Source organism: Rhipicephalus sanguineus, chromosome 10, assembly GCF_013339695.2.
Source record: "Rhipicephalus sanguineus isolate Rsan-2018 chromosome 10, BIME_Rsan_1.4, whole genome shotgun sequence".
In the NCBI taxonomy this organism is placed as follows: domain Eukaryota; kingdom Metazoa; phylum Arthropoda; class Arachnida; order Ixodida; family Ixodidae; genus Rhipicephalus; species Rhipicephalus sanguineus.
The window spans coordinates 75,588,480-75,732,658 of NC_051185.1; the positions used below are offsets into that span (position 1 = coordinate 75,588,480).

The window sequence follows — 144,179 nt, forward strand, 5'->3', positions numbered from 1 at the left end:
TCGATGACCGGGCAACGTGAGAAAATGGCGAAGGCAGCGACGGGCGACGGCGAGACTTCGACTTGAGCACGCACGCTTAGATCTCCTCTCCTGGTGCGCGCGCGCGCGCGCGCGCGTGTGTGTGTGTGTGGGGGGGGGGGGGGGTGTATGTGTGTGTGTGTTTTTATTTTGTCTTTCCTCGCTCGCGCCTGCGTGCCTGCGTCGTAAGGTTGCGTTATCGTGTTTCTCTCGGCGGCTCATGTAACAGCCCTCCCGTTTAGCGGCTGCTTGAAGGAAGTCGCGTTTATATATATCTTTTAGGGGCGAAGCCCCTTAAGGCGGCACCCGTTCGCCCCTCGTAGTCGTAGTAGTGCGTAACCAGTCGTAACGCTAGTACTAGATGTTGACCTCCAAGGTGGTGCCGGTGGGAGATTTTTCCTGTGCGTTGTTGAACAATAAAAAATTCGCAGCGTACGCGTTAACTAAAAGCCGAATTCTTCTGTCTCTCATTCCCCATTAGCAGCCATTGGCATGTTCCAGTAGGAAACGTTAGTAGAAGTAGAAGTGTAAGTGTTAGCTAAAAGCCGACTTCTTCTGTGTCTCATTCCCATTAGCAGCCATTGTTTACCTCCAAGGTAGTGCCTGGTGAGATTTCTCCTGTGCGTGATTAAACAATAAAAATTTTGTTCAAAACGCCGTTGATTTATGAAATAAACCAACGAAAGACGCCAGATGTTTTCTAAAAGCAAAACGAAAGAACGCCAGATATTTCTAAAGCAAAACGAAAAGACGCCAGCTGCTTAACGAAAGACGCCAGATGTTTTCTAAAGCAATGGTTTTCTAAACAATGAAAATTCACAGCGTACATGTAAAATTAAAGTGAGCTGCAAATCGTCGTAACTCATCGAACCTTTAGTATAAACGCGCCCAATCTCACGTCGGTGATGATGTACTGGGCAGAATTCACGGAAGATTCACGGTTTACGATGAACCTCCGCAGCTTCGCCCACTCATCATCATTCACTCCGTGGATATGCTGTGATTTTTTTTTTTGGACGCAATAGCGTCAAAGAGCTCGTCTCGCAGAAATTCCGGTGTCGGCGGCGTCGGCGTCATTGGTTCTGAGCGAAAGAGCAGTGTTGGTTCATCGTAAGCGAGAAGTCGAGGTAGATGCAAAGAGAGAGGGGGTGTTTGCACTTTGACTTTCCTTCCGGCACTGTATATACGTCTCCATCGAGAAGCGAAGGCAAGTAGCGATTGGGAAGGCGATAGTGTGTGTGTGTGTGTGTGTGTGTGTGTGTGTGTGTGTGTGTGTGTGTGTGTGTGTGTGTGTGTGTGTGTGTGTGTGTGTGTGTGTGTGTGTGTGTGTGTGTGTGTGTGTGTGTGTGTGTGTGCGACCATGCGTGTGTACGAATATCGCTGTCGCGTTTTAAAGGCGAAACTAAGAGTCTTCCCCTTTTTTTTTCTCGTGCTTTCTGTCCACAGCATTTTATTGCGTACGCTGCGGCGTGCCGCCTCTAGTCAGTTAATAACTAGGAGCTGACTCAGAGTGTGCGTACGTGTGAGTATAATCGCGTACATTTATGATCGCAGATTCTTTGTGCATGTCAGCGGTTTTCGTCGCGATAAGTTAACGAGGAATGTATCGCCGTCACTTCATCGATGGAGCAACTGCCAAAGATATTAGACAGCACGAACTTTTCTTTACAGCTCCTTATATTTGGAGAGTTGCAAGATTAAAACAAGCTCTGAAACAAGTTTTTATATGGCAAGAGAGTAAAACAACCTTTTACTCTCTCGTGGCATGCGGGAGTGAAACGGGCACTTTACTCTCTTTCGCCAGAAGGAGTGAAAGGCCTTTTCACTCCTCCTGGCTAAAAGAGAGTAAAGCGCCTCCCTGAGAGAGAGTATAATGAGATCTGTGGGAGTAAAATAGCTCTATAACTCTCACTGCAGGAGTTTCAGTTTTTAGAGTGTATGAAGCGTAAGAAGCCCGGGCAATCCGCAATTTCTTGAGAGCAGAGAAAAATGTCAGCATTTGTCGTGCAACAGTTCACGGTATGCGCCTTTTAAATTCGTAAGTAAGTACTGCAAGGTAGTAAACTCTCATTAAAAAACGTACTAAGGGCTAGTGAGCGCCTATTGTGAAGATTTTATTTGACCAACCTTCATAAAAGCAGCCATATCCACGCTTTTTGCGTACGCCCTTATGAGCTCTCAACAACAGCCGGCTAGGTGGCGTAGTTTTCCACTGTCACTCAGTCACGGCAAGCACACACCTCGCAGTGAGGCGAGCCATATTTCTCAAGACGACACCCGACCCGTGACGAAATTAAGAGAGACGCTGCCGTCAGTTTTTCCTCTAGGCAAGGTTGCAAGAATCCTCGTGATCGGTGCTGCTCGGGTAGCCAAGCGCTTCTCTCCTTCTAGCGTATTGCACTATGGCGCTATAGAGCATTGGGCGATTGTTTTATGTGACAACGATGAAAAATTTTCCCGAAGTCCGTAGGGAAAGTGCAAACGCCACCGCATAAAATAAACGATCAGGAGAGGGGAGTGAGGGGGGGGGGGGGGGCGAGCGAGTAGAACATTACTGCCACACTTTTCACGGTAAATAAATTGCGCGGGAATTATTTTCTCCTTTTATAAAATAATTGCTGCAGAAGGTGGGGAAATCCGCATTAGGGAGGATTCAAACGGCGGAATAATATTGCGTCATTATTTTGCATACTTTAGCTTCACTTCATGCAACTAACATTCCTGCGGCACCGGCTGAAATAAGCTTGCTTTACTAGAACTTCGGTCGTATATTTCTATGCTCTCATTTTCGTGCAAACGTCTTAATGACGCGCGCAGGCGAAGTTCACTGAATGAGCAGTGTGATGTTCATTCTGACATATTTCGACTTGAGGGCTATAGTACGTCTATGGTCGTCAGTTCTGTTGATAACAAAGCACACGTCATCGCGTGTGTATCTTCAGGAGGAATTTAAAATGCGAAAAGCCAGGCTCTGTAACCTTCCACTGCTTACAGCTGTATTCCGTTATTGACGTCCGTGGCTACGTAAATAAGAAAAACACACCCTTGCAGGTGAAATACATAGTAGTATATCGCAATCGGCTAGTCTAGACAATGCACTGCAATCACCTTGCGGCATTTATTCGTTACTATGAATGTCTACTCTGCCGTTACTTAATAATATTCTATTTAATTAGCCCTCGAAACAACTGCCGTAAGGCTGTTTACCTACGAAGCGGCAAACTAGTACTTCAAAAACTGAAATCAAACTGCAGGCTTGAATTATACAAGGTGTTTCGTCTAACTAACTTGCGCCAAGTATGCTATTTAATTTCGCGCACGCTAAAGAAAAGCTTGACAAAATTAAACAAGGCAGTTATCTTAGAACAGATGAAATAATCCGACGTCGCTGAACAAACGTTACAACTTGCCTATTGAATATTTTTCCCTAGAGGTACTACTTTAAAGGGGCACTAAAGAGCAAAACAATTTTTTCTCATATTAGTAAAGTACTCCTTCACGATACCAAAAACACCACGCTTGCTGCGAGAAGACTCTTAGTAAGCGAGAAAACGCGCAAAAGCAAAATATAAGTGGCGACGCCACCTTGAAGTTTCCGCACCATTCGCCATGACGTCACATGTTTTGACGGCGCGTATACTAGGGACTACGTAGTTCCTAATCGGTAAAAGTTAAGTACATTGTCCTCTGAGAGGCTCATAGACTAAACGTAACAAGTTTCGGGTAATTTTGTTGAGCCAATGGCCCCAAAATACGATAAATATAGGTTGAAATCAGTGACTTCATGCGGGGAGATATCGGCGCGAAACTTAAAAATGAAACCTTGAACTTGATTTTGTTCTGTGTTAATAAAACTATGATGGTGAAATTAACGACGTTAGAGTTCTCAGAGCACAATTTATCGATCTAAACTGATTCATTGTTTCTCTTTAGTGTCCCTTTAAAGGTTAATCAAGCAATGTTTGTTAATTACCCAGTTCATGCGAATGCCAGTTATCTTGGTATAGATGAAATATTCCGACGTTCAAGAATAAGTGCACGCTACATTTTTTTTGTGTCGAATATTTTTCTCCAGATTTAATAATTAAAATATTTAATTAAGCGATCTTTGTTATTTACCCAGCTTGGAGAATTATAAAAATTATCTCACGGGCTGCCTACGGCTCATAACAATACCGGGTCGATTCGACATGCGTAGCGCTTATGTTTGGTTTTATAATACTAGGCGCAAGTTAGCTGAAATTCCCTGCGTAAATAATGGTAAGTTATGATTGCCTATCGCTTCTCGGGTTTTTCTCAGTGCGTTACATTGCTCTTCTGTCAACGAATGTCGCCAGGCAGCTCTTACACCTTCTTTCGCGCTACCTGTTTCAATTGTACATCTCTAATTAAATATTCAACTGCGTCTTACTTCGTGCCTCACGTCCCGATTTTCATGCACAGATGCATGATTCCTATTAGCCTGTCATTTGAATCTTAAAGTTCATTGCAATAAGCGTAACTAATGACTCTTTTGAAGAGCTGGCATTCTTTTCACGATCGTGAACATCACGTGAAGAATAATTTCCCTTCGACGCACACGACGGAAACTTCATCCAGTGCATGAAGGCTGGGTCCTTCCCTGTGCATTACGTGTCTAGTTTCCACTGATTTCTAGCTATCTGGGCTACAAGATACCCTGCGACAATCTTCCGGAACAGTGGCACATTGCCTAACTGGTGCGGGCCTAAATTGTATTTAGTAAGCTGTGCCGCTGCTCTGATGAAATTAGCGGAAGTGCAGTACCATTCAAAACTAACGCAAGCCGAAATGAGGAATTTACAAATGAATGAGAGCATATCACAAATGCATGAATTCGTGAACATCCACCAAACGCTTCAAATGCTGCATTTTTGAGTGAAGACTCATTTACAAGTTTACCGAGGCTAACTATTAAAGAAATCGCTTAGCAGGATGTTAGTGCATAAGAGCTCCACAGTGTGCTATGAGTGATGTCGGGCTTTTGAATAAATATAGGTGCTTCCAGGAATATCGCGCACGGTAGAGATGAAATAATGTGAGCTCTAGAAAGTTCTACAATCCGGGTTGTTGCTTCACGCACTGTGCGAGTTCCGAACGTTGTTCTATAGTGCCCCGCGAATATAGATGGTTAAATTACACGTCAGTGCGAAACTACGCCGACCATCTGCTCAATATAAGCTGTTTGTGAAGGTGCTGCTGACATAATTATCTAGATATAGGAAATTAAGGAGAAGTAAAGCGCTCACAAATCATAGAGGTGTTAACAGGGGACGCATAAGGAAGTTAATATTTTTTCGAAAATTGCAACAGTAATTTTAAAATATGCGGGCCATCTTTTTGTACACGATAATCATTTCTCGAGGGCGTCGCTATAATGAAAGCAATATCACAATGTTATTTGCAATCATGGTGACACCAGAATATGCGTCCTCTGTATGAAATATATGAGTGGTTTTGTCACGCGAACATTATCCCCTTCAGACGCTAATTACAATTGACTCTATGTTAATGTATCAAGTTCGCGCAACATTATTCCAAGTGACTCGATATTACATTCGAAGAAGAAAATCAAGTAATATATGTTGTGTTGTTTTGCGTGAGTTTCAGTAAATAATTGTAATTACCGTGTACTTAAACATTTATTTATTCTGCCGCCAGTCATTTTCCACTTTACATAAAATTAATCAAATCGTAGGCTCAGAATGCATAAGCAATTTATTTTTGTGGCCTCTGTTTCGCGCAAAGGAAAACAGTGCTCATAAAGTTGGTCTTGGAACGCGGTACGGTGAACGACCCATCGAACATCGTAGTGCCCTTCGCCAAAGTTCAAGGCTACATCAATGCGCAAGACACTGGGTTTAACTGAAGACACGCCGACTATACAGAAGGTTTAATTCAACCTATGCGAAATATACCTTGACCTTTCTTGACTTCTAGTCAAAATAACTGGCAAAAGCAAGTTTCGAACAGGTATGTGAAATTGCGCCTCAATGGTCTATGTACGCTTCCATTTGGTACAGCTATAATTCCATGATTAATTTTAAAAGGATGCATTGTCATTCCATGATATATGGATGCACTTCAGAATTCATGCACCCTAACGATTGTTAGGTGAGAATTCCTTTTTTTTCATTTCTGTGTTTAGTTTAATTTATTCCTTCGTCCAAGCTACCCACGATACATACTAATACTTATACGCCATAGTGGGCCAAATTTATAATGAACATATAAGCCATCTTGTGTAGCGCAACGAGACAGGACAACAGAAAAGATCAGACGAGCACAGACACCAGCTCGCCCAACAGTCAACTCTTTTAATTTGTAATGTACATAAGCGAATAACAGATAGGATCTGCAGTGTGCGCTACTCTGCCCGCTACACACCCAGAAAGCGATGTTGTGTGCGCCTTTGACCTTGGAGCTCCGCCAACATCAATTTCCTCCTCGCGTGTGCGTAGTCATAGCAACGGACATGCGCGCTGTCGGTGTGTTCTCCTCTCCGGCGCACCACGCGCGCGCCTCAAGACCTCAGTTGCCGTCACGTGACTCTCGCGCTGGCAATGCGAGGAGAAATCTGGAATGTGTACCGTTACTTGCCGCGCGGGAGCAACGAAGCGCCGTAGACCGCCGCGGCATGCTTTCCGGGGTAATTGTTGCTATCGCTCGAGAAGCTTGATTTAACCCTTGGTTTAACCGCATTCAACCACGGCAATCTTGTTAATCGCAGGAAATGCGCTGACAAAAATCGCAGAAACAAGAATAGGAAGTGACAGTAACAGCAATCTTATGTACGCGTCAGGTGGATTGCAACGATTCTACTCCTTGTACTCTCTTGCTGTACTTCCACGCTATACCTTCCGTATCGTTGTTTACTGTGAAATATAGTTGTAGGGTTTCAAATATCTATTACGGCCGATAATTCACTTACTCTCGACCATTTGATTGTCATAATTCGAGTAATTTTTTCAGATAAAGCATTCATCATACGCCGCGGCGTAAAAATTTCACAGCGGACTGAGGAAAGAAATTTTCGCCATCGTAGGGTTGTTTTCTGCACAACGAGCCATTCAGTGAGATAATTAATTATTTTCGATGGAAACAGCATGTCGTCCTCACATAGAGTGAAATTATTGGACGCTTGTTGTTTGCAGCCGTATGTGGATAGGTTAACAGCCGTTTTTTTTTGTTTGTGTGTGTGAGACATTATGGTCCTTCCGTAGTTTTGTCCATTTGCAGGGGAATTTCGTGCTTTCGAGCATGAATATGCCATACTACGATTATTATTGTGCATGTCCTGAGCTACGGCTCCAGTCCTTTTCCTCCAATCCTTTTCAATGGCTTGAAGTCACTCACATCTCGTCAAGTTATATAAAGCTAACGCCACTAGCATCGCAAATTAAAAGTAGACAATCCATACAATGCTATTAAATGCGAAGCATTTTTTAGAGGACCTTTGGCACTTTGAGCTTTTCTATCTATCTATCTATCTATCTATCTATCTATCTATCTATCTATCTATCTATCTATCTATCTATCTATCTATCTATCTATCTATCTATCTATCTATCTATCTATCTATCTATCTATCTATCTATCTATCTATCTAGCCGCCTACGTCTGGGTGTTCTCATGATCGCCCCCTTAGCTTGGTGTCGACCAATATTGGCATGGGAAGGTAAAAGGATTTGACGATTATGGCAGTCGGGTCATGACATGAATAACGTCAAAATCCTGTCACGTACGCCGTCAAACCCTTTATTCCAGACACGTGTGGCACATACCCGTTCACCATAGGCCGTGGTGTACGGGTATGTGTCACAGGTGATTGACGGTTTATATGCACCCCGGAACGGCGAGAAGAGACATTGGTCATTTAAATGCGAGATATTAAGAAAAACCGACATTGGCAGCGTTGACCCCACGAATGGAAAGAATGAAAATTAGGATCCCAGCAGGAATCGAACCCAAGCATTCTGCGTGGCAATAAGGTATTCTATCACAGAGCCACGCCAGATATATAAACTGGTTTGGAAAAACAGCCTGTGCAAGTGTAATGACGGTGCAACGTCCATTGTAGTTGTGGTGCTGGCTACCTAATTTTGCAAGAAATCAATAAACAGTACAAGACACTGCTACGATGTGTGTTCCTACGATACAGGCGTCATATCAGATTAACGTCTGTGGTTACAGTGTTGGCACTGGTTTTATAGCAGTCTAATAAACATTACATTTGTATTCCTATAATTCAGCAAGATATAGTGAAGCATTGCTCGACCCCGGAGGAATACATAACGAAAGTTACGTAGTTACGTATGATATTCGCACCATCGTACCGCAAAGTGCACTTTGTCCGCAAGAACGATGCAGTGTCCTCTTCATTTCTTACGAGGCCGGGCGATGGCCTCATGCTGAACGAAGATGATGACAGATTGTTTGAGAGCCGCTTTGTAGACTAGGCTACGTAGGACACATACGCGCAGGTAGTCTACGAATACGACAAGCGCCACCCACTGATGCTGGTCTACGTAGCACTATCCAGGCCTACCAGCCTCGACGGCCTTTATCGACAGAGAATTTGTCGACGAAATGACCGAGGCATTCACAATTTCCAACAGCTGTACTATACCTCATACTTCACTGCACATGGACCCCTCGTCGCCGCTATCACGACCGGATCCGATAACAAGTCATGACCAGCTGCTGGTACTCACTGATCACGGTGATGTTGACCTCGTTCAAGAACTGTCAAGAACTTCTTCCACACATGCACACGGGTTCGTGAAACGTGCGTGCGTTCGCCATCATAAGCGACAAGTATAAGCACTACATATCAGCTTACCGCTTCTGGTGTTGGTAATAGCCACGTTGCCGTTGACAGCGTCACCCAACTGTAAACAACTGGTTATACAACACATATGCGGCTCTTCAACATATATGCGTGCGTATAAAATGTACACAAATCTCTAGCGTCATTTTGTAGAGTATCGCTCTGTGAAAAATTACGTCATAGTCACCTCGCCGCCGCATACTTCGCAAAACATCGACTCCCACGGTACGTTGGATCTGCCGAATTTTTGCTGTAAAAAAATAATGTAGTTTAGGTATAATATGCTGTAGAATTCCAGTTGTCGAACGCGCACCCTTGCTAGAATATCGTAGATATATTTGCAGAGCTTTTACTCAGAAGTGGAATATGTCTTAATGATTCATTTATCCGCCATAAACTAAAATCGAAGAAGAGTCGAATGTTCAAACCGTGGCTATCGTTTTGTTGTTGTTGTTTTTCTTGTTGTTTCTCATTCCATTTCGCGAACATGTCAAATGTGATCATGGTCGGAGCATTAGCTACCGGCAAATTGTTCGAATAGGCTTGTTTGTTTATATAACGAAGTGGGTTTAGCCTGCTAAATATTGTCGTGGCGTTGCTTGTACCAGAGCCTCCTCTTAAGTTTGGTCCGTGCGACAACAGTGGCAGTAGAACTAGGACCATCGCTCAGTTCGGCGGCACAACAAGCCAGACAACGTGGCTGCATGTTGTGCCGTGCCTTCCAAAGAACACCGATCGATTGTGCCGCAGTTCAACAACACAAGATAATGGAGCCGGTAGGGCCAGTTGAAGCGCGGAGCGTGCGTGCGCGCAGATCTATGCGACTCCGGCGAGCTTGGCGCCACCCCCGCCGCGGAGGCGAGGTATACAGATTATTGTGTATCATCGGTCTCTATTAATTAACGCTACAATAATAGGCAATTTTAATTTATCTGTAAGCTTCTTGCCGTATGCTGTGTACGGTTTACCGGAGGTGTCGCGACATCTTGTGGCTGGTAGGGACATCTTGTGGCGTTTTGCCGAACTACATGCAATACCCTCGAAATATTTTCGCTCGTGCAGTGTTCACGTCAAAAACAAAATCCTGAAAATACTGTGAGATAATGATTAACTAAGTCACAATGTTTTACACCAGGAGTGGAGTAAAGCTCACAAGTAATTGAAATGTTAGCTTTAAACTTAGCTTCAGCTTCGTGTGTCTCTCGTTAGTTCTGCATCATGATGTATTCCTCCCAGCGTTGCCCATCAAGTATACTTCTCCGGTAACCCATACAAACGCAAACGTTAAAAGGTCTATGGAAAAACTAAAACTCTCTAGTGTCGAACAAAAGCCTTCGATGCTGTCACAGCCGTCATTCCTGCGTCGTCTTCGCGAAGTCGTCGGCGGGATACGACAAGCCGGTTGATCACTCCGTACCCACGAAGGGGCACTGAAAGGATCAAAGTTGGGAATTGAAAAAATACAAGATACTTATGGGCTGACATTTACGAAGTAGTAAAAAAATGAAAACGAAGAAAAGGTAAGTAGCATACATCTAGTTATAACCTTTGAGTGATGACGACCAAACAAAACATCTGGAGACGACCCTAATCCTTCATTTGGGTGTTGTCATGGTCTCTATAAATGGAACACGAAACAGGAACGGAGAGGAGCACAAAAAAATTTTATAAGCGAAAAAACCTCAACTATGCAAAACCCAAGTAGCAAAAACACAAAATATACTATAACACACTTTTACACACTATATACAAAAAACTAGAAAGTCATACTTAAAGTTCGTCACAGGTGCGTTGCCTTGACGTAGCTGCAGCTTCGGGGTCAAGTCGTACGGCTCGTCGCGTCAGCGAAGTTCTTAGCATCGCTAGAGTACGGCCGTCAGCTATACCGTCAATGTAGCCCAGGAACGACGTCGAAGTCAGCTCTCCGCAGCGGCTGTACCGCTCGTCCCTCCGGTGCGCGGCCTATGGAGCGTAGCCGTAGGACGTCTGGCATGTCCTCACGAGGATGACCTCGCTGGACCCGAGCTCAACTCTTGGTCGCGCTCCCACAGCTCAGATGACGTTGCTCACAGGGCACGTCCTTGAGTGGTGCGCTGCTAGCGGTCTTGGGTCGGACGCCATGCCGCTGCTACGGCCCGCCCGCGCCTCTTCTCGTTCCTAGCGTTCTCTGTCCATCTAGATGTAGATGTCGATCCTGTACTGCTGACTCACTCCCACTCAGGGGGAATTACCAAGAACTGGGTAGCTTAGAAAAATATTTAGAAGCTAGAAATGAGAATAATTTCCTATTTTGTACAACAGAACGATTTTTTGCCATTTAATTTTGCGAGTATAATCATTAAAAAAATAAGAAAAAAAGAAAAAGGTGAGTGAAATTTTCCCGGCCATGTCACCTCTCGCGCCCCCTTTATTCTTTCCTCGTCTTCACGTTCTTTTCTCCATTCTGTTTGATTGTTTCTATGTGTTTGTTTGTTTCCTCAAAATTATGGCACTTACCCACTCTGGGGGATTGGCCAAGAGTGCCTATCGTAACTTCTCTCTGATACCTTCGAGAATGCGTAATAATAAAAATGATTATATAGAAAACTAAGTTAAAGAAAAAATTGAAAAAATAAATAAAAAGCAATAAAAGGAAATGACATTAATTTGTTAAAAATTGTGCTATTTTCAGCAGACCAGACAGCCGTATTCCTATGACCCGAACAAATTGGAATTGATTTCAATTTAGACTGTTAGATTTCAGCACATCTTTAATTACTGTAAGAATATTTAATAAAGTCGAGATTAAAATGGGATACGTTTTGTAGCTTGAATATAACATTACGCACCGCATCGAATACATCTCTGCGGCAATGTCCGAAAACTGGGGCACCGAAGCTTAGTACTTGTTCTGAAGATAAACTTAAATCTGTTTTTAAAAATGGAACAACTAGAAGTTGTTTTGTTCTTTTCTTCTTTTCTTTCTTCTTCCTCGTCTTCTCAGTTTCTCTTTTCCTGGTACCTTCATATTTCCCCCAAGTCAATACACTGATGGCAGGGGTCTGGTCATGGCGCTCGCACGTCGGCGTTCCTGTGCCCCAGTGTATTCCTCGGGTTACGTTTGTGCTTCGCGCCCTAGCGCAGCGGATCTCAGAGGCCACGTAGAAAGAAGAACTCGGTTGAGATCTGCTCCGCCAGGGGCCGTAACGATCCCGTCTGCTCGTAAGCGTCTTCTCTTTCAATGGACCAATTCAAATTATTTTCCTCAATCATCATGAAGGTTATTTGACTCTTATTTTAAGTGAATTTCTGCTTCGGCATCATATGCGGCCAATGTAGGTATTAACTTGAGCCAGAAACATTTATTTCGTACCAGTTTTGTTTCCTAAACAAATGTTCTGAATATTCCGAATACCGGAAGCGCTTGTACGCGAAAGGAGAGTGTCACTCATCGTTCCTCCCACTGAAAATGTAACATTCAATTACCAGTTGATGAAAAAATCTGGACACAGAACGTGGCGAATCTTGTTAACACTCGCCTAGGTCAGTACATTTTAAAAACATTAGGCTTCGCCTGACACCGGAGGAACCCCCTTTACAACAGCCGCTGGGGCTGTAATCCTTCAGCCTTAATCAAACTGCAAGGAGGAGAAGGAAGGAAACGAAAGAAAGGCAGGAAAATCAACCAAACGCACGTCCGGTTTGCTACCTTACGCTGGTTCAAGGGAATTACGGGATGACAAGATGGAAAGATAGAAATAAGAGGTGAGCATACGTAAGATGAGCTTGTAGCTAGACCACATTGCTCCGTTTCATGCACTTCGAAAATGATTGTTCGTTTCAAAAAAAAAAAAAAGACGCAGGACCTCAGGCGTACCACATTCTACTGCATAAATTGACACATGTCTGAAGAAGACGAACCAATGACTGAAGCAATAGCTTCAGTCATTGCCATTCACTGTTAGACACGCTTAGTGTGTTTAACGACAAGCTCAAATCACCTTACGCTCAGCTTGCACAGCAGGTACTGGATGTTCTTGGTACAATGCTTGAAAGCATTCAGTAGGCACCATTACCCGCCTAATACTGCCGAACTGCAAGTGTCCACAAAACATTAGTAGGAATTGCAGTAGCAGTAGGTTAGTAGGAATGTAGCTCTGTGTCATCGGGGCAGAATTTGCCCTCCCTGTTGCTGCAGTTAGCCATTACTGCCTTCCCTTATGTTTTTATTTATTAAGGCGAAAGCCTTAGATGCCTCATCAAACGTGAAAATTGACCGGCATCCCGCGTCGGCGTTCCCCGTCGGCATCCACACGAGTGATGCAAAAAATCGCATGACGTCATTATGACGTCAATGATGATGCCAGCATATGACGTCATCGTGGCGTCACAGGTCGCCAAAATTTGTGACGTCGTTAAGACGTGACCATAACGTCACAGCCACATCACGTGACGACGTCCTCGGACGACATCGTAGCTTAGTCAACAGTCGGCAGATCACGGAGGCAGTACACAACCATGTGAGGTGCCTCCGATCCTGGAGGCAATGGAAAACCATGTTAGGCACAGGAAGCTTTCGGGGGTTGGCGGGTCAAGAACAATACATCGACTGAGAAGAAAAAGAAGATGGCTTTCGCCTTCCAGTCATCTAACGTGAGGGCATAAGGTACCCTGTGAGTTTTGGCTGTAGATGCTCTTTGCCAAGCATTCCATAAGGCAATGCCTTCATGATGTTCCCAATTAATCCCAGACATTCACTCTGCAGTGGCTGCAGATCTACAAATCCGGGTGGCGCCTAGGTAGGCGAGGTAGCAGAAGGTGCTAATAATCTCTGTATTTTCTTATAAACTTCTATTATAAACCTGCCGAGGCCTGACACGCCTGCTTTCTTGAGTCAAGCTGGCTTAAACAGACTCTTTGAATAAATTGACAAGCGGTTCCAGGATTATGACCGGCCGCAGCGAGATAACGAGAATCGCTGAAGGCTGTACAGTGTGGTCCGCTCTCAAAGAAAACACTCAATTGTACGTCTCTCATATTACTGGCGTTCTAACTGCAAATGGCTACGGAAACGCTGTCCGCGCACAACACAGATGTTCCAAAAAGAACTAGAGCTGCCAACGAGAAGTTTGCGGCATTATAGTTCTTATTGCCGCGGTAATTGGCCACTGTGCCTGTGTGTACAAGTTTTCCTTCTGTCTGTCTCATCTTCAACTGTGCTGCACTTTTTCTTTCAGGCATGTGACAGTGCTTACACTTGACAGCTCTTTCGGTTAAGCGAATGCGTTCTGCGGGACCTGTTGCCTGCGCAAACGCCTACGTGACGGCGACACTGAGGCTTCACAGCTTGCGTCAGGGCAACGAATACAACGAACACATTTTAGTTGCTACAAGCACACCTCCCCTCCGTTCGTGGACGCATATCCCCTCGCGCCCTCAACGATTACCGAAGGAGCTGCAGCTCGGGTGCCGTGTTTTCGCTGTCGGGCGCGGACATTTGCCATAGACGTGGTTGCGTACTCATCGCGAGCACGCACGGGCCTTTATACCCCGACTGCAATGAAAGCATTATGAGTGAGTCGCGTGTGTATGTAAGGGACGTGCCGTAGAGGTTGGCCGCTGGCTCGGCGGTCAGCGACGTTATGCGTTGGCAAGCACGCGATATTGTGTTGATCAAAACGAAAAATAGTGGGGCATACGTTCTCCCTTCGGCTCCCCAGAGGGGAAAGACTCACGGCGGTGTTGCCTACATGTCGACCTGTGGCGCCGACTTCAGAAGTGGGCCAGACGTGTGGTGGTCCATTGGCAGGGTAACTTGTTGGTGTCTGTGAGGGCGGAGCGTTCCCGCAGTTGGACATTCAAAAGGACCTGAAGTTCGCCACTCAGGTACAAATTAATATACCTTATTCACCAGATATTTGTAGAGCAAGGGATCGATGTGTACTTACCGAAGTATTTATGCCGAGAAATAGTGTCGTTTGCGTTTTGCACCCCGGCATTCTTTCAAGTTATAATCCAAACAAAATGAATACTAAGCTCTAGGGCGTAAAAAATAACAATTTCACGAAAATTGATGATATTTCCGTTGGTGAGGCATAAGCGTCTGACTTGTAAACGAACATCCGACGCGAACAGCCGGTCAATGTGAACCTTCAGGCATTATGTCCATTGCAGATGCAATAGGGAAACGCGGGAAAGATGGATTGTTGCGGGCCACCCACCAGGGCCCCATCAACTGCGGTAAGTGAACCGTTCAGATTCATCTTCTCTTTCCGTAATACCTCTGAGGTATTAGAAGCATCCTTATGAGCGAAAAGCGCTGTAAAAGCATGTGTGTGTTGCCTATGATGGTTATGTTTATTAGTCGCTTCTTTAGAACAAGTTGACGACGAGTGTTCACCTAACCTTCGTATTTACCGGCAGCGCAACCACACACACGGACAGAGAAAAGAAGCGAAGCGGAGACACAGCGCTGAGTGTCAGCGCTGTGTTTCCGTTTCGCTTCTTCTCTCTGTCCGTTTGTGTGGTTGCGCTGCCGGTAAATATGAAGTACAACCAACTGGCCCAAGTTTCCGTTTCGTTTCACCTAACCTGTTCGCTGCAATCAAGTTATATTCAATCTATTACAGTCTAGCATCCTGGCGCTCTTTCGTGTTTTGCACTGCCTCCTATTTTGATGTTGCATCGTTATATGCACCTCTGACGACACTTGTACTGTCACTCGCATCCCTGGTGCCTTCCTTAACAATCATTTAACTTCTCTCGCTTATATCGAGTCCTTAACAGTAATTACATCAATCTCCTTTATAACTCAGAGCCTCTGAAAGATGCACCCCTCCCCCAAGGCTTGATGGCCACTTGAATATCATAGCATTTAACTATATTAGTGAGAACTAACACACAATAATGCCACTCAATGTATAGGGGAATATATAGTTTATAGGAATGTATAGTTCATATTGTGCCTAACAAATAAAAACGAGCCCTTAAAAGTAATATACATTCCTTCATTCGAGGGTCTTGTTCTGGCAGACTTGATGCCTTCAGGTAGTATGCCAGGGTTTATTGGTCAGCTGCCAGCTCGTAAAAGATCACGTGCGACGTGACGCCAACAAGCGGGAAAAGGCTGGTCCACACTCGCCGCCATGGCTGCGATAGGCGCTAACTAAAACTCCTAGGTTTAAATGCACATATATACCCCACAAAGTGGACGGGAGGATGACCGCCGCCGTAGCTCAGTGGTAGGGCATCGGACGCGTTATTCGAAGGTCGTAGTTTCAGTCCCTGCCGGCGGCAAGTTATCTTTTCGTCCACTTTGCTTCCTTCACATTTATATTCTACTTACTACAAATAACGTCCCCTATACATTCTTTGGCATTATTGTCTGTTAGTTCTTATTAATATTGTGTCTAACAAAGAAAACGAGCCCTTAAAAGTCATCTACTTTCCTTCATAGCATTTCACTGCAATATATTGAATAGCTTCTGCAACTAGTTTGGAGCAGGCGCATGCCCCTTCCTACTGTGAATATTCAACCTGGCGTGTTTTTCTACTCCTTCAGCCCGGTAGCGCTAGAAATATCAAAGCGCTGTCCTTTGTGGTGCCACCAAGTTTTTCCTTTCTGAATTCTTATTGCGCAATTTCTATATATCCACGTTTTTTTACAGCGAAAGCTGCTATGAGACCACAACAAGGGCCGTTCTTGGCGCCGTAGTTGTCCGCCGCCGCCGCCGGTGTCCGTAACCACTATCGCTCAAAATAAGAAAAAAAACGAAATAAGAAAAAAATCACAGCACATCCACGGAGTGAATGATGAGTGGGCGAAGCTGCGGAGGTTCATCGGTAAACCGTGAATCTTCCGTGAATTCTGCCCAGTACATCATCACCGACGCGAGATCGGGCACGTTTATACTAAAGGTTCGATGAGAGTTATGACGACTTGCAGCTCACTTTAATTTTACATGTACGCTGTGAATTTTCATTGTTTAATCACGCACAGGAGAAATCGCACACACGCACTACATTGGAGGTCAAAATCCAGTGCCTACATATACGCGGTGGTCAGTGAACGGTTGTGCAGCGCGAGCGGTCGGTTTTTTCAATCAAGACGCTGCCGCGACGCTGCCTGCGTCGGCGCCGCTGCGCCGCGAGGCAAAATAGGGGGGGGTACCGTAGGAGAGGAGAAAGAGGGGGAAGCGTAGGAGAGGAGAGGCGATACATATCACGTACTGTCGCAGCGCATTGTCTTTAGGGAGCCTTCATGTGTGCACGCCCCCTCCATTTTTAAGACTGGTTATGGTAGAGGGGAAGGGGAGAGTGGAGAGAGGAAGGGGAGAGGGTGAGTGGAGAGGCAAATGGGAGAGGAGTAGAGGACATGGGGAATGGTGAGGGGGAGTGGAGAGGAGGTGTGTGGAGAGGGTATGCGCATGCGCAGTAAGGGTGGTCATGCCGCACACCACCACCACCACCGGACAGATACTGCCGTTTACTGCCGGCTGCCGGGAGATACGCCGGACAACGGAGACGTGACAAGGTTTGACTAAGAGGAGCTACGCGCCTAAAATATACCGGATGGAATGAGGTTCAAACCAGGGCACTCTGCGTGCGAGCCCAGTGCTCTACCTCAGAGCCATGTCGGTGCTTGAAAATGCCTTGCAAAAAGACCCTTTACGGGCTGCGAGTTTGCAATATGCAGAGCGGCTCAACGCATGGCAACAACAACGGCGCGCTATTGGCTGCGCGCACACAGGGACACTGCTGCGGACTTCCGCCTAGCAACTGCCGCCACGACGAGACGACGCGCTCTCCTTCTCGGGGTGCCTTTGGCGGGAATTTTAAACGGTGAACGCGGCCGCCGGGCCCTGTGGAATTTTCGTCGCCGCTTGTGAACTGCTGCTGCTCTCGCGTTGACTGAAGACGCCGTCGTCGCCGTAGGGTTCGACTGTGCTTTGTGCATTTTGTTTTGTTATAACGGTGAACACGTTCGCCCATGAACATTTGTGTTGTCGCCACTGTCTTTCGTGCCTTGGCCCTGCAGCAAGACGCGATCCGCCGTTGTGTTCCACTGTGCGTTTCTTTCTTTTCTTTTTTTAACAGTGAACACGCTCGCCCTTGAATATCTGTGCTGTCTGCTGTGTCTTTTGAGCCCTCGCGTTGTCGCAAGACATAATCGTTGTTGTGTTGGACTGATTGCTTTTGTTTATTTTTGAACGCTGAACACGTTTTCACGTGAATATATGTGTTGTCGCCAGTGTTTTTTTTTTGTGATCTCGCGTTGTCGCAAGACGTGATCGCCGTGGGTTCGAGTGTGCCTTGTGTTTTTTTTTCGCGGCTGTTCTTGCCAACGCATTTCGCAGCCCTGCAACGCCGGTGTTGTACGGCTATGACCACGAAAAACAGCGCATGTGAGACGTCGGCGCGCCGCGCGATCGAATGCGTTGAAGACAATGACAGTTCATCGCCTGACGTTGACGTGGTTCGGGCGAACATCATTTATGAACAAGTCGCCTACAGCAGTGTAGAAGATTACGGCTTGAAGACAAACACATCGTGGGTTGTAGACTTCGTGAAGTCAACAGCAAAGTGTGAAAGGTAATACAAAAATAGTTTTTCATAACTTCAAAAATAACTTGCGGCATTTTCTGTGGTAATTTAACTTCATGCTTTGGGGATAATGTCCAATGATGAGCCGCACAACCAGGCGTCACACAACGCGAATTTTGTAACCAGGAGTCAGACAACGTGAATTGTGCAACGAGAGGATTGTTGAATGCTTCTAACCCATTACAAGGGGATCTGCCATTTATTATTCATCGTCATCAGCCACAGCATCAACAAAGTGAACATAATATCTTACAGGTATTTAGTGGGTACACGCTCCTCCAGAGAATGACGAAAAATTTTATAGTGGCGGCGTTTGTGGTGTCACCATGACGTTTGTGGTGTCCGGACTTCTTTCTTGTGTCCGTGTTCGCACGCCCTGTCTTTTTAGAATGTATAGTGGCTGCTTCCCTTCGTCTCAAAAATTATGATGCTATAAATCATCATAATTCTCGTAGTTCCTCGTAGTGCACTTCTATTGGTTGCCAAGGAAGCCCATAAGGCTCCCGTGATCCATTTCCTCAAGGTCTCAATAAGGCTAATTCCCTCTCTCTCAATCTTTCTCTCGTTAACGTATGTTTTAAGCGTGGTGGGAGAGTTCAATAACGACCGGGCGTCACTCAAGGCGAATTACGTAAGTGTTGGGTCTTTTAAAGCTTCCAACCCATTACAAAGGGCTCAACCATAATTCTTCATTGTCATCAACCGTCGCATCAACAAAGTGCACATGATGCCTTACATATGGTACCTCGTTTCTCCACAGAATGACGAATAATATCGTGGTGGGTGCTTCCCAACTTCACAAAAATTATGATTTGTGGTGTAGTGGGCAGGTTGCGAGTGTACTTGTATTATAGTAGCCACAAGGGAGTTTATAACGGGTTCTAGAAATGCCGCTCTTCCAGCTTTCGCTGTGAGTGTGCTGCGCTATCCGTGCAGGCCTGGAGTTCTTTTTTTTCGATCCTTTACAGCCGCACTGGCGTCTCTGTTTTTCTTATTTCCTTTATTTTATTACACTTCTTTCTCGATTTATTCTTTCAAATACCCCGCCCGCACCTATAATCCGCCACGGTGGTCTAGTGGTTATGGTATTCGACTGCTCACCCTAAGGTCGCGGGATCGAATCTTGGCCGCGGCGGCTGCATTCTCGATGGAGGCGAAAATGCTTGAGGCCCGTATACTTAGATTTAGGTGCACGTTAAAGAGCACTAGATGGCTAAAATTCCCGAAGCCCTCCACCACGGTTTCCCTCATGATCATATCGTGGTTTCGGGGCGTTAAACCCCGACGATTAATATTGCCCCGCATTTTGTTGACAATGTCCTCGATCTTGTGTCAGAACAGCGCAGACAACGGGACAAAGAACATGCAGGCCACAGCGCTGTGTCTTGCATGTTCTTCGCCCCATTGTCTGCGCTGTTCTGCCACAATGTTCGTGAACCAACTAGCCCACCTAAGAACCCTAGTGAAGTACAATATTACTCGATCTGTTTCTCCACTCTCAGTCCACGCTATATAGGTGCAGGTGCTAGTGCACTCTAGCAGCCCATTTATTTTCGTCCATTTTCATCAGGCTTTCTTCAAAATAGTCTTCGATCTTTCTCTCGTCCGCAATAGCAGCGTCCTTTAACATAGTAAAGTAGAAATGAAAAAATAAACAGAGATATCAAACACCAGAGGATAATGAAATGAAAACTAAACCGACAAATTGCGAAAGCAAGTACAACTAAAAGGGAAACATCTACACGAGTCGCACCCGCAACATCAAGCGCAGAAGCCCAATACTGTAACCTTTACGCCAAAAACGCAGCTTCCCGTGCACCCCCAGGATTTTGGGACTTGTACATGTCGCGCCATGTCTCGGGGGCGGCCTGGCGCCCCACCGTAACTGAATGGGAAGCAGAAAAAAACATATCTCACAAAGGAAATATGATATTGAAAACGACTTCTGTAGAGGTCGCTGCCAGTGTGCTTTGAAAGGTGTGGCCACAAGGAGGCGCTACACTCCACCGAGCATATATGAGGGGAGTTGGGGAGAGAGAATAAAGTTTTTTGGTTTCCGCTTGCCAGCAGTCCGCCTCGTTCCTCTGCACCTGGGCTGAACATGGTGTCAGAAGTGGGATGCCGCCGTTAATGCGACATGCGTAAAGACGCGGTATCCACCCCCGCCGAAGCCAAAGCGAACAACGTTCACGCGGGCGTATCATGGTTTGCGTCCACCGGAAATCTTCACGTTTTCTAACCCGTCAGAATGGCCAACGTGGATTTCAACGTTCCAGGACTACGCCTTCGTGGCCGGCCTGCACAATGCCAGCGACGAAGCCCAGGTACGGACTCTTCTTTACTGTACGGGACCGCAAGCCAGAACCATCCTTTCTTCCTTGGGGGTCTCGGCACCGAAGGCGCTTCTTTTCACGTCTGTCAAAGAAAAATTGGATTCGCACTTCGTGCATCCAGTAAATAAGATATACGAAAGTCGTCGTTTTCATCGCCGCACTCAGCAGCCAGGCGAACCTGTGGACGACTTTTTACGGCGTTACGCAACCTGGTAAAGTAGTGCAGCTATAACAGCTCGCTTGTCAAGGACCGACTTGTTCGTGAAAGAAGGAAGGAAGAAAAACGGGAGAGAGGAAAGACAGGGATGTTAACCAGTTTGGCATAACCGGTATGCTATCCTGTGCAGGGGGAAGGGATGGAGGAGATTGAAAGAAGAGTAAAGAAAGAGAGAAAAGATTCCTCGTAGGCATAAGGGACGAGTAGCTATCTGATCAAATGTGCCGGTGCACGAAACTTACCGCCGAAGAAGCGCTGTGCCAAGCTCGCATACACGAGGACGCAGAGAAAGAGCGGTTATCACGCGAAAGGTCGACTGTGGATAACGCCCTTGCCGAAACGCAAACATCGATTCGGCTCGACGAAACGATACGCCCACCCCTTCGTCCCATTCTCGCTATCAGTCTGATAAAGCACCTTAATATTGCCGCGTCCATATTTGTGTCTGACTATACGCTGGCGAAGACAAGGAAGACAACCGGTGCGCTCGAGAGGCGCAGCGAAAAGGACTGAGAAAGAAGACGTTCTTGGCGGCTGCAAGCCTTCAGCGCTATCTTGGAGTACGACACGCCGTACGCCTTTCTGAATAAAGCCCCTGTGTTTTATAACCCGCGACACTGGTGGAGGAGCTGGGTACCATCGCCTCATGATCGGTACTCCTGTGAGCAGCCCTGCATCCAGCCCCACGAGACCGCCACGCGTGGAGACGCCTGTACACCGCTCAAGCCGTCGCCTGCAAGGTCTGAGACCAGAATTTGGCCTTTTACAAGGACCCCTGCTGCCGACAGCCACCCCTGCTCAAGAAATGGCGTTTTCAAGGAGCCCTACGCAGGTAACGGTCCAGAATCTTCGGATTCCCGAACCATTTCACGGCCGCCCGAACGAAGATGCGGAAGACTGGCTTGAGGAGTTTGAACGGGTAGCGAAGTCGAACCACTGGAGCCCCGACGAGAAGCTCTTTCACGTATACTTTGCCCTTGAAGACGGTGCGAAGACGTGGTTCATAAACCGCGAGGCAACTCTGACAACATGGGACGAGTTTTGCCGTCGGTTACGCGATACCTTCGGCAACACAGACCGACGTGAAAACGCACAACGCCTTCTTGAGTCACGCATCCAACAGCTACATGAAGGCGTCGCCATGTTTGCCGAGGATATGGTGCGTTTGTTCCACCGCGCTGACCCCAACATGTCCGAGGCTAAGAAGCTAAGTCATCTCATGAGGGGCGTCAGAGAACAGCTGTTTGTTGGTCTCGTGCGCAATCCGCCGACAACAGTCGACGAGTTTATCAGGGAAGCCACCGCAATAGAGCGGGCGCTGCAGCAACGGTACCATCAATGCGATCGCCGAGCCACCGGCGCACCTGCAGGTGCCGCAGCACTCACTGCGACCGATGGGTGCTCTCTACGCTTACTCATTCGGCAGATCGTGCGCGAGGAGATTGCAAAGGAGAACGCGAGGTGCACATCGCCGTCGCAAGCGCCGCAGCAGCAGGAGTTCACGGTTGCCTCCGTCGCTGAAGTCGTCCGCCAGGAACTTCGGCAAGCGTTTGCCTCTCCCGAGCAATACCCTGATGCGTCGTACCAGCCCAACGCATATACCTACGGTGACGCTGTACGTCGTCCATTGGCTCCAGAACTATCGTACCAGCCGGACGCATACAGCTATGCAGACGCTGTTCGTCGACCGTTGCCCATGCCCGCGCCGCAGTACCGCCAACCGCCACCTGTTGCAGCCTGGGCCCAGCAGGATCCCATAAGGCGACCTCAACTGCGTAAGACGGATATATGGCGCACTCCGGATCGTCGGCCACTGTGCTACAATTGTGGAGAGCCAGGGCACATTTACCGTTTTTGCCCCCATCGTCCAGCTGGGTACCGCGGAAGTGCACCTGCCGCTACGCGCCGACAGTTTTGTGAAAGCCGCGCCCCCATCGACGACGACCTGGCTGGCCGGCAGGAGAGCTCCGCTACCTTACGGACGCGCTCACCATCCCCGGCTCGTTTTGCCTCACCGAGCCGCCGTAGTTTTGCTGACGCCGTTAGAGGTCGGTCTCCCAGCCCACGGCGGGGAAACTGAAAGCAGCGACCTCTGGGGGGAAGGTTGCAGGTCCTCGAATTGCCGAAAATCCCCCATTGTTGCCGAAACATGAGAACGACGAAGAAGATTACGCCGAGAAAACTGTGACTGCCGACCTCACCGTGACAATTGATGGGCTTGAAGTGACGGCCTTAGTCGACACTGGCGCAGACTTTTCTATTATAAGTGAGCGACTGGCAGGCGAACTCAAGAAAGTCAGAACGGAATGGACGGGCCCTTATATTCGAAATGCTGGAGGCCAGGTAATGACGCCTTCAGGCAAATGTACAGCAAGACTCACGATCGGGAATAGAGCTTTTGTAGCCTCGTTCGTGATCCTACCGGAGTGTTGCAAACCTCTGATACTAGGAATGGACTTCTTAAGGGAGTACGGCGCCGTTGTCAACATACGTGAAGGCGTGATAACATTTGCCTCTGACAATCCCGTGACCTCGGACGCAGACCAAGATCCCAGGGCGTTACGTGTGGTAGACGAAGACGTCTGCGTGCCGCCGCTGTCATGTAGTCTTGTTTCCGTCAGTTGCAGCGTGCAGTGTAATGAAGACGCCATAGCCGAACGTGTAACTGCCCTTCTCTTCCGTCAAGGTGTTGCCATCGCTCGCGGCATCGTCAGCTTAGTTGATGGCCGTACGGAGGTGCTACTTACCAATTTTACGAACGAGCGCCGGCACATTGGTAAAGGCACTGCTGTGGCATACCTCGAGGAACTCGACTACTCTTACGACTGCCTTGCTATGCAAGGGGAAGCAACGGCTCGTACAGCACCGCAGGCACCAGATGTCGACATCGGCCCAAGGTTAACGCCCACTGAAAGATGTCGTCTTATGGAACTTCTTGGCCGGTTCAAGGACTGCTTTTCCTCGACGTCACGAGTGGGTCAAACGCCGCTGACTAAACACCGTATAATCACGGAAGAGACAGCAAGACCCATCCGACAGAACCCATATCGCGTCGCTCAGAAAGAACGTGAGGTCATACAGCAGCAGGTCAAGAAGATGCTAGAGGATGATGTGATCCAACCATCAAAAAGCCCCTGGGCATCACCGGTGGTACTCGTGAAAAAGAAAGATGGCAGCTTGCGTTTCTGCATTGATTATCGTAAGCTCAACAACGTTACGAAGAAAGATGTTTATCCGCTGCCACGGATCGACGACTCTTTGGACAGGCTACGGCATGCGCGCTACTTCTCGTCAATGGACCTTAAAAGTGGATACTGGCAAATAGAAGTAGATGAGCGTGACCGAGAAAAGACCGCATTCGTGACGCCTGACGGGCTTTATGAATTCAAAGTCCTCCCTTTCGGTTTATGCTCGGCCCCGGCCACATTTCAAAGGCTCATGGATACCGTTCTATCCGGTCTGAAATGGAAAACGTGTCTTGTGTACCTTGACGACGTGATTGTTTTTTCGGCCACGTTTGAAGAACATCTAAAACGGCTGCTGTCTGTCCTTCAAGCCATACGGTCCGCAGGACTCACATTGAAACCAGAAAAATGCCACTTCGGCTTCGAAGAACTTCAGTTTCTGGGGCATGTGGTCAGTCAGGAAGGTGTTAAGCCTGACCCAGATAAAACTGCAGCCGTCGCAAAGTTCGCAAGGCCTGTAGATAAGAAGGCGGTCCGACGTTTCCTGGGTCTTTGCGCCTATTACCGGCGATTTATAGCGGACTTTGCGCACATCGCCTCTCCACTCACCCGCCTCACAAGGGAAGATGTTGCGTTTGTATGGGGCGAAGAGCAAGAAGCGTCGTTCAACGAGTTGCGGCATCGTCTACAAACTCCGCCCGTACTCGCTCACTTCGATGAGGATGCACCAACAGCCATCCATACAGACGCCAGCAATGTGGGCCTCGGCGCTGTTCTTGTTCAGTGCCAAGATGGTGCGGAGAGAGTAGTTGCCTACGCTAGTAGAACCTTGTCCCGTGCTGAGTCCAACTACTCAACAACTGAGAAGGAGTGCCTGGCTGTCGTTTGGGCAGTTGCAAAGTTTCGCCCGTATTTATATGGCCGCGCGTTCCAAGTGGTAAGCGACCACCACTCCCTGTGTTGGTTGACCAACATGAAAGACCCGTCTGGACGTTTGGCACGCTGGAGCTTACGGCTTCAAGAGTACGACATGACCGTAGTCTACAAGTCGGGAAGGCAGCACTTAGATGCCGATTGCCTGTCAAGATCACCGATTAAACCACCGAGCCCAGAGGATGATGAATGCGCAGGCTTTTTAGGAGTTGTCGATGCGGCTGTCATCTCCCGGCAACAGCAAGACGATCCGGAGCTCAACTCACTAATCGACTTCTTGAATGGACGAGCCACGAATGCGCCGAGAGTGTTTTCGAGAAATTTATCAGCATTCTGCTTGCGTAACGGAATTCTCTATAAGAAGAATTTCTCATCAACAGGCAAAAGCTATCTGCTGGTAGTTCCGGAAATCCTCCGCAAAGAAATTTTGCAAGCCTGTCATGACGAAGCCACGTCGGGCCACCTCGGTTTCACAAGAACATTGACACGTATCAAAGAAAAATACTACTGGCCAAGAATAGCAGTGGAGGTGAAACATTACGTCCGAACATGCATTGACTGTCAGCGGCGCAAGGTACCACCGGTCAAACCCGCTGGGCTATTACATCCCGTTCCAGTACCGGAAACTCCGTTCGCTCAAATTGGCATGGACCTTTTGGGCCCATTTCCAACATCGGACAGCGGCAACAAATGGGTTATAGTGGCGACGGACTACCTCACCCGATACGCCGAGACCAAGGCGATTCCGAGCGGCACTGCAGCTGAAGCGGCCCGGTTCTTCATTGAGAACATCGTGCTGAGACATGGTGCTCCCGCGGTCGTGATAACAGACAAAGGTACCGCGTTTACAGCCGAGCTGTTGCGCACTGTGCTTACGCTCAGTGGTACAGCGCATAGGAAGACGACAGCTTATCACCCCCAAACAAATGGACTTACGGAACGATTGAACAAGACTATCGCCGACATGCTTTGCATGTACGTCGACGTGGAACACAAGAATTGGGACAGGATTTTGCCGTACGTCACATTCGCGTATAATACGGCACGCCAGGAAACAACGAAAATGACACCGTTTGCACTAATTCACGGCAGAGACGTAACTACGATGCTTGATGCTATGCTGCCTCATGACTGTGATTCAGAGACGGACGCTGCAGATTTCACTGAGCGCGCCGAGGAAGCAAGACAGCTTGCCCGCGTCAGAATAACTAGCCAGCAAGCACTTGACGCTCAACGGTACAATCTCCGCCATCGATTCGTCACCTTTAAGCCCGGGGAAAGAGTCTGGGTTTGGTTCCCTGTACGACGGCGAGGCCTCTCGGAAAAACTTCTGCGCCGTTACTTCGGACCCTACAAGGTTCTGCGCCGCCTTAGCGACGTCACGTACGAAGTCGTCGCTGACGGCTCTTCTTGTTCAAAGCGCCGCCAGCATCTGCCTGAGACAGTGCACGTGGTACGCATGAAGCCGTACTTTTCTGAGTGATGTGACCGCCCACTCGCTAACTGCACATCGACTGCTACTTCGTGAGCATCGAGACGATGCTCGCTCTGGAGGGAGGGTAATGCCGCGTCCATATTTGTGTCTGACTATACGCTGGCGAAGACAAGGAAGACAACCGGTGCGCTCGAGAGGCGCAGCGAAAAGGACTGAGAAAGAAGACGTTCTTGGCGGCTGCAAGCCTTCAGCGCTATCTTGGAGTACGACACGCCGTACGCCTTTCTGAATAAAGCCCCTGTGTTTTATAACCCGCGACAATATATAGAAAGTAGCGACACTCTCCTTCATATCCTCTCCAAAGTGTCCAATCCTCCTCTCCCAAGTGTCCAAACCGCATCTATATCCTCTCCCAAACGGCCACCGCGCGGGCGCCGACCCTATAACCCGGCTCGCACCACTTTCCTATCAAGAATGCTATGTCACGCTGATAACGCACCCGTTTCCCGGGCGACGACCCGTGAAGCGGGGAGGTGGAAGGCGGGAGAGGAGGGTGCTCGGCGTGGCGGCTCGGTTAAAAGAAAGACGGTACTTTCCCAAAAATGTCCAGGGACTTTAAGTCTGAACACACGGCAGCGCTATCGTGTGGCTTCTGCGGGCACCAGCGGCACCCTCGAAAAGACTGTCCGGCTGGAAAATCGGTCATCCACTACTGCAGAAAACTAGGGCATTTCGCCGATGCTTGTAGGAAGAAGAACAGAAACGACCTGCTAGGTTCCATCGAACTTCATCACGTGGATTCACGCCGGGCAAGGTACACGGAAATACTTGTGAACGGGCACCCGGCCGAGTTTAAGATAGACTGGCGCAGAAGTATCTGTAGTCTCGCCGTCTTTCCCAGGCCGACCGCGGGTGCTGGATGCCGTTGAAGGGGAGGTCTTAGACCCTGGCGAACAGTCTTCCCGTTCTCGGTACCTTCAAAGCAACTTTACAGTGGCGTGACAGGGCCACAGTGCAGACCTTGTATGTGGTCGACCGTCAACGGACACACCTACTTGGGCTGCCTGCAACTGAAGCCCTTGGGGTCGTTCAGTTCGTAGATTCTGCCGAGTGTGTTCATTTCCTTAAGCGAAAATTTTCCAAGGACTGGGAAAACTTAGGCAAGCCGAATACCGCATACGCCTCAAACCCCGCTCTCGTCCATTTTCCTTGAGTGCCCCAAGGCGGATTCCAATTCTGTTAAACGACGTTGTCAAGAAAGAGCTGGATGAATTGGAGTCGCAGGATGTCATAAGGAAGGTAGAGACGCCAACGGAGTGGTGCTTCGGACTCGTAGTTGTGCCCAAGTCATCTGGCAGCTACAGGCTCTGCGTCGACTTAACGAAGCTGAATGAAGTAATTGAAAGGGAGCGCTTCATATTGCCAACGGTGGAACAGGTTCTTGGCCAGTTGGGTGGAGCACGGGTACTTTCCAAGTTGGATGCACGGTCTAGCTTCCATCAGGTGAAGCTGAGTGCCGACAGCCAGGAACTCACGACTTTTATCACGCCGTTCGGTCGGTATTGTTATAAGAGAGTCCCCTTTGGTATTGCCACGGCACCAGAGTATTTCCAGCAGTTAATGTCAAGAATCTTTGAGCGCTTGCCTAGGGTCGTGAATATGATTGACGACATTCTAATCTTCAGAAAAGATTGTGAGGAGCACGACGAGCGCCTGAATGCCGTCCTGGCCCGCCTGGAAAAAGAGGGTGCCACCCTCAACGAAAAGAAGTGCGCGTTTCGGGTCAGCTCAGTGAAGTTCCTTGGGGTAGTGGTTGGAGCGGACGGGATTTCATCAGACCCAGACAAGGTTAAGGCTGTCAGGGACCTGCCGCCGCCAACCGACGTCAGTGGAGTACGGCGGTTACTTGGGATGACCAACCACGTCACACGCTTCATACATCACTTATCCGACGTTACGGAGCCCATTCGTTCCCTTTTGAACAAGAACAGCACCTGGACTGGGGGTCCCAGTCAAGAAACGGCCTTTTCACGACTCAAGTTGCTGCTGAGCTCCGACACGTGCATGGCAAAATACGATTCCTGCTACCATACAGTTGTATCTGTGGATGCCAGTTCCTACGGTCTGGGAGTGGTACTCCTACAGGACCAGCCTAAAGGTACTCGTCGGGCTGCAGCGTACGCTTCAAGGGGGCTCACTCCGACAGAAGCACGCTATAGTCAGACAGAAAAGGAGTGTCTCGCTGTGACTTGGGCCGTTTCACGGTACGATCAGTTTCTTTGCGGCCTCACCTTCGAAATAGAGACAGACCATCTTCCTCTGGTCACCCTTTTGGGTTACAAAGACCTAGAACTCGTGCCACCTGGCATACAACGAATACGAATAAAACTGATACGTTATCAGTATGTGGTGAAATATGTGCCCGGGAAGCGCTTGGCTACGGCAGACACTTTGTCACGAGCTCTCTCTGAATTGCCGGCTACCCGCATAGTAGAGACGTAGGAGCTCTTCAGCATCGAAGTGTTTAAGGAATTACCACATCTGGTAGCAAGACGCCTAGATGTGCGCATGCATCAAGCCCAAGATGGAGTTTGCTCTGCGGTCATGACCTACTGCGCGAAAGGATGGCCAGACAAAAACAAGGTGCCTCTGCAGGTCACACTGTTTTGGAAGGAGAGGGACAGGTTGAGCATAACGACGGCGTCCTTCTGCTGGACCGACGACTTGTAATTCCTTCAGCCTTGCGCCAGGACATTCTTGCCCTCTTACATGAAGGGCATCAGGGAGTGTGCCGCTGCCAAGAACGGGCCATGGGAGTCTGTTTGGTGGCCTAACTGTAATATGAAGGTAGAGCATATGGTGTCGCAGTGTGCAGTATGCGCCGAGACTCGAGTTCAGCGGTCCGAGCCGATGTTGCCAACGGTTACACCTGACGGGCCATGGCAGCACCTAGGCATCGATCTGTTTCAACTTAAAGGGCGCGATTACGTCCTGATTGTTGATTATAATTCCAGGTTCCCCGAAGTAGTCTCCGTGGGATCCACCACGGCGCCAGAAGTCATTGCGGCAATCAAGAGCTGCATTGCCCCTTTTGGCGTACCAGACGTCGTCCGGACCGACAACGGACCACAGTTTGTGTCTTACGAGTTTGCAGAGTTTGCACAGTCATATGGCTTCCGTCACGAGACCAGCATCCCAAGGTACCCCCAGAGCAATGGAGAGGCGGAGCGCATGGTGCGCACAGTGAAAGACCTGCTCTCCAAAAGCCCTGATCCCTACCTGGCCTTACTGTCATACCGTGACACGCCCGGTCCGAACGGTCCGGCCCAAGCCCTGATGGGAAGGAGATTGCAAACACGTCTCCCGCGACTACCGGAACAACTGGTGCCGTCATTACCCTGTCATATGAGTTTCAGGGAAAAGGATACGGGTTACAGGGCACAGCAAGCGAGTAACTACAATAGCCGTCGGGCTTCAAGCCAGCTAACCCCTCTAAGTCCTGGAGACTATGTATGGGTCACTGACACGCGCTGCAATGGTGAAGTGCTCTCACAGGCCCAGCGTCCGCGGTCCTACCTCGTTCAGAACCCCAGAGGCGTCTTGCAGCGTAATCGTCGACACCTGGTGCCTCATTCGACAGAAACGAGTCCAGCTCAACTATCAGCATCTCCGTCGGCCCCTCCCGGGACCTTGCAACCTGCGGCGCCTGAAGAACCCGTGCAGCCGGAAGTAACGCCTCAGGAAACTGTGACGCGGACTGGCAGTGGTCGTTAGAGAGGCTACCCCGACGTTTGGACGTGTGAGGAGCTGCCCCATAAAAGGTGAAAAAGAGGGATGTAGAGGTCACTGCCAGTGTGCTTTGAAGCGTGTGGCCACAAGGAGGCGCTACAGTCCGCCGAGCATATATAAGGGGAGCTGGGGAAAGGAAATAAATTTTTTTGGTTTCCGCTTGCCAGCAGTCCGCCTTGCTCCTAGGCACCTAGGCTGAACAACTTCCTCCGACGAGACAACCGGACTATGATTTGTGGCTCTTTGGGCTCCACCGGAGAGCACTGTTGATGTATATAGCGGAAACCGGCCTCCATGTATATATTTAACTGTGTATGCCGTTGTGCAAACTTTTGACATTAAAAACAAACGACTCTCGGTTTCACATACTCGGGAACCACTTGAACATTTCAGGCGTAATTCTAATAGCGTGCCGCAAAACACCTGCCTTCCCAGGTCATTTGAAGATATTTGCACGCAGCCTATGGGAACTGCCTCAATTTAGACCCATTTTGGCCTGTTTCAACTTCGATTGTAAGCTCAGAAAGTGGTTTTAAAAAAACGACTCCCTATTAGATTGGCTGAGAAGTGCTCTTTCAATGAATATGCTTATTTATTGTGTAGCTAAAGCTATGTAACTTCCTCGGTCATATCCGTCGGCCTCATTCTTGTTGTTGCCAAAGCCCACATGTGCTCCTTGTTATGATCGGCCTTTACGGCTTGGCGCCACTGTATCGTCGGAATGGTATGGCGACATCTGCCCTGCTTCCTTCGACCGCAACGCTCCCCGAAACGCACCAGATGCGGCGACAACCCTGCCGTAGTGTCTGTCCTGAATCCTTCGGAGTTGTCAAGTCCCCTCGTGAATCACCTTGGACACGCTTGGCTGAGCTTGACGCTTTTATGGCTTGAAGATGAACTATTTGCAGTCCAGGCTGCTCGGAGGAGGCAGTCACTTGTGCACTGCTTTGTTCAGCCTTCTGCGAGATGCACCGGACAATTAGCCGAGCGCCGGAGATTCCTCATCGGGCACCTTTCCCACACTTTGCGGTGTCTGCGACTTTGGGACCCGGCCGGCAGCTGGCCGTCACCTGCACAGGCGATATCAAGGCAAGGAACGACTGCACCTGACAGCACACCTGACAACTCAGCCTGTTTCCAGCAATGCACCGTCCGTCGTCCAGGTGCGCCGCTTCTCTCTTTCCTGGAGTGCGAAGGAGGCGGTGCTTACTTTTCGTTTAGAGGATTGTGCGCCGCGGTAATCCGTTCCTTGTGTGTATGGTTCCTTTGTGGCATGGTGACCCGACTAGGAGCTGGCCGCCCGCTGCGCCGACGGCGATGCAAGGAACGACTGCACCTGACAGCACACCTGACAACGCAGCCTGTTTCCAGGGATGTGCCCCGCCGTGATCCCTTTTTTGTGTGTATTGTGTCTTTTATTCGCTACCCGGTACCCTTCCTTCGTCCAGGCGCGCCGCTTCTCTCTTTCCAGAAGTTCGAAGGAGCTGGTGCTTACTTGTCGTTTAGTGGGCGAAGATGAAGACGGCGTGTTGATTGGACTGTCTTAGACTTCATTGTTTTCTCCTACAGGGAATCATAGGAAAGCCCAGGCTTTATAACGTGAGCGTCGAGATGCTCCAAGGAGGCGTCCACAAGCTACCACGAGGCTTCGACAGGCCACGTCGAGGCTACGTCGACGCGACGCAGCGCCGCTAAACAACGCTACGACACGCTACCAAATCGTCACGAAAAATTCCTGTTATCAACCTGTTATCAACTCGTGTTTTAAACTCTTGTTCCTGTTATGTGTTCCTGTGTGGGAGAGCGAGACCAAGAAGGTGCATCAATGCCTCAATGAGTCTGCCGCGCCACTGGCTCGGGCTGCGCGCGCGCAATTTTAGATTCTGTAGCGGCATTTGATGGCAGCTTCCTAAACTACGTCAATGTCCCCGATTCTTGGCCATGTGGTTGAAATAATGAATTTCTCCAGGGTCTACGAGCCCTACCAGCTGAACCCGGGCTCTGTGCCCCGGGCTGCAACAATTCTCACAATGTTTCGCCCGTTCCAATTTCGCAGCCGATCGAAAACAGGCTATCAAAATTCATTATCAGTTGCGAACTTTGTTCATGTGTTTACTGATGATGTTCATGAATTATGGCAGAGCCCCCTTGTAATATGTGGGAAGCTTCAAATCGCACGCTCGTTGTGCGGTTCAAATGCTGTGACACCTGTTGCTATTCCACCCTTCTGCCACGCAATATTACATGCTAATTAACTACTCGTTCGGCGTGGCGCCTTTGCAGGATTTTTTTTTTAATTTCATTTTCTGCGTTTCACGTAGTTGCGTGGCTGTGGGGTAGGATACTTGATTGCCACGCGTAATGCGCAAGATGGCTCGGTAAAGTTTTTTTATGGCGGCGTTGCTTTGCGCAAACACACTCCACGACACCATTTCGTGGATGTTGCGTATACGCTTCCGGGTAAAAATTAACTGCTTTGATTCGTCTTCAAGAACCTGCAGTAACAGACTTGCAGCTGAAAAAAAGGACAGCTCATGCACCCAGGTACCCCGCAGCAGCAAAGGTTCTCACACGCTTGTTATCATAGTGCTGGGTAATTGTTTCACCTGAAATAGCTTTGTTTAAAAAAATCATTACGCCTCGCATGAAAAGGTAGGCATTTGAATCGGGCCACCCTTCATTTTAGCCGCTTAAAGAACACGGAAGCTGGAAACGAGAAATAGAAGGGCGAGCAAGGAGCGTATGTGATGTGTTTAATCTTCCGATCATTCATCTCTCTTATGTTGTAGCATATGCGACTCAGTGTAGCATAAATGATGGCCGCTTTCTGTATTTCCTATATGTAGTTCCTGTATTTTATCGAAATAAATAATCAGTGCGTACGTCACCGCCGATCGGTAAAACTTTACCGCCTAGCGAAAAGCAGCTCAGCACAAAAGAAAGACAAGAAAAAACATTCCATATCGACTTTTACGATTGACTGCTTTTATTGAAATAGGGAATGTATCTTCTTTTTTTATCGGTCTTACGTTTAGCTGCCGACAGTATTGACTCCATGTACGTTGGCACGATCGATGCTTTTTAAATTCTGCAGTGAAAAGCGCTCCTTTTGTTTGAAAAGACACGTATATAAGGTTCAACTAAAGTGTTGTTCACGCCGCACTTTTATTTTGCGTGGCGACTTAGTTTAGGCAGGTCTTCATCGTGTTTGATTCGGAGTAGAACACATCTCTTTAATCGCACTCCTTGGCACGTGGCAGCATGCAAAACCCTGCACTGCAGTTCCCATCCGGAATCAATATTTTAGTCAGGGTCTTATAGTTAACTAGGGGAGACTCCGAAGCCAGTTTGCACCGTAACTAAAGTCCCAGAAAAAGTCAGGTTAGGCAGTCGTCTTTTCTACCGGCTGACGACAGGCGCAGGGCTACACGAGCAGGCACAAAGACCACTCATTGCTGTTTGATGAGGCACCCACCAAGAGACGAAGTCTCATCGATCCACACATCTCGTATTGCCGCGTTTCTTGCACGTACAACCTCTCTTGCGTGCTTGATCACCAGATATCAGCGTTCCAAAAAGGAGTCTCAATAATATCTGCGGTTTAACGTCCCAAAACCACGATATGATTACGATAGACGCCGTAGTGGAGCGCTCCGGAAATTTCGACCACCTGGGGTTCTTTAACGTGCACCTAAATCTAAGTACACGGGACTCAAACATTTACGCCTCCATCTAAAATGCGGCCGCCGCGGCCGGGATTCGATCCAGTGACCTTCGGGTCAGCAATCGAGCGCCATAACCACTAGACCATCGTGGCTGGGCCAAAAAGGAATCTCACGCTATTGCCAACTTCGTCACGTTTCTGGCCGTCGCAAGCCCGCAGCAGCATTGTCGAAGCGCTCACCTTTCACACACCTAACTGCGTGTCTGAGAACCCTGTGTTTCTTGCAACGCTGCGTTTTGCACTTGGACCGGCTCGTAAAGTAGAAGCGAAACATATAGTGCTGTTGTCCCCGCCAACAAAATGATAACGTTCAACGTTCTTTGACATGCGCCTTCCATACGCCACCCAAAAATCGATCTCCACGAGGCAGCTCACGAGCACGTCGATATTTCTTTGAGCACGCATAAAAAGAAGAGAGAGAGGCAGAGCGATACGCTCGCGTCTGTTGACGTTAAGCGCGTGCGGCGGAGCTCGATCGACAAGCGTCCAGTGCGAGTCCTTTGTCGTGTGACGGGGCGTCGCGCGCAAGGCAGAAGCACCTGTCGAGTCAGATGCGCGGCGAGAAGCATTCGCGGAGTTCATGGAGAGCCGGAATTCCAACTTTCTCACTCCGGGTTACGTTGATCGGGTTGATAAGTCCGACAGGAAGCCTTCTACCATTCCGTTGCGCAGCCCGGTGCCGCCTAAGGTGAGCGAGATGAGATTCATTGTCTTAGGATAGAATACTGAGCTAGTTGGAATGAATTCTTGTTGAAGGTTGTGCAGCGCTTACATGAAGGCGAAGGACAGAAGCTGCACAAGACACGGGCTGACTTTGAAGTCACTTTTAAATGCGAAGCATTTCCTAGCGAACTTGGGCGATTTTGAGCATACCTATCTATCTATCTATCTATCTATCTATCTATCTATCTATCTATCTATCTATCTATCTATCTATCTATCTATCTATCTATCTATCTATCTATCTATCTATCTATCTATCTAATTAGAAAAATGCGAAAGAAGGAACGAAAGCGAGAGGAAATGCAGTGATGTTAACCACTTTAAAATAACCGCTATGCTACCCTGCACAGGTGAGAGTCTTGAGGAAGCTGAAGATGAGAAGAGTAGAGAAAGTGAGAGGGAACAAGAGAGGGGGTAGTACGCACACTCAGGACGTCACAGTTCGTCAGTCTTGTGTGGTATATCGCACCACTATCAGTCTACAGCCGCTCGTGCAAGTCTGTTGTCCTTAAAATTGTAACAATACTTTCGTCGCCTTCATTCTCGATGACTTTTCAGGATGGCATTCCAGTATGGTTGCTAGCGACATCGGTCTGTCGTCGAGGCTAGCTAGAGCGACTGCGAGTGATCACCCCTGCTCAGCGTAGCGAGGACAGAAATCAAAAGAAGTCATCGGACCACGCGACTCATGTTCGAAACGACATGGAGAACGAATGCTGTGTGAACACATCCATAGATAAGGCTTAGGGACAAGGAGTGTATTGACTCAGCGCGTGCGGCAATTTGATGTAGAAATTAGTGTGTCCGAATCCAGTGAAGGGGCAAGAGCCAAAAGTGCCGAATCCTTTCGAGCATGTGTCAGGTGGTGTGATGACTTTTATAGATTTCTTTTTTTGTGTTTTTCCGAATGAAAAATTGATCAAGATTCAGCGAATGTCCCCAGCAGTTCTTGTCCTTCATCCGTGTGTGAGCGCTGCACAACCTCCACCATGTGATGACATTCGCCATTGAGAACTAAGGACCGCAGTTAATTGGGTTTTAATGGCTCATATTTTGATCATGCAAATTTAACTAGTCCTGGTTTTCTTACGCAAAAGAAATGTAGGAAATGCATATTACGTATACTTCCCGAAAATGTATTTATTCGGCTTCAATTCTGGTGCCATCAGAGTGAGGTCGCCCCCGTTCGCACGTCGACCATTCTGTTCGTTTTTTTTTTTTTTATCTGGGAGCAGCACGTTACCACAACACGTATTCAGCGCAGCTAGTTGAAGCAATACGATGAATTTTTTCAATAGTAATGTGTTAGACAGATAACGTCGGATCACAGTGTAAAGTATGTACTACTAGAAACGACATTGTAGAAATACAAAAGAATGCAGAACATAGCGACTGCTAGTTGTCACCGGTAATGCAATCAATGATTTCGTTTACACGTGAGAGACAAAATGCTCCAACGCAGTTGTGCCAATTTTTTATCTAGGGTTTAACGTCCCAAAACCACGATATGATTATGAGAGACGCCGTAGTGGAGGGCTCCGGAAATTTCGACCACCTGGAGTTCTTTAACGTGCACCTAAATCTAAGTACACGGGCCTCAAACATTTTCGCCTCCATCGAAAATGCAGCCGCCGCGGTCGGGATTCGATCCCGCGACCTTCGGGTCAGCAGTCGAGCGCCATAACCACTAAACCACCGTGGTGGGGCCAGTTGTGCCAATTGGCAGGTGACACAGAACGGTAACTCCACATCGTAAAATCTCGGTGGATTAGACAACTGCCCTTCACAAGCCTTGCATGCTTTGTGAACTCGCACTTGATTCAACAGAGAGAGCCTTGAAGCATCGTTTTTTCTCAATCCTGGTATAAGTTCGCTGTATGCACTCCTGAAACAGAGATTGTTTACGTAGTTGTTTTCAGTACGTAGTTGTTTTCAGTACATCGTCGTTTCAATTCCTTTACGTGCGCATAAGCTCTGTTCTGTACTTGGTCTATTGCATGGCTTTGCGGGTGATTAAGTTGAACTGGGCAATCACATTCTCCATTGGGTTTATGCAGAATTATAATACTCGATAATAGATTTTGTGGCCCGATGGAGCGTAGAAACAGATGTGAAATGGCCGAACTTCCAAGTGGGCGTGCGAAGATTCGTCCCTTATCACCGCAGCATAAGGTTGTAGCGATTCTTGAATTATGTTTGTTGGAGGGCAGTACTGGGTGCTGTCAGTTCTGTAGGTGGCACTTATGGGGCGTAAAGATGTATTGACTTTCATAAATACTGACATTTTGTCATATGAGGTTCCAGCATCTGACCTTTCGGATAGATGCAGATTATAATCATCAGAAACTATAACAAGAACACAAACTCAAGGAACGCAGAACACACGAGGTGCCGCTGATAGCGTGGGGGTCTTCCTCGTAAATAATATGCCACTTTTATTCTACGGTGTGCAGGACTACCTAGTTAAAAACGTCATTCGGTTTAATTATGATGGCGCGCTTTGCAATTTGCCTGCAGGAATGCTATGACGTAGCATGTGTCGAGAATGAGACCACCGATTTTAATATAATTTTGCTGAGGTGAGCTTAGACTGCGCCAAAAAAAAAAGCGACACAGGGGTAAAGACAGTGCAGCCGGCTTCCTGCAGTAAAACACGCAGCGATAAGATAATGCTTAAAAAATAAAACTTAAAATGTAGCAGATCTGAACAAGGACGCGATGTGGGTATTTTGGAAGCTAGGCGAGTGCCTGATGTGCATGCCAACATTCGCCATCGTTAAGTACTTTAAGCAGTTTTTTTCGTAAACATGTATCATAAACTTATTTTCTAGAGGCTTCTTTGAGGTCGCGAGCGGGCCAATAAATTATAGGCAAATATTCTACCTCATACAATTTCCAGATCAGTAAGCAGAAATGACTAGCTCCTAACACTGTGAGTAAGCCTTAGGGGCTGCTGGCATAGAGGACTACTAGTTTCATTCTAAAGAGACAGGGCGTGCAAACACGTGTTTGCACGCCCTGTCTCTTTAGAATGAATACTTACCAACCAGGTCAGCTCTCTGTTATTCTAAACTACTAGTTTCTGGCGCGTGTCCTTGCGTGAAAACAGCGTGTCAATGGGTGGCATAGCATGTGTGAGAAGTAAAGCACCACGCTCTCATACACGACGTTCAACACTTCAGAAAGCTACGTTGTTCTATCCTTTCAGCGAGAAAATAGTACAATTTGTGACTACTACGCCCTATATAAGTTGTCGAATTATTGTACACGGTGTCCTCGTGATCTTCAAGGACTGATAAAAAAATCAATGATATCGGGCCGTCCAGTCATGTTCGAAGTACTTTTGTACTTTTCGTTGGAGACGGTGAAAAGACGCTCCGGCTACTATTTATGCAGCGGTGCTATGTGCCTCACGAAAAACTGGGTATCAGCTATTGATGCCGCATCAGGAGGAAGATGATTCCACTCAATTACGGTGTGCGGTGGAAAATAACAAAACATACGTTGATTTACTTGTACATATGGTATACCCACCATACGATAATGATGAACGCAATGCGTAATATACTGTTGGGATGGAATTAATTTCTCTTGAAGAACGGTGATTTCCTTTGAGAATGTGCAAGCCTGAGCACTCTATATTTGAAAAGATGATTGCACTAGTACGCGCCAAGAATAATTTCTTTGTCAGATGTCGATATTTGTATTCGGCACAGTCAACAGGCGAAATTGGTCGAGTCCCTCGACTCTTTGTTGACCTTATCTTCGAGAGCTCATTTAGCATCTGCGCTATTGATGGCATTACTAAAGTAAGCATGTATTGCACCGCCTGTATCATTTTGATTCAGCCAAATGACTTCTCTTCATTGGTACAGAGAGCGGCTTGTTGTTTTTTTTCTTTTTTAGCGGCACTCTTGTTTTACTTCGAAGCACTTCGGGTCGAGCACTTCCGCTTTTCTGAATGATTAAGAAAAAAAGCTTCATATAAAATCAAACTGGCACGAAATCAATGGTTCTTGTTCAAGTTAAGAGTTATATTGGATACGTACACCGGAGCACAAGTTTAATATATAAGGACCAATTAACTCTTAGGGTAATTAATTAAAATTAATTCGATCACTTCACTGACATAGCAAACGCTTTCCTTGTGAGCGGACGGGAACGTTGCGCCACCTTGCAGAGCTCATCTCAACCACGCGCTTTTCGCTACGTGGCCTCCAGACCCGCTTTGGCAGAGCGCCGAAACAAAGTTAACTCGAGGAATACACCATGGCAGAAGAACGCCCTACATGCGAGCGCCACTACCAGATGGTTATTCAAGGATCAGGGTTACATCCAGTTTTGGCAACGGTTTTTACGTCGTTCAAAACAACCAAGCCTTCACTCAGCGGGTCAAGAGCTTCAAACACTTTCATATTTTTAATGAGCAGTTTTGTTCCATTGGCAGTCGATCCCGGAGGCGGGTGACGGAGAAGTCACGGACTTCCGGAAGCCTGATCAGGTCCGGGAATGCAAGGACGTCTTCTCACTCATGGTCTTCTCCGTTTTTGCCGTGTATATGGTAAGTCCACTCAACGGAAGTTAAAGAAGTGTCCGGTTTCAGGAGGTTTTCCACCTCTTCCACTTCCTACAGCCATAGCTGTCCGGCATGTAGTTTTACAAGATGTAGACGGCTTGGACCTGGAAGCAATATAAGTGCTCAAGAGAGCCTGATTATGGGTCTCCAGTAAGCTGCAGTAGTCCACTTAACTGCATGGGCGGGTTTGTACAACTTTAATACTGGAACAAACAGTGCTATACACTGGATAATGATAGAACAACGGACATCAGAGCGCTGTCTGTCTTTCTATCACCGTCCTATGTCTAGCGCTGTTTCTCCCAGTCTTGAAAGAGTCCACAATAAGCACATAAGTTACAACGCAGTGTGTTCAGGCATTCACAGTCAGGGAAAAGCCCCGACTATTTCTCAGTATCAACAAATTTTTTTATATGGTGCAGAAAAAATGTTTCTGCACATTGTAACCGAACTTGCTTTGTCAGCGCAAGCCTTTCTTTCAGCGTGGAACAATGTCAACTGACATAAAAGTGGCAAATACCCATTAAGCAGGCACAGAAGGTTCCCGTTGTCATATGTTCTAAAGCAAATCTTTTTTTTTTCTACGCTTTCGTAGTCTTTGTTGTGTTAACCCATATATGCCCAAACTCAGAAAAAGTGACACAACAAATATTTTTTTTTCACAAAAATTGTACTTCTACCCATAGGTGTGCGCAGGGTTCTCCATCAGCAGGGGGGGGGGGGGAGGGGCAATGGTCCATCGCAGCGCCCCCCCACTCTACTAAGTCAATGTATGGGGCACATTTTGCGCCCCCCCCCCCCTCTTAAGTGACTAGAAGGGTCAATGTACGGGGTCGAATCCCGGCCGCGGCGGCTGCAATTTCGATGGAGGCGAAAATGTTTGAAGCCCGTGTACTTAGATTTAGGTGCACGTTAAAGAACCCCAGGTGGTCGAAATTTCCGAAGCCCTCCACTACGGCGTCTCTCATAATCATAGCGTGGTTTTGGGACGTTAAACCCCAGATGTTGTCAATGTACGGGGCAGATGTTGCGCCCCCCCCCCCTCTCAGATAATTAGGGGGGGGCGGCCGCCTCCATGCCCCCCTGTGCGCACGCCTATGCTTCTGCCCTGAAAAGAAAGCACAAGTTCTTTATTTACTACCAGGTAAATGAAACACTGTTTTTCAAGCCGCGTCCTATACATATAGGACACTGGGCTTTAGGGGTACTATATGCGGGTGTTGTAAGCCTTGAAACATTTCACGTGCACACCGACATTGCACTTCTTCCTCTCCATGGCGTCTTTCACACAAAGCACGCGTTTGCCCGAAGAAAGCGGTCGGCACGTTGCAGCATCAGAAGCAAGCAATGTCTAGGCTTGCACACATTGAGAATGGGGCCTGCTTTATGTGCTGTAGGTGGCGCTAGTCATCAGCTAAAGAAATAGCGATGTTAGGGTGCATCAAAGAAGCGTCCTATATGTAAGACACTGGGCATATGTGGGTTAAATAACTGTCTTTATAGAAATACAACTGATTGATTTGTTTGTATGAGTTCATTTAAGAAAGAAAAAATAAATGCCAAACTCGGTTTTTAAACAAAAGGCTAAAAAACGACTATATTTTGGTAATCATCGCTCTGTGTCTTTGTTAGGTGCAGTAACCACGGATTGAAGCACGATATAATTTATTTTTAAGTATGATGAATGCTCATCATATGCAACGCCCAAAAGAGCTGCATATTGTAGTCTACTGGGATTGTCTCTAAAAACCAACTGGCAGCATGATTGGTCTTTTTGTCGGTAAGCGCTTTTCGCAAGCGCCGATTCCATTTAGGGGACTTAGATGTGAACATGTCGTTTGCTAAATTGAGAACGTGGACTTTTTACACGTCGCTGCGATCAAATCGATTAGAGACTGTCTATTCAGTGCCACCACTCAGAAACAATGGCCGAAAAAACGAAAACTCAGCACGTGAAATTTTTTCCTGACTTCGGCCAAGGGAGGGAAAATTTTTCTTGCTATGCCTCTGCTTCATTTATTTCCCAACTCATTTAACGTGTCAATTTCGTCTCACATGGTTAACTTATAAGTGCTTCTCTGAAATAGGGAAACACTTCGGATTGAGTATTTACTTTTGCTGGCCTCAGTTGCTGGATGGCAAACTGTGTCGGCTGGATGCTGGTGCAACGAAATCTCGACTCTCAACTGCCTATCCTGTCTCGCTTAGCGATGCACTCCTTAAGCTCAGATAAAGCAGGAGCTTTGATGTGTATTTGAATTTCCTCGTGCGCGAATGTCTCGTTTCGATTACTCATTCTAGCATTTCATGCGTGCATTAATGTTCATTAATGTGTCAAGAAGGATTATTGTACTATTAACTGCGGATCTTTTCGACTGCTGTTATGCGTATTTGATTGGTCAGATGCATTTTTATTCGAATATGTTATCATTGCGTTGAACATGGCACCTCATTTCATTCGACGTAGTGATTTCATAACATAGTATAACTGATGTATTGTGTAACTGATTGTATACACTTCATACACTGTCATACATTGCATAATACTGCTGGACTCCCCCAAATAAGTTCTTCTGCCAGTCATCAGCATCACTGAAAGAAGCTACCAAAAAAGTAATTCAGATAACTTTCCAGTGGTGAGCTCCGCATGTTGGAGTTAGCGACAACGAAAGAGCAGGTATACCTTAGCGTAGCACTTTCAAGACCACCGACTGTGAGAACTCTTGTGAATCAGCGACAACAAAAAGAGACAATTGGATGTCATTTTCGCTCTCTATGGAATTCGCCACATCAGCCCTATGTCACAAGAGGACTTAGTCCCACCGAGTCAACTCTACTGTATAGAGTAAGAACACGATCGACCTGCATTGCTGCATAGTTGTTTAAAGTAAGGGGCACTCCTTCCCCATTGTGTACTCAGTGCAAAGAAGTTGGGGATACAGATCCCTACATCTGGCCCTGCAAGTTCTTTTGCCATGAAAGGGATAGACTCGTGGGCAATATGAAGAACAGATGGTTTCCCCGCGACTGCTGCTAGAGATTGGCGTTCCGGAAGGTGCGCGGATGATTCGCAAGGAGGCGTCTGGTATTCTTTTAGGTTTTATGTGAGAGAACAGTTTAAGTGATACATGGTGAGACATACTGCATGGAAGCACTCGCTCAGGCGGAGAAATTACCTACCAGGTCTACTAAGCTAACCCCGCCTGTGGCAACATCACGACCGCCAACACCAACACTGTATAACACTTCTGTGAATCTAATGCTGTAACAGCCTGTGCAAGAACTGTTTAGGAAAGCATGACCTTCGTAAAGTGTATTGAAACACCTATAGCCCGATTTTCTTCAACCTGCTATGTACGCTGTAGGCCCGATAAAGCGTTCTTGTATTTCTTCTGTTATTGTTCCCTTTATTCCAGCCTTTTCTGTAAGCCCGTGTGCAAGTTTTTGAAACGTTCGAGGTTCGGTAGCTCTAGCATTCACGAAGCAATAAAAAAAAACGGTTTAGAAATCGTGCGGAAGACAGCAAGCCATTCAGATCGGCTGCAGCTGTCACGTTCTGGAGTTCATTTGCATTTAGATGCACCAAGAGCTAGGACGCAAACAGCGCGTCTTTTTCCGCGAAAGCAAGTTACAGCGAATGCTGTCACGCGCCCGCGTAGTTTTATTCTTGGTGTCCACGCGCCGCCTTCGTTGGACCGACATCCGTGTCAAAGCGACATTAGTGAGCAAAGTTATTAATGCGCTGAAAGGCTAAGATGGCACCGTAGATACCGGCTCGCTACGGCTTCATTCGGCAACGGCCACGCTCGCAAGTTGTTCGATCGGTGCTGTGCCGGGTCGGAACACCGGCGGAAAGAGCATCGATCTCCGATAGTTCCCCTTCCAGTGAACACTGGCGTGTTGCGACGCCCATCGGAGTTTGTAAATTTGGTTAAAAGGAATTGACTTGGCCCCGAATGAACAATGGCCTAGTTTTTGTTCTTTCGTTTACAGAAGTAAGAAAACTGGAATAATAGAACCCTCGCAACGTAGGGTGTACACACTGCAGTAACATCGACCGAAACTCTTCTCTTTAGGGCGCACTTCTGAGCCTGAAATAGAGAAAGTGTTGTCGCAATCGTTGTACAGTTCGCAACGTTAAACGTAACTTGTTTCACCAAATTTCGTGTCTTGTTACGGTGTAAAAAAGAACAAAAATGGTTCTAGATTTTTATCTGAGTCATTTAATGGAGTATTTCCAACAACACGGTGAAACATAATGGAAGCTTAAGTACCGGTCATAATAATCTTTTGTTTAGATTGCCCCACATGTTGCAGATATTAAACCGAAAATGGCAGAAGTTCGGGGGAAGACGGAAGCTTGAAGAGATCAAAAATTTCTGGACACGGGATGTCGCTGTAGCCGACGTTTCGACAAGATATTGCATCCGCCATATTCACCAAAAAAATAAACTCAATGTAGCGCAGAACACAGCAAATAGTAGCTGTATAACAGTCTCCATGACTTAATCGGTGTATGAAATGAGCATTTAATTCATCGATAAACCTTCCTTCCCTTACTAGTAATGATTTTTTTTTTCGTTGATGAATATGACTCCTGCTATGTATTAGTGCTCTGAATCTGCGCCACGAGTAAAACATGATCCCAGTGTTCTTGAGCACTTGTATGCGTAACACAAAACACAAACTTCACTTACACATTAACCGTAACATCGTTTTTTCTCAAGATGTATACGTGCTTTTGTGTTCGTGTAGCAGACGCCCCAAAACAGCCGTGATTTAAACCTAAGCCGTGAGGAAAACAACGCTGAACCGGACCTTCGAGTCAGCCGCCGGCTACAAGAACTGCCTTCACATCACGGAACACTACCCGACAAGACAACGGCAACCTTGGAGAATATGGCCGTTACAATGACAACCCATGTACCACTCTCTGTGGTCGTACTGCAGAAACCCAGGGTGCCGTCTACGTTCTGCAGATCACACTATGAAGACCCGGAAAGCTGACTGCAAACATGTGACCGGACATTCACCTTTAACTGGGATCCTGGAGACAAGCTACGTCACGTCTACTTCGACCTAGAAGACCCCTACGGGACCTGGCTTATTTCCTTTTTACGGAGCGGTCTCGCTCTAATATTCCTACTCTATATTATTGGAACGCCTAATGCTAAGCGTGATGCTAAGAAGCGTAACGAAACCTCACGCAAGAATAAAGCCGAGACGAACACATGGCCTTACCGGAAATGTAGCCTCATTTATATCGTATACAGTTTTATGTGTTTCCCTTTTTCGTTGGAATCTGCAGGCTCGTGACGCTTACGAGCATCACGCATAGCTTGAAATCACTAGCCCATTTTTTTTCATTGTACGCACTCCTTAAGGCTAGCCATAATTGGGTGCCTAAGATATCGAAAAGACTATCTACCGAGCCAGTCCTTAGGTTTCAGTTTGTTCCGACCACACCTGAGTGAGATGCACCAGCAAAAGGACTGACGGTCTTATAAGCGAAGGAGCGTTTTGCACCAAGTACGTCCAAGCCTAGATGTGCATGAGGCATCAATTTTACAGGGAACATGAATCATTGGTAGGAATTCTTCGTTTCCGCCCACAGGAAACCGCTAGCGCCCCCTAGAAAGTAGCGGAAGAACTAATGCATGAAAATGTGTAAATAAGTTATACTCCGCGCTCTGTCTGGAGTGTGTGTGTGTGTGTGTGTGTGTGTGTGTGTGTGTGTGTGTGTGTGTGTGTGTGTGTGTGTGTGTGTGTGTGTGTGTGTGTGTGTGTGTGTGTGTGTGTGTGTACGGGTGGAGAGGGGCGTAGCGTTCCCTAGGTAGCAGTGGAAGAACTGTGTGTAAAATGTTTCTTTCAGCGGCTGAGCAACAGCTGCTCTTCCTGGACATGCGCTCTCCAGGACATGCGCGTACCTCGCGGCAACAGGAATTAATAACATGATAAAAATAAGGCCCTAGGCACTTCATATCTTGATATAAATCGGCTTATATTGCCCCTTGAGAAATATCTTTCCCGCAGTACATTTGTGCTTAGAAGTGAAGCGGACTTAAAGGGGATTGCTGTAAGCTTGGACTTTGTAAACTGGCTTTCCCATATTGCAGGTTGCACTGAAGCCTACTCGTTGCAAAGCGAAGAATTGTCGGTGGGCTTGGCGAGAAAACGTCGCTTAATGTGCATCTCGATGGCGGTGTCATCGCTGACATGTCGCGGTAGACTCTGCACAGTGGTTTGAGTATAGATGGGCGCGTTCACAACCTGGCCTTTGATGATAGATTGGTCTCCGCCATGTCACCTCTGTGTCACTGCTGAACAGCCTCACTGGTCATCCACCTTTACGGAGGAGAATGGCTCGCAATATTTTTTTCATACCACGCCCTGCTTACAATGGCAAGCTCGCAAGAGGTGCGGTCATGCACAAAGCCTATTTATTGCCACATTATGCCGGGGGGTGATGATGACTGGCGTAACTGCGCTGTTTATCTTTTGATGCCAGGTCTGCGTCGCAATAGCTGCAGCTTCCCGCCGGGACTACATGGGTCTGCTGCATCATGCGGACAGCTTTGGCAACCTGTGTGGCCTCGACAACCGGAACCGGAAACTCATCGGCGTTCCACTATCCGGCCAGGATATGCGTGGGAGGAAGTAAGTAAACAGCACTTAAACTAAGCCCATCAAAACACTGATGCTAAATTGGCTAAATTCTCTCTCAAGTGGTGTTTTTTTTACCTTTTTTCTTGCCTCGCAAAGTACGCATGAACTCTCTACTCTATTGTTATTTCAGGGAGGGCTTCAGGAAGCTTTAAACGCGCTGCGTCAATGTGCGCATGTTCTTGTTACATTCTAGAAATATCAGTTCAAGTTATCCATTTGGCGCCGTCGTACCTCAGCGACTAAGCTGTTGCGCAAGCTCGAAATCTCCGGTACGATTCCCAGCCCCGGCAGCCGCATGTCGACTGGGAAAAATGCAAGAGCACCCGCGTTCTTAGATTTAGGCGCACACTAAAGGACCCCAGATGGTCAATATTAATGCTGAGTACCCCACTACGACGTTCCTCATAATCACATGCTCGTTTTGTCACGTAAGACATCCATAATTTACTTGGATAAATTTTCATCCAAAAGTCTTGTCTTCTACAGTCGGTCACTCATTGCATCCCATATATTATGCAGAATTCAGTGCACACTTGCAGTTGTCGGTCATGCAGTAACGCAATAATTTCTCCTTAATAATACCGTCAAAGGTTTCAGATATAATGAAAATGGCACAATTGTACGAATTATTAGGCAGAATGACTTGCAATGCCAAATGAAATACCGCATATAATATGGAGGCCGTCCCTTAGCACATGAACATGATAGCGGTATTGGAGTTGCGGATGTCGCACTGGAGTAGGACAACAAATTAAACTAAAAGAAAAGAACCGATTGTTCGTCTACACAGAGCCTTCGACTTACGTCATATACTAGCTCATTTTTATCCGCAATCGATAAAAAAAACTGAGTATTAAGCTACGATACAAAATCAGTTGACAGGCAACAATTTTTTATAAACACGGAATTTACATACTGAAAAATTTCTAAACTCCGATTTCTCAGTTATAAACAAATGCACAGATATACCCTTTAAAGTGGACGGGAGGGCGACTGCCACCGTATCTTAAATGGCAGAGCATCGAACGGATTATTTGAAGGTTGCAGCTTGGGTAGCTGCCGGCGGCAAGTTTTTTCGTTTACTTTAATTTCGTCACATTTATATCATAATTACTACAAATAATGTCCCCTATAATTTCCTTGGTTTGATTGTCTCTTGATTCTCAATAAGGTTCCAAAGCGCGGAGCTGGGTAGCCTTCTTTGTTTCTCTTCGCTTTTCTCTTCCTTTCCTCCTCTCTTTCTTTTTCTTTTTCTCTTTTCCAGTTTTTTCTGTCTTTTTTAACAGCGAAGCTATTTAGCAAATCGCTCCTTGCGAGTCGATTGCACAAAACTACTTGTATCATCACCTTAATGGGTATGTACCACTGCGCGGCTACCTTAGAGCGAGTACAGAGAGAGAGAGAAATAAAGAAAGAAAGAGCGAAATAAAGAGAGAGATGGGAAGAAAGATATAAAGATAGAGAAGGAGAGAAATTTTTGCCCAAGAAAAGTTCTTCACGAGGCGGGATTCGACCACGCGTACCTTCGATTTGAAGGCAAGCGTCCTCACCACTCGGCTATCCAGGCAATGTCAAACACTTCTTGGTTGTGACTGTCTGTGTATGCGGTCAACACTGATGTGTGTGCGCGTATTACTTGTTCCCTCTTTCCTCCTTGCTCTCTCTATTCTTTTTTCTCCCCTTCCCCCTTCCCCGTGTAGGGTCGCAAACCGGGTTCAACCTGGTTAACCTCCCTGCCTTTCCTTCGCTTTTATATATCTCTCTCTTGTCTAGTATAATGTAGCCAGGGGGTGGCAAAGGGAATTGAGGGTGAGGAGGAGAGATGTGAGAGTGAGGAGGAGGGAAAGGGGAGGGGAGAGAGTGAAACTTAGCAAAGAAAGAAAGAGAAAGAGAGAAATAGAGCGAAAGAAATGCAGAAAAAAGAAAGAGATGGAGAGAACATCAACGAAAAAGAGAGAAAGCAGTAGAGAGAGAAAAAGAAAAGATAGAAGTAAAGAGTAAGCAAGCATGGCGTCGTCTAGCGACCAGATACCGCACCACATGGCCAGGCCGCGCATGCGCAGTAGCTAAGCCACGCCTATCGACGGAGAAATCGCGTGCAACCCTCGCTCTATACTGCATAGGCTGGCTGCGTACTCCCGAGGAGGAAGTCACGCATCTCGAAGGTAGACGTGTCGGTCGACGGGGAGTACAAGTGGCGACGGGTCCGTACCTCGCTGTGCCATGCTTTGCGCGACTTAGTGCGAACTGCCTGCAATTTTTTTCTCTCTTTATGTCTATGCATTTTTATCTTCCTTTCTATTTTTTCGCTTTCTTTTTCTATTTTTGTATATCTCGATTGCTTCCTTTTTTTTTCATTTTGATACGTAGTTTTGCCTGCGTTACGCCAAGCGACGACAGCATACGACAGCCCGGGTCTCTAAAGTGCTCCGCACTTAATATCATCCTCAAGGCGCTCGAAGAACAAGAGTAAGAAGACTTCTTGGCGCGAGCGCACGCTCAGTATGCTACAGATGGCTATGCTATACGTTGTTTTGTCTGCGTTACACCAAGCGATGACAGCATACGACAGCCCAGGCCCCTCAAGTGCTCTTAAAAGAAGCATTCATTATTCATAATATAGATGCGTAAGTTTCCGCTGACTATCACTGATTTTTTACTATCTTGTTGCTTCAACAGGCTACTTGAGAAATCTGGATCAGCGTGGATGTGCGTGGAAAAATGTTCAAAGGAAAGGTGAGTACGACCTTGTGCTCCTTATGAACGAAGGGCTCGGAATACCAGACGGCGAAAAAGACAAGACAATGTGCTTGCCTCTTTGACTAGTGCCGTTGTCTGGACACTTAGCCCTTTAGCATGTGCACCCGAGAGTATGCATGCGAGCGTCGCTGATGCGACCTTATCAACAAGGACAATCGGTTTTTTGAAATCATCATGTACTGAAGCAGGATGTTGCTTGGTTGGACATGCATGTGAAATTTTTTATACGAACAATCTCCTGTGACTCTTACTTCTTGAAGGAACGTTGCGTGGATGCAAATGTAGGTCAAGTGATTTTCTTTGTGCACACAATACCAATGCTTGAGTAACGCTGATGGGGCGTTTAAGTGCACATCCTTAGGGTAAGCGCACAGAAACACGAGTACACAAGGAAGACACGGACACTGGCAGCGCTACCTTATGGTCTATTGCACATGACAAGACCATGAACGCAACGTAACAAGAAGGAAAGGGTGTCATATCACCACCGCACGGAATATGAACTAACAGCATCCCCTCCTTCCTATACACCATTTTCTTCTTGTACTTTAGTATTTTGGCTGTGGCCATGTGCAATAAACCTTCAATTGTTAGTAGCGCTGTGTCCTCGGGCGTTGCTTACTCGTATGTCCTCGTGTTTCTGTGTGCTAAACTTAAGGATATTCAGTACTAGCTAGCCCACCAATCGGTTTTAACTTAGCATCTAAGAGGTCACAACCTCTTTTTTGCCACGCAGTGCCGGCCTACTGCCTTATGTTTGCCCGGCGCAAGCAGCCGAAGTTCGTCAACTCATACTGAGGGAAAGGGACTCGAAGGTGAGTGAAACATCCGTGCAAACGTTTCTCGTACATAAGATTTTGTACAGCAAGAACGTAATAGGCAAGCGCCTTTTTTATCTGTATTTCCAGATACTTGCTGGCGATCTACTTTGGCAAATGGACGAAATGGGTTTCGTGGTGCTTATAGGAATAGGTAAGGCGTTGTGTTTAATGTCTGCTGCAAATAGAGTTGTGCAAGAATTTTTTTAAGCTAACCAACTGAACGATAAACTACGCATTGTGATTACGGAGTGCTTGTGGCGAGGATCAGGTTATCAATGCACGTACGATTTTTCCTGTACACGTCAGGCAGCCTCATTTCCTTTGATAAACAAGGAAAATAATCTTTAAGGTTGAAGTTTAAAGATTTCGAGCCAACTCAAAGTACCGCAATTTATTAATTTTAACTCGACGTCCATCGGTGCCCCACATTTGTACTGAACGTCACGTGTACTGCATATAGACGTTAATCCCCCTCATCGGATTAGGCGTCAGGCTTGTTGAAATCCATGCAAGCCCAACACATTTTTGCTCATTCACTCAATAAACCGCAGTGCTGTACTCTTACAAATATAATGCACCGAGTTAGCTCTAAGCGTTCGTGCGCCCCTTTTGTTCACCGCAGGTATCACAGTGCTCTGGATGCTGTGCCTTCGGTTCTGGATCAGCATCTTCTCTTGGCTCATCATGATGGCGTCAGCTCTCAGCACGCTGGCCTTCACAATAACGCTCTGGTAACAGCGCCAGCTATGCGAAGTATAACTTGGTTTTCATGCCTAGAAGTGCGTATTCAGTACGTAAATGAATCACAGGTCGCACTCTCACTATTTCATTTACCCTTATGTGATAATTTCAACAGATGAGTACATAAGCGAGCTGATTCTATTATTAATATATTTGCTGCAATGTCGCTTTTATATAGGGGTCATATCACACCAACTGTCCTAACTTTGGCGATTGGCCAAAATTTATTTCTCTAAAAAGTTATATATATATATATATATATATATATATATATATATATATATATATATATATATATATATATATATATATATATATATATATATATATATATATTGTGATGAAGAAACCGAGAAACAAGAGACAACGCCCGTTCGCAGGCCGGCTGTTCTTATTCACTTCTGCCTCGTCTTCCTGTAGCCGAGCGCGCGTTCGCGCCCCAGCGGCGCTCTCTTCCTTACACTCGGCCACGACTGCGACGTAGCATGACGAGCTGCCGAAACGTCTCTGGTGGGCGAAATTGACTGCTGCTTGGCGGTCTTTGCAGATATCGGTTCAGCTGCGACTGGGTATGTTGTAGTGTACATGTTTCTGGCGGTCGGCACTGGCTATTGAGGGAAGGTCGTAGCTGCCGCTGTCGCTTCTCTCGTCGCATTTCTTGACGCACTGTAGGATGTTTACGATGAACGGCATATGACTGCACTGATGTGTCGTCACCGCAGTTCTGTCGTTGCGCGCGTCTCTGCAACTTTGCAGCTGACGGACCAAATCTCATCGACGCGCTCCCACCACACGAGCTAGGTGGGGCGTGCCACGCTGCCGAGTAACGGGCGTTTATTCTTTTCAGGCTCCACATAGAGGACAGCTGCATATGCCCCCCACTTTCTGGTTTCCTTGTCTGAGTGAGGGGCTTGTTGGTGGTCTTGTTTGATGTGGAGAGTAGCCACGTAGCTTCTCCCATCTGTGGCGGAGAACACAGCTCGCGGCCGGTCGTGTCTGCCGCGGGACAATCAGCGAAGCTTTGGTTGGAGTGGCTACTGCGGGCACCTTCAGCGCCGAGGTTATGCGCCTCATGACCTTCGTCAGCGAGCACAGTGATGGATGGCTCGGGCTCTTCTGGCGCCTTTACTGTAGGTGTGGCAAGCACGAGAGGAGCTGGTATCTGCATGTGCCCCAGCGAAGGCGAATCTGGGGCCGGTTCCTCCAACTGCGCTGGATGAGGGGTGGTCTCGGCCTGTCTCAGTGACGTTATGGCGCCGGGTTCAGTTGTAGGGCAGCCCGAGCAGCTTTCTGTCGTGGGTTTGGAGGGCTCCGATAGACCATCGAGCTGGTGCTCTACGTGAGCTCGATGTCCGAGAGAGGGAACGTCGGTAAAGGGCACAGCTGTACCGTACCCTTCATGATCTCGTTCACCGAGAGGAGGCAAGGTGGTGGAGGGTCGAGGTGCCACGTCGAGGTGGTGTGCCTCACCTCTCCCATCCGTGGTATAAATTGAGTCGGCAGGGAGGGTATCACAGGCATGAGAAAGTCGTCGAAAAACAGTAGTCAATCTTGCACACCACTGATGCCAGGATTGTTCTTTCACGCCTTCGTAGTTGTGCCATGCTTTGGCAGCATCACGAAGGCGGTCAATGGCCATGCACCATTTCTGTTGGTCCGTCCACGCTTGACGAGTTCCTAGAGCGTTGACGGTGGCCACCCAATGGTCGACGTCGTCCTGAAAGCCGCGAAACTCCGGTAGTTCGCAGGCAGCCGGTGATGGTGGTACGGCAGCCGAAACTCCGGAGCATGACGACGCCAAGCAGCCTAGTTGGTATGAGAGCTCCGTGAGGGCATTCAGGAGCTTTCTGCGGCTCTCGGGTGAGCTCTCTTCATGGTCTTGCGAGGCGGCGGCGGCCAACGCGGCATTGAGTGAGTGCAGTGCTGGCAAGGCGGCAGGACACAGCACGGAGATTGACGCTGCCAAGGCGTTCACCGTGACTCGGAGTCGCGCGATGGTGGCGGAAAGCTCGGCGGCGCTCTCGGGCGAGCCGCGCGTGGAGCCAGTGGTGACGTCCGAGGAGTTGAACACACTCACAGAAGAGGGACCCTTGTCTGAGGGAGCTTGGACAGCACCCCTAAGCGGCTCGGGTGCCGATGGAGCACCGAGTAAGCCGTTGTCGCTGCGGGAAGCGTGGATGGCATTCCCAGGCAACGGTAGGCTGTGTACTGTCGTGGCGGTGCCGGGAAAAGCCTGCCCTTGAGCCACGGAGGAGGCCTGGACGCCGTCCTTGAATGGTGGCACAGGTGCTTCCGGCAGTTGTAGCGAGACGGGCTGCATAAGCGTTCCTTGGAGGGAAGGTCCGCAGCGCCGATGAGCCACGAGGGCGCACTTACGGTTGATAGTTCGTAGACTGCGCCACTGTGATGAAGAAACCGAGAAACAAGAGACAACACCCGTTCGCAGGCCGGCTGTTCTTATTCACTTCTGCCTCGTCTTCCTGTAGCCGAGCGCGCGTTCGCGCCCCAGCGGCGCTCTCTTCCTTACAATATATATATATTACACACAGAGCACCTTCCCAAGATATTGTGAGAGGAGCCAAAAATATTTGCACATGAGGGTCATTCCAGCTTTAGGAAATGGCTGAAAGCGGGGCGCGAAGAAAATTTCACTAAAAATGTTCCATTTCGCCCATTATTGATAGTTATGCTTTTTTTGTGTTGTCTCAACAGTTCACATTCGTTAAAAACGTGTTTCACAAATTCTTTCATGTTTTAGAACCGTTAAACACAACGTAAAATTCTGGAAATTATACCATTTTCGGGAACCTTGTAATCAAAAGTACGCACGGTAGAAAACGCAAATGTTCCCATAGAACCGCGTCTAAAACCTACTATGTTCTTTCATGTTTTAGAACCGTTAAACACAACGTAAAATTCTGGAAATTATACCATTTTCGGGAACCTTGTAATCAAAAGTACGCACGGTAGAAAACGCAAATGTTCCCATAGAACCGCGTCTAAAACCTACTATGTTCTAAAATTTTGACCTAGGAGAACGTAGAGATGACCGAGTTGGTAATCCATTGTCATCATTGACTGCACAATTATGACAGGGATGAGGAAGAGACACAATTCTGTCACCGTATCAAGTCCCTTCCTCGTCCGTGATGACTTTGAACGGTTGATCGTCACACAAAAATTTTGTTTTGCCTTTTTGCTTTGCGTATCCTCTGAAATAAAATCCTGTATTTGGCAAAGACATTACATTAGCCCATGTTTAGATGCTGACAGAAAACTTAGCAGGTCCACGAAAAAAGACGGAAAGGAGAGCATGTGTAATTTCGAAGCATAACAACTGTCGGCGCGGAAATGGCCATCGAAATATTTTTTCAATGGAAAAAAACATTGAATTGCAGTCCCGCCACTGCAATATTTTGGTGTACATAATACACATGCGATACTGTATTCCATGTATATTATATATCAACGCGTTAACAAAGATCGTTACAAAAAAAGTATTATCACTGGCTGAAGGACCACGATACCCACAATTAATAATGAACGAACGTTTGTCTACTGTTGTGGGCACTGTGGTTTTTAAGCTAGTGACATTGCGAGCAATAGACAGTCAAGTTTTGTGGCAATAACTTCGTGATGAATGTTTCTTTAGATGAGTCTAAACTCAAATATAGTGGATTGAGGAGCTGTCCATGTATGAACACAAGGACTGCTAATATATTAACGAATATATTTACTTTTTTGCTATCCTTGTTTAGATTATTCTTGTATTTGATATTCTTCGTAGTGCTGTACGATCCGAGTTTGTTTTGGCATATACGTCGAACATTATTGGATACAACTCATTTTCAGGCTAGCTTGGGGAGAAGACATCTCTTTATATGAGCATCCTCCGGGGGACGTGATAGAATCATCCAAGCACGATGAACGCAGTAGTCTATGGGTGCTGGTGCTGGTGTTGCTGACAATATTCACGGTAGGTGCGATAAGTACTATATATACGGTGAATTGTAGATGATTGGCTAGCGTTTCTGTGTCATCAATGACAGGTCCTTGGATACCAATAGTTCTATTCATGCACTTTTTGTTTAAGATACCGACCTTACTCAAACTTGCTAAATATCGGTTAATAACTAAACGCTATATTGCTTGAAGTGTCGCCAGTTTATTCATTTTAGTGAAGATTAGACGTTGTGCTTTCAAATTGTGCATGTTTGCACAGGAAGAACACTGAAAGGGGGACTATGGGCAGATACATTTAATATCTCAGCTCGTCCGTATCTGCGCGCCAAACTGCCCTCGTCACTTCAGTTACCGAAGAATAATCAGCGGTCATTGCATATTTATGCTCGAAATTCGCGCGCGGTAGGGACAACATATGTGGTTGAACATTTCGAAACAGTGGCCTTTCTTGAATACTAAGAGACGTCACGGTGGTTGAGTACGGGCCATAATCAGTGCTGGAGCGAAAGCAGCACATCAAATCGACGTTATATATTCAATAAATAGATCAAAGAAAGTACTCTTGGCCCTTACCCCACCATTTAATTCACTGAATCAATGCAGCTGACTTCGACTGGGCACTTGCGCTTACGCATATTCTTAAATAATAGCATTATCAAGAGAGATCTTTCCCAATGGTTTGCAGTTTCCACTTCTCGGGAAAACAAGCTTGTCAATCATAAGCACGAATCCACGAACGTAAGCCGCTAAATTGAATAGCAGCTAGATGTACTGCGTCTGAGTGATTGTCGCCGATTGGTATAACGTAGGTATTATAAATCATTAAATGCATATAAGAAAGCTAAAGCAATCAGTAAAATATTTTCTTCATATTTCAGCAACCGAATACTCAACTGTAGTTTAGTTACTACGAAAGTTGATACAGTCACACCCACATATATCAAACTCGCAAAAATACTTGAATTACTTCGATATACTATATAGTTCGATATAAAGCTGTTACGAATTTACCGCATAATAGGTGCGAATTTAAGTGTGCAAGTTTGCTTCGCGGCACTGCTTCACAATGTTGCAAAGAAGGCGGCTTCACAGCAGCACGCAGGGATGTTTTTTTATAGTTTGAATTTTTCCGCGGTTTGTAGTTGGGGGTGCGAGTTCAATTCAGGAGCGGGTTATACGCGAGAAGATACAGTATCGATGTAAACAGTGCCTCAACATCTTCAAACGTAGCTGTGCGTACTCGTCGGGCGCCGCAAGCCTCTACTCCAGCTTGGGCTTAACGTTCAATCGTACTGACAGTGCTTCTTGGGATGCTGCACGCAGCGAAGATGTGAGACCTTTTCTCCACGCTCAACTGCGTTTATTATCGCCAGCTTTGCTGAGAACAGCAGGTTCTTCCGTTTCGCGGCGAGCGTCGCGTTAACGTAGGGAACGGAGAATCGCGAAGGAGCAAATGGCGGCCGCGCACGACGGGAGCAATCATGGGAAAAGGCATGTGATGGCAAGCGGTAGCTCCTACTCCCTCCGCCCGACACCCTCCTAATCACACACTCGCCGTGCCAAATACGTTCGGAAAATTATTGTTACTATAATTATTAATCATTCAATCAGACATTTACTTAACGTGCCCAGGAACAACCGTAAGGTCTTTGTGCAGGCGCACGCAAAAATAAAACAATAAAAATAACGAATGCAATACAGAGAGTCATCAGAAATAACAAGAGCAAAATCGCTTAGACAAAGAGAAACGAACAAAAAGGGCAGGAGTAAAATGAGACAACACGAGAAATATTGAATGGGAATGAAAAATTAGATTGCATATGTACAACTATGCGGAAAGTCGTAGAAGGGAAGATATTGTACATTGTGCCATACTATGTCAAGACAGTGCAAAGCTCGGAGAAAAACGACTGTGGACTATGGAAAACGTCAAGATCAAGAAAATTTACATTATAGAGACTTTGTATTCGGTGAACGTTAGAATGCTCGAAGAAGCAGGCGGGTACAAGAAACGGTCTATTCTCTGTGGTTAACTTACGCGGAATTCGAAAATTAACACATTCCAGAAGTACAGGGCAGGATATGATACCGTGAACTAGCTTGTAAAGAAATAACATCAGAACGAGTTCGTCGGCATTGAAGTGATGGCAATGATAATAATCCAGCACTATTTGAACGAGATCCAGAGTGATTTCTAGCAAAGCGATTTTTATATATGCTGAGGAACTTTTGCTGGACTCATTCAGTGGTGTTACCGCTGGATTGAGCAATGACATTCCATATCACAGACGCATACTCAAGTTGTCGAAGACATATTGCGGTGTACAATTTGTGGAGGCCTATAGGAGAACTGAATTCGTGAGATATTCTGCAAACACATCCGAGAGAACGAAGGCCCCGCATAGCAGCACGCTTAACGTGAGAAGAAAAGTTTAACGCGCTGTCAACAACAACACCAATATCACTGAACTCATAAACCTTGCTTAGCGACACAGAATCGACAGAGTATTGAAATGACACGCCAGATGTTTTGCGAGTGAAACACATGTATTTTGACTTTGAGGTATTCCGAGAAAGGTTAATGCCGTTGCACCAAATAATAATCAATCAATCAATCAATCAATCAATCATTTATTTAACGTGCCCAGGAACAACCGTAAGGTCTTTGTGCTGGCGCACGCAAAAAAAACAATAAAAATAAGCAATACAATACAGTTTTCAGAAATAAAAAGAGCAAAAACACGTAGACAAAGAGAAATGAACACAAAAAGGGAGGAGTAAAATAAGACAACACGAGAAATAATAAAGGGGAATAAAAAAATAGATTGCATATATACAACTATGTGGAAATACTGAGAAGGGAAGACTTTGTACATTGTGCCACACTATGTCAAAACAGTGCAAAGCTCGGATAAAAACAATGATTGTGGGCTATGAAAAACGTCAAGATCAAGAAAATTAACATTATAGAGACTTTGTATTCTGTGAATAATATTAATAATAATAATAATAATAATATTATTATTATTATTATTATTATTATTATTATTATTATTATTATTATTATTATTATTATTATTATTATTATTATTATTATTATTATTATTATTATTATAAACCAAGCAGAAAGGCGGTGGCGTGCTGATTGCCATTGACAATTCACTGAAATCCGTTAGACGGAAAGACCTAGAAACTATCGAAGAATCCATTTGGCTAGAAACCAACCTTGAGCGCAGTGAAAAATTGTTGATTGGATGTTTCTATTTACCGCCCAGCATGTCCCCTGCCTCGTTTCATGATGTCATGTCTTCCATTGAACTTGTGGTATCTTCTCATAGTGGGCACAGGATTATTGTTATTGGGGATTTCAATGCACCTGGAATTGACTGGAGCACGCTTACTTTTTCTCATTACAATCATTTCATAGAGAAAAAGTGCAGCCTGCTCTTGGACTTTCTGGCGTTTAATTCCCTACTGCAACATAACTCAGTCGTCAATTCCAGTGGCAACGTCTTAGACCTGTGTGTGTCAAACGATCAACCCCTTGAAGTTTCCCGCTCCGACATCTCTCTTGTACGTCCGGACAAATTCCACCCACTACTTAACGTAAGATTATCCGCATCAGCCGAAACAACGAGCTTCAGCAGTTACGTAAACAAATCTCCGAGATTTGCCTTCAAGCGAGGTGATTACACGGGCCTCTATCATCACTTGTCTACCGTTGAGTGGTCACAGGTTACTGACAAACCAAATGTTGATGAGCAGGTTGATCGGTTTACGGAGCTTGTACTGAGCAGCTTGCGTAATTTTATTCCCCAATATACACCTAAACAACGTAAATATCCCCACTGGTTCTCATCTGAACTTATCAGTGCACTGAAGCATAAAGATCACGCACACAGGAAATCTAAATGTTCTCCATCGAGCGAGTGGAAGGAAGAGTTCAGCTTCCTTCGAACTCTCTCTAAACGCCTATATAAACGGGATCATAGTTCGTATATTGAATTCTTAGAAAAAAGCGCCTCTGACAGGCCGGCTGAGTTTTGGAAGTATGTACGTAAACGGTCCAGCAAAAGCGGAGAGTCCTTCAGACTACTGGACTCAAATGGGGTAGAAGTGCATGCCGTCGCTGACTGTTTTGCCACGCATTTCTCATCCGTTTATAAGGCCTCAGACTCTAGCACTGATATCAGACAACAGCCCAAGGCGGTTAGCTCATCCAGTGCTTTGTCGCTGGATGAAAATCTTATCTGCGAATGCATTAAGCGCTTAAAACCATCCTTATCATGTGGGCCAGATGGCATCCCCTCCGCCATACTAAAAGCTTATGGTAGTATATTTGTCCCAGTACTAACTACGATATTTAATAACTGCCTGGACACTTCCACATTTCCAAGCATGTGGAAAACTGCTTGTGTTTTTCCAGTATTTAAGTCGGGCTCTAAAACAGATGCTTCTAATTATCGCCCGATTTCTCTACTATGTGCCACATCAAAGATCTTCGAGCTGACTCTTCACGACGTATTGTCTTTTAGTGTGAAAAACTCATTGATTCCTAATCAACATGGTTTTCTCGCTGGCCGCTCAACTACCACAAATCTTGCTAGTTTCATGACGTAGATCTCCACACCTATTTCTCAGAGAGGACAGGTTGACGTAATTTAGTGTGACCTGAGCAAGGCTTTTGACGTAGTCAGCCACACGCTGATTATGGTTAAACTTGCGCACTTTGATGTTGACTTGTCAGTTGTGAATCTCCTGCAGAGCTATCTGCTCAATAGATATTGTTATGTTGCCGTAAATGGCCAAACGTCTTCTTTGTATAAAGTGACTAGTGGGGTCCCTCAAGGGTCGGTATTAGGCCCACTCCTATTTCTAATTTACGTTAATGATGTTTCTTTTGCCATTCGTAATTCTTCTTTTCTCTTGTATGCCGATGACATCACGATTTTTAAGGAAATTCATTCAGTTAACGACTGTCGCTTGCTGCAGTCAGACTTGCGCTCTTTTTCCGAATGGTGCGACGGTAATAACCTTTCTCTGAATACCTCGAAGACAAAATTCATGTCTATCACTCGCAAAACATCTAGCGTGTCATTTCAATACTCTGTCAATTCTGTGCCGTTATGCAAGGTTTATGAAATCAGTGATCTTGGTGTTGTTGTTGACAGCGCGTTAAACTTTTCTTCTCACGTTAAGCGTGCTGCTATGCGGGGCCTTCGTTCTCTCGGATGTGTTTGTAGAATATCTCGAGAATTCAGGTCTCCCATGGCCCTACACAAATTGTACACGGCAATATGTCTTCCGCAACTTGAGTATGCGTCCGTGATATGGAATGGCATTGCTCAATCAAGCGGTAACACCATTGAACGAGTCCAGAAAAAATTCCTCAGCATATATAACCATCGCTTTGCTAAAAATGACTCTGGATCTCGTTCAAGTACTGCTGAATTATTATCACTGCCATCACTTCACTGCCGACGAAATCGCTCTGATCTCTTATTTCTTTACAAGCTAGTCCACGGTATCATATCCTGCCCTGTACTTCTCAATTGTGTAAATTTTCGAATTCCGCGTAAGTTAACCAGAGAGAACAGACCGTTTCATGTACCCGCATGCTTCTTCCAACACTCTACCGTTCACAGAATACAAAGTCTCTACAATGTTAATTTTCTTGATCTTGACGTTTTTCATAGCCCACAATCATTGTTTTTATCCGAGCTTTCCACTGTTTTGACATAGTGTGGCACAATGTACAAAGTCTTCCCTTCTCAGTCTTTCCACATAGTTGTATATATGCAATCTAATTTTTTATGCCCCGTCAATATTTCTCGTGTTGTCTTATTTTACTCCTCCCCTTTTGTGTTCATTTCTCTTTGTCTACGTGTTTTTGCTCTTTTTATTTCTGAAAACTGTCTGTATTGTATTGTTTATTTTTATTGTTTTTTTTTGCGTGCGCCAGCACAAACACCTTACGGTTGTTCCTAGGCACGTTAAATAAATCATTGATTGATTATTATTATTATTATTATTATTATTATTATTATTATTATTATTATTATTATTATTATTATTATTATTATTATTATTATTATTATTATTATTATTATTATCTCCTGCAGAGCTATCTGCTCAATAGATATTGTTATGTAGCGGTAAATGGCCAAACGTCTTCTTTGTATAAAATGACTAGTGGGGTCCCTCAAGGGTCAGTATTAGGCCCACTCCTATTTTTAATTTACGTTAATGATGTTTCTTTTGCCATTCGTAATTCTTCTTTCCTCTTGTATGCCGATGACATCAAGATTTTTAAGGAAATTCATTCAGTTAACGACTGTCGCTTGCTGCAGTCAGATTTGCGCTCTTTTTCCGAATGGTGCAACGCTAATAACCTTTCTCTGAATGCCTCGAAGACAAAATTCATGTCTATCACTCGCAAAACATCTAGCGTGTCATTTCAATACTCTGTCAATTCTGTGTCCTTATGCAAGGTTTATGAAATCAGTGATCTTGGTGTTGTTGTTGATAGCACGTTAAACTTTTCTGCTCACGCTAAGCGTGTTGCTTTGCGGGGTCTTCGCACCCTAGGCTGTGTTTGCAGATTGTCTAGAGAATTCCGTTCTCCTATGCCCTTCCGAAAATTGTACACCGCGCTATGTCTTCCTCAACTGGAGTATGCGTCCGTGATATGGAATGGCATTGCTCAATCCAGCGGTAACACCATTGAACGAGTCCAGAAAAAATTCCTTAGCATATATAACCATCGCTTTTCTAAAAAATCTCGTTCAAATACTGCTGAATCATTATCATTGCCATCACTTCACTGCCGACGAAATCGTTCTGATCTCTTGTTTCTTTACAAGCTAGTCCACGGTATCATATCCTGCCCTGTACTTCTCAATTGTGTTAATTTTCGAATTCCGCGTAAGTTAACCAGAGAGAACAGACCGTTTCATGTACCCGCCTGCTTCTTCCAACACTCTACCGTCCACAGAATACAAAGTCTCTATAATGTTAATTTTCTTGATCTTGACATTTTTCATAGTCCACAATAATTGTTTTTATCTGAGCTTTGTACTGTTTTGACATAGTATGGCACAATGTACAAAGTCTTCCCTTCTCCGCCTTTCCGCAAAGTTGTATATATGCAATCTAATTTTTCATTCCCCTTCAATATTTCTCGTGTTGTCTTATTTTACTCCTCCCCTTTTGTGTTCATTTCTCTTTGTCTACGTGTATTTGCTCTTTTTATTTCTGAAGACTGTCTGTATTGTATAGTTTATTTTTATTGTTTTTTTTGCGTGCGCCTGCACAAAGACCTTACGGTTGTTCCTGGGCACGTTAAATAAATGATTGATTGATTGAAATGATTGATTATTATTATTATTATTATTATTATTATTATTATTATTATTATTATTATTATTATTATTATTATTATTATTATTATTATTATTATTATTATTATTATTATTATTATTATTATTATTATTAGAAAGTATAAACGTTCTGCATCAACTCATTTGTAGGAAGAATTCTGTCGTTTTCGTACTCTTTGTAAACGCCTTTATAAACGGGATCACAGTCTATATATTTCATTTTTAGAAAAAAGCGCGTCTGACAGGCCGGCTGAGTTTTGGAAGTATGTGCGCAAACGGTCGAGCAAAAGTGGCGAGTCCTTCAGGATACTGGACCCAAATGGAGTAGAAGTTCAAGCCGTTGCTGACTGTTTTGCCATGCATTTTTCATCTGTCTATAAGTCTCCAGCCTCTGTAGCTAGTAACGGTCGACAGGTTAAGGCAGTTGGCGCAGCTGATGCTGTGTCGCTAGATGAAGATTCCATTTCAGAATGCATTAAGCGCTTGAAACCATCCTTTTCAGCTGGCCCAGATGGCATCCCCTCTGCCATACTAAAAGCCTATGGCAGTATACTTGTCCCAGTATTGACTACCATATTTAATAAGTGTCTGCAGGCTTCAACGTTTCCTAGCATGTGGAAAACTGCTCGTGTTTTCCCAGTGTTTAAGTCTGGCTGTACAAGTGACGTCTCGAACTACCGCCCTATTTCCCTTCTTTGTGCCGCATCCAAAATCTTTGAGCTTGCTCTTCACAAAATATTGTCTTTTGATGTAAAAAATTCATTGATTGTGAATCAGCATGGGTTTCTCGCTGGCCGCTCAACTGCCACTAATCTTGCCAGTTTCATGATGCAAGTCTCCACGCCTATTTCGCAGACAGGACAGGTTGACACTATTTACTGTGACCTTAGCAAAGCTTTTGATGTTGTCAGCCATTCGCTGCTTGTCGATAAACTTGCACACTTTGATGTTGATTCTTCAATTGTGAATCTCCTCCATAGCTATCTTCTTGATAGATGATGTTACGTTGCCGTTAATGGCCAAACGTCCTCTTTGTATAAAGCTACTAGTGGGGTTCCTCAAGGGTCGGTACTGGGCCCACTCCTCTTTTTAATTTATGTTAATGATGTTTCTTCTGTCATTCGGAATTCTTCTTTCCTTTTGTATGCCGATGACGTAAAGATATTTAAGGAAATTCATTCAGTTATCGATTGTCGCTTGCTGCAATCTGATTTGTGTTCTTTTTCTGAATGGTGCAAGAGCAATAACCTCTCCCTAAATATTTCAAAAACCAAGGTAATGAGTTTCACTCGAAAAACATCTAGTGTGCCATTTTTATATTCTGTCAATTCTGTGTCGTTGTGTAAGGTATGTGAGATCAATGATCTAGGTGTTCTTTTTGATAGCACCTTACACTTTTCTGCTCACGCTAAGCGTGTTGCTTTGCGGGGTCTTCGCACCCTAGGCTGTGTTTGCAGAATGTCTAGAGAATTCCGTTCTCCTGTGCCCTTCCGAAAATTGTACACCGCGCTATGTCTTCCTCAACTAGAGTATGCATCTGTGATCTGGAATGGCATTCCTAATTCCAGCAGCAACGCCATTGAGCGAGTCCAGAAAAAATTCCTAAGCATTTACAACCATCGTTTCGCTAGAAATGACTCTGGATCTCGTTCTAACGCTGCTGGATTATTATCATTGCCATCACTTCGCTGCCGACGAAATCGCGCTGATCTGTTATTTCTTTACAAGCTTGTGCATGGTATCATATCCTGCCCTGTACTGCTCAACTGTCTTAATTTCCGAATTCCACGTAAGCTGACCAGAGAGAACAGACCTTTTCATGTAACCGCCTGCCTCTGTGAACATTCGACCATTGGCAGGATACAACGTCTTTACAATGCTTACTTTATGGAGCTCGATGTTTTTCACAGCTCCCAGTCGTTGTTCTGCTCCGAGCTTTGCACTGTACTTACATAGCCTTGTACCCTGTTGATATTTTTTTTCTGCCTGCGCATAGTTGTATATGTGCAATTTTGTAACGTTTTTTATCCCTGATATTTTATTATGAATGTTTCCTTTGTTCTTTGTTTTTTTTGTTTTTTTTTGTGCGCCAGTACAAAGACCTTATGGTTGTTCCTGGGCACATTAAATAAACGTTTGATTGATTGATTGATTGATTGATTGATTATTATTATTATTATTAACGATAGTTAATTATTGTAATGAGGAGGGAACAGGCTGCCAACTGCCACCTAAAGGACCGCTACACCTGCCTGCTCCATCGGGAAAACGTAGAGGAAAGGAAGATAGGAGGAAAGACAGAGCAAAGAAGAGAGAAAAGAAAAAAGAAATAACACAGATGGGGACACAAATATGTAGGCACATGGGAAAATGTCCATAAACGTTAGTGGTCGCGCCGAGCAGCGCATCCTCCCGGGAACAGGCAACCATCCACTCAAGTCCAATAAGTCCATATTTCTTGATCAGCAGTGCCCGTTGCATAACTAATGCGGGACATTTTAAAATTAGGTCTTCATGTCTCTCGCAGAAGCCACAAGACGGGCCTAACGGACTGTCCACACATCCTTGACGATAGAATTATTCGCCCACAAATACAGAGCCTACTCTTAGCTTATATAAGAGGGTTCTTTCACGACGAGGCAATTCACGTCCACGAGCACGGGCAGGGAACGATTCGCTCGCGACACGCTGGTCGGGGTGCTGCAAGTCCTCGTCTGTGAGAAAAAGCCAACCTCGTGTGAGGGAAAGCCAACATATTGGGGCGTTTCGAGGTGCCCGACGTTCGATGTATGAAGTGTTCCCGCTATTGTTATTCGATGCAGCGGTAGATCTTCTGATGTACGGACGTTAATCATTGTCGCGTTCGAAAATAGTTCGGTATAAAGAATAATTCGTCTTACCCGTGTTCGATGTAGTCGGATTTCACTGTAGTAACCAAATACGCAGTAACAAACGGCTGAATGCTCTTGCAGGTTTACGCAGGAATGCACGAATGTTTTTGCAGGTTTGCTTCTTGCAGGTTTGCGCTATACCACCAGCATTTACATCACTGCAAACTATCAAATAAAGTTCGCTGTTCTAGAATCTTAGAGAGAAAATTGGTAAATAAACATGACCTAACGTAACCTTGTTTTTATGACTATCTTCCTATTAAATGCTAAAATGTCTTTATCCATTGTATAACAAAATTAACCAACGAATGTGGTCTGGCAACGTCCTAGGTATCCACATTTTGCGAAACCACAGCGTGTACTTCGATTTTCCTCTGTTTCTAGTACTCAGTACACCGTTAATGTGTAGATGGTCTAAAAAACAAAATTTCTCTCTTGCAGGTCGTCATACTTATCATGATTGCCATTGTCCTCAACAAAGTCACGCAGGTAAGACATCTACACATACATCGCGAGTTTTAATCACTGAATACATTGCATTCATGGATTAATTTGCGCCTACGTCGAGGTTAGAAGCATTAGGTTGAGTAGCACTAGCATTTCGTTTACAGTATGTCGTCCACCTCATCTAATAGATGACGTCACATAGAAACTTACGCTGCTCTATAACGTATTCAAGGCAATGTAACACACTTAAGCTATTATTTGTAGTTGGGCATGCTGGTATGCATGCACAGTATTCAATACACCGTACATCACCATCTATAGTAGATCCTGTGCATGCACATGGTTGCATTGCTGAAGCGAGAATGCCGCAATAAATTCGGCCTAGTCGAACGAAACCACTTTTTAAGTTTAGCGAAAGGAAAGCTCACTAAGCAAGAACTATTGTAAAGAAAGCTTTGTAACTGAAGCCTCAGGTATAAACTTGCCAAAGGTAATGCGCTTGAAAATAATATTGCCGGAAAGCAGCACCTCCTACACTCTAAGAAAGAAGAAAGTCATCTGTCCCTTTTTGGCCACGCATATGACTCTCTTTAAAGAGGCACATCAACTCTCTTTGGGATTCATCATACTCTCTTCGGAGAGTCGTGTGACCCACAAGAGAGTTAACGTGACTCTTTAAAGAGAGCCATGTACGCGGCAAGTCAGGACTACCCGAAAGGAGTCACGCATACTCTTTTTCTTAGAGTGTAGGCTGTAAGAAATAACATTATGCCTATCTCATGGTCACTTACTAGTCAAGAAGAGTGTCTTGAGTGCACCGGAGTGTATTTTATATATTAAGGAAAAACAAGTGATTCATTTGATGTGCACAGACTTATTTCTATCGATTGAAAAGAAACTGGTGTTGTAATGCCTTCCGTGACCGACGGAAGAAGCAAGCACCCATAACTTATTAGTGAACGGGGTCATGTATGGTGCAGATTATACGAATTCTTTATGCGAGTGCGCTATTCGGGATTACATAACCAAGCGAAGAGACGCTGAGTAGTAACAGCCACGCTCCACTTCAGCTTGATGCGCTTTTAGCTACTATGGAGGGCGCCGACTCACGCACACCTTCTTCCCGTATTTCACTGAACTGACTTCGCCCCCGGTCCATTGGTTCCCACTTCGTCATGTTGAATAATTGGTCGCTTTTCTGCTGAGAGGTTACGTAATGTTCATTTGTGGCTGCCCGTGTTTAACGAGTGTCCGTACATTAGAACTGCGACAGATAGAAGGATTGAATGCGCGCTAACTAAATTTCGTGGTTCGTCAATTCATCACAAACATTAATGACTGCTCATCAAATGGCAAGCGCAAATGTATGGTGTAACTGCGCAACTTGTGTCCGGTTAGTTGAGCTAATTCCCACGTTCGCCAATTTTTGCAGAATACTGAAGGAATGAAACAGAAAAAGGAGAAGGCAGGGAGGTTAACCAGAAACACTTCCGGTTGGCTACCCTACACTGGGGGATTGGGAATGGGGAATAGAAAGACTGGCAATAGAGAGGAGGGAAGAGAAAAAAAAGAGAGAGAGAAGAGATGCAGTGCATTCACTACAGCGTGCGGGATTGCACCACAAGTCAGAGGCGTTCGCACAAGCCCGTCGTTCTCAATATTCACTGCGTTGTGGGCCGTCGAGAGATGTGGATGGCGCTGTAGTAGCACCTGCACGGAAATTGGCCGATCATCCAGTCGCCGCAGTGCCTTGGACAGTACTTGTCTCTCCGAGGCAAAAGGAGGGTAGTGAGGGCATGTTGCAGAATACTGACCAGTCAATAAAACTGGGGGAATAGCATATCTCCTGCAATCGTTTCTTAATACACAGCTGCCCCAGGCATTCTCCGAAGAAGCTAAGCATGGAGCATAGCGTTTGCAAATCGCTCAACGTGTTGAACAGACATAACAGAGAAATTTGTGAAACCCGAAGTACTATAGTGCGTTCTGGTTCGTGCGATTTGAACTATGCTACCAATTGTACCATTTGTTAGGAATTGTCGTTTTGTCCATTACCTAAACAACTGAACATAATGCTTCTCGGCAACAGTCGAATCCTTTGCCTAGAAGCGAGCAATAAATAGGCATATTTGAAGCTACCTGTATATCGTCATTCCGGAAGTTCAAACGTCCAAAATATATCTGTGTGCAATGCGGTGCCTCAAGAATGTGATCTCCTTCCTGAGCGAATTGGAAATAAGTTTGCCTTTTTACTGTGTCTTACAAGTGGGACCAGTTGCGACTGCTTGCCTGGCTTTGCAGGTGGTGGGTGTTTTACAGGAAGCGGGAAGAGCTCTAGGCGACGTGCCGTCTGTCTTCGGCCAGGCTATAACGGTGAGACATTTTTGCGGTATGCTCCTCAGCTTCTTTAATTTTTCAATAGAAATATGACCACTCCTTGCAGGTTTCGGTGTAGCGCCGCGTACGAAAATGGTAAGAAAGAAGATGACAGGAAAGAGGCGCCCTGTCATCTTCTTTCTTACCATTTTCGTACGCGGCACTACACCCAAACCTGCAATAAAATACCAACTAGCCTACATTTACACCCTAGCTCAGTATATTGACCATTCCTACTTTACTAAGGCACTGAGATATATACTTTATAGTTTCTCATTGATTCGTTTTGTAGCAGTGATAGGTTCGTGTAGTCATGCTGATGATTTTTGATCTCTGAGAGGGCGGTGTTCCATGCGCCGAATATGCCGTTTTGCTTATTATAGCACAAAAAAGAAAAAGGACAAAAAAGCAACATTCAGCAAAATGTCTCATAACGACAAAATTCAAAGGACGAAACACTGCTCGTCACATGCTGAGGACTAATACTCAGTGTAATCTAGCTAAATGGGGCGAAACATTAAAGAGGAATTACATATGATTTACGAGAACGTAACCAATTTTGTACTCTATTTGGGGGTAGCGCAGACTAAAGACTAAAGATAAAAACTAAGGACAGCTAAAGACATCCATAGGTAGCGCAGGGTTTATCCTTCGCAACAATAAAGTAGAATACAATACCAACACGCCCACACTGTCACACTAATCAACTTTGTATTGTTCACTCTGCTGTAAAACTTTGCCATTTTTTCAACTTTCAGTCAATTACAATTAAATAAAAAAGCGTTTAAAAATATTTTATGCACAACACCTTTAACAGAAAAGGGCTAGGCCGATAGCAATTAACGAAGTAAGTTATTTTCCTCGCGACTGATCACTCATGTTGATCATGTTGTGCTTTTGGGGCGTAAAATCCCAGCCATTATATTTCTATTAACTTAGGTATATGACATTTGTTTGCCATTTCGCTCCCATGAAAAGCTGCCTCCGTAGTCGTGAATAAAAACCGCAATCTCAGTCTTAGCGCCGCAATATGTTAGCTGCTAATCTACCACGGCACATAGGGTCCAAATTGACGTATGGCCCAGATTATTAATTAAATTTTAATGCCCTTTGTGAACTCTTACCACGTATTGACTGTAAATGTTTTCACGTACTCTTTTACACTATCTGTTCCTCTTAATATATAACACGAATGAGCGCTTCATCTCCTTGTACTTCAATGTATTCTCATGTTTTACATTTTGACGCCACTGTAAAAACGTTTAAAAATATGAACGCGTCAAATCAACGGAATACGTTATCTTCGTTCAATGAAGCTCAGGTTATTAGAGCACGAAATATTTCCTCGTTCCTCTTCTGGTCACATCACAGGCAGCCATGGTGATTTTGGTGATCGCCGGGTTCTGGCTCCTTGGTCTGGTCGCCATGCTGTCGGTAGTGCATCCATTTATCGACGATGCTGAACAACGCACCGTAGGCTTCGATACGGACAATTTTTTTCTGGTAAGGCGCACATTAAGTCTACTGTCACTGTCCCAATCATGCGACCATACCTTTCAAGAATTTAGTCTTAGTTCCACTCTGGCTCACCTCTGTAAATGCATGAAGTGCATAAACTGTATTGCTCAGAATACACGATGCCAAATTTGACGTAGTTCGTTCACGCAGCTTGTTTCATTCAAACTGAAGTCTCCGAAGCGCCCAATCAAGGTTTTATTTATAGTTAAAATAACTCAGCCGTAGCGCTCTCACCCAAACGGCAAAACATTCAGTGCAATATGAAAGTATTAGACCACCGCAAACATTAAGAATATATCTAGTATTTTATATCTATTCTAGCCTAAAATATCGCGATAGGGTCAAGATTTTTAGAGGCCCATTACTCATAATACAATTTTGTATATCCGAAATATTGTCACAGCTTAAAATTTTGTAAAGAGCTGCGTTTAGGGATCCAAGACTAAAGTAAAGATATTTATTTTCAGGTTGCCTCAAATATAGCAGTAGTCTGTAAGATGGATATTGTGCAATTCTTTAGCAGACAATGACATTCAAGATTAATGTAGGTAACGTTATTATCAAGATTATTGTGATGATTAGCAGCAGTAGTAGTGATTAATATATCTTGCTTCTACAGTGGAATCGGGTGAGAGTTTTGGCAGGGCTTTGTAAACTTTGTCCTTAATATTCCTTCCCTTTGCAATTTTGGACAACTCGTCTGAGCAGTTCGAGGCTGCCAGTTACCCAATTAACCGATATATGCCTAGTGTTCTGCATAGAGGACGCTTCTTTGATGCACTCTAACATCGCTATTTCTTTAGTTGATGACTAACGCCACCTACAGCACATAAAACATAAAACAGGCCTCATTCTCAATGTGTACAAGCCTAGACATTGCTTGCTTTTCATGCTGCCACGTGCCAACCGCTTTTTCCGGGCAAACGCGTGCTCTGTGTGAAAGACGTCATGCAGAGGAAGTAGTGCGCGTGAAATGCCGACCGCTTTCTCCGGGCAAACGCGTGCTTTGTATGAAATACGTCATGGAGAGGAAGAAGTGCAATGTCGATGTGCACGTGAAATGTTTCAAGGCTTACCACACCCGCACATAGTACCCCTAATGCCCAGTGTCCTCTATGTGCAGGGCGGCTTGAAAAACAGTGTTGCGTTTACCTGGCAGTTAATAAAAAAACTCGTGCTTTCTTTTGAGGGTAGAAGTACAATTTTTGTGAAGAAAAATATTTGTTTTGTCATTTTTCTGAGTTTGGGCATATATGGGTTAAATTTCCCTGTCTCATATGTGCATTGTTTTTGGGATCACAAGAACCCTCTTGTGAGCAGACCAGGTTACGTTAGCAGACCATTATGTATGACCGCGTTCATGAATGTAGGACACTGGCTTCCTTTGAGTAAGTCCATTATTGATGTGAAGGGCAAAAAGCAATGTAGAGTTATGCCTGCTTTCAAGTCATCACAAAATTTAGCACTGTTACAAAAACATTAGTTCTGCAATTCGTGTCGCGTAACATCTGCGCTGCTTTTCTTTTTACGAATAGTAGGTTTTATTGCCTAATAATAGTGCTAGAGATGAAAACGGTTATTTAAGAGTACTACCGTCTCAACATTTAATACTGTCCTTGATTTTCGAGCTCCTTCTACCAACGCTACCCACTTCAACACAGCGAGGTGAGTTCCGCGAACGTACTCGCCAGCGAGTGCGTTCTGCAAGAAGTGTCACTGCGCGTTCATTTGTGACAGCGCGCGGAGGACACTAGCCGTGAAGTGCACTCGCTCAAATGACACTAAATTTGTCACTATAAGAGCGGTATCAGAGTCCAAACATATCATAGGCGATCAAATAAGCTATCCATCAATATATCAGCAAACAAGCACCGCCTTGTTTTTCTCTTACTATCCTGAGCAAAAATGGCATGAGTGTCTAATAAGTGTCAAAGGGCTTATTTCATGTCTACAGTGTGCATTCATCGCATGGCGTCATATTGCCATGAATGTCTCCATCTGATGAGTTGCTTCAATTATGTTTCCGAGACAGACCATGTGCCCACCCTATGTAATATTCTTCCTGTGGTTGGCCAACATTGTCCTCAGCTGCCAGCACTTCGTCGTGGCTAGCACCGTGGCCACCTGGTACTTCACCAAGTGAGTTCATAAAATTTTACTTCGTTAGGGCGTTCATCGACATCCTCATCGACATAGCAGGTCAATAAAACCTTTTCGATTTGGTAGCACTCGATACAGAGCCGCTGAAAAAGATGGTTGATCCCTCAGTCATAGGAATCGGAATAACACGAAAATCACAGCATATCCACGGAGTGAATGATGATGGGTGGGCGAAGCTGCGGAGGTTCATCGGTAAACCGTGAATCTTCCGTGAATTCTGCCCAGTACATCATCACCGACGTGAGATCGGGCGCGTTTATACTAAAGGTTCGATTTGTTATGACGACTTGCAGCTCACTTTAATTTTACATGTACGCTGTGAATTTTCATTTCTTAGAAAACCATTGCTTTAGAAAACATCTGGCGTCTTTCGTTAAGCAGCTGGCGTCTTTTCGGTTTGCTTTTACAAAACATCTGGCGTCTTTCGTTGGTTTATTTCATCAATCAACGGCGTTTTGAACAAAATTTTTATTGTTTAATCACGCACAGGAGAAATCTCACCAGGCACTACCTTGGAGGTAAACAATGGCTGCTAATGGGAATGAGAGACAGAAGAAGTCGGCTTTTAGCGAACACTTACACTTCTACTTCTACTAACGTTTCCTACTGGAACATGCCAATGGCTGCTAATGGGGAATGAGAGACAGAAGAATTCGGCTTTTAGTTAACGCGCACGCTGCGAATTTTTTATTGTTCAACAACGCACAGGAAAAATCTCCCACCGGCACCACCATGGAGGTCAAAGCGTAAGACTGGTTACGCACTACGACTACTACTACGACTACGAGGGACGAACGGGTGCCGCCTTAAGGAGCTTCGCCCCTAAAAGTAAAACGTGTCGTCACAGAAGTAGTTGATTGCTTTCGTGCATTGGTATATCAGAGCTTGTATAATGTCTATTGTTGTATGGCAGATTTAGCACCGCTTGATGTGGACGCACCCATATTAACGCCTAGTGGCACATTTCCGTACCGACGAGTAGCGTCCATGATCATGATTTAAGCATTGGGGTAGCTGAAGTTGTCAAGATATACCTGCAGACCGCATACAGTGAATCCCGCGCAAAGATGGCATCAACAAGCACATAATAAACACTGACACTCGATGTGCACTCCTTCAAAGCGTCATGAAACGCGGAGAGAAACGCTACACGCCTCGTGTCTTCTCTCCAGCCTGGCAGTTAATTCTCACAGCGTGAGCGAGGAACGCGGTGCGACAGCCAGGCGAGCGTCGGTGAGCTATTTTTTGGTATGCATAGACGCTATGAGCGAGGCATGAGCTGAAGCCACCACCTAGCGGTGTGTTAAACGAAATTAGACTTCTAATGGAAACCCTCCGAATGGGGTGGTCGCAGCAACGGCACGATTTTTTGTTTTTGTTTTTTTCAAGCCTGGTGGCACACATGTAACTACCCCGTTATAAAGGGAAAGCTCATAGCATCCATCCATCCATCCATGCAAGAGCACTGAGAGCAAAGTGTGAAAGATAAAAGGCGCGTTCATGTAGCCTCCGTTATGTGTTTGGCGGTAGCTCAGTGGGCTAAACGCCCGCCAGCCATGGTCGCGAACCGAGAGGTCATGGGTTCGACTCCTGTAAACGGAACTTTTTCTTTGCCTTTATATGGCGTTCATTTTGCTGACGTATTTCCGTGAGGGAAATACGTCATGCAAATCTCGGTGGAGCCCTGCATAAAACACTTTCGTGTTAAAATAAAATTTTCTAGAGGATATGTCGCTTGAAAGGTAATCTCATTGTGTTACACCACCACGTCATGTACTACTACAACTGCAGAGAGCGTTTCAAACAATGATTTAAGTATACGTTTAATGGCAGGACTTTTGAAGGACAACTATGGCATACTCCTACACAACATGTAAGTAATCAAGTACCACATGAATAGCGTTTGAAAAGTTCTTGGCAAATGCGAATAAATCTTGCTTACAAACTGAAGGGATACTGAGTAAAACTTTTACCGCCAAGATGTTTAGCCCAAATGAAAACTTTGGTGCTGAAAAAGACGTTGCACAACCATGCTTTCAGATAGAAACTAACGGGGCATAATGAATTAACGCGTTCTTCAGAAACTGCCGCGCCTAAACGACGCGCAATGGCCTAGATGTACAGTGTACTATGATTTCTTTGTCATCATTGTCAGTTGACTTCGTTAGGTTTGTGTACCAAAGAAATGAGCCCCTCGATCGATTCCCCTTCTTTCGTACTTTTAGAAAAGAAATTGAGAAATGTTCTGTGTGCCGTGAGGTATGAGCGCCGTACCAAAGCCAGTGGGTGAGGAGGCGATGATTAATGACAAACTTGTCCGACCAGGCTTCGCTTGCCCTGATATAAACACTTTCGCGTACACAGCACTGTACGATGCATAATCGCCAGGGCACTATTGTTGCTGTGTTTTTCTATGTCAGCGCAGGCATAAGACTCACATTAGCGCCCCGGTGGTTCGGAGCATGCAGCTTCTGGTTGGCTACCATCTGGGCTCAGTCATCTACGGCTCGCTCGTGCTCGTCGTCGCTGAACCCCTGAGGGCAATCATCTCTGGCTCGCGCCTCGTGTGAGTGAGTAAGCACAAGTAGCTCCAGGCAACCAGGGTTTCGATGAAGACAATAGCACAATTTATGTTGGGGTGCACTTCTCCTGTCGTTAATGACCGCTTGAAAGCAAGGTGAAGCTATCTAAAGAACAAAATTGATACTTACCGGTTCCTAGTTATGGGGAACGGTACCGCAGCCGTACTTGCCGAGTACATTTCTGCTTTCTACGAGGCATTCATTAAACGAAGTTATACTTCTTGATGCCGGCATGCTCTTCAATTCTACGCGTCTGTTTCTACTTTTTTCTGTTTGGCCGGGAGAAGAGTACACGTCAGTGTGCATTTAGTTGTGCATGAACATAGTTGACGTGCAGTGAGCTGCCTGCACCTTTTGTGGCCCCCTATGTTTGTTACTGAATGCATAAATTGGTAAATTGCCATTCTTACACTATAAGAGCGCTTGACACCGACCGAGACTCTCTTTATCACATAACCTGACTCCTCGGCTCTCGGAAGACATAGCTGGCGGTTCTTTCCAGTTATATTATTTTCTAATGAGCCTGCAGACTCACGACCATGAGCCACATGCGGATTGATGAAAGCTTCACAGTTACGGAACATGAGAAAGTCACAGCTTCGTGCTGTAGTTTCCAAAGTCCCATATTCTTGCATTTTCTTGTGTATCTAAGTGTTCACGTGCCTGGTGTAGCTTAAGGCATTCATAACTATATAACATATATTTAACTCCCTCTCAGTTAATAAGTAACACTTTCAAATAGTATTTTTCTCCGTGCCGTAGGATAATGAGAAGCACTGACATTGCCATTGCTAATCAGCATAAATTCATTAAAACTGTGCAATATATTTATGTATTACTTTCGGAGCTGGAGCGTGATTTTGTTTCCTGACTACTCGCACATTTTTTTACAGCGACAGGTGTTATATGATCACAAGATTCACAACAAAAGCCGTTTTTGGTGCCATAGTTCGCCACCGGTGTCTGTAACCGCTATCGCACAAAAGGAGAAAAAAATATCCAGGATCAGATAAGGTTTCAACCCGGGCCCTCTGCCTGGCAGTCGAGTATTCTACCACAGAGCGACGCCGGTGCTTGAAACGTCTTTGCAAAAGGACCCGATATAGTTGTCATGTCGGGCAAGAAATCGCGTTAACATATCTAATATAGCATAACCAGGCTTCATACAAAGCCAGGTTATGGCTTTCTATGAAACCAGGCTTCATACAAATACCAGGCTTCATACAAAGCGAACTGCGCAACGAGTGTTTGGTTTAAAACTTCCCATTCACTACAAAGGGGTCATTCATAATTCTTCATCGTCATCAGCCACAACCATAGGTCGGCAAACTCACTCATGATTTGACTAACGCCGAGTCATTAAGACTCAAATTGAGCCACGAGTCTGAGTCTGACTGAGTCCGGTTGAGTAACATTTTGGGGAATTTGAGTCCCAATGAGTCTGGTTGAGAATTATTTTAGCGAGTCTGGGACTGAGTGAGTCCGGTTGAGGAAAATTTTGGTGAGTCTGAGTCCGAGTGAGCCTTAAGCGCACAATATATTTCTTGAGTGAGTCTGAGTGAGCTCCACATTTTTTGCCGACCTGTAGCCGCAGCATCAACGGAGTACACAATGCCTTACAGGTGTGTAGCTACTACCTCGCTTCTCTGCACAATGACGAATAATGGCATAGGGGGTTCTTCCCTACTTTACAAAAATTGTGATGATTTATAGCGCAGTGGGTACCTTCACGTGAGATTGCAGTAGATGTCTTAAAAGAGTTTACAGCGGGCTCTAGAAAGGCCGCTCTTCCGGCTTTCACTGTGATCGTGCTGAGTTTTCATCTCCTCTACCTAGGCCCACATGGGCCTGAAATATCTTGTCAATAGGTAAAGAAACCTTTTCCTTTCCAGCTTCAACGATAAAACCCAAGCGGGAGCATCGGTCACCAGTTTTCTGAGGCCGTGTTGTAGCTGCCTCGACCGATTTCTCATGCACCTCAACCGCAAAGCCTACATTGTGATGGGTGAGCATGTCTTCATAAATAGCACGTTCTTATACTGTCTTCACAAGCTTGAGTTTCATTTTGCTGTTCTACTGTGCAGAGAGATTCCTACTTGGAGACGCATTTCTATTACCTAAGTCAGGGAAAAGTCATCTGCACGTCACAGAATAAGACTTGGCCATTCATAGGCTTTCTGTCGTTTGCCCCTTTACGGCGATACGTATTTTGCGCCAGAAACAAGTATTCACGGTAAATCTGTGCACCAACGTGTACGAGAGAGAGAGAGAGTAGGAGCTTTTTAAGGTGAAATGTCCTCTCGGCGTTCGTGTGTCCTGATGTATTCCGTGTTGACTTAGTGTTCTCTCGCGCTGCCAAAGGGGTTATTAGAGACCACGTAGAAAGAAGCGCGTGGTTGAGATCTGCTCCCCCAGGTGCCTCAACGATCCCAGCTGCTGACAAGGAAACCTTCTGCTCTTTGAATGAACTGGTTCGATTAATTTTTATTAATTATCCAGAGAGTTAATTGGCCATTATCTTATGTAAACTTATGCTCCGATATCATATGTATTCAATATAACTCATAACTTCACTCAGAGCCATCGATTTCGTATAAGTTTTTCTGAATATTCGAAATACCGGAAGCAGGCTCTCGACCGCAAGTGCATGGAAGAAAAACAACTTGTCACTCGTTATTCGTGCCACCAATAGCTCCGAATGTTTAGATTTTTTTCGTTGAGCAAGTTGCTTTTGCTGAGACTGCCGGAGAGAGAGAGAGAGAGAGAAATAACATTTATTTACACATCCGGAGTGTGGGAAGTCCCCGGCCTTGCAGGGCGCGGATGTTCCCTATCTTAAGATTACGGCTATTAGAGTCCGATAATCTCAGAGCCTAGACCTCGAGGATGTTGTGCTCCAACTAGGCGACAGTTACTCGGGTGCCTCCGCGCCCGTTGGACGGGTCGTCGGCTCCTTTTCTCCGTTGCTTCGCCAAAGCCTCCTCAAGCCGCTGGATGGCCCTTCGTTGCGTCTTCAGGTCTTCGGAGCGTATCCACGCTCTCACCTCTTCGGGATACGTGGCGTCCTGGCACTGCCCGTTCCCACTGTGCATAGCACTGTTACACCCTCCCCACATGATGTGGCGGAGAGTAGCTAGTTCACGTTCGCACACACTGCACTTTGCGTCCACGAACATGTCGGGGCACACGTGCCGGGCCAGAGCCGGTGTCAGCACGCACTCGGTCTGCAACTGTCGGAACTTGACTGCCTCCGCGCGCGAGAGTTCTCGGTGCGGGTGCGGGAAGGCTCTCCTGACTTCTCTGTAAGCCGCCAGGATCCCACCGTAGTCGGTTAGGGGCTCGAAGTCCTCTTTTTGGTCTTCTCCGCTGGTCTCGGAGGGACGGACTGTCGCGGTCCGGCACGTAATGAGATCACGGGCCGCGACGTCCGCCTCTGCGTTGCGGTTTTCGATGTCGGGTGCTAGTTGCCGACCCATGTGGGCCGGGAACCACTTGAGAGCAATGGTCGGTCCCGCAGCGGCACCTTGGGCGGCCCACGTGGCCTCGATGGACCTCATTAGCCGCTCCGTGCCCTGCCAGATCGTGCCTCGGGCGAAGTTCTTGATCGCCGACTTCGAGTCGCTTAGCACCGTGCGCGTACCCGGTAGGCCCATGGCCAAAGCAATCGCCACCTCCTCCGCCTGGCCGGCTGTTTGGGCGCGCACGGTACTGGCTGTTAGCAGTTCTCCGGTAGTAGCTCGGACCACCACCGCTACAAAGGCGTTGCGTCTCCTCGGATACCTTGCGGCGTCCACGTAGACTGCACCCTCGTCTTGTTGGTGCTGACGGGCCAGCGCCACCGCTCGTGCCGCTCGCCTGCCCTCGTCTCTCTCTGGGTCGGTGTTCTTGGGCAGCGGGTAGACGATAATCTTCCTCGCCGCTTCGTCGCTTAGGAGGGCTTGCTCTTCCAGTTCGCCGTACGGTCCTGTACCCACACGTTCGCCTGGAGGTAGTAATCCCGCCCGGTCTAGTAGTCTTCTGCCCGCTGCCGTGCTGCTTAGGCGGCTCAGCTGCGATACTCTTTGGGCCTCGCTAATCTCCGAGAGCGTGTTGTGTGCTCCCAGAGACAGCAAGGCCGTGGTCTTCGTGCCCAGCAGGAGTCCCAGGGCCCCCGTGTAGGCTTTCCGGATGGCGGCGTCGATCTTGGCTCGCTGCGCACACGTCCAGCGGTGGAAGGCCCCCGCATATGCTGCATGGCTTACGACGAAAGCCTGCAGCAGGCGCAGGAGCCCCCTCTCGTTCATGCCCCGGTATCGGGACGAGACTCGTTTGATCAGGCGTGCTGCAATGCCCATCTTGGTTGTGATGTTCTTGACCGCCGTGCCGTTGGTCTGGGTGCCATCCACGAACATCCCCAGGATCCGTAGCCCCGGAGCATGCGGGATCGGCACACCGTCGCTCGTGCGCACGACGATGTTCTCGGCCGCTTCCTGACTCGCCTTCTTCTTGTGTCTTCCTGGTGGCGGCAGGATGAGCAGCTGTGACTTTTGCGGTGAACACCGGAGGCCCGTGCTCGAGAGCGCGGACTCCACGGCTTCTACCGCTGCCTGCAGGCCCGCCTCGATGTCCCCGTCGCTCCCACCCGTGGCCCAGATGGTTACGTCGTCGGCGTAGAGGCAGTGTCGGATCCCCGGGCCCAGCGCCTCCAGACGCCTGGCCACCTCGATCATGACTATGTTGAACAGGAATGGGGAGATCACCGAGCCCTGAGGGGTCCCGACATTGCCCATCTCTCTTTCTTCAAGCTTCGTGCCTCCCACCTCCAATCGGGCCGTGCGGCGGGAGAGGAAGGCTCTGATGTAGTTATATGATCTTACACCTAGCCCCAGGTGGGACACCTGAGCCAGGATCGCCGAGTGTCGAACGTTGTCGAACGCACTCTGCAGGTCCAAGCCCAAGATCGCTCGAGACTGCCGGATAGCTGTCTCCGGACTAGACCGATTTTATTGCGTCAAGAATGATTGTGGTGTCTACGTTATAGTGCGTCCGATTCGCAGTTCCGTCCGCTATAGTGTTACCAGGAATGTTCCAGCGAGAATCCATTTAAATCCAACTGTGCGGTTGGTTTGATATAGGACTGTAGCTTGGGCTAGTTGGTGATTTAGCATCGACATATTCGCGCAGTGCAAAGTGAACAAGGACAGATGAGAGGACACAGCACAGCGCCTGTGCTGTGTCCTCTCATCTGTCCTTGTTCAGTTTGCGCTGTGCAAATATGTCAGTGCGGTTGACTGCTCTTGCTTTTGTGTGCTTTTTATAAAGTCTCGTACAATGACGTAAATTTTAAAGAATTTTTCTCATTGCTTCGTAGCGATGCCAGACGTGAACCGTTTATATCCACATGGATGTACTGCGGATATAAGGTCCAGATCTGGAATAGTGCCAGTTGCTCTGCGAATATCATGGACCTGTCCCATTTAGTTGTTATTCCCTCTACCGATAAATCTATTTCGGTTCCAGATAGCAACCAAGAAGGGCAACTAATACACTTCTGTGGCTTGAACTTTAAGGCGGCTTTTTCGAACCTTGTAAAGATGTTTTCAAGGTGCGAAACGTGTTCTTCAAATGTCCGACTGAAGACCACACAGTCATCCATATAGACAAGGGCATTGTCGTATTTAATACCGTCAATGATTCCCTGCTCAATTACTGGCGATTGCTCGCGGGTATTGGCGTCACCAGCCATCTTGGGTTCACGGAGCCGACATTGTCCTGAAGTCAGTGGTTCAGCCAACGGAGCGCGTAGAGAGCGACGTCCCCACATAGAAAATATGAACGTCTTCTTAGCTCACCCCGAGCCGTTGGGCGCCAAATGTCCACTGTGTATAGTTCAAAGCTCGGTAGTAATGGTTTATATTCTCGAACAATATCAGGAATTTCGCACTGGTTTCTTCGCTGAGTGCTAGGTTCAATGGGTGCTTCACGTGTTGCGTTAAAGTGCAATAAGAATGTCAGCAAGTTTCGACCATTCGTATAAACGAAAATGGCGGACAACCAGCTTCGGCGATTACTAGGGAACTCGAGGTCGCATGTGGAACTCCTAGACACACCCTGAGCCCTCTTGGCAGTAAACGTTGAAGACGCTCCTCGGACGCTTGCGACAAGCCATGTTGAATACGTTCCGAATAAGCAGTTCTCTATTTATGAGGGCGTTATAAACTTGTAATGGTAAAGAGATTGATCCCCCCTCCCCCTTCCCGCATGTAGCTCCAGCGAGTGGGCGAAGTACGTTTATAGCTGCGTGGCCTGCTTTTCTATTGCGCGGAAGTGTGATGCCCATGACAGTTGTGGGTCAGGAACAACGCCAAGAAATTTGTGTTCTTTCACGAATATCAAAATTCGTTGTGTCAATGTAAGTTTAATGTAAGTTAGCTCTCGTCTAATGAAAAATAGTGCAGCTATATTTGCGTGTGAGGGACACGTGCCTCTACCTTGTCAAAGCCTTCTTGCAGAAAGACAGAGGTTGCTTTTTACCGAAAATTGAAATCTGCAGTGAAATCGACACCATGGTGCGTGAGAGCAATCTGCTAGCATTGTGTTTGTATCGCCGAAAATTTGTGCACTACGCTTTTTTATCTGTCTGGTCGCAGCGATGCACGGCCTGAGCTTCCGCACGAGCGGTCGGAGGGCGCTACGTCTGCTTGGGCGGCATTGCCAGCAGGTGGCGGGACTTGACACCGTCTCGGGGTTCTTACTCTTCCTAGCCAAATTCAACACTGCCCTGCTGGCAGTGTTTAGCGGTCTCTGGATCATAAAGGTAAGGCAACATTCATGAAGGCGTGCGCAAAACGTAATGACGCTTTTTTTTTCTACAGCGAATACAGCGATTACATGGTTAGGTTCTGGCCGATCGCATTCGCGAACAAAAGACGCGTAAAACAACATTTTTCGACGAACTGATGAAAGGGTTTTGCGACGAGAAAATGGAGATGAAGTCAGTAAACATGGAGGCGCATGATTTCGCCGACATGGCAGAATTACGTGAACTGGCATGACGTTTGTTTCTTGTACAAGCGGTCTTGTCTTTGAGGTAAAATTGTTCACGAAAGAATCACGTGAACCTTTTGTACTTTGGAAACAACAGGGTTGCTTATACAGCACAGGATTTCATTTTGATATCGTCGTCGGCCGCCATTGATGAGATAATATGCGCCATGCGCAAGAGAAACGCCGGGATCTTTGAGTGTGTCTCCTTATTCGCTCTATATGGTCAATAATGATAATATATAAATTCATTATAGCAATATTCACTGTGCACTCTTAATCAGGTCCCGCATAAAGTGCTAGATATAGCCAGGCAACCGGACATTTTTCGTCTGGTTTCCAGGATATAGCCAGCATTTAACCGGTACCCGATTAAGAGTGTACCAGATCCACTATTGTCACAGCTGCACTGGCTTCCATCTTCACAGTAGTCGAAGGGCTCAGAATGTTTCTAATAGCCGAGCTGCTTAAGCCGACCGCTGGTCCGCGTAGAGCGAACAAACAATTATCATCATCATGAACCGGCAATCGCTCTCTTTATCCTCTTCTTCGTTTCCTGCTTCGCTCCGAGAACCCGTGCGCCGATTTTTCCGGCGTGGGATGCAATAATTCTGATCGGCGAGAGAACAAGTACAGAGAGGTTGAGAGAGAGAAAGAGGTAGAAAGAAAGACAAACAGAGAAATAGACAGAAAGCGAGAGAAGAAAGACAGAAACAGATAGAAAGAAATAGAGAGACAGAAAGATGGAGAAAGTGATAGACACAAAAAAAGAGATAGAAAAAAGAGAGAACAAGACAGAAAGCGAAGGAGAGAGAATCAAAGAAAGGGAAAGAAATAAATAAAGCGAGAGGAAAAGATAGAAAGAGCAAAGAGAAAGACAGAAATAAAGAGTGGAAGAGAGAAATCACACCATCTCCCGCTAAAAGGGACCTGAGGCGATGCGAAGCAGCGTTTCGGCATGTAGAGCACGCGTTTCAGAGGGGAAGTGGAGAGGGGAGGGGAGAAAGGGAAAGTTGAGAGAGGGAGGGGAGGGGAGAGAGGGAAAGTGGTGAGAGTAAGTAGAGAGGATGAGAGAGAATGAAAGTGAAGAGGGTAAGTGGAGAGAGAATTGGAGAGGGGGAAAGTGGAGAGGGTGAGGGCGTGTGTGTGGAGAGGGCTTGCGCATGCGCAGTAACGGTGGTCACGCCGCACACCACCACCACCGGATTGAACTCCGCTATAAGATGCTTCACATATAAAAGAGAAAAATAAAGAGAAATAAGGCAGGCCGCCCACCGCCGCGCTTCCTTCAGGCTTGGCACCAGTAGGGCGAAGCGTTTTCTCATACTCTAAGTCACACATAAAAGGTCCATTTCACTTCACACCCAACTACCAGAGCGGGTCCGCGAACGTTTCTTTTCGCTGCGTTGTTTTGTGAACTGCAGAAGAAAGCACTTTAAGAGCGTGTGCTTGCACGCACTTAAACCTAACGCTAAGGCGTTTGCCATTAGCGGTGACGCTTCACTTTCTTGTACTCTTCTTCAGGAAACCCAGACGACTGTGTACGTGTGGGCTCCTTTGATCGCAGCAGGATGCATCGCGTACTACATAGCTGATTCCTGCATATCTGTTTATGAGGTGAGCAAGGTCAAGAAAATCATTGTTGTGCACATGCTTCACTGCTATCGCATTGACACTGAATGTCTTCCGACTTGCGCTATGTATTTTAATATCTGTGTCCTTGAAACATGTCTTCCTGTGGTGCAAGACACGCAGCCTCGCCGCTGAGCGAACGTATGTTGCCCTTGACAACACGCCTGTGAAATATGCTTCAGGAAGCTACCTTTCATATTCCGCTGCTTTTGTTATGTATCTCATAAGGTACGTTCATCTGCACTATCTACGTTTCTTACGCGCTGGAAACAAATGTCGCATTTATTTTTAATAAGTGCAGACTAAACACTGGGACACCAAGGCGTTCTACGAAAGAGGTCTGCCTGTGGTATAGATGAAGTGGGAGATCTCAGTATAATGGATTTTATTGTGTGGTTTGTGAGAGAAAACAAATCGTTTGGAGATATAGCAGAATCGAAGCAAAAAAAAAAAAACGCCAGGCCTGCGCTGAAACCGCAGCACAGTCACAGCGAAAGCTGGAAGAGCGGCGTTTCTAGAGCCCGTTAAGCTCTCTTGGGGCTACAATACAAGTACACTAGAAAGGTACCGACTACGCCCTAAATTACAATTTTTCTGAAGTTGGGAAGCACCTACTAAGCCATTATTCGTCATTCTGCGGAGAAGCGAGGCACCAGCTACACGTCTGTAAGGCATTATGTCCAATTCGTTGACGCGACGACTGATGACGATGAAGAATTAAGGCTCAGCACTTTGTAATGGGTTGGAATCTTTAAACGGCCCACCAGTTATGTTTTTTGCATTAGGTGACGCCCGATCGCTATTTCCCTCTCCCGTCATGCTGTATAACATACCTTGACGTGGGAGAGAGACGGGGGGGGGGGCGAAGAAGTTTACTGAGACCCCGAGGAAATGGATCATGCGCTTATGGGCTTCCTTGGCAACCAATACAAGTGCACTTGCGAGGAACCCACTACGCTATAAATCATTGTAGTTTTTGAGAAGTAGGGCAGCAGGCACTGTGCCATTTTTCGTCATTCTACGGAGAGCGTTGGCGCCTGCTAAACCCATGTGAGGCATTTTGCGCACTTTGTTGATGCTGTGCCTGATGACGATGAAGAATTATGGCAGAGTCCTTTGTAATGGGTTGGAAGCATTCAACAACCTACTCGTTGCGCAGTTCGCATTCTGTGACGCCTGGTTACAGAATTCGCTTTGTGCGACGCTTGGTGCTTATTTTACTCTTCTACCACGCTATATTGCATATGCTAATGTGGTTCCTTCCCGACATGAAGCCTGTATAGGACCTCTTTGCAAAGCAGTTTCAAGCACCGGCATGGCTCAGAGGTTGAATGCTGGGCTCCCACGCAGAGGACCCAGGTTCGAACCTCGTTCCATCCTGCAATTTTTTTCTTATTTAGTTTTTTTTCTTATTTCGAGCGATACTAGTTACGGACACCGGCGGCGGCGGCGGCGGTGGACAACTACGGCGCCAAAAACGGCCGGTGAAATGATCTCATAACAGCTTTCGCTGTAAAAATTGCTAATTCGTGTCTTGATTCACCGTAAGAAGTTCTTTAATGCGTACTGGAAGAGACAACTGCAAGGACGAGCTTGCAACAGTAATGCGATTACGAAGTATTTTTTTAATGATTGGCTAAATGTAACGCAGGAACATGGATGCATGAGAATTACTTCGTCCTAGAAAAAAGAACATTTCAATGTGAATGTGAGAAAATTCTGCTTATACGTCGGCGTAAAACTACAATTTCAGCGTTATTGTTAATTTATGTACAAAATTCGACTTAAGCCAAAGTTAATGGCGTACGACATGCAAAAGCGACAGTACAGTGCCGTTTTACTATTAAAGCGTCAGCCATCAATTCATTATTCATAGTTGAACTCTGAAAAAAGTAAGTTCGGAATCTACTTCCATCAAAAATACATGAGAAAACGAAAATAATTTTAACGAAACAATTCATCACCCTTCATTGGTAATACACTTTAAGGCAAAAAGGTGTCAAGGTTGTGTGGTTCGTCCCTTTGGGGACTAATGGGGCTACCACAGCCATTATTCCCTTTCAGGACTAACGGCACCGGGTCTAACCGTTTGTCTCCAAGCAGCTAACTGTTAGTCCCCACAGATCTCTTAAATTGACTACTGTTTTAGTCCTCACATTTACACTTTACCGGGCAGCCGTTAGTCACCGCAGTTGCACCTCGCCGGACGAAAGGTCGGTCCACTCAAATGCTCCATTCGGATGAACATTTTATTCCCAGTTCAAATGATCCGTTAATCCTCAGAGACGATTTTCTGCAGTTACTCTCCGCAAGGCCTAATACTATTTTCGCGCGTTTTTTTTTTTTTCTGCGGTGAGCAACAAATGACGCGAAAAAGAACACGCGAACAAATATTTAGTCATGCATGTATCACTGCTTTCACGCTCACTGCGACAACGAAAAAAAAAGTGAGACAGTGAAACGTTTTACTTTTCTCTATACATATGAAGTTTCTGCTTTCTTTCATTTATTTCACTGTAAAATGTCCAGTACAGGTCCAGCTGCTTTGTCATATCTTATACAGTCCTTCTGTTGAAGCTGCTCCAACGGAAGCGATAGATGACTGGCATTGCACGCGCCAGCGCACACAGCATTTTGCACGTTGTGGACAACGGCTGCATTATGCAAAGCACAAAAAGATTGCAAATAGTTAGTCACACGTGACAGAGAGGATGAAGACGCACGTATATGGCAAATACGTGCCGGGTGAAATAAAAACGCACGTCTAAATTATGGCACCCAAACGATTTCACTGTGATGTGATATGTCATCAAAGACGCATTTCGAGCCACATAGCGCAACAGCTCAAGTGCGGCAGTCGCAGTCATCACGCCGAGGCGCCGCCAATCACCGTGCCGCCAACGTGTAGGCGAGTTTTCTGCGAACGGCCTCATACAGCTCGAGCAAGCCCATCAGCCGCCGCTGCCGCCAGCGAATCTCGAGCAGAATAGTAAGTGAACGCGGGGCCGCCGCCACGAACGGCGCCGAGCTGCTTGCGAGCAAGCGTCGGGGAAGCCGACATTAATGGCGACCAATTTCCACAGAGTTCCGAAGCCCAGCTAAAGTCGGATAGCTAAAGCACCCGTCAACCCATGCCGGTGCATTTCAAGCGCGCGGCATACAATCGAGCTTGTTGCCGGCGACCGCAGTGCGTTTTGGACGAGTCGCAGACAGCGGCGAGGTCTCCGCTCAATATCGCGCGCTCGCAGCTCATCACCACGTGGAATTCTCGATGAGCGAGCGTCCGGGCGGCCGACGACAATGGCGGCCAATATCCATGGCAGTCACAAAGCACAGGCGAGCTGACGCCCAAGCCGGACCTTGCAGCACATTTCATGGCGTGATATACACTATCGAGTCCGTTACCGGCAATCGCGATCAGTTTCGTGCACGCGACAGTACGGCCGAATAAAGAGTGATCGCTAACTTGTAAAAGAATCCATGCAGCGCCGATTTGTGCCTAGAGTCAGGCTGGAGCCATCGATCCGATAGGCCTACTGCATCCGATAGCCTACTGGCTTCTCGGCCGCCATACCCAGCCGGTGGCGATGCAGTGCCGTGACTTCACCGGAGATATACAGCGCGGCGTCGCGACGTGTCGAGACCAGCTCCAATCTCCGTGGGTGCGGCGAAACGTAAAAGCAGCACCACACGCTCATCCACGCGTACATGTATATTAAGGCACCGCGGCGCAGTTCCTAGATCGTCGAACTCTCCGAGCGCGACACAACCGCCAACATGCCAGCTCGAACATAAGTGGGAAGACTGACCCAAGAGAGAGGAGGATGGTTAGTTCCCTTGCAGCGGTTTGCACGCGGAACGTATCTCTGCACACGGCCTGCATCACACGCGCGGTTTATCCCTTTGCAGACTAAGTGGTTTGCACACGGCACGCACTCTTCTGCGGTTACTCCTCAACGGCCTATCCGTTCATCGCGCGCGCCTAATGGGCTCCGTTAAGCCTGTTTCACATGCAGCGATTTTGCTCCAAGAGCGGAGCGGCTGCCGTCGCGGAAGCCCAAAAACAGGTTTTTTAGAGCGACCAGTGGACGCGCGATCGCTTGCGGCCTGAATGTCCAACGAGACGGAATGTACAACGAGACTGAATGTCCAATAGTGGACATTCAGTCTCGTTGGACATTCCGTCTCGTTGGACATTCCGTCTCGGTTGGACATTCAGTCTCGTTGGACATACAGTCTCGTTGGACATTTCGTCTCGGTTGGACATTCAGTCTCGTTAGACATACAGTCTCGTTGGACATTCAGTCTCGGTTGGACATTCCGTCTCGTTGGACATTCCGTCCCGGTCACAAATTTCGCTTTTCCGTTTTCGTTCCACACATCCCAATATTTGCTGTGAAAATTTTCCGAATGTGCCCTAACATTTGCGACGTGCGTGAAAATTTGTTTCATCGTGATAGGACGTGGCGCTGAGACTGCGTATTACGCACGGCGCGTAACACTGCTCGATACCCAGTCTTGTACAAATGGCAGGGATATATATATATATATATATATATATATATATATATATATATATAGAGAGAGAGAGAGAGAGAGAGAGAGAGAGAGAGAAAGCGCAAAGGCACGAGGGAATAAAATAAGGACACAAGACGCAAAAAAGAAGTATTTAAAAATAAGAAAAAAATATTTAAAGGACTCCCTTTTGCACCAGTTTGCTCGTGTTCATACAACTTGATGCCTTTTCAACAAATCGAGTTCAAAGTTTGCGCTTTTCGTGCCTTTGTTATGTGCGTCCTCCCTAAAAATATGTACCTGTAACTTTACCACAGTTTAACAATTATGCAAAACCAATTAGCCCGGTACCTCACCTTGTTGAGTAATCTATTAGCTTTCAGTTTTTTCTCCGTAATCCGTTAGTTTTTTTTAAAAAAGTAATTGTAATCGCTGACGCTCTTGTTCAGGCCGGTTCTGAAAAGTCCTCAAATGATTTTAAACATCATAAAAACGGTTTTATTGTCGCCAACGATTAGCTGTATGCTATATGTTGTAATGAAAAGTTATTCACGCGAAGCACTTTGCAAAACGCGAGCAAGATTGCACGTCACTCTAATGTGATGTGACGTCACTAAAACTTTCGTTACGCTTCCTACGCAGTAACGTCGGTGTCAGTCGCGCTAGCGATGGGTCTCGATCGCGAGAATGAGCATTTATACAGACTTTGGAAGTGAATTAAAATATGTTCTAAACGTTTGCTGCGTGCAATACTTCGTGCTGAGCGTCCTTGCTTACAGAGAAAGCCTACAGCAGGCTTTTTATAGCCTCAAAATTTGGTGACACCACCTCTTTAGCGGCATGGTCTTTCCTAGACCGGCCTGCAGTTCTCTTGTAGCCGAAATGCCATGACATGTTTCCATCAAGGTAGTCAAAACTAAAACTGATATCCCACACTCAGCATGCTTCATAATCATTTCGTGGTTCTGGCGCGTAAAACCCAAGAATTTAATTTTAAAGGAAAATTTCCGCCCTAGCTTCTTCGACCCGCATTCTTTAAGAGGAGAGGAAAATTGTTCTAGGGGCTCGTAGAAAGCCAACAATCAAGCCAGGGAAAGCATAGGTACGTTATTTGTTGATGTTTTTAACTGTAGTGTAACGAATATGACCTAAATTGAAAGGACTTAGATGGCACGAAAAAGCACACTTTCTTTCGGTGGGATTCGAACCCACAACTTTCGCATTACGCGTCTTATGCTCTAACAATTAAGCTACGACGGAGGTCGCTCCCTCGTCCACTTTGTTGGGTATTTACGTGAGCTTGATCCCTGAGAGTGTTAGCAAGCGCAAATCGTCGCCGTAATTATAAGGTTGCGGGTTCGGATCCCACCGATGGAAACGGTGCTTCTTCGTCTACTTGGATTCCTTTGAATATGGGTTATAATTATTACATCGCAGTTAAAAAAAGCAACAAATAATGTTCCCAATGTTTTATTTGGCTTAATTGGCTGTTGGTTTTCTAACAAATAACTGAGTCTCTCGAACTATTCTTCTTTCGCACTTTCATAGCAAGGGTTTCGTCCTGCCTCGTGACGCTTTCTGGAAAAAATAGTGTTTCACACTCGCCGCCTTAGCTACGAGTGGTGCTGGTAACACTCTCAGGGTTAAACGCACATAGATACCGCACAGAGTGGACGAGGGAGCGCCCTCTCTCGTAATCTTTTAAGGGGCTGGGATGTCCGATTTATGACAAAGATAAACAGGAACAGCAAAGTATGCAAACAAACAAAATAAATCAATAAAGTAACATACTCAACATACATATGAAAACTAAAAATACAAAATAGAAATAAAACTAACAAAACTTGAAATTATAATAAATGCAGTAAAACGAATACGGAAACAAAAATACGACGCCCGACGCCACAGACAGTCAATATTTTCAAGACACAGAAAAAAAAATGCGATCTTCCGTTAGGCTATCTTAACCCAATGAATCGGTTGTCTGAGAAATTTCAAACGAGGGCACGTTTATCTCTCCTAAATTGGACATTCCGTCTCGTTGGACATTCAGTCTCGTTGGACATTCAGTCTCGGTTGTACATTCCGTCTCGTTGGACATTCTGTCTCGTTGGACATTCCGTCTCGGTTGGACATTCGGTCTCGTTGGACATTCAGTCTCGATGGACATTCAGTCTCGGTTGGACATTCCGTCTCGTTGGACATTCAGTCTCGCCGGTCACGTGACCCATTGGACATTCAGTCTCGTTGTACATTCCGTCTCGTTGGACATTCAGGCTCTGAATCACGCGCGATCGAGTTCGCCGGAGTTGGAAAAATTCGCGAGCGGCAGAGCGGCTGCCCAAGGTCAACCAATGGGGGAGCAGTGACGCGGGGAGCACGTGACCGTAGGGATGGAGACGAGAGCAGCCGCGCGCGCCGGGAGGAACTCGCTCCGACTCGGTTTCCTAGCAGACGACATTCGCTGCAACGAGCTGGCAGTGTAGAAAACGCCGTTCTTTTCCTTTTGTTGTCCTTTACTGCGCTTCCATCAAAGCAGACAAATCGTTTGCACGTGTCATTTTGTTCTTTTGTATTTTTATCGAATCGTGACACCAACATAGGTCCGGACAGGGGGAACCTACGACACTCCGCACTTGTTCGCAGTAGACGTTTCAGTTTTTTTTTTTTTTTACTACTCTGGTGCAGCACGTTCGAACAGTTTACTGTTATCTTTTCCTTTTTTTTTTAGTGGTCACGTACCCCGAAGACGACAAATGCCGCCGCCTCTTCACTGCAGAATGCCCATAGGCAAAAAAAAAAAAAAAAGAGACGAGCTCCTTCACAAACCCACAATGTCGTCGACTGGGCCGCTTGCATCCGCTTGCCGGCCCATACGGCGCACCAACGCCTAGCGGCATTCGAGAGCAAAGGTCACCGAAAGCCCTGTGAAAGCTTAAAACCCCAAGAACAAATTCTTTCTTTTGCTTTTCCATGGCCAAGTGTATGGGCGTGCAACATGACTTGCGTGGTAAAAAAAGAAAGCTGTAACAGAAATAAACGTGACTACTGAAGTTGTTTAATTGCACTCTGATACACTGCACATTTTCATTATTCAAGGTTTAGGCGCGTGAAAATCGATCACCGAAGTAGAAGGCTCGTGAAACTTGCAACCCAAGCGCACCAAAACAAGCAAGCCCGGAGAAAGGAAACCCGCGGATAACGGGCGCTTCCCACAACCATCACTGCGCATCGCAGAGGCGCGCGCCGCGCAAAAGCGGTGCATGTGAAACGAAGCCGCGTCCGAGCGTCCTGCTGCCGCTCGATCGCTGCGGGCCCCGCCGCTCGGTCGCTCGCATGTGAAACAGGCTTTACTCTTCTTTCGGGGAACTTTGCCTTAGAATGTACACTGAGCCATTTGGCCGAATAGGTCGCAAATAACTCTGGAAAACATAATACTACCGTAGGAAAAGCTGCTCGTTTCGCACTGTCGCAAGGGTCTATATATATATATATATATATATATATATATATATATATATATATATATATATATATATAATATATATATATATATATATATATATATATATATATATATATATTATATATATATATATATATATATATATATATATATATATATATATATATATATATATATATTGTAAAGACAGAGCGGTCCTCAGGCATGGGCGCATGCTCGCCTAGAGAAGCAGAGGAAGACGAAGACAGAGAATAAGAACAGCCGGCCCAGCGAACGGGCGTTGTCTCTTGTTTCTCTGCATGACGATGGCGCAGTCGTCGAAAACGAAGCCTTAAGCCAGACACCACGTGTGCTCGTGCTTCTTCGGCGTCCAGGGCCCGCCATCCTAGGAAGGCTGTCCACGCTTCCTCGGCCATGGAACCCGTCTACCTGCCACCGCAGTTCGGAGACACACAGTTCGGGGACGGCGTCCATGCCTCCTCAGCACCTCATAACCTCCCGGCGCTGCGAAAGCTGTCCGGGGACGGCGTCCAGGCCTCCTCGGCGGCTCCACTTTCCTTCACAGACGCCGCGCTGCCCGCCTACGACATGACACACGGGATCCCCCTTCCTGGGAACGCGGTTTACGCTTCCAAAGGCATGGATCTAAAAGCAGGGACTATACCAACGTCTGAGCCGCCAAGGGACGCCATTCACGCTCCCTTGCCCACGGATCTCGACGGCCTCAGTACAGCGACCGCCGCATACTACGCGGACGGTATTTCCTGCCCATCAGTCGCGGAGGTCTTGCATGCCCTCACGCAACTGTCGAAGCAGCTCGACGTCCTGGCGTCGACCAGCTCCGTATTCTCATCCACCGCTTCATCATCGGCTGTTTCAGCAGTGCCGGAGTTCCGAGGATTCCAGGATGACGCTGCCGTGTGGATTGAGACCATCAATTTTTTCGGCTCTCGCAATGCCTGGCACGACAACCAAAAGTGGCTGGTGGCTATAGACCGCCTTCGTGGTGGTGCCGAGGCATGGCACAAATATGAAGGCGTCAAGCAGCACTCCTGGCTTCAGTGGAGTGCAAGGCTCATCGCTGTTTTCGGACGGATTTGCCATGAAAACTGCGACAATGTGGCACCACCACATGCACTACGTCGCGCCACCCAATACCCAACACAGCCGCTTCCCACGGTACAGGTCTGTGTGGACGGAATCGGTGAGCTTACAGCTGTTGTCCAAACGGGAGCTCCACGTACTACACTGCATCGACGCCACGCCCCAGTCGCCCTCCAGCCTTGGTCCGAGGCACCCCTGCGCGGCCTCGGCGGGAGCGCATTACCAGTCGGTGCGCTGGATTTGCAGACACAAACGGAAGCCGGGAGCAAGTTCATTGCCGCCGTTCCCGTCCTCGAGGACTTGCACGCGGACATGGTTTTGGGAGCTGACTACCTCTTGTCTGGTGAAGTTCAGCTCATCATAGATGGCGGCCGAGTAAAGCTCCGCTCCTTCACTCCGAGCTTTTCCTCGGCCCCAAGTTCCCAAGTTGAAAGACCGCAGCCACAGATGTCCATCAGCGAGAGCATCCTCAGTGACCAGCTGCTGACACATCTGCCGACCCCACGGCAGTCATTGGCCGAGTGTGTCGCGAGTGCTTCGCTCAAGAAATTAATGGCTACCGCGGACACATTTATCGAGGATTTGCCTGTTTTGTCGGGATCTGCAAGCCGCGGCATGGCCGAGGTTATCGATGTGCCGCCGGAAGATGAAGCCAGCATCGGCCCTTCCAGCCGCCTGGTGTGCGATTCTGCTGACGACGACGGGCAGCTCATTCTGACCGCCAGTGTACAACCTGAATGCCGTACGGATCACCACGAGGTGGTCTGTGTCTACGGGGGACCCTACGCTCATCCGTCGGATGGCCGCGGTACGGAACCCCCAGAGAGCATCTTTGTTCTTTGCAGTTACGGAACAGCGGAGTGCGGTGGTGGCCGCGTTGAAGCTACTGCGCCAAACCATGAAGTCAGGTCTCGCAGCCTGACCGAACTCGCAAGCATCCTTCGTTGGGAAAGTATGTACCTGCTCAGCCCGCTGACATGAACAAACATGGGTTGGAGGGAAGCACGGAACAACGACGACGTAACCTCATCGTAGGCGTGCGACGACCGTCACGACACAGACAATGGCGTCCACCAGAACCATCATCGCCCGACTTCCAAAGCAATTTAGTCACAGCGTGGCTATGACCGGCCACCGCGCGGCAGCCAATGCCGCCCGCCAGAAGCATCAGTGCTATCGATGATGGTTCAGGGGCCAGGACCTCCGGGAAACGACCACCGCCAGAGAAAGTCCATCCTTTAGGAGCACTCCATGATCGTGATCGCAGTGTGGCCGAGTGTAAAGACAGAGCGGTCCTCAGGCATGTGTGCATTGAACAAAGTATACAAAACAGCAAAACAAAACTGCAAACTGCGCACAAACCAAAAGAGATCCGCGAAATTCGTACAGTAGTTTATATGGACATAAAGGCAGCAGGATAATCTCGGTCAAACAGGGATGAAAATAATACAAATAAATAAATTAGATGCAAGAAGCGCGCAATTAACCACGAAACTGTACCGCAAGCCCACCGACAGACACAGGTACTTACATTTTGAAAGCAGCCACAAAAGGCATTGCAAATCGAGCATACCTTATAGCCAGGCCTTACGCTTTAAGCGAATATGCTCAGAACAGTCTGATTTTGATGCTAATTGTAACCGATTACGCACTGCACTTCTTCAACAGAAATATCCGCCGAAGTTAATCGATGACGCAGTAAAGCGCGCCGACGCATTAGACAGAACAGCACTCAGCAGAACGAAGGAAAATGCTAAGACTCGTTCACAGATTAACTTGGTGTTAACCCATAGTGCATCGGCCCCTAATGTCGCAGTTATTCTTCGAAAACACCACAACATGCTTATGCAGAGCGAACGTCTTACAAGAGCCTTTCCAGAACCACCCCGTGTTGTCATAATTTGCGCGATTTGTTAACTTCCTCTAAAACCAAAGGCAATGACAACACCCACATGGTTGGTTGCCATCCTTGTAAAAAGCCCCGTTGCAAAGTGTGCGCTCACATGACAACGGCTACCCTGGCAACCAGCACAGCGACTAACTTCAAGTTGAAAATCAGGGGCGATTTCAATTGTGACTCAGCGAATGTGGTTTATTTGCTTGAATGCTCCATCTGTCATATACAGTATATAGGTCAAACTGAAACTGCCTTTAGGTACCGTTTTAACAATCATAAAGCTCATGTGCATGCCCTTCCTCACTTACCAGTTTCGAGGCATGTCACCGACGCAGGCCATTCCTTTAGTAATATCAGAGCCACAATACTTGAATCAGGTTTTAAATCACATCATGAACGCGAGGTTAGAGAATCATTCCTAATTCATAAATTCAAAACTCTGTCTGACGGAATGAACGAGAGCTCGGGTGCACTTGCTTGCATTTTGCCTTGTTAATCACTATTTTATGACAACGTATGTTGCTTGCGCGCGGTTCACTATTTGGCTATCATCGCGTACGCAACGCCTGCGGCCTGTGTCACTCATTATTTTGAACGTACATGCTTTGCGCGCTTCTTGTATCTAATTTATTTATTTGTATTATTTTCATCCCTGTTTGACCGAGATTATCCTGCTGCCTTTATGTCCATATAAACTACTGTACGAATTTCGCGGTTCTCTTTTGGTTTGTGCGCAGTTTGCAGTTTTGTTTTGCTGTTTTGTATACTTTGTTCAATGCACACAAGTTTCTATCTATCTAAGATGTGCCATACTATTATTGTACATTGCCACGTGCATTGTGTATAACCACGTATATATCTTGATTTGTAATATCGCCTGTCCAAAAAAGTGAAAATCACTTAGTCTTGCGATATGGACGCAAGCGCCTTGTATATATGCCCTGCGTGGCATCTCTAACCATTCACTCTGACGAAGGCAGGCCCTCCTGCCGAAACGTTAGTAAAGCTTGTTTCGTACGTTTTGTCTTCCTTTCTCGACTGCATTTCCCACCGGATCCATTGAACTTCATCCTCGCATAATTATATATATATATATATATATATATATATATATATATATATATATATATATATATATATATATATATATATATATATATATTCTATATAGGTGTGTGTTGTGTGTGTGTTGTGTGTGTGTGTGTGTGTGTGTGTGTGTGTGTGTGTGTGTGTGTTGTGTGAAGAGGTCAGATTGCAGTTTCAATGTGAAGTTAATGAATTCATTTTGAAGAGTTAAAACATCACAAGTTCTTTTTAATGAATTTTTTACCTGTAGTATCATGCTAAGCTTATTCTTACCCGTGTAGGCCGACCACACGCTCTTTACGCTGGGGTATGTCATGCCAGTTAATATTTTTTTTTTTTAATCTGAAAACATTGTTTTCTCCTATCTATTATCGCACGCGCTTTATCCTTTGATTTAATGTGATCGGGCTTCATCCACAACGTTGCACGTTTTCCCACCACTCGGCGCAGACCGTGCCGGGAAAGTTTGCAATTGTTTTAGGCTGTTCCCCTAAGACTGCGGCGCATGACACGAGTCATTGAGTATGTTCTGGAGTTAACGCGAGTACCAGCGATAATGGTCGATGGTCGATCATGCATGTTTGAAAGCGCACGTGTTCCGCCGATGATCAAATTATTGACGACCGACGACCGGGCTCGTGGCTATCCTTGTACAGCGAGTATTGCTTATACTTTGATGCACATGTTTGCCCATAATGACGTTTATTTCACCGTCACACCACGTGCAGTGTTTCACCGCCACAACCACGTGCAGTGTTGTCAGCTAGTGAGCGCAACTAAAAAAGGAAACTTGCAGAAGTTGACTGCTTCAGAAGAAGCTAGATCATCACGCAGCAATGATCTAGCTGCGTGATGCGTGAATCCCTGCGTGAATCCTATATTGAGAGTTAAAATGGAAAAAAATATCATTGTCCCAAAACTGTACCTTAACGAAGTTTCTTAAACTTGCATTTTCCGATAGGTTTTTCATGATATTGGGGAAAACAAAAAAAAATTAGCTGTGATCTTTTTCTACCTACTAAATTTTGCTTCAGCGCTTTCCGTGTAGCTTACTTAGCCGATTCGAAAGCAGTGACAATCATCCAAAAATTTCTCATACAGCGCACTAAAGTAATTAGTCAATGAACAGTGGTCTTAAACATCGAGAAACGCATAATACCTGTCATAGGCAAGCTTATTGTGACTGAGTGGTTTTAATAGGTTTTTCTTCTATTTGCACATTTTTCTTTGCAATTTTTTGTTGACTTCTGGCTGCATAGTTAATTGATTTTATAAATTCACTGATGCAGTGTCTAAATGTTTCATTCTCTGTATACAAAACTACTACCTTTATTACATCTAGGTATTGGTTTATACGCACGTGTTTGTTTCATATTCATGTATCAAAACTTTGTTACAAATACAGTAAAATGTGTGTGTCGAAACTTGTGCATATTCAGTGTGTTTATGCTATGCAATTAGGATATCCATATCTTCACAAATTGGCATGTACGTTATATACATTTTATAGTCAGTGATACAGGCGTCAGCCCAGTAAAGCGTCTACATTGCTGCTTTTTGTTATTGTCATCGCATTACCTGCCGTGCTATTATGAATTTCAACTTAATAGATTAGGTTTTATTCATTCTTGTGCCACATGAACTTGAAGGCATGTCACAATTGTTGCAAGAGGATTGGCGTCCAAGGATTGGCGGATGGGAACAAAAATTGCGTTTTCCTAGCATATTTTATCCTATCGTCAAATGAACGCCAAACAACTCCCCCCCCCCCTCATCTTCCTTATATTGACACTATTCCAAATGACATCTTTATGCTGGAAAGTTATAACACGTGTTCTTCGTTAGTCAGCAAGCATGAAGAGAACGCTCCTCGCTGCAGTATACACACCTTGCCAACGCAAGAAGTCTTCACGCATACTATTCCAAGCTAGCCTCTTAGGCTACATGCCGCGCTTTATACTAGGACTTGCCTTCACGACGCTGCAGCAAAATATGCAACTGTCTCATAAGCGACATTACCAAAAGTGTGATATCGTTTATTTGCAGGTGGCAGTGGACACTTTGTTTCTCTGTTTCAGCGAGGACTGCGAACAAAACAATGGAGTCACTAAGCCGTATTTCGTCACGGATTCCCTGAGCGTAAGCTGCACCAAAAATTTTCACAAATTTGTCCTAATGTCTGCATCGTACAGTTCCTCAAAATGACATTTCCGAAAGAGAATAAGTGCCAGTGGCAGCTCTAAGGAGCTCACGACAGGCACTGAAAATAACCAGAGTATAGAGGTTCTACGATATTAACTGTATCGTAGGTGACAAATTGTATACAATGGTTTGAATATTTTTACGTTTTGGATAAGTTTGAGTGGTACCGCCAAAGTCGCCAAGTCGCAAAGATGCAAGATATCAGGGAGGCTAATAAGGATAAATGACCCAGATTTTTATAAAACCCCAACTCACGGAAGAACACCGTAGACGTGTACGTGTATCTAAAGTGAAGGCAAGAATTAATCAAAATTGAAGGTGTGCGCAAATAAACGAATCTGAAGCAACTGAATGCAGTGCGGTCAAGTGTCTCTGTTTGATCTCATGAAACGAGTGACCTCATTTAATTTTATGCTACAAACCTATGTTCACTTACTGTGACGTACGTTCTCTAAAACATGCATAAATTAGTCAGTAGCGAAAATTGCAAATCAGGAGCATATGTGTCTTGCCCGCAGCGATGTCGGAAGAACAATAGTTTTCTTTGTTTAGCGGGTTCGCATTTTTTTGTAATGAAATAGTGTGTAAGGCTTTGATAGGAACAAAAAGAAATCTAAATGAAACCAGGATCCTGTGTGCTAAAACTACGATATCATTAGGTGACACACGGTACTTGGCCCACCCAGTTAATTAGAAACATCGAAAGGCTTCAGAAAAATCTCAGATTTAATTCTCTTAGAAATGGATCATGGAGGTCCATATTAGTCTGGCGCTGCATGTCCAACCACCTAGTGGGTGCGCCGCAAAACATATTCGTTGGTAAGCTTTCCGCGCAGTTTACGATACAGACATACGAGATGTAAAGGTTACAAAATTATGACGCTCATAGCACAAGCTCTCTCGTTCAACAGAAAAAGAGGCTGGTGGCGCGCGTTACATTTCAACTTTGTTGACACTGTAACATTTTTATTTGTTTTTGCATGTAGCGTGCAGGAGTTAGAACTGCTCGTAACGTTCCACAGAAAGCGGTTCTGCTCGCTTTTGCTAATGACATATCTTAAGGCGTGTTTGACGCCGCGGTAGCCCAGTCGTTACGGTGTTACGCTGTGGACCCAAGAGACGCGGGTTCGATCCCGGCCGCAGCGGTCACGTTAAGAAAGAGGCGAAGTGCTAGAGTACTGTGTATCTGATGGCAGTGCGCGTTAAATTAACCCGGGGGGTCTAAATTATCCGAAACCCTCCACAACGGCACCTTTAATAACATAAGTCGCTTTGGGGCGTTAAACCACACATACCAACCAACCAAGGCGTGGTTGCGCTCATCGCAAGCAGTTGCAGTGTTTCACTTGATATAGGCTCGATATTTTTAGATGATAATATATGAAGTCCGGAAACCAGTGAATAAGGTCAGTTGCGAATCATGCTGTAGTTCTTGCTGTAGTTACGCGAATGAGGCCAGAAATTGCATTGCTTCTGTTCATCTGCAGGTACTTTGTTCTCTCTGCTCTGTCAACTTATGCCAAATAAGTACTTTAATCATGGTGTGAGTGAAAACGCTTGAGCATGTAATTTTTATTGCCAAAGTTCCGTTCAATTCTTACAATAGTACTACCCATCGTGGTAAAATTGATTTACTTGAGAATTGTTATTCACTGCTGCAGTTGTCACATATGCTATAAAATCTGCAATTTGACGAAGAGCATGCGGAAGAGCAACATATCAATGTAAGCGTGAACATTCCTTAATACCAAAATTTATAACATGTGCAAAAAAAATCTCTGCAAGCTAGCACGTACGATAACTTGACTTTGCTGCTATATTGTTTCCACCATGCAGGCATTCATGCACGCCACCAAGAACGACCTTCAGGACATTGCAAGCACCAGGGTGACATCATATGACGATGGTACACACCGTGTGAAAACGGATTCTTGAGAATAAGACTTATTTTTGAATAAATTGTTGTGCACTCAGCAAGCGCGCTTCATTAGAGCTCGCATACACTGGCCAACTTTCACGCGTGTTATAATGTTTCCTCGGCGCCTTTGTTCACGGGTGCAGGAGCTATCATGACCGAATCTGCTTGTTTTGCTCTTGCCACGAATCATGTTTCATCTTGCCGGCGGAACACGGTTTCACTTAGACTCCTGCAGTACGTGTGGTCTGGGTTTATTTAACGCTGATGCTTAGCGGATTACCTTGTCTTATTTGAGTAAAGGGCTACCATGCAAGCGTAAGGTCTTTATGCCGTTTTTGCCGAGCTGTCATGATTTACTTATCGTAATGCAGTCGAGCACCCGTTACTGTTCACACTTCTCTGGCCTTTGGCCTTTGCATTCTCTAAGGGTTTTCACCCTTTTGCTCTAGTAACTTGGGTACGGCTCAGGCACCAACTGGCCTCGCAAAGACATACTGGCTTTAAGCGCAAGAAGTTATCCTCCCATTTCCAACCGCTGCTTATTCGATCACGTACAAATGGTGCAAATATTGCTGTTGTCCGTCCAGTGTTGACTAAGTTACTGAGTGTCACGGTGTAGTTCGTTGAAGCCACCTTCGGCTTCACAGTAGATGCGGAGGCCGAAGGTGGCTTCAACGAACTACACCGTGACACTCAGTAACTTGGTCAACACTTGTGCCTCTTACGCCATCAGACAATCTGAGACACCTGAATCGGCAGACCATCTCGAGGAAACTCGAGTCTCTGGCTCCAAACGAAATCAAGGATGTTCGAGTCAACTCCCGCAAGAATGTCTTGGCCATCGACGTTATACACGGGCATCTCTGCTTGCTCTGACCAGGGTCACTGACTTCGACGGTATCAAGGTTCGAGCTCACCTTCCACTTAACGAGGACATGGTGGTAGGCGTCATATACGGTGTCGACATCTCCATTCCTTGTGGCGACCTTCCAATGCTCATCAAGGAAGTTAGTGACCATAGCAACATCGTCCAAGTCTCACGTCTGGGCAACTCGCGTTGCGTAAAGATTGTCTTCAAAGGCGACATATTGCCATCCCACGTGAAGGTGGGACACTTTCGTCACGTGAGCCGTCCATTTACACCAAGACCACTCCAGTGCCGTAAATGTCAAAAAATGGGTCATATGAGCGGAGTTTGCAGGAATGTGGCGATATGCCCGGCTGTGCAGAACCACACAATGCGGAATCCTGCCGAGCAACTGCCCTGAAATGTACCAACTACCACGGATCACACTAAGCCTCATAAAGGGACTGTCCATTAGTGAAAAAAGAATGGAGCGTCATGAAACAGATGGTACGAGACGGCTCAACGCACAAAGAGGCTGCTGATGTGGTGAGAAATAGACAACGACGCTCGCGTCGGCAACGCATGCGGCCCAATCTGGACGGACACCGCGATCTCCTACTCCGACAGACCGTCAGACTTCTCTTAAGCGACAGCTGCCACCACTGCCGCCACCACCACCGTCCAATGCATCACAATCGGAGAGCCGAAAAGACGCAAAGGCTTTGAAAGCGGCGGCGGATGTCGCGTGGCCCGCACTGCCACCACTGCGCACTCATAAAGATCCGATGAAGAATGCCCCGCAATGTGCTTCATCGTCCACAGATGATTTCCACGACAAGAATCTAGAAGTCCTCGCTGTGTTGAGGCCTCTCATGACCACGATGTGCACTCTCCTCAACGAAATGGCAACTCCGTCAGCTCAATGCGCTCTGCAAGTTCTGAATTCCTTGGAGCCAGTCCTTGCAAGCCTTTTTTAACATCTTCCAGAGGAACCGATGTCAAATATTTCTCGGCTGTGACTGTCTGTGTGCGTGCGGTGAACACTGATGTGTGTCTGCGTATTACTTGTTCCCTCTTTCCTCCTTGCTCTCTCTATTCTTTCTTCTCCCCTTCCCCCTCCCCTCGTGTAGGGTAGCAAACCGGGTACCACCTGGTTAACCTCCCTGCCTTTCCCGCGCTTTTATCGCTCTCTCTCTCCTCTCTCTCTCTGAGTGTCACGCTTACTCCATCCCTATATATATATATATAAGACGAAGCTAGAGAATAGAACAGCCGGCTTAGCGTACGGGCGTTGTGTCTGTTCTTTTCCCTTACAATGGCGCAGTCGTCAAAAGGCTTTGGCGGACCCCAGCTGTTAGCTTGAGGTAACGCGTCTTCCAGAGGAACGCCGTCACGCTTCCTCGCTGATGGAACCCGCAAGTAGACCACCGCGGCAAGCATCCATCCCACCACCAGCGGACGGCGTCCAGGCCTCCATTGTGGTTCCGGGGAACTACTTGTCCGGTGACGTACTACTTCGCGGCAACAATGAGCACGGGCTCCTCTCGCCCAGGGACGGCGTACATGCCTCCTCGCCACCACCTGCCAATCTGTCGCCGCTTCAGGCACCGTCCGTGGACGGCGTCGAGGCTTCCTCGGCGGCTCAAGCCCCCTTCATCGACGCCGCAGTACCAATTCACAACTTGACATCGCACGGGTTCCGGAATTGCCTCGGAACGCGGTTGACGCTTCCAATGGCAAGAATCCCGTGCGCAGAACTCTGACTAAATCTGAGTTTCCAAGAGAAGCCGTCCACGCGTCCATGGCCATGGGTTGTGCGACCGTGAGTACCGGAGCCGTTGTATCCCCCGCAGATGCCGGCCCTCGCTCTCGGTGCGGATCACCCGACAGCGCCGCGGAGCTGCTGCATACCATCGCGCAACTCCGCATCACGCCTAACGCGTTGACAGCGTCGAGCTCTGAGCTGTCTCCTACCGCCTTGGCAACAATGTTCGTAATTAATGCCGTGCTGGCTGCGGCCGCCTCACGACACCTTGAGGCCAGCTCAGCCGAGAACCGCAGAGAGCTCCGGCGTGTCCTCACGCAACTCTCTTACCAAGTGGCCTGCTTAGCCTCAGCACAATCTGGATTTTCGCCTGTCATGTTACCATTGCCGGCTGCCTGCGAAATGCCGGAGTTCCGCGGCTTTCAGGACCACGTCGGAAATTGGGTGGCGACCGTCAACGCTGTGGGAGCGCGCGGGGCCTGGACAGACCAGCAGAAATGGTCGGTGGCCATCGACCACCTTCGCGATGCCGCCAAGGCATGACATGCCTACGAAGGCGTCCGGCAAGGATCTTGGCTGGAATGGTCAGCCAAGCTGATGAGTCTTTTTCGCCCACTATCCCATGCCTGCGACCCCCTCCCTGCCGACCGAGTCTCTAACGAGGATGGGAGCTGTGAGGCACAGAACCTCGACGGCGCAGCTCAGGCGTTGACAAACCAGCCCTCCCTTCGAGACCGAGCTCGCGAGACGCAGCGCCCCTATGGTGCAGCTGTGTCCAGTGCCAACCAGACTGTCTTCGCAGACACAGCTTGTGAAGGGCAGCATCTCGATCGTGCATCTGTTTCCCGCAGTCCCTGCGCAAACATGATCGCGGACGCGGAAGGCCACCCGCCCGACACGGATACCGGACGTGGGCAGAACTGCACGCCACGTATTTCATACTCCGCGACGCCTCCTCCAGAACCTACCACACCAGACAAGGATACCACCCCCAAGGCCCAGCAGTTGGCGATGCGGCCTCCACGCTCGCCAGCGCGTGAGGACATGCACGTTCCAGATCTCCCAGTGCCTGACACGCTCCAAGTCAAGAAACCGGACAAGCCCACCACAACCATCAACATGCCCTCAGGCCCACCGGGACAGCTACCGCAAATTCGAGAGCAGTCACTGCCCGAATGCGCGGACGGTCACCGTGTGCTGGTTGAGATCCAGGAATCTAATGCGACCAACGCGACTAAAAACACCGAAGAATTGCCCCTGCATTCTACTCCCCTCCCTGAGACAAAAGCAAAACTAATGGGGCCCATAAAGCTGACCTTATTGCGGAGCCCTACAACAATGGATGCCCCTGATTTGGCAGCGCCGTACATTCCGCCTTGCGCGCATGATGGGAGTGCATCGACGCGAAGCGGACGCACTTCTTCAAGCCTGTGCAGACGTGTCCGACTACAGAGGACACGGTCTGTCTTCGGCCACAGCACATCGATTCGGTCGACCACCGTTCTTTGTGAATCCCTTGCAGTGCACTCGAAAATGCGACGTGCGAAGCGGCAGCTGCGGCCTTCCCGCAATAGACCCTTTTCGAAAAAGGGCGCCCTTAGCGCCGCGCACGCAAACTACTGTCCGCCGCCATTGTGAGGGCACCGCAGCAGACGACGCAGGCTTCGGCAACGTGCCAGTGCGCGACATTTCAGCACCGCCGAATCGTGAACAGTCGTCAACGTTTTTCGTACAGACGGCGTGCTGCAATGGTGCAGACGTGCTGCGTTCCCATGTGCCACCGTCGAGGATATCGCGACGAGAACAGCGATAATTAAGGTACGCGATAAAACGTGAACAACAAACGCACGTGCTCTCTCTCCGTACGTGATGTCAAACGGACGTGCGGAAGGCCGCCGTTTTGTAAACGCGCTACAGAAACGGACGTGCTTATTTCACAGCGCCATGTGTAGCATCGTTTTTACGAATGAATAGTCTTCTCCCGAGTGCCTCCATGCGGTGAATTGCGATAGATTGTTTGTGCAGAAATACTGCGAGGGTTCGTAAGGCCAGCAAGAAAAATAAAGATCAAGTTGCGTACCGTTCATTTAGTAGCGACAGTACTCGCATATCGTAAGCCACGTGTCAACATTTTTTAGTACATACAAACAGGGGCGTATGCAGAAATTTTTTTCTGGGGGGTGGGGGGACCACCTTGATCTGAAGTGGGGGCCGGGCAGGCAGATGTGGGCGGATGTCATTTTATGCTCTGGGTGCCATGGCAAAAAAATTTCGGAGGCGGGGGGGCACGGGCCCGGTGTTCCCCCCCCCCCCCCTTCCCTGGCTACGCCACTGCATACACATAAACCCAACGCGCGGCGTCCGGAAAATAGTTGCGTGGTGTGGCTTGCGGCAGACAGGATTTTCGCCGGTTGCGGTCGCATAGTTCCGCGACAGTGACGTCCTTCCTTTCCTTCGGGGAGAAGTGTGTAGCTTCGGCGAGCCTTTTTCTCCCGGTCCGGGCACGCACGCGAGTTAGCTGTGGTCACGGTCCCGCAACCGCGGCAGTCGAGCCAAACTGCTCGTCCACCCCGTTGAAGGGTACAAAATGTTGCTCATTGTGCATCGGAAGCACCTCAGTAAGACCAACGGAGAGTACTAGGAGCTCGTTCAAGCACGCAAACGGTGAGATTTCAGCGTATGACACGGAGAACTAGCCGCCAACACAAACATCACAGCACTCACGCATTTGACGGCTCGCTTCCCATGCCCTCACGATGGCGCTGACTATCCCACGCTCCTTTGCGAAGCGAAACTGACGAAAAGCCCACCGTCAGGTGGCGTATTTATGAAAAGGGTCTATAGCCAGTGCCGCCCCCCTGAAATACCTCTATTTCACCAAACACAGTCGCACAAGGACCGAAACCTGCGAACACCAGCCGGCCCGCAGCAAGGGTGCTGCCTCTGTTCTCTTCTTCCTTACAATATATATATATATATATATATATATATATATATATATATATATATATATATATATATATATATATATATATATATATATATTTGTGTGTGTGTTACGATATATTGGTCTATCTCTAGCTGAACGCCGATTAACTTTGCATCAATAATTCGTGTGACTCCACATGTTGAGCCAGCTGCTTAACGAACCGCAATGTTACATTATCGTTCGGTAGCTACTGGCGATACAGTTTAGATCTGCCAGGCTAGCCTAGGAAGATTTCAACCGTGACGATGTAAATGACTCGTTTTACGACTTTCCTGAACGGTTACACAAGAGGTCATTGCCAGCATGAAATTCAGCAGGTCTGAATTAACGTGTAACATTTGAAAATAGCCAGTGGATGTCTGAGTACGTCTTTTATTGCGATAGCAATTATACGGACACTCTCGGCAGATTTTCGCCATCACCGTAACCGTCATGTCCCGGATAGGTATATGTCATCATCATCATTATCAGCATGTCTACGCTCACTGCAGGGCAAAGGCCTCTCCCGTGTTTCACCAATCAACCCGGTCCTGTCCTTTCTGCTTCCACGTTGTATATATATATATATATATATATATATATATATATATATATATATATATATATATATATATATATATATAACGTATGTATGTATAAATAAAAGCCACAAATATTCAGAAGAAAAAAATTCCGAAGCGCTCGACCGGCGGTTTCAAACCTGCGACCCCTCGCTCCCCGGCTCGCTGCTTTATACAATTATGCCATGAGTCATTCGTTCTCCAGGATACTAAAGGCAGAATACAAACGCAGGCGGCGTTGGGCGAAACGCACGGGACGCCACACGGGGGGGGGGGGGTGAATAAACTTTATTACAAGATCCGGCATGTTTGTGATCCGGGCTAGACCGCACAGGTAGACATCAAGAGACCTTGTCTCCCTATAGTCTCCCTGGATTGCTGGAAAGCCCATTCTTTGTCTTCGACCTCCGAGCTGAGCAGCACTAGCCGCCCCCGCTCCCGGAGGGCCTCAGGAGAACTTGTTGATAGGTTGGGGCATTCCCACAGTAAATGTTTATACGAAGCCCTTTCTGTTGTGCATAGTTTGCATTTGTTGTCCGGGTATAGGTGTGCGTAGCTGCTGTGGAGGTGCACAGGGTTTGGGTAGGAGTTTGTAGCTGTCGGTATTCAGATGCTTGTTTTCTGTCTAGACTCGGGTGAGGTGTGGGTAAGATGCGCCTCGTCTCTCTGTCATGTTGTGTGTATTCTATGTAGCATGTAAATCTGTCTTTGTGTGGTACGTCGGCGCCGCCAGGGATGTTCACCGAGGGGTCCGTTCGGGTTTCGCGGCGGGTTAATTCTCGCGACAACTCGTGGGTCATCTCGTTCGGATTGGAGGTATCAGTCTCTATGTGCGCCGGAAACCATATTAGGTATTTGGGTTCATCTACTTTCTTGAGTTCTTGGCTATTAACAAGGATTCTGAGGGCTGGTGTGAAATCCGTCCTTGCGTGAAATTTCGGATAGCTACTTGCGAGTCACTCAGTATGAATACGTGTTTGTTGGAGGTGATAGCCATGGCTATGACTACCTCCTCAGCCTCCTCTATCTTGTTGGTTGTGACAGTGCACGCGTTAACACACATGCCCGACGTGTCAACCGCGACAGCAGTGTGGGCCTTGTGTTCAAGGTATGGGCTAGCATCTACGAAAAGAGATTGACTGCTTGTGCCGTGGGCTTTGAGCAGTACTTTGGCTCTGTCTCTTCTGCGGGCGGCGTTCGTGATAGGGGTCATGTTTTTCGGTATCGGTTTAGCGACGACCTTAGCTCTGAGTGTATTGGGGATGCCATGTTTGATCCCATGCTGTGCATGGTACATGATTCCTAATTTGTTCATTATGTTTCTTCCCGTTTGATTGTTGTGAGCCGTTCAAGCTGGGATATGCGCTGAGCTTCCGCTATCTTTTCAAGTGTATGTATTCCTAGCTGAAGAAGTAGGTCTTTGCTCACATACTCTGGTATTCCTATCGCTTGTTTGTAGGCCTTCCGAATGAGCGCATTTATTTTCTTGGTGTCTGCTTTTTGCCAGCTCTGGTATGCTGCTACATACGTCATGTGGCTTATTACGAAGGCCTGTATTAGACGGTTTACGTGGGCTTCTTTCATGCCTTTGTGTTTATATGTGACCCTGCGAATGAGTCTCATTGCATTCGTGACTTTGGCATTTAGCCTGCGTATGGTCTCGCCGTTGATGCCGTTAGCCTCAATGACTAATCCGAGCACATGTATTTTTGGGACTATCAGTATGGTTGTGCCTTCCTGTGTATGAATCCGAATTTCCTCGTATTGCCGCTTGTTTTCCTCTGACTTGGGTGGTCTGCCTCTGGCTTGTAGAAAAGAAGTTCAGATTTCTCCGGTGAACATCTGAGTCCTGTGCCTTCCAGGTATTGCTCAACTGTTCCTATTGCCTCCTGGTGTCTCTGTTCTATGTAGCCGTCGCTGCCATCACTAACCCATATTGTGATGTCATCCGCGTATATAGAGTGACTCTTTCGGTAGCCCAATCATGATTAGATTAAAGAGCATTGGTGATATTACGGAGCCCTGTGGTGTGCCTATGCAGCCCAGTTTTTGGAGATCAGATGTAAGGCCTCCTAAGCTGATTCTTGTTTTCCTGTTGGTTAGGAAGTTGCTGACATAATTGTAGGCTCGCTCACCCATGTTTAAGCTTGATATGCGGCTGAGAATTGTTGCAGGTGCCGCATTGTCAAATGCTTTCTTGAGATCCAGGCCGAGTATGGATCGTGTGGATCTTGTGGGGTTGTCTATTATTTGGTGTTTAATCTGTATCATGGCATCTTTGGTGGACAGGTGACGACACGTGGTAAAATTAAAATTATGCGAGACGCGGGCCATGCTGCATCGTTGCCCGTGCTGCATTTGCGTCGTATCGCTGGCGACTCACGCTAGTTTTCCATTTAGGGGTTGTAACGCCACGCCACTCGTGGCCACTCGGCCAGGGAAAAAGAAGAGCGTCCCGTGGCTCGTGGAGGCGTGAGCTAGTGGGGACGCTTTGGCTCTTATAGACTTACAAGACACAGGAGAGAACAACCAAGACGACTGAACCAAATCACAGTATATATGTTACACCGCGACCAGAATTCTGAGGCTAATATTACAGCGCAAGCGCACAAGACACCCACGAAGAAAAGAAACGTACGACACAAGTGCTGACTAACAACTGCTTTATTCTTTCATACTCCAGTGCATATATAAGCCCAAGGCAAACATACCGCACATGCGCACACAGCAATAGCGCTAAACCAAAACGTGTAAAAAGGATGATAGTGTACTAAATACGCGAAGAAATGCAATCATATTCAGATGGGTGCAGAGACAAAGAAGTAAAAGAAGAAGTAAGGACAAACATGCATTTGCGCTGTATTTTTAGCCTAAGGAATATGTACCAACTAGAGCCAAATGAAGGTTTACCTTTGTGAAATCGACGCCCGCAGGGAACGCGAGCTATGGCTTCACGTGCCACTGCCACGCGCCGTCTTTATTTTCATTTCTTGAGGTTGCGCGCTCTGTGGTTTTGTTTGCCGCCCAAAGGAAGGCCCTGCAGGGTGGCTTGCATTCTGCCGCATGCGTCCTGGCGGCTCGCAAATTTCTTGGGTACCTCATTCTAAAGCTGTCTAGTGTTTCGCCGGAGTTGGGATGTGCGCCTTCGACATGTACTTTGACATAGAGGGCGTGGTCGACCGTGCTCGCGGGCTTACTGTTAAGAGGGAGCTTTTCACCGTAAACTTTGCATTGGAGCTATAGACCGCGCGAATGTCACTTTTATCGCTGCAGCGGCCGCATTTGCGAAAGCAGTGATCTGCTAGCTAGAAGACCCAATGTAGGGGTAAGTGGATGTAACAACTCAGACAGTTCGCGCTCGTCCTATGTATACCTCCGCGTTCTTTTCATTCGTCCTTCTTTGTGTTTGAGCAGCGTGCTGCAAGTGTCGAGCTTTGACAGTTGTTAGCTCGCACTCGCCGTGTGTGTTTTTCTTTTCCTGCGTCCTCTGTGCTTGAGGAGCGTACAGCAAGTTTCTAGCTGCTTGCCGTTCTTGCTGTGACATTCCAATTTCTTGCTATCGCATTCATTGCTTCGCCCTTGAGGCGAAACTATGACTTTTTAAATGCGAAGCATTTCTTAGCGAATCTTTGGCACTTTGAGCGTTTCTATCTATCTATCTATCTATCTATCTATCTATCTATCTATCTATCTATCTATCTATCTATCTATCTATCTATCTATCTATCTATCTGTCTGTCTGTCTGTCTGTCTGTCTGTCTGTCTGTCTGTCTGTCTGTCTGTCTGTTCGCCTACGTCTGGTTGTTCTCATGATCGCCTCCTTAACTTGGTGTAAAAAAAAACTGGCATGGGAAGTAAGATGATTGGACGAATACGACTGTCGGGTCATGACATGAATAACTTGAAAATCATATCGCGTACGTCGTGAAATCCTTTCCTGCAGACACGTGTGGCACATACCCGTTTACCACTGGCCGCTGTGTACGGCTATGCGCCTCAGGTATAGAGTAGAGTAGATCCTGTAAACTCTGGCACACGCCCACGCTGGGGGATTGGCCAAGAACCGGATAGTTTTTAAAATATAATTCTTAAAGTATAGCACCAGGTGATTGACAGTTTATATCTACCCAGGCACGGCGAGAACAGACATCGATAATTTAAATGCGAGAGCGTTAACAGAAACCGACATCGGCTGCGTTGACCCGATGAATGGCAATAATAAAAAATTGGGGGACGCTTAAGCTTCGCCTTTAAGAGTTGAACGCGATAGCAATATTCTGTTCCTACTGCGCAGTTCGAACACTACGAGTGTTTAACAGAATGCGCGCACTAAGGTGTGTGCCTTATGTAATGGGTAGCATGCTTTAAACCAGGAACAATTATGCGCGAGAACCTTTTTCGAAGTTGCGACGCACCCACTACGTGGTCTTAAGGGAATACGCGCAGTAATGTGTGTGCCTTTTGTAATGGGTGGCTCTCTTTAAACCACGAAGTCGTTATGATATTGGCATGGTGTGACGCCCGATGGCAATGTACGCTTGTACCACGCAATATTACTGCGATATTACATCTTGTACTATGACACCTGTATACAGGACGCGTATTTTTGGGAAGCATCAAAGTTACTTTCAGTGCAGCACCAAGCAGAGGCGTGGCTGTGTGGTAGAAAACCTGTTTGCACGCACACGGCCTGGGTTCGATTCTCACTCGGACCCAACATTTTTATTATTTATTTTTATTGGCAGCTTTTTCGATTTTTCGGTCACGGACAAGATGATGATTTTTCGCTCACAACCAACGGCCCCGACACCGACGCCGGAATTTCTGCGATACGAGCTCTTTAACGCTATCGCGTTAAAATAACATCCCAGCAGGAATCAAACCCAAGCATTCTGCGTAGCAGTCAGGTATTCTACCACAGAGCTACGTCAGGTCTATGAACTGGTTTTGAAAAACAGCCTATGCAGTCCTAATGTCCGTACAACTTCAATTATGGTTGTGGTGTAGGCGATCTAACTTTACAAGAAAGCAATAAAAATTACATATGCACTCCTGTGATACAGACGTCATATCAGATTAATGTCTGTGGTTCCAGTGTTGGCTCCGCTTTTATAGCAGTCTAATAAACATTGCATTTGCATTCCTACGATTCAGCAAACTATACAGAAGCATTGCTCGACTCCGGAGGAATACATTAACGAAAGTTACGTGTGATATTCACATGTTGCCCCATAAAGTGCACCTAGTTTCGGTAATATTGACGTATGTACTCTAACGTGAGGGCTGACGTTACGTCGCACCATAAGTTACCCTTTAAACGCCAGTGTTGTCCACGTTCCTGGTAAGCCCACGATGTGCACACAGCTACTACACTTACAAAAACACGTCGATCCATCTCGTAACGCTTTGCTCAAAGCCATAAAATACAGCATAGAAGTAACTCTCTGACTGCTTCGCGTGAAACCAATTCCAACAACGCGTGGGATCTGCCGATTTTTTTTTTTTTCATTTTTTGTATGCCCTTTTTCACGAGCATATCACAGCTACCGACCTTCACGATGGATATTTTGCGTTGTTGGCAGCAGACGCATTTCGCAATAAGGTAGCCCACATCATGTCCATGCCTTAGCATCCTAGAGCCACATTTTTCAAGAAAAAAAAATTGCTGTTTTTCCTTTATTCATAAAAATCCATAACTGCAGCACTGCCGCCTCGTTTCGTAGAGATGTAACGTGCTTTCTTCGTTGACCTTGTAGATCGTTTAAAGAGAGGCAGACGACGCGTCCGCGCCCGCATCGCGTGAGTGGCAGTCCGGTAAACGAACTTGTTGTTTCGTCTACCTGAAACGATACAAGGGACGTCAACTCAGAAAAAGTTATTTATAGAGCTACGCCCACCCCCACCCCGTCCCGAAAGTTAGAAGTAGCCATACAGCCGGACAATTTTGTTTTAAAGAGTCTTCAAGTCACGTGGCTTACAGGGTGGACACGACTTCCATAGGACAGTAACTGTCAGAATTAAAAATCCACAGGTTTCTGGGTAAATGCGTTCGCAAAGCTCTCAAGGAAATCTAGTACCGAAAGGCGGGCGCGCTGGAACTTATCCACTCTGGAGCCGCGTACAACAAACAATACACGGGACAACATATCTTCTCAATAAAAAAACACCTTTAATACACAGCAGGCAACACACCTTCTCGTGTATTGTCTGTTGTGCGTTGCCCATGAATGAATCTCAAGGAATGGCAGCGGAGAGCATGACACAAAAGACGCACTAAAAGAACGCCCACTTCTGTCTAATACATTACCTACGCTTGGCCCCTTGCACGACAATCTGGTGAACACCGTGCTTTGGAGACGGTAGCGACGAGCCGTCACATCATGAGCTGCCTTCTTTGTGAAGTGCGCACGCTTGGCGCTTCCAGACAAGTTCACGAGAGGCGCCGAGGTATCCAGGACACCCAGAAGGTCGAGTAGGTCGGTTGTCTCCGTGTGCTCCCGGTCACTGGTTGCGGCGTTCCTGGATGTTCGCCTGGGCTTGCCTTTGTGTACCTTGTCATTGATGTCGTTGATGTCTTCGTTATCCAGAGAATCCACGTCAATTCGTTGTCCGGTCGGCGAGAAGGAACGCGTCGAACGGACCTTCGTGTACTCCCGGTCACTGGTTGCAACATTCCTGGATGCTCGCTTGGGCTTGCCTTTCTGTACATTGTCATTGGTGTCGTCGATGTTTTCGTTATCCAGAGAATCCACGTCGATCCGTTGTCCGGTCGGCGGAAAGGAATGCGTCGAACGCACTGTGGAGAGGACTTTAGGAGGGCGCGTCGACTTACGCCTGGTGGACACCGCGAACCAACCCTTCCTTGTCGTCTTTGACGACTTCCTGCTGGCGGCGACGGCAAGCCAACCGGTTCTCGCAATCTCTTTGGAAGACCCTATAGATGGGGCAGTGGCGATGCCACGCGTCAGGTTTCCTAACCTGACGAGGTCACCTTCTCTGTCGTAGAAGGGCGAAAGAGACGTCGCAGCTTGGTCATCCGTGGCTTTCCTTGTGTCGGGTGCGCTGTGAACAGGCGTGACTTCCCAAACCCACCTCGACGTTGTCGCGGCATCGTGGACATCGGCGGCACGACGTTCCGCCGCGCTGGTTGCCGCACGTGGACCTAAAGAGTGCCGATCGTGCATCGCGGTGATGTAGACGAGCGAGAGGGTTGCTATTAGGGACGTGAGCCCCAGTGGAAGGAAGATGATGCAACCCGTCTTCATCATGCGGTGGCTTGAGCGTAGGTCTGTCATGGTGCTCGTTGATTCGGTCTCACTTGCGTCTGGGACGGTTGTCTGGTCGTTATCAGTTGTGGTATTCATGGCCGACTGCTCGCGGCGTAGATGAATTCTTCTTCTCTCTCTTCTTCCGCCTGGCTCGTTCCGCAGATTCTAATCTTGAAATTTAGTTACTATACAGATCTAAAAATTGTTTTTATTATTTTATACATATCTCGTGTTATACTTAAAGCATGACTTTATATATTTACTAGCAGAAGGCAAAATATCTATTTTAAAAATATACAAAAACCCACCATAATTTCAAAAATAATCCTGAATAGGTTGGTCTAAATTATGACGTACTAATGGAGATAATTCAGAGACGTGTAGTTACATTTCTTTTATTTTGAATGAATGAATAAACTTTATTAAAAGTCCGGCACTTTCCTTCGGGCGAGGCGGGTGGAAGAGGGGATTAACCCCTGTCCCGTCCCACCCTCCGTTGATGATTATTTTGAGAAAAATTTATTATGCAACTGTGGCAATTCCTGCGCTTCTACTGGTTAATAATGATTCGTGGCTTAGATAAATGATTGACAACGTGTAATTTTGTTTCTTTTCGCTTCTTGCGTTGTTTTCTGTCAAAGATTGGGCTCTCATAAATTAAACAGCTTTACTTCTGTCTAACTACCACTTAGCGGATCAAGGCCAAAACACCGATAACCTCGATACAAACAAAAGCTAACAGTGTGCTGTCAGCAATACCTTACGTATACTAAGTGCGAAAGCAAGCTGTACGAGAGCAATGAACGATGAATCACTGTCGCTAACGTTTGGGGAGCACCTTTGTGATGATTGCGGCAGATATTATATTGATACCCTGGCCGTGCTCGTGCCACCGTCGGCCTGCGCTTACGTCTCGATATTGGCGGCGTATGTGCGTCTAAGTCGGGGATGCCTGAATTGCAATGAAATTGACTCTGCAGTTCACTTTTATAGCACACAATAAGAACAAATGTCGAAAAGAATGACCCGGACACTTACTCTGCACTACAAAAATGAACATGAATTACCAAAATGCCCAAGCATACTCTGTTTCAACTGAATCTACAGGCCAGTCATTTTTGACCGGGCCAGCCGGATAGCAGCAGCAAATGAGGCCCTGGACTGAGAGCTCCACCCTTGCGACTTCACAAGCAAAGCGAAAAATAAAGTTTTTTACTAGTACTACTACTACTACTACTACTACTACTACTACTACTACTACTTAGGGATCCTGATACGGTTTTCACAATTTTTTTGCAAATACACTGAGATTATTAAGCACGTCTTACTTATACTTAGACATATAGAAACGTAAAGGAAAGACGAATATTTAACAGGACACTTTAATCGCTGTGCAAAAGTGTGGAATTTATTATACCGTTCTAAAACACCCACATTGCCACAGGTCGCAGTGGTGCTGCCACATTGCCTTTTCAGTCGCCCTTTATTTGAGACGTGTCGTTGTTTTAATACGTCACTCGTGAGGACATCCTGAATGGATTCTAACTGTTGGTAATGGAGGTGAAAACGCGGGTAACCGGGTTGTTGTCGGCACCTGGTGGTGCAGCGATCAACTAAACGTGGAGCGTGGCCTCCACAATTTTTCACGGCTCAGGATTGCGGATGTTGGCGCTCAGTCACGACACCTTGGCTAAGTGCAGGGGACAGGAGCACTGCTTCGGGGGGGGGTAAGCAATAATCGCCCGTAGACCCCAGGATACATATTTCTACGCTAGATTAGGGTGCTCAAATTGTGGCCTAACCGCTTGCGAAATTTTTCAGAAGCCACTTTTGAGACCCACTCGCACTTTTCTATTTTTTCTACATTTTGGGTAACTGCTTGCTCACTATCCTGCTATAATTGTTCACATGACACGCTTCCGTTTTGATTTCTTGCTCCTCTTGATTTTGTAAATACTGAACCCACCGGCCATCGTCTGTAGTGGCTATAAACCATCAGAAAGGCAATATTCATCATCCTCCTCATCATCATCAACACAAGCATATTCTTTCTACAAGACATTCAGGCACACAGCAGACGCGCAGACCTCTTCAGTGCAAAAATAACGAAGCCCAAGTGGACGCGCCCTTGCCTTCTTGTAATTCGGGTGTGCGGATGAGCCATGGCCGCGTTCTGCCCGTAATCAACTTCCTGCGTCAGTTGATTTTACATACCGGTATATGTTCCCGTTGCTCCTTTTTGGACTATAGCTTGAACGTTACGGCAAGCAAGAGATCAATACATCAGCACCGAACCGAGGCACATCGATGTTCTGCGGACGGACCTATTTTTAATGCGATAGCTTTAGAGGGCCCGTGTCGCAGAAATTCCGGCTGCTAGCAGCGCACTTCAAGACAAAAACGGTGAAGGTTATTTCTCTGTTTAAAGCCGTTTGCACAAGTGAGGTACAGCTCCTGCACTGCCGGTGGCAGTGTTCCTCACCATGCCAGTTTGCCGAGACATGAAAGTCCATCGAAGTTATAATTACCGTATTTTCTCTTTTATGACCCTCCCCTGCATAAAAATGTCAGAGAGAATCCACACTAGGGAGATTAAATTTAAATCTAAATAAAGATGACACTACTCGCTATGCTAGGGGATGGCGAAACCCTTATTTTCCCTCAGTTTCAGTAACCAGTGTGAGTGTCACTTCACCGTGCTGTCAGCTTTCAGCCGTCGCTTGTACCTTGCATGCAATCCCGTGAAGTGTTGCCGTAAAGCCACGTTGCTCAATACAATTCCCGTGTAAACCACACCTTCTTCTTCCGCAGGTTATACGCGAAAACTTACGGTGTGTAGTAACTGTTACGACAAACTTTATTACTCCTACCGACGTTTTGTTTCCTGTTTGCTCGCATAATTGGCGCTATTTTTACTCATGGTGGTGGAGCTTACACAGACAACAAAAAAGCCCTGTCATCAATTTAAGCAATTCAGAACACAGCCGCCCGTTACATTTCAAGAAACTACGACAATTGTTCCAGTGTGACTCAGCTCTATTATTCCCACCAACCATTAACTGTTCGCCGTCAAGTGTCTTTGCTATGCCTTTTTGACAAGTACGTTAAATGATAATCTGGGCTCATGCTTAACACGTGGATTGAAAGTTGGAGATGCGTCATTTTTTAAAGGCATCCGCTAATTTCGCAATGCGGTTCTTACATGGCACAGAAAACAAACCCAGAATGACACACTGGAGTTTATTATTGTCCACGATATACTTTATCGAGTTTTCACTTTCATAGTTATGAATAGAATCAATAATATTGCTTTAATTTTTTCACTTTCCTTTATTGTTCCAGGGCTATGCATAAATTACGCTCCCCTTTGACATAATACAAAGCCAGCTTTCTAGTAACCTCGAGTATATAATTGCGAAGTGTCGGCAACCCACACGACGCTACCGCCTTGGCAGTACTCTCGGGTTAGAATACACAAAGACCTATAAACGACACGACTTCAACGAAACCTATTACAACAACGAATGAAAATATGAAGCACGTGAAAAACTTCCCTGCTAGAACGTGCGTTGTATTCAATACAAAATTACGACATTCAAACGCCGAGATCGTCTTTCATGAGGTTACGGAAATAAGCTTCACCCAGCGTTGTTTCACGATTTAAATGCAAATTTGCCCGGAGTTCACGATTCTCGTCTTCGCGACTTCTTGCTGCTGCCGCTTTCGTTATGGCAAGCGTGTGTTTCATGCCAGCGGTATCGCTTAAAGTGGCTTTCTGGGTGATGTGACGATTCCCAGCTCCTGTACGCGTAGTCTGATTTCGCAAACCAGAGTGAACTGCTGAATCGTCAAATTTCCACGTAACACTGCTCTTCCTATTTATCGCAGTTTCTGCAGTAGTATATGTGCCATCCGTGTTAGTCTTCAGTGTTTCGAACGAATGCTTCAGTGCATTCTCTTCTGGTGACAGGCTGTAGACAGCCGAAGCTCCCTCGGTAAGCCACTGCTCTTCTTTTGATGTGTTCTGCATTGAATCAGTGCCGGTATCTACGGGTACGTTGAGGCTTTCATGATAACCCGTCGTCACATCTGCAACGCTGGCTTTCGATGCTATCTTGGTCGTCGACCGCGCAACTCTAAAGGTACTTGAAGTGTTGCGGCCCACAGTAACCTTTGACGTCGCTGAAGCATTATTTCTCGTCTTTGACACAACACTGGAATAAAGCGGTGCCGTAGGCGTAGAGATGGCCGCTTCCTTCACGGTCGCATTTCTCGACAGAACTATGGTCTGTAATTCAGCCGGTGATGTGCCTTCCTCGCTACTTGCCCTTTTCTGAATAGAGAGTGGCAGTTGGGTATTTATCGAATTGTTACCGTCTGTAATGTCTTCCCCGTGTCGGCGGTACGTGACATTTTCACTGTTGGCATGGTTGTTTTCACGAGTCATTTCGCCCGATATGAAAGATGAATCGCTGAATGTGTTATGGCCGGCATGATGGCTCGCTGATTGCTGAGCCGACGTCTTTTCAGTAGCCCATTTCAGTGTAAAGTTTGATTGCCTAATATTCTGAGTGGACTCCAGTGCACCGGTGACGTTCTGATCAGATATAGAAAGCATAGTCACGACATCGATAAGATCCACGGGAACGGCACTGTCGTAGGCAGTGGAAAATGACTGTTCGTTATCCCACTGCGTATGTCTCGCTGTGGCGCTTGTAATGTCCGCCAGCGCTTGCGCAGGCGTGAAACGCGATGACGTAGTGCCCTTGAAAGAGGCGTCGCTGTTGCCTTTTTCACTGACTGAAGGACCTGCTGTGTGATCCCTCCAAATTCTTGAAGAAGAAAGCGTACGCGCAGGCGAAACCGATGCCGGCCTTGTCGAGGTTAACCGGTTTTTCAGCGTTGGGTAATGATAAGCGGTAGTTGAAAGAATTGGCGACGATTCTGTGTCCCGTTTCGTGTGCCTTCCAGCACCTTCGGTACCTTGCCATGTACTTTGCGTACGGGAAGACTCCGCAGATTGCGTGCTCTGCGTACTCGGCAGATACACGGTCTCCCTGCTGTCTGTCGCGAACGTTTGCTTATGTGTGGTGCTAGTTTCCTCAATTTTTTCTCGCGTCTCAACGGTGACAAGCAATTCCGCAGGCACATATGAAGGCACAATATCTGTCGTTGTTGACGCATTTCCTACTTCGATCTCATCAGCAGTATCGAAAAGTTCAGTTAAAAGTGAAGCAGGTAATTCTTCCCGTTGCGAAGCACGCGAAGAATTCTGGTCATGCAGACTCGTAGCATCCGTAGACAAGTTTTCTAAATCTGTGGCCAAGGTTTCATTGCGACCATCGACTTGTGTCGACGTAATATCATCGCCAAAATCTATGTATGATATACCTTCCGGCGTAGAATTGTACGAAACATGCGAAGTCTTCTGGTCAGGGAGAGTTGTAGTATGCATAGAAAACTTTTCAGAACCTGCGGCCAGGGTCTCATTGCGATCGACCACTTGTGTCGACGTAATATCATCACCGAAATCTATGAATGATATACCTTCTGGTGTAGAATTGTACGATAACGTAAATAGATCATCACCAGCTTTCGAGGTTAAAGCACCAGGCTGGGAAGGCCCTAAGGATGACTCAAGCGAGCTTGTCAAATATTCAATGTAGTCGTCATACTCTGATGTCCTGTTATCGTGTTCGGTAGTCTCTGACGTCTTATTCACAGGAACAGACAATCCTGTATCTTTACTGACGTTGTACGCCGTGGACCGTGTTATACCTGATTGCGAAATAGTTGGTGAAGCAGTAGATGCGGAACCGGGAGGCCTCACCGTTGTTATATCGTGCGAACTGACAACAGTGCTGGCTAGCGACCACTTCTGGCTATGTTTTGCCGTCGCGGAATTACTTTCAGTGTTTTCGTTGAAGGTTGATGCGCTCGTAGCTAGTGAATCGTAAGTGGAAGAAATACTATTCGCAGTCGATCGGCTTACCAACATCGAGGTGAGTTTCCTGGTCAGCGAAGTAAGGGTCGTCGACGACGTCAGTGATGCGAGAGACGGCGTTCCAAGATGTTCCAAGTTGGTTCCTTCTTTTCTTCCGTAGGTGTGTGCCGCAGTCACTGACGTGCTCGCGCTGGACGTAGTAGTGGGCTCACTTGAAGCGGACTTCCTACTTGTCCCGTCGACGCCAAAGTCCGCCGTTGTGCTGTCTCTCTGGTCTCCAGTGGAAAGGCTTCCTGACGTTGAAGAGCTACTTAACTCTCTTGAAGACTTCACAGAAGGACGAGCTGATGATTCGGTTTGAGCTGTCTCTGTCGAACTCCATGTGCTCGCGCTGAACACCTGTTTTCCAGTGGTAATCGACGCAGAATCAGTCCGGTCGCCCACATTCGAAACCCTTCTGGCAGTCACGCTACTGACTTGCACCGAAGACGAACTGGTTGTGGATGTCGGCTCAGCTACGGTCGATGATGTCTCTGGAATGAACAACGTTGAAGAGCTACTTAACTCTCCTGACGACTTCACAGAAGGGCGAGCTGATGATTCGGCTTGAACTGTCTCGGTCGAACTCCGTGTGCTCGCGCTGAACACCCGTTTTTTCAGTGGTAATCGACGCAGAATCAGCGCGGTCGCCCACATTGGAAGCACTTCCGGCAGTCACGCTACTGTCTTGCATCGAAAACGAACTGGCTGTGGATGTCGGCTCAGCTACCGGCGGCGATGTCTCTGGAACGACCAGCCTCGTCACGTTGATCACACAGATTACCGTGCCACTTCGGCTGACCACCTCAACACCCTCGGGTGACGAGGTCGTGGTTACTCCTACCCGTGGTTTGACTACGTCACTGGTGGGCTGGGCTGTCGAGTCTGTCGTTCTATTAATTGGCATTTTGAGATCGCGTCTCCGAGTTGTACTGCTCGCTCCGTAACCCGCGCGAACTGCATCCCGGATATCCTCAAGGTCGTCAGGCGATGGCTGCACCCACGCTGACGATGGTCTTTTGAGGTAGACGGCAGAAACAGAGACCACGACGACGGTCCACACAAGCGGCAGCAACACGACGCAGCCGGTCTTCAAGAGTCGATGGGTTGTTATGAGGTCCCAGGAAGTTTGCGTATCCAGTTCAAGATGTGGCCTCTTGCAAGGTTGCGAGGGACGCATTTCTGGGTCAGCTTCAGGTCCTACTTCTCTGTATATAGTTTTACGAGTCGGCTTCAGCTGATAGTCGTATGATGATGATGATGATGATGATGATGATCCTCTACACATGGCTCATACCCACTCTGGGGGATTGGCCAAGAATTGTAGATATGAAGATTTAAAACTACTAAGTTAACACAAAAGACAAGCAAACATAAGAAGAACTAGTGCAATAATTATTTCTACATTCAGCCCAGACTTCTCATCCTAACTAGAAATTAGAATAATGAAATTACTGTGGTACCGAACGTCTTCTTTTTTATTGATTTTTTTTTCTTATTGATTCATTGCTATTATCGGAACAGGTTTGCATTTAAGAACTTAAAAACACATTCGTTTTGTTTCCTGAAGGAAAGCAATTACGGCATCAAAAACATTCCTGTGACTGACGCCCAAATCCGAAGCACCGAAGGTGAGAATAGCGTCTATTGTTAAAATTATCCCCAGCTTAGTCGTACCGATGCACAACTTTTCTTCTTCCACATGTTGACTCAGACCCACGGCGCTACACACTGCTTGATGATGATAGAGGTGGTGATTCCTTCTTCATAATGGTACTTACCCAATAAGAGGGATAGCCATACGCTATGGCATATTAGCGAAGAAATAATAATGAAAACAATGAGTGAACGAGAGGAAGGTAAGTAACACAAGAAAGAAGCTGATACAAAATGTATACCATAGTTTGGGACAACACGAATTAACCCCTTGCTTAGACGTAAGAAAATATAAATAAGCAACAAAATAAATAATACTGAATGGAATATCAAAATTGGTTTTAAGAACCACCAAATGCATTGCTCCATTAAAAAACTCTAGTTCTAGATCTTCGTATTATTTCCTCAGAAACATGCACAAAATAGCTTTATCATGGTGTACGAAAATACGCACATGTTTGTGTGTTTGAGCGTCATAGATTTCCTCATTTCTACCAAAATATATTTAAAAAAAACATTATATGAATTCGCAAGTGCTTTTTTTTTTCTGTGGTTCTTCGGGTAGTAATTTTAGTGCCTCCAGGAGCGTCCCGCGTTGCAGCATTTGTATTTTCTGACGTCAAGAAAAAACGTGAATTTTAGTTATTAGAAAAATCAGCCAAATAACGTTGTAATTGCAAGAGAGGAACTAAGCATTTTCATCTTGATTCCTGCTATATTACAAGTGCCCTGAACCACTTATCTATAAAGCCTCGAAATCTGTAAGAGTGATGTGGCGGCTTTTTCTGCAGTTCTTATCAAATTTCGGACTATTTTTGCGCTTACTGCAGCTTAACTTAACTTGCACAGTCAGAAGCGCAACAGAAAATAACAGCTCAGCGATCGAGCCATCCTGCTCGCTTCAAGTCAGCTATCAATTAAGCGTCGCACTCTGTGGACGCTCGATGATAGCTCGATGATATCAAATGGGAGTTACCAGCAGCTTATATATGGGTCGCTACAAGGATCTCTTTAATATAATTCAATTGTTGGGGTTTTACGTTCCAAAACCACGATGCGATTATGAGGGACGCCGTTGTGGAGGGCTCCAGAAATTTTGAACATCTGGTGTTCTTTAACGTGCACCTAAATCTAAGCACACGAGCCTCTATCATTTTCGCCTCCGTCGAAAGTGCAGCCACCACGGCCGGGATTCGATCCCGCGGCCTTCAGGGTCAGCAGTCGAGCGCCATAACCACTAGACCACCGAAGCGGGTCTCCTTAATATACGGTATTTACCAAAAAGCCAACTTTCTAATTCGCTTCTGAGTATTACGCGTCGCGCACGGCTTCAAAATTTCGCTGATATTTACAGTGTACACCCCGTGAACATAAAATGAGACATCCGGAATCACGCAAGTGGATGAAGTTAGGAAGGGCACAAATGATAACAACTAGTTCGCTGCAGTGACTACTGCGTCGCCAAATCCCACAGCATCCGCGTAAAGTAGCAATGCCTTCCTAATCACTCTAGGCTGACATTCAATCGTATACGTCCTGCAGCTTACCACAATTATGTTCCGCCCATCAACTTATCTGGCCACAGACAACCAAATTGTCCTCTTTCGACTTCTCTTTTGTTTTGATATACAGCAATTATCGTCTGTGAATTCGTCAGCAATTGAGTTAAACTTCCTTCGTTTGTACAGTCATTGTACGTTACGTTGTAGACACTGCGTAACTATTGTGCACACAAAATTACCGCTAGATGTAGTGTGCGAAAGCGTTCGGAGAGCATGTATTGATGTCGAAAATAGCTGCTCCTTCGAAGCTAAACCTCGTCATGACCGTTTGAACACAGGAGACAGGCCGTTTCCACTGCCGAGTTTTTAATGGGCAGTAGGGTCACGAAGAAGATAACAGCTAGAGCCTCCATTTGTTAAGGAACGACATTACAGTTGCGAGTTGCCTTTTCTTGTTCATGAGTTAAGTGAGTCATTATGTTATCTGCAAACTACAGCCAAGTGGCGCTCCTCTTGTGTTTCTGGAGCTATCTTCTGGAGTGACTCGTGACGACGTCGTTAGCGAAGTAACGTCTACCATAAGAAGTAATTGCGGTACTCCACCTCCGCACCGTCGTTTCAAGTTTACTTCGGCGTTGTTTACACACGTGCCCGTTTATATATGGCTAGCAATTTTAAAAATGCGATGATAACATTTAGACAGGGCCATTTTGTAGGCTATCTACTGGAAACTGCATATCTTGTTTGCGCATTCAGTGCTTCATATAAAAACAAAAACTTCACGTTTATTTTTTTATGACCGCACGTTACACTGTTGAAACCAGCTTGTAGCTGATCTAAATTTCTGGGAGCGAGGGGGTGGGGAACAGGTCATCAAACCGGCCTACTGGTTTTTTTTTTTTTTTTGCGCGTGCGTGCGTGTACGTAGCTATCTTTGAAAATCATTAGCCGGAACTAACTATACACTGCGTTATGGCTTCGTAATTCTATGCGGTCACTGCTCTCCAAAGCTTCTTAACCAACCCGCTGCTTAAGCTATTCCATCAGCAAGTTGTACGCCGTGGGCATCTTTCACGACTGGGTGATTACGATATCTAAAGTAGCCCGAAACGCCGGGCAATCGGTTTGTACGGCTCAATCAGGAGTGGCTCGTCGTGACTATGGTATATATGCCGAACCTGGTCACGAACAGGGGCTATTTGCTTTCCCGTTCGGTCAAGTTCGGATTGGGTAATTCATTTTTACGAGCAGCCAGAGAGAACCTGTTTTCGGTGCTGGCGCAATGGGGAGTTCGAATGCAGCAAAAATACTAACGCGTATTATTTAGACTGTGGTGGTACTATGGTTGCGGTGTTCGGCTGCTGACCAGAAGTTCGCGGGTTCGATACCGGCCGCGGCGGTCGCATTCCTATGGAGGCGATATGCTAGAGGTTCGTGCACTGTTCAATGCCAGTTCAAAAACGCCAAATGGTTGACATTTCCGGAGCCCGCCACTACGGCGTGCCTCGTAATCTTGTCAGGGTATTCGTACGTAAAACCCCCGATATTATTCTTATTATTATTAGTAGTAGTAGTAGTAGTAGTAGTAGTAGTAGTAGTAGTAGTAGTAGTAGTAGTAGTAGTAGTAGTAGTAGTAGTAGTAGTAGTAGTAGTAGTATTTAAACTGAAGTTGTCGAAGGGAGTTTGCAATTATTCTCGTTGCTTTATTGTTATTGTGCTGGTAGATAGCATTCTGTCTTCATTCTTTCGTAGACGTCGGTACAGTAAATATACGATGATGTAAAGGTGCAGTATTGTTTTTTTTTCTTGTCCTTTAGCTTGCTGTACTAAGCTGACGCTACTATTGAGGCCACCTTAATATTGGCACACATACAAATGATTCAAGCCTCTGCTAGCCGATAGGCGATAAAATTTTGACCACTCCATAACATATTAAGGAACAAAAAAGCACTGCGGTGACCTTTTTGCCTCTGTCGCCGCTTGCATTGTTCTCACCTGCTGTACTACCAAAATGATAAGTGTGCTCCATAATATTCCACAAAAATAGTTTTCTTCAGTAGCTTGTGTGAGTAAGCGGTTCCACATGCACAAAAAAAAAGGTTCTTGCCACTGACCGTTTACGTTTTGCTGTAGTGAAAAAAAAAAACGTCACATGGTCTTCTGCACACTTCTCGAAACATGCCTTGCGGGGCTCACACGGCCTATTAATTCTACGAAAACGTCACGCATAAATAGCTGCTCAGATTGAAAAAATGATCCTTCTTCCTTTTTTTTTTTCACCTCAGCTCGGCACAAAATTAAAGGGACCAGACACCCAATTTTCAATCATAATCTGTGTTATCTGGGTTAATCCTTGTGCATTCACAAACAAGCAGACGAAACTTAACGCATTTGGTAGAGCACTTAATTTGTAAATTAATATTTTTATAACCTTGCGAGCTACCTGAGAGTAGCTCAGGTAGCTCGCAAGCTCGGAGCCACCAACTAGATCTGGGGACCTCCGGCTCTCAAGATTCGACTTCCTCGGGACTCCAGTAAAGTTCTTGTCATGTCATGTCAATACAAAACAAGGACATAAAGAAAAAGAACGACGACGCAGGCGCACTGTCTTCTTCTTACGTGCCTGTTCTCTTTCTTGATCTCCCTGTTTTATATTGCTCCCCCTCCCCCCTTTTTTGCGTTTAAGAACAATCGATACCAACTAGGCCTAATAGCTGTTCTGCTGTAACAAGCTGCTTACTTTGCGAGCGTCTGCATTCCGGCGAACAATTTCGTTCCGTGGTCAGCTGTGCGTGAAATTGAGCTATTTGAGCTTTCTAAACTTTGGCATCGAAATTCAACGATTTGCAGCGGCTGAAACCTTGGTAGAAGGTGATGACTCCGGTCCATGCAGCGCATGATGGCACACAGGCTGTGCCAAAATGGCGGTCGTCGTCGGTAATCGGAGTTTATAGCCGGCGAGTTCTAGAGGTTTACTTTCCACTGAAATATTATTTTACAGTACACATTTCATGTATGTACAGGCACAATAGGTCATAGCTCAATCTTTCGCTGAAAGCCGCAAATTTTTGGGTGACCGTGTCATATGGCCCCTTTAGAGTTAGGAACTGTGACGAGAGGCTCGCCAACATTTTCAGGTTAAAAATGGCGCCAATTTCGCATATTACTCATATTCTCGCGCGTATTTAGCGCTGGTGCCTTAGTCACACGTTTTTCTTTTTTATTACGCACATATTCTCCAGAACTAGAGGGCTAATATTTCATCTGGCCTCGGTCACATTTCTCAGCTTCATATGCCCAAATCAAGTATGTTTTACTTGCGGCTTGTTTAGTTGTCCATATCTGAAGCGTTACTGGCTGTAGTCGATATTTAGTACATTGAAATAAAATGACACGTGGGCGACGGAGCAGCAACCATGCTGTCATAACGTCAGTGCTTCGAATGCTACTTGACGAACAGCGCTAAAACTGCGAAGAAATACAAGAACAAAAAAGTACGAAGGCAAGCACCAACTTCCAACTGCTTTTAACTCAATGAAAACATTCCTTACAAAAATGCATGTATACAGTCTATAGATTGTCTATAAATGGGTTTAGACAGTCTGTAGACTGTCTAAATTAATTTTTGTACGAGACAGATCGCTTTTATGGCTCCTCAGTATTATGTTCCTATAATCAGATGCAAATTTACACCTTATTCTTTTGTTTTTTCCCGTTTTTCTTTTTGTTTTATTTTGTAAACTTTTCCGAGTTGGTCATGACGTCATGCTCCTAGGGATGCACAAATATCGGCCGCTGAGTTTAATAAAGGAAGTTGGCAGTGACCACGTCTCCTCATTCTCCTTTTTTTTTTTTCCTCCTGTGCTTACCGATCACAGCGAAACAAAAGACTAGAAACAGGGATAAGACACAGGACGAGCGCGTCTAAGAACAAAGATTTATTGAACAAAACGCTAGAGAAAACACACACACCCACACAAACAATCTGCGTGTCGTAGCATTCTACGTCACGTGAAAAAAGTTACCATGCATGAGCCTTTCACCACCTAGCAAAACAGTAGATAGTTCCGAGAGACAACCATCGCGCAACTTTTATAAACCTTAGACTTGCGCAAGTTCATAAGTCTTTTTGGCTTAATGATGATGTCAGCTCTTTAAAAAAATGCTTGCATGCACATTAGATCACCTTGTTCTATTCTTATAGCTCGTCACTGCTTCCGAGCTGTTTGCCGATTACGTTTAACCAACTGTTGTAAGTTCGCATACTAGTGAATCGTACATTGCTGCACAATGTTACAAAAAAAAAAAAAAACGGCCTTCATCTTTCGGTAAAATGGGGGCAAGGCAAGCTTGGCGTGTGCGTGCCTCACCAACTCGTTTTCTTTCTTTCTTTCTTTCTTTCTTTCTTTCTTTCTTTCTTTCTTTCTTTCTTTCTTTCTCCTCCTTTTTTTCTTTATTTCTTTCATTCTATCACACCGCGCAATGCTCCCTTCTAACTTTTTCCCTCCTTCATCCACGTCCTTAGCAGCGCAACACTTCTGCTCCTACAGGCAACAACAACGGTCATGCGTTCATATCTAGGCAACAAGGACATATGGCAACGTGAAATGACAAGTCACCTCGATAAAAGATCAGATTGCCATTTCAAAAACGGCTGATCGCCCACAAGTCCACGATCGAGACGGCATCGATTCTTTGAAAACTGCGCGCACAAATTAGTACGCTACCAGCGTGCCTTCGAGGGCCGCATTTCTGTACACTCGCCGGCGTGGGATCATACTTCGCGTACGACGCCGCCGCCTCCACCTAAATCTGTAGCTCGTAACAATCTTCGCTCGAACGACATGCCTGAAGGAGTACTACCATGTAGCGGCCATTGTACTACCATCCAATATTCCGAATGTTAACGTGGCATGATATCACCGAGTTCCGGACACGCAGCGTGCCACCTGCTCTTCCGCGTACGCGCAGACCGACTCGAAGCCCTCAATTTCCAAATCGTTTGCAGCTACGGCAGCGTCCAAACCAAAGCATCGCCAGTTGTTAAAAACGACCTCGCGCAAAACACCGGCTGCAAGTTAATGCGCCAGACAACCTTGTAACGATTCCTAATCTAACGCTGCCAGCAACAGACACGCTCTGTAGCGGCGGCAGGTGGTTCGCGGATACGTACAGTTGTGCCTGCCAGGCACGGAAATATGCGACGTTAGGTAAGGTCACGTTTCGTCACCACCGCCGCCCCACTACGCGCGCGAAGGATACAAAAGAAGGAAGACCTTGACGGGAGCGACGCTGACGACAATTTGACTAACAACTTCCCTCGCAAATGCGACTCGCGTGCGGGACACCGCTTCTTTTCGGGGACAAGCTGAAAGGAGCGCTCCATAGAGTTTTGTTCTTTTTTTTTAATCTTTATTTCCCCGAAGGCCAAACAACAGGTGAGACACCCGCATCACGTGGCCAGAGGTAGTTTGAAGACCGCGTTATTAGCCTGACTCTGCGCTAACTGCAATAAATTGCCTCTGCTTCAACACAAAGCACCGGCCTCGGTCTGCGTCTGTACCTCGCGTTACAATAGTTGCCTTGAGGAAGGTGCTCGTGTTTGGCTCCTTCGAGGCAATTCCTCGGGACTTTGAAATCTGAACTGCTTTTCTCTTATGCGCGTATCCGCTTGCCTTCACGTGTCGTTTCCATAAGGATGAAGACCTGTCCGTCCAAAAGCCATTAAAAAATCTTCGATTGTCTAAAAAAAAGATTGCCGACTATTACGAAACTACTAAACGCGAAAGCTGTCCCGCCGATCGCGGGATCGAATCCCGGTCGCGGCGGCCGCATTTTCGATAGAGGCGAGAATGCTTGATGCCCGTGTGCTAGGTTTAGGTGCACGTTAAAGAACCACAGGTGATCACAATTCCGGAGCCCTCCACTACGGCGTCTCTCATAATCATATTGGGACGTTAAACTCCAACAATTATTATTATACTCAACGCGAAATTTGAGCACAGCTGTACGCGTGCTCTTACTTCGCGATATACGCAGGCAAAGATTGAATTTGAGTGAGACATTTATGTACATACAGTTACAGCCAGCTCTTTGCTTTCCCCACATACCCTTTTCTCAAGAAAGACTCCTCTCCAAGTCTATGATGATCGTGAAGGAAGCATTATACTTATGCGAATGATTGTTGTATAATCGTTGAAAGTTGCTTTATTCATTTTGAAGACCATATAATGACCGTAATTATGGTGGGGCTGCAAAAATAACCTAAAGAATAAATACCCCAGTATGCGTACTATGTAGTGACTATGAGAAGTCACAGGCGGACACGATGAGCGAACATACTTTCGCACCGGTAGTACGCATTCTGTCGTAAGCGCTTCGCAGGCACGTGCGCATTGAACCTTACGATAAAAAGACTCAATACAAAGCTTTAGGATTGGGACCCTGGACGCTGAGTCCCCAAGCTGTGTTGGGTGGGCTCCTAATAGAGAGTTTGAGAATTGGGGACCCAAGAAGCTGGCGAGCCGTCAGGGCGCATGCGCAGAATCCAAGCCACCCTTGGGCTCTTCCGCTTGCGTTGACCCAAGAGCCAAAACTCGAAAACTAGCGTGGGTCCCCAAGGAGTATTGGGTCGCCAGCGAGGCGACACAGACGCAGTGCGGGCCACGACGCAGTATGGCCCGTGTCTCGCATAATTTTAATTTCGTCACGTGTGGCGCCCTGTATGTTTGACCCAACGCAGCCTGCGTTTGACTCAATTCTCAAACTCTGCTGATCCTCCGAACGCAAGAGCGGCCTAACCAACGCAGCCTGGGGACCCAGTGTCTTAGGTCCCCAAATCTCAAGCTCTAACTTCAGCGTATGAGAGTTGGATCAAACGCACGGAGCACCACATCTGAGGAACGCAAGACGCGCCGCGTCTGCATCGTCTCGACGATCCAAGACGCCCTGAGGACCCACGCTGTTTTTCGATTTTTCGTTCAGGTCTACACGAACGCAAGAACTAGAGTGAGCCAGCAAGGACCGAGCACCGGCTTGGTTTCTGCGCATGCGCACTTGCGGCTGGCAAATTTCTTGTGTCCCCAATTCTAAACCTCTCTCATACTGGTGTTGAACCTTACGACGACGGACATAATGCCCCCTACTACTCCTATTTGCACTCAGTTCCCTGCCCTTTCTCTGTGAATTGCTTTCAGTTCACACCTAATTGTTTTCGATCGTTTTCATTTCGCTCACAGTTACATTTACGTGCTTTAATTTACATTCGGTGTCTCGTATGCCTGCATAGGATTTTTAGCATGATCCGTGTTGTCGAAACCAACGGACTATTTTCCAGTTTAAAGGGCCCCTAAACCACGAACAGACGCTCGCGTGCTCCTTTCCGTGTCTTTCCGCTATGGACAACAGCCGTCATGACGTCACCTGTATGATTAGGTGACGTCACTAGCAAGAGACGCTGTCAGTGGGCGAACAAGATCCTGTTTTCTGCTAGCAGATGCGCGCGCTTCTTGCGTTTCCACCTCGGACACTGAGGTGGAGCATTCGGATAGGTGGATAGACGAGCCGACGAACGCAGACTACACTCTGTTCCAGAAGTTTCGTGCAGCCCTGTGGAAGGGTCGTGTAGCCTTGGCTCTGCTGCACGGAACTTCTGGAACAGAGTATATTTTGAGTGCGATACTATGTATTACGAGAGGGTCCCTAATTTAACCTGCTGAAGCTCGTCACTTATGGCAATTACAACCAAACTTACCAGAATTCCCCAGGAAAGCTCTTTCGTTTGACCAACATCAGTGGCGCAGCTTTCCCTGTAACTTGTTTTGAAACTAGCGAGCTCAGCTTCAAATATACAGCATTTTAGGACAGTCTGTGGAGACGCCTTTAATAAAAACATTAAACTTTATAACAAGAATTCGAATAGGAGACATCCAACCCATCAGCCTAATTACGCTTAGAAACTTGAAACACAAACTTTCTCTAACTCTGTTCCAGAAGTTCCGTGCAGCAGAGTCAAGGTTACACGACCCTTCCACAGTGCTGCACGGAACTTCTGGAACAGAGTATAGCGAAGGAAAGAGCGAAACGAGAAAGCGCGTGAAACTCCGCCAGCGTTCTCTGTAGACTCGTGCACAACTGCAACGCCACAACTAAATTTCGACCTCTGGGTGGTTTAGGGGCCCTTTAATGAGGCATATAGGGCTTTCGCTATAAAAATAGTTGACGACGCAGAGTACTATGTACTCGAGTACAGGACAGTATTAAGCCATCACTAAAATGAGCAAGTGTGTTAAGAACAAATTACAGTTACATGTGTTGCAAATTGAGGGCGAAGGTGTATAACGACGACAGCGAAACTTGGAATCACCTGTCAATACGCGAAACCATCCAGCTGTCAATGGTTCAGAAGCCCAGTTAAATTCATCTATAGCAATTGAATTTCATTTTAAAGTGCAAACAATACCCATCAACAAAACCGTATCACATTAAGCGCTTGTCTTAAAATTGAGAGCATCATGAAGACACAGGTATAGCAAGGGACGGGACAGTCTATGTTTTCCTCAACAAGCTTGGATGCCATACACTGAGCGGCCATGAGCTTTATAGAGTCACGAGTGGTCACGAACCACGACCAATTCATAAATAAATTTTAGGCGACTATATATTATCAGTGACTCACAAACGGCAGTACGAAATTTTGCAAATGGTATGATCTCTCCAGTGGCATTGCAAGTCCTTACTAAAGGCAAAACCCGCTCTGACGAACAAAATGCACACATCCTCTGGTATCCCGCCCACACACCGGTCGACCGCACGGTCAATCTTAACGAGGTGGCGCAGAACGTGGCTCGAGGTCTCACGTTCCGAGCTGCGTCTGCGGTTGACACCACCCGCAAGGACTCCCTTTGAACGAATGGAAGTGGGGGGATAGACTAACCAAAGTCAGCGATACTACCCAACATTATAAAATTCAGCGAAGGGAATACCTCCCGCCCCACCCCAAACTTAGCCGGGCTTAGTCCGTTCATTGGCGGCAATTACAAACAGGCACCTACACTAATCCCGTAATTATGAAGCACATTTACCCTGATTTGTCTACAACTAACTCATGCAAGTATTGCACCAATAGGGCCAGACTAGCGCATATTCTCTGGGAGTGTCGAGCACTAATTCGCGAAACTAGGGATGCGGCCTCCAATGAGGACCTTCGGGTGCGTTGGCGGGCCGCGCTGCTCAGCTCAGGACTAGACAATCAACTCTGGGCGATCCAGCAGGCCAAGAAAGCTGCTGAGAGACACGGTCTCTCGGCCAGCTCCTAACCCAGCTCTTAAACCTGCAAGAACTGAATAAAGTTATTCACTCACTCACTCGCTTTAATGTTCTATTGAAGTGTCTATTGGCGTTCCACCTAGCGTTTGGGGAACATTTGGTTCACTCGGGTAGACTTTACGAGTGGAACAAGACTGCTCTTTAGTGGGCATGTGCCATTTGAGGGCACATGCCAAAAAGAAAGCACTCTGCTCTTGCAATAAGCACATTCAATTATTTTAAGAGCAATCGCAGAGTTAAGCTGCACGTCCTTTGGCGTGGCCTCCGCAATGAACTCCGGCAGCGCGACGGAGCGCTGCCGAAGCTGGTCCCAGAGGCAACGTAGAAAGAAGAGCGTGTTTCAGATTTGCTCCGCCAGGGTCTGCAACGATCACAGCTGTTCACCTGAAAACAGCCTGCTCTTTCAATGAGCAGCCTGTTCTTTCAATGGCGGCGGCAAGGACAGGTGCGCGCATGCGCTCCTCATTCGGCCCAGAACACTGCTAGTCAGCCATAGTTACACTGTAACACACCACAGATGCAATCCGAGAGCTCTGCGCGTGCGCGGAAGCGGGGGCGGCAGTGTTGTGGCTGTAGATGTCCCCAGTAGTGATAAGAGCAGTGGCGCCGCTTGACGTTGCTGTGGAAGCCCATAGCGTTATCTGTGTTTGAACCCCTTGGCCAAAAACATCCAGCTCTGCAAAACCAAACGCTATGACCAAGATCTCGTTTCAAGTTTTATCTAATCTGCGTTGATAGCGACAATGTTACGTGCACAAGGCTGACCACACTTCGATACATATCGAATGTCATGCAATTCGACGTTGCAGGAGAAGGCATAGGTGAGCGTTCCAGATCGTCAGGACGAAGCGGCCATCTTCTGTTGGCGGTGTCCTTTGGGAGTGTCACAGTGCACTCTAGAAAAAAAAAACACGTGAACAAAACGTGATTTTAGGGCCGTAATTGAGACACAGGATTAAAAACAGAAACGCACAGCGAGTGAGAGTGACAGAGCTTTAACTGCGAACTGGTTTATTGAAATAGAAGATGGAGAGAGAGAGAGAGAAAAAGAAACTTTATTTTTTAAATCAGTCAATGGAGCATGGTCGATTCTTATACCTGTGACATTGAAGGCTTAACTTTACAGTTACATCTTTGCGTCGAACAAGCGCATGGCAGTAGCATATAACAAGACGAAGTATTATCGACGCGCGTCGTAGCGATAAGATGGCCATCGAATAGCTCACGCACTGCCTTTCGCCCTCCCCTTTCTTGTGCAGCAACGCGCCTCATGTGTGGCTCATACGCGCACGCATTGCGATGCGCGCTAAGATGCGCACCATCCTTTTTTTTTTTGTTTAATCTGTTGGAGGGTTTCGTCAGTGCATCACTGAGACGCCTGCCCGACTGGTCCGTTTACGAGTTTCCACAGCTGAGAGGAATCTCGAAGACTCCCCTCAACAGCATGCAACACAAGTCACCTGGCATGTGCTGCTTCGCGCACTGTTGCCTGTGAGTATACTTCTGGTTCGATGGCACATTTTTTGGCGAGTTGGTTGGGGGTGGAAAAAACACCGTGGACGCCGTGCCGGCCCTCAACACATCGGCGAGTATAGCAGCAGTCGTTCGACGAAGATGGTCACTCTGCCACCGTCGCAAGGTCGAAAATGTTAGCTTTAGTCGAAAAGCTACTCTTTTGGCTAAAGGTTCGTTACCACCTGCGACTAGTACCGGTCATGCGACTGGTCGCAAGTGGGCGCTTTAGTCGCAAAGACACTCCTGTGGCTCAATAGCTCGGTGCTCGGTTTTTCAGTCACGCGCATGCAGTCGCAAACCTCTGAGCCAATCAGGTGCGCGGGAACAGGACGTCAGCTTATTTTGCGGGACAATGGCAATGCGAGCAGGCGGGAATTCTCTGTGGCGACAAGTTTAAGTCGCACTGAGGTGTGAACATCGGTCGCCTTTAGTCGCCAGTCGCAAATGGTCGCGCGACCGCTGCTATAGTCGCGGATGTGACCGAGCCTCAAGTTGCCCACTGCTCAGTTTTCCAGTTGCGCGACTGAAGTCGCAAAAGCTTGTGAACCATTCCGATGCGCACAAACAGGGTGTCTGCTTAATTACGAGATGATGTCGGATCGAGCAGACTCAATCGCAATCGCAATCGCGAGACATTTTGGTGTGTCGACGGACAGACCACCCTAGCCAGTGTCACCATCGGTCGCACAGAGTCACTTCTTGGTCGCCAGTCGGAAACGGTTGCAGGACCTTCTTGGCCGGTAAGTCGCCGACGACAGCGAGACCTCAACGTCGTGGCTAATTTTTTACATGTAAGGCATAACTTCAGAGTCTAGTGGCTCCTGTTCTGTTGACGTCGGAATCGGAACTCGGTGACACTTCCTTAACCTTACGCTGAATGCATTCGACAACAGCATGGACGACCGGCTAAACGCAGCCAGCTTCTAAGAACCTAGTGACCTTGTGTGAAAAACTCGCTTGCGTTGTGTGAACGCATGACACGCAGCGCTGACTTCCAATAGTGTTTTCTCAACTGTACCAGTTCGCTTAAGTTCTATTAAAACGTGTCTACCGGTGATTTTGCTCGTCTCGTATTTTTTTTTTATTCATTTTCTGCGCCTGTGTCAAATACAACCCAGTCGCATACCTTGCTGAGAACAGTTTCGATTAGCTGCTATAGCTGTAAATGAGGACTGCTCTCTGCAACGTTAACATTTTGTGCGCATTACTGCCCACTCTAAACTGCAAACATCTAATCGGGCAAAACTAAACAATAATTGCGTAGAGAATGGTCATTCGCGCCAACGCTTAACGTCTTATCAGACCGATTTTCCATCTTTATAATTCGTATCGGTTCTTGCGAAAACCTATGTGTGCCCGCCGTATGACGCAACGTTCACCGTCGACAACGAAAGATCGATGCACTTCGCCCAAGGCAAGTTACATCAGCGCGAATCTGGCATGAAAAAGGAGGGGGGAGTTGCGAGAGATATAGGACTAGTAATCTGAGGAAGAGATGGAAATCATCGCAATACCCGCTTACCATCTGCTCTTTCTGGCACCTGTGACTGGTCGCGCAATTCTGGCTAGGCTTGTTTTTGTGTTAGCAAACGCATCACGTTAGTCGCCAAGTTAGATTGCGTTAAGGCTTTGCCGCGGACGCCTTGAGCGAGCGCGCATTTAAGAATTCCCGTCTGAACACCTGCTCTCAGGTGACACAGAGATTGAATATTAGCGTTTCATTTCCGACGACCATGTAGAGGATATATCGAGCCAAGTTGTTTCGATCGAAATAGATTTTTTTTTCTTTTTTACTGGCGTCATTCGTGAAACTAAAGTCTGAAGTGTAACGATGTCTGTACTTGGCGCAAGCGATCTCCGCTGTTCCGTACTTTATATACTGCGTTGTTAAGGTGAATGTTTGAGAATATATCAAATGATAAGACATCGCCGTAACAAATGAGCCGTCTCTGCCCTTCTATGTGTGCGCCTGGGGACAAAATTTTCTGGGACAGAGAGCTTAACGTGAGCTTGGTATGGATTTAGCAATGTTGTTTCCTCCTTTATGGACACAGACACCACAGCAAACGTGCATACGTGTTTTGCTAATGCATGACTCTTCTCTTTTTTTTTTTTTGTTAGATAAATGACTAGATCGAAAGAAGCTACTGGGAGTTGGAACCTTGAGTTAGTGAGTACATTCTCAGGCTAAGCTAGAATTAGGTTTTTTTGCAAATCTCCTGCCCCAGAAACGTTTATCTTCGAGAGATTTCATTTCCTGCAAAGGTGCCTTTTTCGACAAGAGCACATGGTCCTCTCTGACTTCTCGGTATGAATATGTTTGAAAATGATCTTGGTCTACGCTACGAAGCTCATTTCTTGTGGGCACCCGAAAAATCATCACGTATGTTACCTTCGTCAACACGAGAACAACCGCATAATAGTCTCTATTGTAATCTCGCTTTTATGTTGTCATCGGCGCTCTTTCCCATTGCGTTTTGAAGCAAGACTTGCACATGATGTTATGTACAACTTTAAGTTACAGTTGCAATTTGCTCGTAGCAATGTGCGAACATATGACAGCGCCATATCCTTTCACACGTATTGTGGGCGAGAAGTTACGGAGTCGCCCTCTATCGGGTGCTCCTCCCTAGCGTGCTATATGCCTATAGGTATATATAGGATAACACCGGTGCATTCCTCATAGGTTTATTGGCTGTCGGCGCTTTGCGAGAACACCGCGCGAAGACCCTCCTGCGTATTTCTGTCAATGCTTTCGAGACGAGGGAAGTTTTTGCAATGACCTTGGACGAAAAGAAGCACAGAATTGTTTACCAGAGCTATATTTTGTTTACAGGATATGGACAGTGAGCGCACATTGCGCGCGGTCGCCGCGATGCGGTATTCCCAAACAAGCTTCTCGCGTGAAAGGCAGTCAATCCCTGAGGGTGAACTATGTGGTCTACACTCTTACATTGGTCTGTCCGTGTAAATAAATGGGACATACCAGAATGAAGCCTCAGTTAGCCGATCGCGCGGCCGAAGCATTACATAAGTAACCGTTGTTGCGTGTATGTTATCAAAGCTTGTCGAAAATAATTTCTTAAAAACTTTAATTGCGCCTACGGTGACTTGTGCGCACTGTGAGCAAGATTCTTCGTTGTTGTGGTTGTTGTTGTTGTTGCTGCTGTTGTTATTGCTGTTGTTGTCGTTATAAGTTTTTCGACGTTTCATTACCATAATTACTAAGTGGTGTCGCCTTCTGCGCTTATCGGTCTCCTCAGTGAACAATTTCCCGCTGCTTTCTTTCTTTATCTTTCATTCTAGCACATTCATTAGTTAATGATAAGCATATGCATATGCTATGCATATCATATGCATATGAGAAGCATATGCCGTGCGACGTGCATTCTTGTTTAACATGATTCCTAGCGCTCCCTTGCTATTCCGATGGACATATTCCAGTGTCCATAGGATAAAAACGTGTATAGACCAAAGCGTAAGACCATTGGCTTCGCGAATGATGTTAGAAGGAGAAGCAGTCTACGAGGCGAAGCCTGTTGCATCGTGCAAAGCGATGGTTAACAAATGTCACATACCGACGTTCGCTGGTCTAGTTCTCCAGACAACGACGGTACACAAGGACCCGCATGTGCTAGGAATCGCTGTGAAAAAAAAAAAAAAGTTATTGCGCCTAAAAACAATTAAAATGAAGGGACCGCAATGCAAAGTTTTATGCGCTCTACATTTTTTGGTAAGTTCTGGGGCGATTTTGGTGGCACAATTATGTATATAACGCAAAAGGCGTGGCACCTTTCCTACAAGAATATATACCGCTCTGTAGAAAACAAATATGGGTGGAATGGGCCAACTTGAACATGGGAGTGAACCAAATTTTGGGGTCGATATGGAAGTGGGCAAAATACGGGCTAGCTTGCAGGAGAAAGGCGTCATTAGCTGGCCAGCGTACACGGGTAGATCTCCGTGTGCGCGCTTTCTGCTACTCACCGAACATCGCAGCCCCACGCTGAAGCATCAAGCTTCCTCGCGGAAGTGCTGGCTGCACGGGCGTGTTGTAGCGGATGGCTGTTTACAATTTCTACGTTTTGAAATCCAAGCCTCACGCCCCTTGTAACCCTGAGGACACGTGTGAAGGCTGAAACCGGGCTCCGTTGCGTACGTCTTGCACTGCGGCACCGAGTACTGGCCTACCGTATATGATGCCTTGAAAGAATGTAACTGCACACTGCAGTGCTTTCAAGTATTGTCAAGCACACAGCCGAAGCGGGGGTATTCCCCATGTAATCAGAAGTGGTGCATGTGGCACTCCAATATTTTGTTTTCAGCACGCGTCGGTGCTCCCTAAGCAGATGACGCTGCCGCTTATACTGCCAAGCACGTCACGCCGATGGTGGCAACAGCTTTTCGAGTCGTGGGCCTCACGCCCAATACCAACTTCATCAGGTTATGCAAGAAAACTAAATTGACGTTCTGATTATGAACCCGAGAAACCTACGAAATACCTCATAGCATAGCACTAGAAATCATAAAAATTGAACTCAGTGGAAGTAAGCATACTAAATAGGCGATATGAAATTTGTGTGCGATATCCCCATTTAAGATGTTCACATGTATATTTTAAGTACGCAAAGTTACTGTAGCTTCAACAGCTCTTTTCCGAGGTCAACTTTCAGTGCTGAAGGCAAAGTATTTTTGTAAGATTTGCTCGTAATTATTACCAGAACTTGTGCAGGCAACACAAGAAGTATTTCAATTTTGCTCAGAATTGTTTATTTGAGCTAACAAAACCGGAAATTCATCAACTAGGCTTGTAATTTATAATAACACAAGCACGACGCTGAAAACAGTGAAACAAGCAGAAGATATAACGTTATAACGTTATATACGTTATAAGGACGTTGGCGGCTACATAGATAGATAGATAGATAGATAGATAGATAGATAGATAGATAGATAGATAGATAGATAGATAGATAGATAGATAGATAGATAGATAGATAGATAGATAGATAGATAGATAGATAGATAGATAGATAGATAGATAGATAGATAGATAGATAGATAGATAGATAGATAGATAGATAGACGGATAGACGGATAGGACGGATAGACGGCTAGATAGGATAGATAGATAGATAGATAGATAGATAGATAGATAGATAGATAGATAGATAGATAGATAGATAGATAGATAGATAGATAGATAGATAGATAGATAGATAGATAGATAGATAGATAGATAGATAGATAGATAGATAATCGAGTGCCTGAAGTTCAGTCATGTCATTGCTGCACAGTCATCAGAGAATACACCATCGCAGAGCGATGTAAAGGATGAAATAAAAATAAGTACACGTGATTAAATATCACAGGCAACGGCGAGATTCTCAAAATTCAACGTTTTCACCACGCCTTATGCGCATCCGCATTCCGTAAAATTCCTTACATCCGTTATGTATTCAGTTTTATTTCGTACTCCTTCCTTCGTTTAGCTTGGCTCGAACTACGCTCACTGTCCCCAGTGCGCGAAGCGGCCCAGGGCGATCCACTCACCATCGTGGACCCATCGACTCGCTCTACGCTGACATCGCGTTCCAACGATACCCCTGGTGCCCTCTGTCGGCCTTCAACTAAAGTGCATTTATGAAAGCGCATCCGGTCGGCAAGCGCACGCGCACTTGTAGCAGCGCTGGTGTTCAAGCGCGGCCGCACCGCATCTGGCGTCTCAACCATAGAGTGTCGTCCTGTAACGTCTCAGCCTTTTGACATTTGCTTTGTTGAAAAGAGCATGTTAGAAAACCCAGAGCCTGTAACTTTCTCGTTATACAATTGAAATTTTTTGGCATATTTCAATGGACCTCATGTTACACTAGTGCTGTTTTTCTTACTTCTTGCTTAGTTTTGCTGTGTTTGACTCAGCAGGTTCCACTAAAGAGTCCGGTGGGCTAGTTGGCATAGGTCGGCAAAAAAATTGGAGCTCACTCAGACTCACTCAAGAAATATATTTTCCTCTGAGGGCTCACTCCGACTCCGACTCACCAAATTTTTCCTCACTTGGACTCAGATTCACTAACCTTTTTCTCGAACGTACTCACTCGGACTCATGTCCACCAATATATTACTCAGCCGGCCTCACTCATACTCTCGGTTTGACTTGAGCATGGCTGAGCCAACTCGCGAGTCCGTTTGCGTGAAATTAGGTTTTTCAATCGTGGTGTCAATGCTCTTGTCCAATATCTCTCATGTCCAATATCTCACTTAATCCGTGCTCCGCGATACGCCTTTTGATCGTGCACCTGCACCTATAAATACGAGTTTGAAGTAGTTTTTAATCCGGTGAGGACATTTTTACGAAATATGCGACTCACGCGAGATATTTTTATCAAAAACTTACCGTGATGGAGTTTGCTGGGGAAGATCATGGCACCCCCCCCCCCCTAATTCACGCCTCTAATCAATAAATGTCGAAATGGCGCATGAACACTAGTGCGTTGAGGTATGTTTCAATAGACTTCAGTATAAACGTAAGCCGATATAAGGCTTCTGTTTACCGGTTTGTGCGTGACTTTCAGGAATTTAACTTCATTATCACTTAAAATTATAGAAAGCTGGTTGATACAATGCTCTCTATATTTGTTAATGTGGTACGTCTCTAGGATGTCTTTTGTTCATGTTATTGTGCCTACCTATCACTTCCGTCTTGTTCAACAGTGGCTTGCATCAATGCTGTGTGTAATGAGCAACCAAATTTCATAATCGGTCATTCTTTTCGCATTTCCTCTGGTGCTCCCGCAATCTAACATTTGCGCACCCACCAGTCTGACCGATATAACTACTGCCGCATGACAGCGTAATCTTGTACACTACTTCTGTAGCACAAGGAATGAAGGTGCTTCTGTGTTTCACACAGAAGATTGAGGTTCTTGTGGTTTTCTCCTTTTGCTCATAATTATTCACTTTGCGCGTATGTCGTGTGCAATAAACCTCAGTTGGAGAGTCAGCGCTGTCCGGGTGTGCTTCTTCAAGTGTTTCGTCCAGTTCCGCGCTGTACAATTCCATACGTTATGAAGCATTTTACTGTTTGTTTTGTGCATGCCGATAACCACCGGCAACGCGGCTTTATCATCTCTGCTCGTGACACGAGAGCTGCCGCGATTTATCGGGAATGATCGGAGCCCTACACATCGGTTTCGAGATAGTTCTAGATCGTTGCCTAGGGTAGTAGTTACTTTCGGAGACGTATCGCGACTGTTCGACGCCGCCTTTAATTTTAGCGCGGGTGATAACAACGGGCGTTTTGTTCCTAGACGACCGCCGAGCTCGTTGTTCGCTGCCGCCGCAGAAAAGTTGTACAATAAGGTACGCATTTGCGCTGGTTGGTTCGTGATTAACTGTAGAAAACAGCGCTAAAATACGGGACGAAGAAAGGACAAAAGCCACGGCGCCGTGGTTTGTTGTCCTTTCTTCGTCCCGTCTTTTAGCGCTATTTTCTATAGAGTTGTACAGTTTCCTTTAGTGGGCTTAAGTCAGCCTAATAACCGAATTGTCTCATTTTTCGAGCCTTTCAATCTCCTGTCTACCGAACTGCCGTCATTACTTGTGACAGTATGAAACATTTTACCCGCTCCAACAGTGAATGCACCTCCCGTGAAACCTTCAGCATTTTCCGGGCAATGCAAAAATCTTTGCACTGGGAACGTACGCTTGTTTGTAGAGTATAACCATAGTCCCTCAATATTGAGGGACTATAGTATAATTAAAAAAGCGCGCAAGATTTCACTGTTTTATTGCGTGTTTTCGGCAATCTTTTGTGCCATTATCAAAACACCAATTCACCAACGCTCTTTAGGTAAAGGGATAAGTAATTAAAGGGGCTGTCATACCGCTCGGACAAAAATTTCTGATTGTGGTGAAAATGAGAAGATCGTTCGTCACATGGGCGGCAACGAGCATGCTTTTGCCCCATAAAAAAAAGAATTATATTTTTAATTTGATGTTGAAAATCGTGAAAGAATGACCGCTAGCGTCACCCAACAGCGATGTGGTCAATCTACTGGTAGGACAAGAAATCCTCGCAGGTAGACTCATTTTGCTTAAAAACAAACATGTATAACTTGAAATTATATTTTACGCACTTGAGGCAGCTTTCGGTTGCGACAGAGAGTAATTTGGCGCTTTTTTTTTTTTTTCTCACGCATCCAAAAAGGCGCCCGGTGGCGCTGCTTGCGGCGCCGTCTTCGATTTCGCCTGCTTCAACTCATGAGCTATGCCATGCTGCCCTCCGCCCTGGTACCGTGCCGCTGTATTGTTGTTAGGATATCTCACATGTGCTGCGCTGTGAAGGCGTGCATTTAGGGTCTATTTTGGAGAATCAACTTATCTTAGATTGCGGCAGCAGTGCTAAAAAAACGCACAGATGGCGATTACAGCAAAACAAGTGTTCTCTAATCGTAAAATAAGGCTTCATTTAACCGCTAGCGTGCCGAAAACGACTGTTACATCCATTACATTAGTGTTCAGCGAAAATAAAGTAATCCTACAGAAATAAAATGTGCTTTCCGTTTTAATTTTTACCGGCACTACAATCGTCATCCCGTCCACCAACCAGCGTTGTGGGCATGTTTCACGCCAACGGAAACAAACCGCACATCGAAAAATTCTGTTTTAAAAACTTCTACTCCCTTTCCAGCGAAACCGCTACAAGGTTGGACACTTCAGACGGTACGCTTTCTATTGCGGTACAAAACAGAAAATCAATGAAGGACGGTAGACGTTTGGTGTGCGCAGCTCCTCGTGTATGAGCGAAAGCAGCACGACTGAAATTTTCCACCCACAAACGCATGTCCCAAAAAGGATCAAATGTGCAGAAGAAATGTTACTACAATTTTTTTTTTCTCCGACAACGAAGTCAGAAGCGGCTAGCGTAATCTCTTGATTTAAGCGCGAAATGCCCTGAACCAACCTTATTCTCCTTTTTTACCGCATTAGCTTGTTATAACAGATCTGCCCGCAGAACGCCAATTAATTTTGTTTTCCAGGGCCACTGACGCTTCTCGTCAGCCCCGGAATGCGGGCGCGGTTCGCGCATTTCGCGGAATATATCTTGTGCGGAGTGGGGAGGGAGGAACCGGAGCCAGCGACTGCAGCGTTGTCGCGAAAGAAAACGGTGCCACCGACCGACGCCTTGAAACCGGTGCCTTGAACGAAACGAACGTTCGCGTCACGATGTCAGAGGTAGCTCACGATCAGCTCTCGCTCTTTCTCTCCCCGGACGTCCGAAAACGGGAATAAAAAACGAGCGCGCGAGGAGCACGTCACAGTGAGAACTTCCAGGGGCTCAGAGAGGAGGGCTGCTAGAAACGAGAGAGTGCGGTCGACGGTGTCGCCAGTTTGTCTGCAGCGCACCTGGGTCCTCGTCGGTCCGGCCATCGAGCCCTACTGCGACGTCAACGCTCAGAAAACACGCGCGCATTCTGTATCGGGGCGTCGGCTTCTTGGCTGCGGTGGGCGAGGGAAAGGCGATGATCCCGTCACGACGAGAATGGGGCAAGTGTCTTCGACCCACTCGACGCCCTACGGGCGAGGCGCTTTCGCTTTCATCTCTTCGGAGGGGGGCGAGCGAAGGCGGGCTTGCGTCTTGGCAGAATTTGACGTTCCGTGTGCACGTGCAAGCCAGCGGCAAGGGTATCACAGCCGTAGGCGCTACATCGCGTTGCGGTTACCATATGAATATGTTCAGCGGGTTTGTCTTAAGCCCACCGTGGCCTGAATGAAGAGCTGAAGATGATGGGAAAAAAAATGGGCAATGTTGGTGATGGATGATGGAGAAAATGGGCACATTTTTAAGTGTGTACCAATTTAGGGGCTCGGCTTGTCGTCCATCTGTAGATCTCAGGTGGCGTGATCACTCTCAAAACCAAGTGGTCAATGCAGGCCTAAAACAAGGCTAGCAAGGTCTAAAACATTATATATTTAACAGAAATAACCAAGAAGTAATCGCAATAATTAACTTAAACTTTCCGGCGTCATATCTGAAGGGGGAAACTACCTGACGGAACTCGCTGCAGACGACGCGTATCTCAACTGCCGTAACAGGCGAGAAGTAGGTAATGCGCAGCGAAAAAAGTAGCGCGCATTAAGCACACAGAGTTTGCGAATCCCCTTAATCAAATGCTGCTCGTGCCGGGAATGCTTACCTTAAACATTAACGTCATCGATGGTTTGGTAAACGGAGCAGTGGGAACTCTACGAACGGGAATCTCTGGGTGCCCGTGCTACGCAATTCCTCAGGTTTCACAGCAGTATTAGCGCAGCTCCACTACACCAGTCGCTACACAAGAACCACATTGTTAAGTACGGAGCACCTTAGGGGCCCGGTTTGTCGTCCATCCACTATCCCATGTCACATGGTCACGCAGTGGTCAATACAGGCCTCAAATAAGGCTAACAATGCTCAAAACCAGTGCAAAATAAACTAACAAAGTCCAAAATATTGTAAACTACAGAAATAACCAAGAATTATTCGCAATAATTTACCTAAAATAGCGAAAAACGCTTCTGAAACATCCGGCTTATACCCGCGCCTCGCAAGAGAGGGCGCCACCGCGTCGGCAAGCGCGCGATCGCCAAGGGAATCGCTGGGTTGCCGGTGCTTCACACTTCCTCAGGTATCGCGGTAGTGGAGCTGCATTATGCGCAGGATTTAGAACTGCACCAAGAGCTACACGAGAACGACATTAGCGCAGGATTGAGCGCGGAATTTTTCTTATTATGTCTGGCTTCCCTACTACGCACACCGCTTTTGCACGCGCAATATTTCCTTTAAAGAGGTACCTAAATCAACGCTACAATCAGGCGATCGAAGGTTGAACTTTGCTTTACTGCAATCACGGGATTCCGATGTGCCATCAATAAGCTACTATTGTAACGTAGACCGTGGAAAAATATTGACAAATGTAAATTGCCTTCTTCTTCCTTTCGTGTCCCTTTACCTGCAATTGCACTTGCTTATCGAGGGTCCCTGCATCAACTTTAGCACTAAAAAATCAAACAAAAAATTCATAGACAGCGCTGTTGCAATCCCACAAGTTCGTCTTAAATGATTTTGAGACGTCGTAAAAGGGACGTTTTTCGTTTCCTTGGTATGCAGTGTTTACGCTCTCCCTACACCGGAGTGAGACAACACGTATAAATTATTTTACTTTGATTTTAAAATTATCGCCACTGAGTATTAGCAAGCCAGCATCACAGCGAAGGACATTGTCCTGGCGAGTGAACACAGTTCCACTGAGCTTGCGAACTCTGCGTCTTGCATGCAGCCTGAATCACAGAAATCGCTGTTGGGGTCACTGGACGATAATTCACTCCGTTGTTTACGAGCACCACGAGCAGATGACGGGTGTGCCGCTGGCACGTCGCGACTTGCTGCCTCCCCGTGACATTACACTGCGATGACACATCGCTGACAAGCCGGCCCCTCGATATCGAAACCGCAAGTGTTTAAGGCAGTGGTATTAAAACTATTAAAATTTCTCGACATCAACCACAGATATTATTATTAGGCTTCTCGACACCAGTGTTTTTGTTTAGAGCAACAATTCGAAAATATTTAAAATTCGTGTCAGTACTTCTTTAAAGGGACCTACAACCAATTTTTATGGTGCCCAGTTTCTTTAGCGCAACGGAAAGCTTACCGGTGAGAGTGTCGAATCACGGAACGGTAACGTGGAAAACGCTGTGAAACATTTATAATCAGATTTTTTCAATCTGCGGCGAATAAGAAGTCGTAAACATAAATGACAACCCATGCTGCAAACAATGAGCGCGAGCGCGGTTCGTGTTCGAGCGCGGCGGTTTGCTGCGCATGCGTGCACTTCGCGCGCATGCGCCGCGGCTCGGCATGTTCCACTGGTTACCACAAAGGCAGCGCCGCTTCTCACCGTGCTCACCTTTTACCTCGTAAGCAGCACAAAATAGAGCGGGGATAGATAATAATGATAGACACAGCAAAAAGTGATCGACTCCATAATCCAGCTTCAAGGCTCTTCCGCTCGGCTGCGCGACATACCGGTTTTTGTTACTTTTAAACACGATTTAAAAATATAAATCTTACCGACAGCGCGAAAAGGATGCTGGAATCTGTCACTATATTTTACTGTCTTTTCATTTTTACCAGGATCTAATCACACGTTGTGACCAGTTGTCGGTCCCTTTAAAGGCCTTTCTGCATGTCGGGAAGGCTTTAATGAGGCACTTGG

The 144,179-nt window shown here is 46.5% G+C and overlaps 1 protein-coding gene across 1 annotated transcript; it reads left to right on the forward strand.

Moving 5' to 3' along the window:
- Positions 1-15,016: 15,016 nt before the first annotated feature.
- Positions 15,017-98,565, forward strand: LOC119372141 (choline transporter-like 1). Its single transcript, XM_049419605.1, has 18 exons — positions 15,017-15,085; positions 39,235-39,348; positions 45,872-46,020; positions 48,709-48,765; positions 49,526-49,604; positions 49,698-49,761; positions 50,233-50,341; positions 54,204-54,327; positions 65,026-65,073; positions 67,333-67,404; positions 68,779-68,910; positions 70,958-71,064; positions 73,511-73,651; positions 75,560-75,672; positions 80,297-80,463; positions 82,215-82,307; positions 96,437-96,529; positions 98,429-98,565. The coding sequence occupies exons 1-18, from the start codon at positions 15,044-15,046 to the stop codon at positions 98,525-98,527; spliced, it is 1,803 nt and encodes a 600-aa protein (XP_049275562.1). The 5' UTR covers positions 15,017-15,043; the 3' UTR covers positions 98,528-98,565.
- The last annotated feature ends 45,614 nt before the right edge of the window (positions 98,566-144,179 follow it).

Coding starts and splice junctions, on each gene's coding strand:
- LOC119372141 (XM_049419605.1), top strand. CDS start 15,044: ATGGATTGTTGCGGGCCACCCACCAGGGCCCCATCAACTGCG. Junction 80,464..82,214: donor GCGGTCTCTGGATCATAAAG/GTAAGGCAACAT, acceptor ACTCTTCTTCAG/GAAACCCAGACGACTGTGTA. Junction 82,308..96,436: donor CCTGCATATCTGTTTATGAG/GTGAGCAAGGTC, acceptor GTTTATTTGCAG/GTGGCAGTGGACACTTTGTT.